The 141399-nt window shown below is 48.2% G+C and overlaps 5 protein-coding genes across 14 annotated transcripts in view; 3 read left to right on the forward strand and 2 right to left on the reverse strand.

Moving 5' to 3' along the window:
• The first annotated feature begins 7259 nt into the window (after nucleotides 1–7259).
• ADAR (adenosine deaminase RNA specific) lies at nucleotides 7260–47518 on the forward strand. Of its 10 annotated transcripts, none has more exons than XM_035098171.2 (15): nucleotides 7260–7391; nucleotides 22997–24414; nucleotides 27485–27677; nucleotides 29027–29184; nucleotides 30440–30575; nucleotides 30765–30976; nucleotides 32307–32463; nucleotides 32693–32864; nucleotides 34337–34430; nucleotides 38350–38469; nucleotides 39139–39272; nucleotides 40531–40713; nucleotides 42680–42792; nucleotides 44688–44815; nucleotides 45485–47516. In XM_035098171.2, the coding sequence occupies exons 2-15, from the start codon at nucleotides 23630–23632 to the stop codon at nucleotides 45723–45725; spliced, it is 2826 nt and encodes a 941-aa protein (XP_034954062.1). In that variant the 5' UTR covers nucleotides 7260–7391; nucleotides 22997–23629; the 3' UTR covers nucleotides 45726–47516. The 10 variants fall into 10 exon arrangements, with proteins under 10 accessions (XP_034954062.1, XP_034954058.1, XP_060125897.1 ...); XM_035098167.2 differs by having other exon boundaries at nucleotides 7284–7391; nucleotides 22800–24414; nucleotides 45485–47517; XM_060269914.1 differs by lacking the exon at nucleotides 7260–7391 and adding an exon at nucleotides 7469–7761 and having other exon boundaries at nucleotides 22800–24414; nucleotides 45485–47518.
• Nucleotides 47519–53074: 5556 nt separating this feature from the next.
• On the reverse strand, nucleotides 53075–65162 carry CHRNB2 (cholinergic receptor nicotinic beta 2 subunit). Its single transcript, XM_035098247.2, has 5 exons — nucleotides 65046–65162; nucleotides 63309–63353; nucleotides 61791–61900; nucleotides 58971–59988; nucleotides 53075–53254 (listed from the first exon to the last, which is right to left on the reverse strand). Exons 1-5 carry the CDS (start codon nucleotides 65073–65075, stop codon nucleotides 53084–53086), a joined length of 1374 nt encoding a protein of 457 aa, XP_034954138.1. The 5' UTR covers nucleotides 65076–65162; the 3' UTR covers nucleotides 53075–53083.
• A 23343-nt stretch (nucleotides 65163–88505) lies between these two features.
• Nucleotides 88506–103332, forward strand: UBE2Q1 (ubiquitin conjugating enzyme E2 Q1). Its single transcript, XM_035098887.2, has 13 exons — nucleotides 88506–88815; nucleotides 90612–90716; nucleotides 90850–90954; nucleotides 93452–93502; nucleotides 94470–94610; nucleotides 94990–95074; nucleotides 96035–96095; nucleotides 97500–97590; nucleotides 97710–97768; nucleotides 98555–98603; nucleotides 98882–98977; nucleotides 100113–100179; nucleotides 102751–103332. Exons 1-13 carry the CDS (start codon nucleotides 88573–88575, stop codon nucleotides 102780–102782), a joined length of 1185 nt encoding a protein of 394 aa, XP_034954778.2. The 5' UTR covers nucleotides 88506–88572; the 3' UTR covers nucleotides 102783–103332.
• Nucleotides 103333–104244: 912 nt separating this feature from the next.
• TDRD10 (tudor domain containing 10) lies at nucleotides 104245–121342 on the reverse strand. Its single transcript, XM_035098638.2, has 13 exons — nucleotides 121172–121342; nucleotides 120111–120139; nucleotides 119229–119305; nucleotides 116079–116140; nucleotides 114773–114843; nucleotides 114111–114261; nucleotides 113703–113745; nucleotides 112433–112511; nucleotides 111328–111475; nucleotides 108552–108697; nucleotides 108089–108243; nucleotides 107585–107655; nucleotides 104245–104683 (listed from the first exon to the last, which is right to left on the reverse strand). The coding sequence occupies exons 1-13, from the start codon at nucleotides 121241–121243 to the stop codon at nucleotides 104648–104650; spliced, it is 1140 nt and encodes a 379-aa protein (XP_034954529.1). The 5' UTR covers nucleotides 121244–121342; the 3' UTR covers nucleotides 104245–104647.
• A 4428-nt stretch (nucleotides 121343–125770) lies between these two features.
• The window catches only part of SHE (Src homology 2 domain containing E), a 22036-nt gene continuing 6407 nt past the window's right edge, over nucleotides 125771–141399 (forward strand). Inside the window, exons 1-4 of the mRNA XM_035099240.2 lie at nucleotides 125771–127464; nucleotides 129175–129301; nucleotides 139461–139742; nucleotides 140134–140314. Coding sequence (XP_034955131.1) covers nucleotides 126976–127464; nucleotides 129175–129301; nucleotides 139461–139742; nucleotides 140134–140314 — 1079 coding nt within the window. The 5' untranslated portion in view covers nucleotides 125771–126975. The remainder of the gene's footprint in view (nucleotides 127465–129174; nucleotides 129302–139460; nucleotides 139743–140133; nucleotides 140315–141399) is intronic.

Consider the following 141399-nt stretch of genomic DNA (forward strand, 5'->3'; position numbering starts at 1 on the left):
TACATTCTGGGGAAACTGCGCATACGCGAAAGTTCGTATACCCGAACCACACCTTGGAACCGCCCCCATCAGGGGTGCCAACTTGGAGAAAATATTGTGGGGGCCCAGGTAAGCCCCGCCCCACAAAATCAATCACATGATGCAGTGCACACACGCCATTTGAGTGACGGTGCCCATCAACTTGGGGCCTTTTACACATCACTTTGGAAGAGAGGCAGGGCCGTCTTAAGCCCACCCAGTGCCCTGGCGCTAGGCCCCTCCAGCGCCTCTCCAAGGGCCCGGGAGTGCCAAGTGGACCGCGGCAGCAGCGGGAGGCCACCTCCGAGGACTCCGCGCTGCGCCTCCTTCTCGTTTCCCCAGCGCTGGGTTCCGCTCAGTCAAGCTTCGCCACCAGCGCGTGCAGCGCGGGACCAACAAGAGCTGCTTGGGCGCTGTATGCGCGCTGGTGGCAAAGCTCGACTGAGCGGAACCCAGCGCTGGGGAAACAAGAAGGAGGTGCAGCGTGGTGTTCTCGGAGAAGGAGCACAGTCCTGGCCAGATCGCCGGAAGCCTGTGCTCACTTGGCGCCCTTCCAGCGCCCGGCGCCGTGGTTCTCCGCGCCACTAGCCTCTATGGCTAGGACGGGCCTGAAGACAGGCAAACTAAAGCCAGTGTACTGGAAGAAGCAAAGATCATCAGTATTGAAGCAATTATTCTTCAACATCAACTTCATTGGACTGGTCATGTTGTGCGGATGCCTGATTATTGTCTTCCAAAGCAACTACTCTGTTCCGAACTTAAAAATGGAAAGTGCAATGCTGGTGGTCAACAAAAGAGGTTTAAAGACTGTCTCAAGGCAAATCTTTTAAAATGTAGTATAAACACTGACAACTGGGAAACACTGGCCTGCGAGTGCTCAAGTTGGAGAACAGCCTTTACCAAAGATGTCATGGGCTTTGAAGAAACTCAATCTCCGGACGCTAAGAGGAAGGCATGCTTGGCAAATCCACACTGTAATCGAACTCCTGCCTGGAAACCAATGTCCCCACTGTGGAAGGACGTGGGGATCCAGAATTGGCCTCCACAGTCACTTACGGACCCATTGTTAAAATCGTGTTTATGGAAGACAATCTTACTTGGCTACGAGTGATCGCCAAAGAAGAAGAAGAAGAAATATTTTATTGCAGGGGCCGGAAACTCCCCCCCCCCGCAGCCCCTAGGACTTGGCTCCCACGACCATCACCTCGCCACCTTTATCTTCCAAGCAAGGTGGAGAGCTTTTAAGCTCTTTGCCTTGCCTACCTGGTTTCTGAGATGCTCTCACGAGATCTTGCGGGGCCATCTGAGATCTCATGAGTGTATACCTTCCAACATTTCTCTAATGAAAATAGGGGTGTCCTATTTAATATAATAATAATAATAATAATAATAATAATAATAATAATAATAATAATAATACCCCGCCTATTTGACTGGGTTGCCCCAGCCACACTGGGCAGCTTCCAACATATAGAAAAATATAGTAAAACATTTAACTGTAAAAAAAAAAAAACACCTCCCTATACACGCCTTCAGGTGTCTTCTAAAGGTTCCATAGTTACTTACAGTATCTCCTTGTCTTGGGGGTCACATAACTCCATACTCTCCCACGTTTCTCTGATGATAATAGGGACGTCCTAAGGAAAAGTGGGACATTCTGCGATCAAATCAGAAACCGTGACGGCTTCTGTAAATCTGGGGCCGCCCCTGGAAAATAGGGGGAGTTGGAGGGTCTGTGAGTTCGTCCCAAAGCCCGCTAAGCCAGGCAGAGAGCCGAAAAGCTATTTTGGTGCTGGGAAAACCCAGCGCAGAGAGAGCTTTTAAGTCCTCTGTCTCTTGCGTGCATTTAATTTGTGTCATTCCAATTGTCCGTCCATCAACCGCGCAAAGTCACAACCGCGCAAGTTAAGTGTGCGCGACTTCGGAGTCGACTGTATATTTTGGAAAAGATTTTTCATCCATTTTCTATGCAGCTTGACACCTCTTTAGATCTCCAAATTTGGCATGACGGTTCCCGAGATCAAAGAGCAGGCGTTTTCTCAACATTTCAATACAACTGGACGTCATTTTTAATCAAGATGGCTAACCGAACCTTTCAAAATGGCCTTGGTTTTAACTAAATTTTGCATGGTGGACAGAGAGGTCAGCCATGACTTTGGCCATTTTCCCCAATGGCCCTGCCTGCCACTGGAATGTGGCCCCCAGATGATCATCCATGAAGTTATGTGGCCCTTGGGCTGTAGAAAAAGGTCCCCACCCATGCTGTAAAGGAAGCCCATCCCATTACAAGGTCCACCACGCCAGAAAAGATGCTGTCGCAAGGCATCTTGTTCTCCCTTGCCAGCAGTGGGCTGCCTCAATGCATTTTGATCTCCTAGCCAGATGGTAAATTACATTCCCTTAGTTACAGGGGGGGAAAGCAGCAGAGCAGCTGACAAGCTCAATCTGCTTAGTGCCATGAATTTTTGTCCTAATCAAATTAAAAGGGATTTACCTCGGAGGAGGGAGGGGGAGACAAGACAGACAGACAGAATGGCGAATCCAATTTAATTGGAGACGAAGCCCTTTCTGTCCATCTCCCCCCACCCCCTCCCTTCCCTGCCACCACTCAAGCTCCCATTTTAAAATTAAAATAGATGGATCCACCTTCACATTCCTGGAAAGCAGCACGAGGAGAATTTAAATCGGGAACGAGCTGAAATAAACAGCAGCTCATCTCGGCACTGAAAGCAATTAGGAGGATGTGCTTGCAAGCTCCGGGGGGAAACCCAGCAGCTTCGGAGGAGTGCAGCAGGAAACTCCCAAGTCAGATCACGGGCCCATCTAGATCAGTGTTGTCTACACTGACTGGCAGCACACAATTCCAGGCGGTGTTGTCTCCAGAAGGGGGGGGGGAACGGGCAGCCCCGTAGGTGTCATGGACTGGTTGGATGCAGAGAAATGGTGGGAGGAACCAGCTGGGGAACCCCCAAGGGAAGAAGGCTCGGAGCGTGGGGATGTGTAGTAGGACGATGATGAGAGATCAGAGGAGGAAGAGGGAGAAGACTGGGAAGAGGAGGTGTAAAATGAAGAAGTAAAAGGGTTAAGTGTGTGTGTGGGGGGGGGGAGTTGGTGGCAGAGAGGAGTCCAGAATCAGAGGCAGAAGGTGAAGTAGGAGAGTGGGATGAGGGAGGCCAAGAGGCAGAGATGAGTCTGGCTGGTGAACAGACATGGGTGTCTCCTGTGACAAGCTCCCCCACCCCTTGTCTCCCAGAACCAGAAGAGGCATGAAGAGGGCAGAGGAAAGGTTGGCTGCATGCAGGCGCAGTCTCTGGTTGTTTGGGAAAAGCTGTGACGAGGCAGGGGCTTTCGGTCTTGCCAACTGATTTTCATGGAGGAAGACCCCCGGGAATGAGCCGCTCTGCTCAATCCAGTCTGTGGAGATTGTGGTCTTCTAATCATGAAGAATATTCGTGGGCAGCAGCTGTCACAGGAGCCTGTTGGTCAGCAATCACACAGTTCAAAGATGGAGTTATCTTTGAACTGTGTGATTACTGACCGAAGAAGTGCAAAAGGAGGCTCAGTCTTGGAGAACTTGTCCTGTATTGTCGTAATCATTTTATTCCCCACCAGTTGCATCGTTTTGAAAATTTAAGTGTTGGCCACTTAAATCTGGAGAAAAAACATATCCTACCATATTGTGTTTTGTATTTGCATAAGTAATAAACTGGAACCATGTTTCTGAAAATTTCTCTGTGCAAATTTCTTCTGCACTGCTGAGTTACCATAATTTCTCATCAAGAGCCAGCTACCAGATCCTGGCATACCAGGAGAGGAAATCCTTCTTTGAGGACGGCATTGCCTGCTGCAAATTTAATAAGGCATTCTACTAAAAAACAATATTGTTGCACGCCACTCCAATCTCTGAGCCGTGTAAGGTTTCAGGGATTCTGGGCGCTTACCCAGGGTTTGGTTTCGTTGGAATGAGGCGCAGCAGAGACTGTGGTATAAATATACGGTTTATTTACACATATATATAACCTGAGCCTACAATGGAGGAGCTCACAGCAACAACATTTCTCCTATAGTTCATAGTTCACAGAACTGTAAAGTTGGAAGGGACCCTGAGGATCATCTAGTCTAGGGGTTATCAACCTGGTCCCTACCGCCCACTAGTGGGCGTTTCAGGATTCTAGGTGGGCAGTAGGGGGTTCTATGGCACAAGCTGAATCCTCCTTCCATCGAGCACTGGTGGGCGGTAAGGAAATTTTACCATCAAGTAAGATGCATTAGTGGGCGGTAGGTATAAAAAGGTTGACTACCCCTGAGCTGGTCTAAGCTCCTGCAATGCAGGAATATGCAGCTGTCGCATATGGGGATTGAACCTGCAACCTTGCCATTATCAGCACCAAGGTCTAACCAACTGAGCTATCCAGGTTGTCAAGCCTAGGATTCCAGCAGATGTCAAGTGTGCCTCAGACTCCCAGATTCTGCCTGCTTCTAGCCTGCTCTCGGTTCACACACACTCTGGCTTTTTACTTTTTCAGTACCAGCCAGGAAAGGGAGGGGAGCCCCCCCCCTGCTGCCACCGCCCACACTTTCTTGACTAGTTCAGAAATGGAATCCTCTATTAGATTTTAACCCTGACTGGATCTAGGACCCCAGGGATTAGAAGAGACTCAAGCATACAGAATAAGTCCCCAAACTAACATTTTTTTTCTTTTTAAAAAAATCTGCTCCAATTAATTAGGTAGGCTGCCTTCCCCACCCTTCCATCTCAGGCTTTTAAAGGCTTCTAAGTTCAGGGCATTTTGAAATCTTGCCAATGGTTCCATTTTATTATTCTTAAAAGATTGTTAACCCTGAGGTCTTGTTTTAATTGATTTTACATAATCTGCTCCGTGAGCTTTTTAGAGTGAAGAACAAAGGTATAAATGCTCTAAATTTATAGAGGTAAAGGCCAGTGCCCCAAAGAAGGCAAGTTTTGATGATATTGCTTTGAGCACAGTGTGGCATAGTGGTTGGAAGGGAAGACTTGAGACCTGGGAGAGACTGGGCAGTCATTTGTGAACATAATGATGGACTAAATGGGCCATTGGCCTGACCCAACGGCTTTTCTATGTTCTTAAACAAATGTTCAAATCCACCCCTCAGCCATGTAGCTCACTGGGTTAGGCCAGTCACTGCCTCTCAGCCAGAGGGTTGCTGTGAGGATAACATCAGGGAGGAGAACAGTCAGCTCCTTGGGAGGGAAAGTAAATGTACAAATGAACAAGCAGACAATTTTAATTGTGTGAACTCTTCTGAAATCCATTTGGGCGAAGGTGAAAGCTTTTAGATAAATGGATATTTTTTTTATAAAAACAAAGGAAAAAATCCAACCAATAAATCAATTAAACACGCTGCAGCCTAGTAACAATGATTTTATATATTACTATCATTAGTTAAAGCTATGGTTTTCCCAGTAGTGATGTATGGAAGTGAGACCTGGACCATAAAGAAGGCTGATCGCCAAAGAATTGATGCTTTTGAATTATGGTGCTGGAGGAGACTCTTGAGAGTCCCATGGACTGCAAGATCAAACCTATCCAGGGTGGATAAAAATCAATGATTTTTTTAAAAAAAATCAAAAAATCGGATGCTTTTTGAGGAAAATATATTACCATCCAAAGGTTATTCCATCATGAAATAAAGATTAGTTTTTTAATTATGTAGAATAAGGTTGCATATGTTTAATTTTTGGGGTAAATAAATTCCATTAATCCATTCACAATGTCATGCTCTTCCAGAGGTTTTTGTAAGATTATTGGGCAGTTTCTCTGCCTACAATATATTATCACAGATGCTTGGTTTACTTTTGCAGTTCTCAAAACTGAATTTGACTCAACAGAGATCACATGCCTCTTCTTCACAGCAAAAATGTTATAACATGAACAGAGTTGAGAAAAAGACCTTAATCCTATTGTTCTACAAACCTATGAATACAGAAACAACCCCTTCAGTGCTAAGTTTTAAGAAGTTAATAGAATAGAAACAATATTTTTCTGATTGTTTGGAGTGGGCAGTATTTAAGTTTATCATGTGTAGGCTGGGCTGACAGTCTAAGTTTCTTAATATATATATATATATATATATATATATATATATATATATATATAGTTTTTGTTTAGCCAAATTAGTTAACAAACATGGATGTTTGTTTAAGCAAATAACATATGCTGTAATGTTATTGTTTCAGTTGAATAAATCTATTTAAATTGTTATTATTAAGGTAATGATTATTTTTCTCCTTCCTAAGTACAACAGTAAAGTTGTCCAAATATGAATGATTAATCTATTAAACGGGATAAAAAACTAATATGAAAAGTTGTTATTCCAAAAATCTTCATCTACTTGCATATTGAAGTTATACCAGCAAGAATTAGTCTTTATGTAGAAAACTATGATTTAAATCAAGCCTTACTGACTAGTGATTTAAATCGTAATTTAAATCAGTTTTATTTAAATCAAATCCACACTGAACCTATCCATTCTGAAGGAAATCAGCCCTGAGTGCTCACTGGAAGGACAGATCCTGAAGCTGAGGCTCCAATACTTTGGCCACCTCATGAGAAGAGAAGACTCCCTGGAAAAGACCCGGATGTTGGGAAAGATGGAGGGCACAAGGAGAAGGGGACGACAGAGGACGAGATGGTTGGACAGTGTTCTCAAACCCACCAACATGAGTCTGACCAAACTGCGGGAGGCAGTGCAAGACAGGAGTGCCTGGCGTGCTCTGGTCCATGGGGTCACAAAGAGTCAGACACGACTAAATGACTAAACAACAACAACAACCAACAACAACATCATTATTGGCTTGGGATGTACTAGCTAAATCATAATCAAGAGTAGACCCACTGAAATTACTGTGCCTAAATTAATCCTGTTCATTGCTTTCAAAGATGCTAAAGTACGACTACAGTTAAGATACAATGGCATGTGAGCCCTCTTGAGAATCCTTGGAAAATAAGGTGGGGGAGATTTATAAATAAAAATAATAATAGAAAATACATTTTTAAAAATGGCTCCTGCTCTCTCGCTCCACTGCCTTTCACAAAGGTACACTGCTTCTGACTATGGAGGTTCCTCTCTCATACGCACAGCGAGCGAAGACAAACCCTCGTCAGCGTCCCTTGCCTAGGTGAATGGGCCTGTCACGTGACGCCAGGGCAAGCCCGGGTCACGTGACGTCGCTGCAGCCGCCGCCGGTCGCGCCGCGCGTGACGGCACCACTCTGCGCCCAGCACGGCGGCGCTGAGCAGAAAAAAGGAGAAAGCAGACCGCTGAGGGGGCGGAGTTCGCGGCGGGCCCAACAGTCGCCGCTTAGGGGCGGACGAGTTCCGGGGCAGAAGCGGGTAAGGAGCCTCCGAGAAGCCTCCGGCTGAGGAAAGAGGAGCAAGAGGAGAGCGCGGGAGGGGGAAAGCGGAGGGCGCTGGGCGGGAAAGCGGCGCTTCGTTCTGCGCGTGCGCACTGCCCTGGCGAGAGTGGAAGCGAGCGCCTCCTGGCGCCCGGTGCGCATGCGCGGCCTAGCGATGCTTCCCCGCCCCGCTCACCAGGCAAGCAGTGCGCTGCTGTCCCCTCGATAGACTCGGCGGCTTTCTGACTCGCGCATGCGCGCCAACTGCGGGTCGATGTTCTCTGCGTCTTAAGCGACGATGCGCTCAGTAAGCAAAAGGGGCGGGGAAGGCGGAGGTTCGCGTTGCACAAGAGGAGAGGCTGGGAGAGGTGGGTGGGGGATGAGAGGGAGAGGAAGGGCAGGAAGGGGTTGTCTCGCGTTGTCATCTCTTGTCTGCCTCGCGCTTCCTTATTTTTTGGGGGGGTGAGGGGTGGGCATCGTGGCCCTTCACAGAAATCCAGCCAGCAAATCATGTGCACGCTTTAACCTGGGAGCTCAGCCCCGTTGAACTCAGCGAGGCTTGCTGCTGTGTGGAATTGCACAGTTACCGGTAGTTAGCTTGCAATCCTGCATTTCCTTACCTGAGTTTAGTGGGCCTGACTTGTTAGTGTACAAACGCAGGGTTGCGCTATTCAAGGGCAGAGCCACACCATTTAAAGCACATGACAACGCGCCCCCTCCAACCAATAACCCTAGGAATTGTAGTTCTGTGAGAGGAAACTATAGTTCCCAGGACTGTTGGGAGTCATGTGCTTTAAATGTGCATCTGGTGTGCTTTAAATGCAAGGTGTGGATCAAGCATAGGCAAACTCGGCCCTCCAGATGTTTTGGGACTACAATTCCCATCATCCCTGACCACTGGTCCTGTTAGCTAAGGATCATGGGAGTTGTAGGCCAAAAACATCAGGAGGGCCAAGTTTGCCTATGCCTGGTGTGGATCTTCCCTATGAGTAGTGCTCACCTTAACTGCCCCCCCCCCCCGCTCATTATACCTCAGTGCTCGGCGCTGCAGATAAAATGAGAAGAAAGCTGCGGGTGAGAGTGTTGCATGCCTTTCTCCCCTCACCTCACTCTAGAGAAAATGGAAAGGAGATACAGTACAGAAGTTTAAAACCTGGGGCTGCTCACTATTCCCAGAAGCCTTAATGGCCTCCTCCTCAGGAAGCATGGAATTGCAGGCCACTAGCCTCTTAGGCTTCAGCCGTAACCCCATCTACTGGGGAATTGGCCCCATTGAATTAAAGAGGCTTTGCTTCCGATTAGATGGGGTTACAATTGTGCTGCTAGGGTAGTTTTAGAAAGAAGGAAAGAAAGAAAAAGACAGACTTCTACCAAGTGGGATGTTGGAGTAGGGATGGTTCACTCAGTCTTCCCCACTGCTAGCCCTCTGCCTTTCCAATATGGTTGCAGAGGGAAATGTTTTTTTCCCTCTATGCCTACTGCCTAGCATGGGAACCACAAAAGCTGGAGGAGGAGGAATGGAGTGACATGTCCCTTCATTTCTAGCCTGCTCACTTTCCTGTATGGAATTCCAGGTTGCCTATGCAACCAGATGAACTGTTAAATACAAGGTGTCCTTTTATTTTAAAGGAAGGGATATGCATATTATTGAGTCATGACTTGAAACCAATATTTTTCCTCGTTGCTGTTCAGTGTGGTTGGCATCAATGCCCACATGATGCTTAACTGTGGTTGACTAGAAAGAAATGATCTTAATGCTGATGGACAGAATGCAGTGTATTGGGGCCTTTAAACAGTCCTAATACAGACTGTGTGCCCCATATTTCTTTGAGAGTATAGACTGTGGTACTGGCTGCAGAATTCACCTTTGCAAGCATCTGGACTTTAGTTTAAAAAGTAAAAGTTTCCAGCCCTTATTGTTGCCAAGGTTTGTATGGAAACCCCCAGTAGGTACCTGGTGAAATCTCTAAAGCCAGCACAGTGTGAAATAAGATGTCCAGTGGTCCATGCCTGACTTTTTGTGACTAGCAAATCCACCCCACCAAAGTTAGTAACATGCTAGGGGCTGGCAAAGAGTGACAGAGAACTCCATCGCTCTCACAACAGCATGTTACACTTCTGCACTGCGTGCAGAGAAGGAGGCTTGGTGTGTGATGGCCCACTTGGTTTCTGTGCTGGGCTCTGGAGAGGGACGGAGCCCTCCGGTCTTTCTCTGCCAACCAGCTCATCTGCCTGCATGGAATTCTGGCTGTCAGGCCAGCGCTTAAATGCAAGGCTGAGTGAGCCACAGTAAACTGTTCAAAATGAAAGAGTGGTGCAAACATGCATGATTTAATCAGGCTGCAGTTCAGGAGTGGGGAACATTTGGCCTCCCTGAGCTTCTTTGGGAAGAAGGGCCTGATAAAAGTTTAAAAGTAAATAAAGGTTCCATCAACCCTAGCAAGTATGTCTAATAGGCAGAGGTGGGTGGGGAGCTGTAGTTCAACCGCACCTGCTGTAGTTCATATATATTGCAAATGTGTGCAGTTGAAATGTTATACCATGAAAAGCTATACTATGCTCACCCCTGTTCTTTAATGGCCCCCTCTTACCCCCACCCCAGTATATTTTGATTTAATCACCTTCATTTCTGCAGGCAGTTATCTATGCTTCATGAGAGAGGCCTGCCTGCAGATCAGAGTTTAATTGAAATTGGAACCCATGCTGCTTTCCCCAATTGCCAGGCTCTGCAATAACATGGTGTATGTCTTTGAGCAAAAAAAAAAAGTGGGGTTGCCTTTTCTTTCCACCTTCCTCTCTGAATCCCAGTGTGTGTTGCTCACCAACAATCGTTTGCTAATAGGTCTTCCCTCACCTCCCGGATGTGTTAACTCATATTATGTGTTGCTTCCTCCTGGGTGAGGACTTGACTGGCGTCATTGCTGGTGACTATAAATAGTCTAGAGTGATAGTAATGACTGATTGGTTCTCAGTGTTCATCCCACTGCATGGAGAGCCTTGGGATTTTCCGTCTGTCACTGAAATGTGTAGCTTTCTGTTCCTATTTCCATTTCACTTCGGTGGTAGGTTGGTAGGAATATGGAGATTTTGAAATGTTCTTGATTGCTTATCCTCTCTGGCCGGAGCAAGAGGTGTGTGAACAAGCAAGCTGAAATGGTGGAAGAGGAGAATCAGGGGAGAAATCCTACAGAGTTACTTCCCAGACATGGACCACAGTGTGGGTGGAGACACCCTTTCTCCATGGTGGCTTGATCTTGTGTCAGCTAGAACTTTCTTCTCCATCTTACCTTTCCTCTGAGGAACTTTGAGTGGCTCGTGTGAGTTTCCCAAACAGATACTGACTGCAATCTCTAATCTCCTTTGTTGTTGGCCATGTGCCTCAGTTGTTCCTGTTCTCAGTGGGCTAAATGGTAAAGAGCTCTGTGGCTTGTTTTGTTTTGCTGTGGAGTATACCTTGACTTTCACTCATTGGTCCCTCTCTGAGCCTTAAGATTCTGTGTTAGTTCTAGATGTGTCAAGGCCACTGTGCCTTGGAACCAGCCAAGCTTCCTCCTCCTGGGCTTCCCTGCATGCTGTCTCCTAAAACAGCAACGTTAGACAAAGATATCCAAAGTGAATAACATGCAAATGACTTTGGTAGTCCAGCTGCCAAGACTTCCAGTGTATGCTGTTTAAAGTTGCATCAACCACTTGTAAAAACGCGCTTCGCCAATCTGGAGGGCACCAAGTTGACGAAGGCTGCTATGTTTTAGAATGTTTTATATTATTGGCTTCTGCCTCATAATGGGTAGACCAGCAGGTGGCTGTTTACAAGCCTCAGTCGTACCAACCTTGCAGACTGTGTGTAATGGGATACAGTGATGATTCTATTGATCTCCCAATTCCTCTGAGGGAAGCTTTCTTTTTATTGCGCCTGCTTCACATGTAGCACCAATTATGTACACAGATCTTTACAGAGTGCGAATGGGTAGTTTTAAATATGGCACCTAATTAATGTGTGAAATTTGATTGGGGGGGGGCTACTGTGGCAATGGCTGGAAAAGTGGATGAAACACATGTGAAATCAAATGGAACATCCACATTCAGAGGCAGTCTCTCTGGTGACTGAGGATCAGCAGCAGCAGAGAGGAATTGCCTTCACCAGAGAGACTGCCTGATAGATCTCCAAACTCCTGATAGATCTCCAAACTTAGTTCAGCCCTCTGATTGCTGTACGGGCCCTCTGCTGCACTGGATGTAAGATGCTGTGTGCCTCAGTGTGTGTGTGTGAAAAATATATATACCTGTATAACATTTAGAAATGGAAGACATCCTTGCATTAGGGTATTGCCCATTAAAGCACTGCTTATTGTGCTTCCCAGAGAAGGAAGGGCTGCAGCTCAGTGCTGAAAAATCTGTTTTGCATTGTGAACGCTCCAGGTTCAATCCCCAGTTTCTCCAGGTAGGTCTTGGAGAAAACGCTGTCTGAAATGCTGGAGGGCTGCCGTGAGTCAGTGTAGACCAGGAGTTTGCAGACTGTGGTCTATGGACTACCAGTGGTCCGCATACTATTCATAGTTGGTTTTAAATTGTGTTTCTGTGGCTTCGTTATATCTCATGTTGTATTGCAATTTAATCATGTGGAATAGACTAAAATAGTTACAGGTATTTGTTGGTCTGACGTAGTCGAAACAAAATAAAAAAAATCATTCCAGCAGCACCTTAAAGACCAACTAAGTTTTTATTTTGGTATGAGCTTTCGTGTGCATGCACACTTCTTCAGATACACTGAAATAGAAGTCCCCTATTAAAAAATTTAATTAAAATACAATTATATAAGGAGAAAATGCCATTAAAAATCATACAGCATCTAGCACCCAGAGTGGCTGGGGCAACCCAGTCAGATGGGCAGCATTTAAATAATTTATAATTACTGCCCATAGAGTTGAACTCTTGGTGATCTTTAGTTTAGTTTTCCCCTCCCCTGCTTTTATTGCAGCCTGTTCCTATGTTTGCTCAGAAGTGAAATCCCACAGGTGGCGCTGTGGGTTAAACCACAGAGCAGGCATCCCCAAACTGTGGCCCTCCAGATGTTTTGGCCTACAACTCCCAATGGGATCCCTAGCTAACAGGACCAGTGGTCAGGGATGATGGGAATTGTAGTCCAAAACATCTGGAGGGCCGAAGTTTGGGGATGCCTGCCACAGAGCCTAGGGGCTTGCCGATCAGAAGGTCGGCGGTGAAAGCATGCCAAAGTGCAAGTAGATTAATAGGTACTGCTACAGCTGGTTCGCCAGAAGCGTCTTAGTCATGCTGGCCACATGACCCAGAAGCTGTACACTGGCTCCCTTGGTCAGTAAAGCGAGATAAGCGCCGCAACCCCAGAGTCGTTCGCGACTGGACCTAATGGTCATGGGTCCCTTTACCCTTTAGATTCCCTGAAATCAAGCAATGTGGCTAAATTAAGACTCAATTGATGCAATGGTAGGATACACTCGGTTTAAACGAGGAACTTAAACCCTCAAACGCTCCAATTTTCTGATTCCAAACCCTAAACGGCGCACATTATTTTTAGAAATAAAAACAAATAGCCCTTGATAGACCCCCCCAACTCCCATTTCAGTTTGTCCCATCCATTTCTAAAGTCATCTATACCTGTGTCGTTCATCACCACCGCGTGTGTTTAACAGGGAAGGTTTATTTATAGGCATGTACCTTGGAGGCGCCGCGGAGTCGTCCACGACTGGACCTAATGGTCAGGGGTCCCTTTACCTTTACCTTACCTTGGAGGCTGGTGTTAGCAACTTAAACCATGCCGGATGCTGCTCTTTGAACTTCCCTTCCCTCTCCTTTTCAAAAAGGCAATACCTGGGAAGAGGAAGATTAGGGAAAGCTCCGCTGAGGTTTCCTCCTCTCCTCTCTTCCGTCAAAGGGTTTCGAAGGCTGGAGGCGGAGAGTTTTCTGCCCTCTCCAAAGAAGGCGGCTGCGGCTTCACTTCCTCCTCCTCCCCATACCTTCCCCCCGTATCACGTGCTTGGTGGCGCCGCGCTGTTGTTCTTTCGTCATCAGTCTTTGCCGGCGACCCTCCCGCACAATAGAGGCAGCTTCAGTCGACGGTGCCCGCAGGGTAGTTTTTTGGGGGTAGGTAAGGTAAGGCCAGGCCAGGCCAAGGGAAGCTTCGCTCGGGAGGGGGTTGGAGAACGGAGGGGGGTGCATGTGTGTGCGCGCACAAAGTCCTGCTTTCCACCGACTTGGAAGAAGCGCCCCGTTTCCCATGCATGCAACACAAGGGCCGCACAAGCCTCTCTTCAGCCCCCTTTCCCCCCCTCTCCTCTGGGGCTGCACCAGTGCCCCTCCGTAGATCTGCACCAGTAAATGCTATGCATGCAGCTTGCCTGTCTCTTGACGAGCCCGATCCAGTTGCATACCTACTCGGAAGTGAAATTCGCGGAGCTCAGTGGGATTAACTCCCGCGTCGGAGAGGGGCATAGGATTGCAGTGTGATCCGTGAAATGGAACCTCCGGATTGAGAAGCAGTATACATTTGAACGTCAGTTGTTAGGAGAGGGAGAAACCCCCTGAAATCGGGAGGGCTGTTGTTTTTCTGCCTTCAATGTTGTTGAAGGCTTCGCAGAAGAAACACGCAGTCAGCCCTTGTTGGAAAAGGGGGTGCTGTTGGTCTGGTCAGGGCAGCTACCCATTAAACAGCACAGTTTGCGTTAGTTGCTAACAAAATCAGCCGTAGTTTGGGAAAAAGAATGTAGGCTATGTTAGAGAACTAGTGTAGCTTAATGGTGAAAAGACTGGGTTGTGAATGTTGTCTCAGTATGTTGTAGCAAACGGGGGCGGTGAAGGTTAAGTGTGTGTGCGCGCACACACACACAAAATAGGATGATAACCATCCTTGCCCACCTTAAAGGGTTGTTTGTGAGTATTATTGTAAAGTGCTCTATATAAATTCTGAGTAGTTCTGTTTATTTTTGTTATGAGCTTCACTATTGTGGACTTGGATCTTTTGCCTCTCATTGATGGTTGTGTGGTATGCATCTTCGATTGTTTGCATTGACTTGTTTATATCTGCCTCCTAAAGATTAATCCAAAGTGGCCAAGCACACATTAAAAAGTGTGTCTCCTGTGTTTGCTTTAATCCACTGCATGGTACATTTGCTATGGTCCAACTCATGCAGTGTTAAACCCCACCCCCCTTTAAGTCTCCCCACAATCCTGTGTCTACCAGTGGCTGTCCTGTGGGAAAGGTTCTGTGAGAACACGGAGGCAGACAAAGGTTTTGTACACATTACCATTTACAGTACTCTTACTCCAGCGCTCTCCCGCCACTGGTGTCCATAGGTATCCTGTGCTTCCTTGAGAAAGACTGTTGTTTGATGCATTTCCCATCTGATTTGAATACAAAAATATTGCTAAAACTGAGGTGTATACTTTCCCGACATTTCTTGTGCATGTGTGGATGACAGCATATGTACAGTTGGCAGCTTCATTGGGTAGCAGTTTGGGGTGCATGAGTTGCAGGCATGGGGAAACAAATCTGGCAGTGGTGTGTACATCAGTTTTTAAACAAGCAACTTGAACAACAGGAGGAACTACCCCCACTGTGTTTTAAGCCACTAAAGTGTACATGCCCAAAGAAGACAGCAAAGCTGGGTCCTGTCCCAGCTCCCTTTGCCCCTCACACAAGTATTGACCACCAATTTTCTGTGGCAAGGATCCTGACAACTCTTTTACACATTGATCATTGTCTTGCGACATTAATGTTGTTTGTAAGCCACCATGGAAGGAATTGCTTCCTGAAAAGTGGGGTATTGTTGCAACGATGACCACACTTCTAGGCATTTTTTAGGCTGTGCTGTCTTTCCTGTTGCCCTACATACCACACACAACAGAGTTTCTCTGCTAAAAAGCACATGTGTGTGTGCTTGTTTCTTGGCTTTCAGGAGGTGATTGTCTTGTAAGAGCAGCCTGAAGCTGTAGGGAGACACTTCTACCTCTTGATGTGGCCAATGCATGGTATTTAATTTATTTGGAACCCAACAGACGTCACTGTCAGTTGTTGGTACAAGAGAAGCTAAATAACACAGAACAAGCACAAAAACCAATAGCAGCATTAAGCAGTTACAGAAAGCGTATACAAACCACATTTAGACAGAAAAGACAATATACTGGAGAATAAAAACACTGTTGGTATAGGAACCTGGTCAACCATCAGTTTTACAGGAAAGCCACTCCACAGAGCGCCTAGGAACACAGGAATCTGTCTTACGCCAAGTCAGGCCAGTAATCCATCTAGCTCCGTATTGTCTACACCAATGTTTCCCGAACTTGGGTCTCCAGCTGCTTTTGGACTACAACTCCCATCATCCCTAGCTATTAGGACCCGTGGTCGGGGATGATGGGAATTATAATCTGAAAACAGTTGGAGACCCAAGTCTGAAAAACACTGATAGCCAACAGTGGCTTTCCAGGGTCCCAGGCAGGGCACATGCCCAGTGCCGCTTGTAGATGGCGGGAATTGAACCTGGGACCTTCTGCATGCACTTCCGCTGAGCTAGAGACCGCCCCTTCCATGAGAAAGATGGAGGATGGTTCCCCCCGGTCCTCCTATGTAGACTAGTAGCAAGACCTGTTGCTGCAGCAACTACCACACCATGTGCAACTCTTTCGTTAGCACTGCAACAAGATGTTCCTTGGGGAGATGGAACTTGGCCCTCTACTTGCCAATCATAATTTAAGAAGAGCCATTGTGGATTGGGCCCAAGGGGCAATCTAATCCAGCATCCTCCAGTCCCTCATAGTGCCCTCCAGATGCATCTAGGGAAGCCCACAAGCAGGACAGGAGAGCCACGGCTTTCTCTCACTGTCAGTCTTCCAGTAGACTGCCTCTGAACATGGAGGTTCCCTTTGAATATCATGATTTCTCATGACCATCTTTTTCTCAATGCGATAAGGCACTATATAGCCCTTGTGGTTCATTTTTCTTTTAATCAAAGTTCCTTGGCTTACCGATTGTGATTTGTTTCAAGAGGCACGAACCACAGTCAGTGAATTTAGTAAGCACGGCAGCCTGAAGATTAACAAGCCCGGCCCACTTGTGTTGTTCAGAAGCTGCCTTAAGTGCTGATCCTTCCCTTTTTCTGGGTCATTTATATTTTAGCAAGTTTCAACCAAATATCTGATGTATGCTTGTTTTGGTTTCTGTGCATGTGTTACAGATAAATAAGATGTTGCCTCGCTGCATGTAAAACAAGTGTTTGTTGCTGTGGTTGAGAATAGCTGTACCAAGTTGGGGAGGCGGTGAGCTCAATCTTCCCACCTCTGCAATCTTAATTTGTGGGATAATTGTTGTCAGTAGCTTTTATCCATGTTAAGTAAAGGACCAGGCTAATTTCCTGGATGGTGGGAATATCATGGAATCTGTATCTGTTCTGCTACATAAGCCGCCCAGGAGGGTCTCACTCCTATCAGCGACCATAAAGCTGTATCTTTTGGATCAAGAGCATTGCCCCACATAGAGCTCATTGCCGTCATCCAGGTTTGAAGTAACCAGTGCCTGAACTACTGTAGCCCAGCTTTCCCAGTCCAGGTTGCAGCTGTCATAACCAGTTGCAGTTGGCAAAATGCACTTCTAGCCATTCATGTTACCTGGACCTCCAGGGACAAAGCTGTATCCAGAAGCAGGCCCCAGACTGTGAACCTGCTCCTTCAGGAAAAGTGCAGCCCTGCCTAGGGAAAAGAATTGACCAATTGCTTGGGCCTGGGAACCATTCGCCCACAGTGCCTCCACCTTGCCAAGATTCAAGCTCGGCTTGTTTCTCCTTATCCCATCTCACCACTGCGTCCAGGGCGCTGTTCTAGGGCTTGCATGGCCTCTCCTGATTCGGATGTTGTGGATAGATAGAGCCGAGTGTCAGCAGCATACTGATGGCACCTTGCCCCAAAACTCCTAATGACTGCTCCCAGGGGCTTCATATAGAAATTAAATAGCGTTGGAGATGAGATCGTGCCCTGCGGCAGGCGCCCCATTCATTATGCACATCAAAAAGAGAGCTGAAGAGTATAGTTGCCTCTATCCCGAGTCAGACCATTGGCCTCTCACTTTGAAGGCAGCAGCTCTCAGCAAAGACTGCCAGACCCGTTATTGGTGCATTGCAGGGGGTTGGACCGGATGACCCCTGGAGTCCCTTCCAACTCTACAGTTCTGTGATTCCTTTTTAGCTGGAGATATTGGGAACAGATCCTGGAGCCCTCAGGATGCAACACAAGTTCTTTGCCACAGAGTTGTGAGCCCTTGAGAGAGTTCTTTTCGGGTAGTTGTGTGTAGGCTTATTTGCATGGCTGGTTTTATTTTGCCCAAAGCCTCTGGACTCTGCTACCGTCAACAGCTACGACGTTTTGCAGCCTGTTAAGTTTGGCTTTGAAAGTTGCTGAGGTGTGCATTTCACTTTAGTCAGTGTCCCTGCTGCCCGAGACCTTCCTCATTTAAGAATCCAAATAAGGAATATTTTTCCTTTCTTTTAAAAAGTGTATTCTCAATCGGGCAGGAAATGGGATATGTGTGAACTGCAGACTTGGCTGCTACAAGAGATGTTGTTGGCTCCAAATAATTGAAATATGTTTGGCAACGCCACGAATATTGGGCACGTACCTTCCCTCTGGGATAAAGTTACCTCCCTTGAATCTTGTTGCAAGCCGCAGCGTGAGAGCTGCCACCGGGGTGAAATTTCACCTCCCCGGCTCAAGTGATCAGGCAGTTTGAACAGAGCCAGAGGGGCTGCTCTCAGAGTGCCAGGTTAGGCAGGTGAGTTGAACTGTGGCTGGTAAGTTTCTGTGGTGCTGTTTAGGCCCCCTGGGTGTTAGAAGAGGGCAGGGGCAAACTGGGAGTGTGAATTCCTCCCCTTTTGTAACTTAGATCCCCCCCCCCCCCGGCAACTTATGCTTAGCTGGTTTCAAGAACATGATGCAAATGCATGCAAAAGAACATGATGCAAATGCATGCAAAAGCTTAGATCTCCTTTTGATGAGATCTTTCTGCTTGAGAGAAAGCTGCTGGCTGAAATCAGAATGTTGTTGTTGTTGGAATTTTTACATCACCTTTCATTTGAAGCAGAAAATACCAAGGTGGTTCACAAAAAGATACAGACGGCAGCGAAACGACGACAACAAAACCAGTAATGACACGGTTGCCCACAATTAATTAGAATGCATAGTAAAACAACTGCATTAAAACACCCACCATTAAACTATATAGTAAACAAGCCCATCAAAGCAGCATCGCAATTAAGACATGAGTCTTAAGCGGGGAAGTGTTTGTCTGAACAGGTGTGTGTTCAAGAGCCGGCAGAAGGCCAGCGCTTGATGGGGCCTCCTGTATTTCAGCAGGTAGAGCATTACACAGCACTGGTGCCACCACTGAGAAAGCCCCCTCAGTGTTACCACAAGCAGATTATCATCAGGCTATGGCAAAACCAACCGTCTTAATGCCCTTACCAGGCAGTGGTGAGAAATGGCACCTTTTGATTAACCTGGTCCAGAGTTAAGCTCTTTCCTTCCTCCTGGAAAGACCTGCCTCCGATCTTTCCGGTGTATCTTGAGGCTGCTATATTTTGTGGGGGGGGGATAACTTGTGTTTTAATGGGGCAGAGCGCTGGTGGGCTTTGAATCTTAACCTTGGTGAATTGAGGAGAGGGCCCAAAGGTTCTTGATCCATGTATTCATCACTTACAAGAATGAGTCCTATAGAGTATGCATGAATATCCAATGTTCTTTGTGACTTTACTCTGAAAGGCAGACCCTGTATATAATATCACATCGGTGTTGGTTCTGATTGGGCGCTTTATTGGCCATGGAGCTATTCCTTGTGAGGTTTTAAAATCCTTTCGCGTTCATGTCATAAATGCACGATGCTCAATTTAGTGCTGTTTGTTTTTGTTTTTTAATTCTTTTGGATGGCTTCTTTGCCAAAGATGGGCCAGGTGCTTCCCACTGTTCCTCGGCTCAGGCAACAGCTGTGCAGTTCTGCCCCCCCTACCCCCATGAACTGACTTGCGTGAGCTCTTCCACAGTCACCCTGTGCATGTCTCGTTTTGCACCTGGAGAGGAGAGCGGGTTATCTGAGCCTGTTAACCAATCCGAGGAGGAAAGTTTATGCTGTGCCATTTGCAACCTGGCCTTGACCTGGTTTTGAGATACGCGCCTGCGTTGCTTAATGCTTCTCACTTGGGGTTCTAGGATGGCTTCTGGCGCCTCTGCTCTGTTGGCTGTCTGAGATCTGTAGATATAAATTATATGGGTTAACCCAGCATGTTGGCTGATGGGAGTTGTAGTCCAAAATATCTGGAGGGCACGACAGATCGGCCTATGGCTATCTTAAGAGGAGATAGTTTGGGGGGGCGCAGGTCACTTCCATTCATTTGTCTCTTCTGTCATATCCAGGCCTCATCTGCACCATACATTGAAAACACCATTTAAAGAGTTGTGGCTTCTGCCTAAAGAATCCTGGGAAACTGTTGTTTGTTAGGGGTGCTGAGAGTTAGGAAACCCATATTCCCCTCCCAGAGTTCCCTGGGAAAAGGAATTGATTGTTAAACCACTCTGAGAATCGTAGCACTGTGTGTATTGTAATTTGTCAAGATGACACACACCCATAGGAGGTGAAGCCAGAGCAGTCATTCATACAGGGATGCAGTACGCAGCTTCCTCAATACTCTCTGTACTGGAAGTTACTGAGCAGTGAGCAATGACTGAAAAGAGCCAGCTCCATGAAGGCAAATGGGCAGTTGCTGTTGTGGGTAGATGCATGTGTGTCTCAGGAGCCTTCAGCAAGCGAAACAAACAAGCAGATAGAGGTGTGTGAACTTAGTACTGTAGCTGGTTTAGGAATGACCAAAGGTATTGTTAAGGAGATACGGAAAGATACCCCAAACTGCAGGAAGCTGGTGCCTTGTTGGTTGCAGTGTTGGAACAGAGAAGGCTGAGCTTGGCAAATTGCGGTCTGGCAGCTCTGAGTAAGGGATAAAGGAAAGAAGAGTTAGAAGTGAACAAATCTCCCAGTTAGAGAAGCATGAGATTCTAGTAAGTGCTTTCCCTTCTGCCTCGCAGATAATAGTCCCTCCCACCAGCCTGTGATGAAAAGGAGCCAAAAGTATATTCCTGTAAGTGGCGTGGCTGTGGGGCTTTCCCTTTCTATGCTTTTTTTACTTCTAGGAAATGCTGCAATGAGCTTGCAAGAGAGGGGGAGGAAGCACACATCTGTTTCGCTCCCCAACTAAAGTCCCCCCCCCAACCCTAAAGCTAATGCCTTTACCTCCAGCCCATCCCTCTGGCTGTAATTAGACACTCCTTGGGCGGAACAGCTAAGTAGAGGAAGGCTGGACCTCCGGAGAATTGAAAGCGAAACTTATCTGGCAGTTTTGTTAAGCGAGTGATCCAGCCTGCCTGCTGTACCGTGGAGAGAGAAGGGAGGAGGATAGTGGGGTGTTTGTGTAATTCTTGCAGAGCCCTTGCTTTGTAGCTAGCCTTTCCTTCTTCCCCACCGCCCACGGGTGTGTGTGTCTCTCATAGTGTGTTGGGGGGGGCACTCTGCTTTCTCCTCTTCCTTTGCCCCCATCTCGTTCTGAGGAAGGCCTTCTCTTCGCAGAGCTTTCCCCCTCTTTTTTTTGTTTCTTGATATCTATACAATGCCTGGTTCTTACCAGCGTGGAACAAAAAGAGGTAAGACTATCCGGTTTCCCTTATCTATACCTGTTTTACCAGTTGCCTCCCCTTGAAATGTCTGGAATTCTCTCTGCAGCCCCTCAAACCGCCCCCCCCCACTTCCTTGTTCCCTTGTAACTCCTGAGATTGAGGTAGGGTTTGAACAGAGGGTATTGTGGAAAGGAATATATCTCTATGGGCTTCAAAACTACCGAAAACCCCAGAGAACCACTGCCAGTGTAGGCATTACTGAGCTAGATGGACCAACTTCTTGTTCTCCCAAAGAGCAGAAGACACTTAATTTGGTTGCTGCAGAAAGAGTCTTGTGGTTGCCTTGAAAGATAACCCATACCATGGCTCCATACCGTAGTAAATTTGTGAGTCTGAAAACACCACAGGTCTTTCTTTGTGTGTGGGTACTGTGAAAAACTGAAGCCACAATACTACCGTATACTGTACCTGCTTTCTTGGTGACGAGGCCCCTGTGAACTTGGTGAGGCGTGCTGAATGTGATCCTATACACCTAGGAATGTAAAAGGATTGCACTGCCAGGCTGCACTCCTGCTAACACTTGCTTGGGAGTAAGTTCTGTTGAACTCTGTGAAGTTTGCTTTCGGATAGACCTGGCTGGGATTGCCTTAATATGGCTACCTACCCCTCTTAAGGATTTGTTTTTCATTGACTGAAGGGAAGATGTAACTGTTATGTTGGTTCTGTGGGTTAGAACAAGGTGGTTGTTTTTATTTTAAAAAAAGTTTGGCTCTCCAACATCAGTCATAGATTCCCCCCCCCAAATCTGCCTCTTGGAGAAAAGAGTTTTGAAGGCCAGGTGGTGGTCAGTTTTACAGCTGTACTGAGCCAAATAGACTCTGAAACCATGTAAACAGACTCTGCTGTCAAACCCAATTTGCAGCTGGGTTTAATGACAAAAATCTCACATATGAAGGTCTCTACCATGAAGGTACTCTTAATCCGGCCCCAAACACAGACAATATGGCCATACTGGGAAGGCTGGGCTGAGGGGTGGTTTTCCTTTTAAGAACACGAGGGGAGCTCAGAGTGGCCTGCCTGGTCCAGCATCTTGTTCACACCATGTCCAAACAGATGCGGATGAGAAACCCACAAGCAGGACCTGAGCGCATTAGCAAAGCTCTGCACCTGCAGTTTCCAGCAACTGTTAACTCAGGGCATGCTGCCTCCGACCAATGACCTCATCCTCCCTGAATTTGTCTGGTTCTCCTTTAACGCCATCAAAGGTGGTAGCTATCACTGCCATCTGGGAGAGTGGATTCCATAGTTTAACTCTGGACCGATGGGAAGAAGTGCTTCCATTCTTTCCCCCTGAATCTCTTTGTGCTGGGAAGTAAAGTCGCACAATTCTCCCTTGGTTGCCCAAGAAGCCCTGAATCAAGCTGAACATACCTTGCGTTGAAGCGACACCAGCTGTGTTTGGGAGACTCGTTCTCCATCCCAGGCTCATATGTAGATCTCCCCTGACCGTAGTGCCTTAAGCCAGTCTCCTCCTCTAATGGTCTTCAATACCTTGGTGTTACATCCAAGGAGGCATCAACTCTTACCAGACGGGAGCCTCTTCCCGTTGTCAGGTGTTGTCTTTTGGGAACTGGGGCAGAGGGACTGGTTCAGTAGAACTGCGTCTGCTCCCCCGAGCGTGTTTCCAAGGTCTGAAACGTGCCCTGTTCTCTTGTTTTCTCTTTGCCAGGCCTCTGCGCAGCAGCCCCCGTGAGAGCAAACCGCAGCTGCCTCTCGTCTGGTGCACATGTGCCCACCCCCAGCCCTGCGCCCCGGCAGCACGCTATGAGCAGAGGTGTTACTCAAGGCAGAGGTTCAGATCAGGTGCCCCCCAAACATAGCGGCCTCTCTAACCCAGCTTTCTTTAACGGTCCTCTTGTCCCGCAGGGAGGCGAGGATTTTCGGCAGCAGCAGGTCCTCTTCCTAAACGGGCAGCTCTCTGAAGCCCCGCTGTGGCAGGCCCGGGCACAGCGCCCCCAATTGTACCAGGGCTACCGCCGAGGTCCAGCCACCTCCTCCCCTCCCCAGAGCTCCCAGCACAACAGTTGGGGCACAGCCAGGAGGCTTCCCTGCAACAGTAGCTGGCAGGAGCAGAAGCAGCCTCCCCAGCCCCCCCGGCCGAGGTACAGCGGCAGTTCAAGGAGCGAAGTTGACGGGCTCATCACAGACATACGGCACCTGACTCTCTCCGGCCAAGGAGTTGAACAGCGGCTCTTGGAGATCTTGAGGCAGCTCCGACCTGGGCAGGCTGAATCTGCTCGCTGTCTTGCCCGTAAACTTGAAGTGCAGAAGAAGGAGGTCAATCACCACCTCTACAGGCTCCTCACACGAGGGCAGTTGTGCAAAATAGGGGAGCACCCTCCGTTGTGGAGGTTAGCAGACAGCCCTAGGCCCCAGGGAGCGTCGAGAGAAGGGAGCTCCGCCAGTCAGAGGGGCCAGTGCCGACTCCCAGTTCCTGGGGTTGGAGGAGGAGGAGAGAGCTCTGCTTCTGACCCAGAGGACTATCCCGATTCCGCCACCATGGCCGAGGTCAGGGAGAAGATCTGCAACTACCTATTCAGCGTCGCGGACTCGACAGCACAAGACCTTGCCAAAAACATCGGCCTCTCCAAGGCCCGGAACGTGAACTCCACCCTGGTGTCCTTGGAGAAGTTGGGGGAGGTGTGCAAGGAGAACGCCAACCCCCCCAAGTGGTCCCTCACTGACAACAAGCGCAAGAGGATGCAGAACAAGCAGAAGGCGGAAGAAGTCAGGGAAATGGCCACCCCTGCCCCAAAACCGAACCCCGAGCCTCCGACCCCATGCGCGGAACCGGAGCTGCCCGCCAGCGTGCCAGCTCCTCCTCTTCCTTCCCCTTCCCCGCCTCCTCCTCCACCGCCGCCACCGCCGCTTCTAAAGAGTGAAGAGGAGAACGTCGAGAACGGGCAGCAGGTGTCGTCGGAGCCAGCAGAGCAGGGAGACGTTTGCTCTCCCCGGGCGGCCCCCCCTCCTCGCAAGCGGCCCCGGTACCACTGGTTCCCCAACTACGACAACTTTGAGAACGGCAAGTGGGCCACCGATGACATCCCGGAGGACCTGAATGCCATCAACAACCAGGACGAGGAGTCCCGGTGCATCATGGAGTCTCCCCTCTCCCCCAGCTACGCGGCCCAGTTCGACACGGCCTTCCTGTGCACTCCCTTGGAGAAGCTCATGGCGTGCCAGAAGAAGAACCCCGTCAGCGGCTTGATTGAATACACCCAGTACACGTACCAGCATTGCGAGTTCGTCTTGCTGAAGCAGAGCGGGCCGTCACACGAGCCACGGTAAGAGAGAGGGAGAGGGAGTGCTCTCTGGTGAGGGGGTGGTTCTTCTCGGGGAAGGGGATTGCACTTGCTTGGGTTCGGTGTTTATGTCTCGGACTGTGCAGGTCATTGCAAATATGTTAACAAGAAAAGTTTTCTCAGAAAGGATAGGTTCTTGGGGAAGGGGACTGCACTTGCTCAGGTTACGTTTCAGTGCATTTGCCTCGGCTTGTACAAGTCACTGCAGACATTGGAAAGAGCAGTTTTCTTTAAAGCAAGAGATGAATTGGTTAAATTGCTAGTGTGATTGCACCCGGTTTAAGATTGTGTGCTGTCCCTCTTTCTTTCACAACTGCTTCTGCGTATTGCTCTGCCCTGTAGGTTACAAAAGCCTCTTATTAAGCAGGCAAATGAGATATATTTCAAGGCTTCCCTTAAAAAGGAAAGAAAGACTGTTTTAACACTTTAAATGCAGGAATCTCTGTTCTTTTTTTCTTTCTTTCTTTTGCAAAACACATTCATCTTATATTAACAATCTCAGTGATGACACAGCAGTCTCTGCTGAATAATCTAATAATGTCCCACAGCCCCAAGTCCGTCTAAATTTAGTTGGTAAGCTCTGTGGAGCAAGGACTCGCCGTCTTTTAAAAGCTCCACATAACACTGAGATGCTGGTGTTGAAACCCTGATCACCATGTGGGACGATCGGTTTCCGCCTTCAGGGCTCTGAAGTTGGGGAGCGCAGGACAGAGGAACGAGAATGAATGGGCAACAATGGTGGCCCGTGAGGTAGGTTTCGTTTCTGCTTGCTACATCTCCTCCTTCAGGCCTGCAAAAAAGCCGCTTGCAGTTTAAGAATTGCTTCCCACTGCCAGGCAGGGAAAGCCTCAGGGGGAAGGAGGAAGACTCAGCTAAGCGAGAGTAAAATGGGGAACCAAACCACCTGCATGTTGAATTTATTTCCCGTTCCCCCCTCTCTCTCTCCAAATTTGAAAAGCAGTGCTTGGCATGAGCTCTGCATGTCCCATTAGAGCGGAGGGTGGGGGATCTCTTTTTCAGCCCAAGGGGGCCACATTCCAACATGGGCAGCCTTCCAGGGGCCACGTGCAAGCAGTGGGTGAAGCCAGAGGTGAAAGTGAGCAGGAAAAAGGCATGCAAAAATTGGGGCTTTTCTACACCCACCCACCCACATCATCTAGGCGGGCAGGAGGCGTTGTTGAAGTTCAAAGGCACATTCTGTCCCGACAAAAGCACTTGAAGAGGGTGCATGGAAGGGGGTGTGTGGGCCAGCCTGGGGAGGGGGATGTAGCCTGGGAAGTGTCCTGGGGGGCAGATAGAGAGGCCTGGAGGGTGACATTTGGCTCCCAAGCCTGAGGTCCTCCACCTCGGCTTTAGAATAGCGAATCCTCAGCTGCAGTTTCAAAGGGCGGGAGGGGAGGCTAATTAGTAGTTTTGCACTAGGCAAATATTATGCCCCATAAGTTCCTGTATGGCTGGAGGAGTTCTGCGTTGTCTGCTTCTGGCAGAGAGCATCTGTTGCCATGTGGGGGGGGGGACCCGGAGCGTTCCTCTTCCCTCCCTCTGGCGCATCCCTCTGAACAGTTGGGTGGGTTGGATTTTATTTTTACGTTCTTGCTTGGCTGCTCTTTATAGCCACTGTGTTTTTAACACACACACACACACACACACACACACACACACACACACACACACACCCCTCTCTTTCTTTCTGTCTCGCTCCTTGCCTTTTCTAGGCACCACCAGAGTGTGTGTGCCACCACCCTCTGGTATATCAATAGACCCGCTAGACAGGAAAATTGGCCTACTTTTCTCCCCGAGACCAGAATGAGAGCAGATTCGAACCAAGCAAAGGAGCGGGGAAAGACGAGCTGTGAGGACGGGGAGCTTGAAACCGCTATGGGGGTGTTTGGCTCTGTAGTCTCTGTTGCTACCTGGGCCAGTGGAGGCTGATTCACTTGAACGTATGGGGCTTTGCCCCGCCAACCTCATTCTGCCCCCTCAGCCAGCTCCCACCTGCCTGCTCCTCTTTCTTGCATCCGTCGCAGAGGATGGCCCTGCCTGTCGGCTTCCTCCCACTTAGCCTCAGTGTCGCCCTTGTAGATCTCAGCAGGGAGGGTGGCTGTGGCAAAGCAGGAATTGAGTGGCGCCTCCTACTGTCAGGCTCCCTACCTACGGCCGTACAAGCCCCAACAAGCACCCACCAACAACAACCCGGGCCTTTTTTCTGCCTTGTCTTGCTTGTAGTGCTGCCACAGTTTGAAACTGGGTTCCTTGGGAGTTTTCGTTTTTGGGGTGGGGTGGGGCTTCCTCCAAAGAGAAAATCTGTAATGGCAGCCCAGCTTCCCTGAAAGAGAACTGCTAGCACGTTCTCAAAGCAAGGTCCAGTATGGTTTCAAATCGGACGGGGGAACCGCATGTTGATATTCCTACATTGCAGGGGGTTGGGCTAGATGTGCCTTTGGGAGGGGGCTCTTCCAACTCTACGATTCTATGATTCACCTGGCAGCCTCTTTGTCTTGGCAGTGCACAGCCTTAGAATAGAGAGGCCTAGCCAGCTGCCAAGCTTTTAGAGCATGCCCCACAATCCTTTGCTGTGCCCACAGATCAGGCAAGGAGGAAGAAGTTCTCTAAAGGCGTGAGACAGTGGTGGGGGACATCTCTGGCCTTCCAGCTTTCATTGGGACTCCCAGCTCTCCACAGCCTCGGCCAGCATGCCCAGTGCTCGAGTGCTGTAAGTGCTGCAGCAATAGCTCCTTCCTAACAAAACATATTTGTAGAGGCAGAGGGCTTGGAAAGGAGAACCAGTGTGCTGTAGTGGTCAGCATCGGACTTGGGACTATAGAAGCCGAGGCTCAAATCCCTGCTCATCCGGGACGTCTCCTAGGCTAATCACACACTCTCGAGGCCTAACTGTGTGGTTTTCACTGTGAGGATAAATTGGGTGTTGGGTTTGGGGGGGGCACATGCACTGCCTTGAAGCTCCTTGGAGATAAATGTGATAGATAATGGCACCAGATTCACTGATTAGCACGCATCCTCACCGATTTGTACCTTGTGCGTTTTGGTCAAGGTTTAAATTCCAGGCAGTGATTGATGGTCGCAAGTTCCCCCCAGCGGAAGCAGGCAGCAAGAAGTTGGCCAAGCAGGAAGCGGCCGCCCACGCCATGAAGATCCTCTTGCGCGAAGTCGAGCACGAAGGGGAGGACGGCATGGAGGTGGAGAAATCCTTATACGAGGACAGTTCTCTCAGCGAAGCAGAACTGGTGAGAGCGGCTCCCCACCCCAGCAACAGGCAGGGGCCAAAGGTGGAGCTCTCCGGAGCTGCTAGTCCTGTGAAAAGCGGCTCCACCACAATCCGAGGTCCATATCGATTTATTTTCTCACAATGGAAGTGGCCCAGCTTCTTATACTTGCTGTTGAACCGTAGTAGTTAGGTGGTAGATCTGTGTTACAGTAGGTTTTTTTTGGGGGGGGGTTATGGTTTTTGTTTCCTAGTGGTTATTGTAAACCACTTTGACGTTTCTTGAGAAACTGCGGTATATACACACATACACATCCCTACCTTTTAGTCGATTGTTGGGAATGCTGCCTCTGTCAATGGAGAATATAGCCATCAGGGTTAGCCCAGAAAGGGTGTTGTTTAGTGATAACAACAGCAAAAATGATCCCCCCCACCTCCTTAAATTAGGCTGCAAAAATGAAGAAAGCTAGCCAGGTATGGACTCGGGTGTGAAAGGATTTTGAACTTAGTTCATACTGTTGAGCAGCGGTCAGCAAACTTTTTCAGCAGGTGGCCGGTCCACTGTCCCTCAGACCTTGTGGGGGCCGGACTATATTTTGGAAAAAAATATGAACAAATTCCTAAGCCCTACAAATAACCCAGAGATGCATTTTAAATAAAAGGACACATTCTACTCATGTAAAAACACCAGGCAGGCCCCACAAATAACCCAGAGATGCATTTTAAATAAAAGGACACATTCTACTCATGTAAAAACATGCTGATTCCCGGACTGTTAGCGGGCTGGATTTAGAAGGCGATTGGGCCGCATCCGGCCCCCGGGCCTTAGTTTGGGGGACCCCTGCTGTTGAGCATGAGGTCAGATGCAGCCTGTCCTTTTAATTCTTAACTGTTGGTCTTTCTCACCTGGCTCTGGCTGGCAGACCTTGGGGTTGTAGTAAACAGCAAAGTAGATCTACCTTGCCTGATGTCTGCCCACCCTTGCTGTAGTCTCTCCCCCACCCCCTGGGAAATTATCCACAAGCCCCTGGGGTTCTGCAACAGGCCAGTCAGTGGGGGAGGGTCTCCCCCAGGCTAGGTTGCCTGAAACTGCCGCCTTGTCAGCCAAAATTTTGCCTCTGGGGAGAAGTTGGGGTCAGTGGAAGATTGTTGAGGGTGGTGGTCAGCTGGCTTTTACAGCCATCCTTTCCTCTTCTGGGCACCAGGAGCATAATTTCCCATTGGTCGCCGCCCCCCGAGTTGCCAAACCAACATGGCACTTCAGTGAGAGAGATACTGAAACAAAACAGCAGAAAGAGCCCCACTCTGCAGCATCCTGGTACAACCCCTTCTTTATTTCCTCCTCTCTTCCTTCCTTCCTTCCCTCCCCAGCCTGAGCAGACAGAGTCAGAGCCTTTGTCTACAACGCCACAGCTGAACGTGCTTTCTGGGAAGAACCCCGTCAGCGCCCTGATGGAATACGCACAGAAGTCGGGGAGCGTCTGCGAGTTCCAGCTGCTCTCTCAGGATGGCCCTCCCCACGATCCCAAGTAGGTCGCGACTTGCGTTCAGAAGCGTGTGAAGCTTGCAGCGTGGGGGGGCCCTAGGCTGCTGCTGCTCTCTGGGGAATAGACGAGGACATAGGCACCACCTTTCTTTTTGGGGGGTGTGTGGCTGAGGACGGAGGGAGGGCTTGTTTATTTATTGCAAGAGTCTCTGAGGATGTTTGCGCATGCACGTCATCGCCACCGGGAAAACTTCTCGTTTCTCCTTGTGGTGCTCCAAGTGAAAGGCAAGCCAAGATGTGGCTATGTGGGGGTCTTCCCATAGCTGCCAAGTTATCCCTTTTTTAAGGGAAATTCCATTATGCTGAATAGGCTTCCTCGTGAGAAAAGGGGAAACTTGGCAGCTATGGGTCTTCCTCTGCTCCCTGCTGCTCTCGGCTCCAGCCAGCACAGGTTGAGGATCAACCCCTTCATTGGCGCAGCAGTGCCCTGGGTTCTGTTTCTTGACCGTGCGAGAGACAAAGCTCTCGGAGCTCACTGCTAAAGATCAAAAACATTCTTGGAGGTCTTGCTTCAAGAGGCCTGACTAGATCTCTTAATTGCCTCTCCTAACCCCCTGTGTTCACTAGGGCAGGTGTGGGAAGCCTTTGGCCCTCCAGATGTGGCTGTGCCAAAGTTCTTACCAGCTCTAGCCAGCATGACTCGTGGGCAGGGAGGATGGGGACTGTAGTTTAGCCACATCTGGAGGCCAAAGGTTAAGAGAGGACCCAGCCTATTAACCAGCTTTCGTCAACTGGGGCCCTCCAGGTGTTTTGTACTCCAGGTGTTTTGTACTTCAGCGCCAGCTAGCGTGGCAAACAGGTCGTGGATGATGGTAGTTGTAGGCCTCCAATTTTTTGGAGCGCCACAGGTTGAGGTAGGTTGGAATCAGCCTTGCCTTTGCTTCCCCCCCCAAAAAAGCAGTTATCTCAAAGGCGGGCAGTCTAGGTTATAATATTTGACTACCTTGGTCTAGGTTATAATATTCAGCAGCGTGTCGGGCTCTGCACAAAATGCAGAGGAAGATATTGGCTCTGTCCAGTGGCTTGTCTGTCTAAAAGGAACTGAAATCAAGAAACATGTTTGTTTGTTTTTGGAGGGGGGGGTCAGGTTTCCTCTCCTTTTTCTGTTCAAAGGGAGTGGGGGTTCTGGAAATGACCCAAGCCCAACCTGCCTTCCTGCTGCAACCACTTTCTGTGTGATCTACCTTTAGTCTCAATAAGCCCATGAACTCCGTGGCTTTCCCTTTCCCTTCGATCAGGTTCAAGTACTGCGTGAAAGTGGGCGAACGCATCTTCCCTGCTGTGGTATCGAACAGCAAGAAGGGAGCAAAGCAGATGGCTGCTGAGGCCGCCATGAGGGGCCTCACTGGGGACACCAGCAGCTTACCTGAACAGGTATCCTTGTTGTTTATTGTTTCTTAAATGTATAGACCGCCCCATACCCATAGATCTCGCAACATAAAATCACAACATGAAAAACGCTCAGTATGTAATGAAAATGAGAACGGAAACAGGTCTCCCTGGCCTTGTTCCAGCCTCCTCATCAGCCTCTTTCTCTCTTTGTTTCCTTGGCGACTTTTTCAGACAGAGGCCCAGGGCGACCAGCCTGCGGATGTGCCTGGTGGCCAGCCTGCAAATCTGGAAGAGACAAAAGCCGCGAGCGCTAAGGGTGTTGGCGAGCTGATTAAGTACCTGAACTCCAACCCAGTCAGTGGCCTCCTGGAGTACGCCCGGGCCAATGGCTTTGCTGCTGAGTTCAAGCTGATCGAGCAGACTGGGCCACCCCACGACCCTAAGTGAGTAGGCGCAGCAGAACATATGTGTTCCTTGCAGAACATGGAAAACAAAGCCCAGGCCCTCAGTCTCCAATTTGATTGTCATCTTTTGGCTGGCAGGGGCTGTTCTGTCTAAAGGTCCTTCCCAAGCCCTGCTGCTTAATCTCCCTTCACCGGAGAGACCCCGGGGGGAACTGGAGTCTCGTGTGCAAAGCAGGAGCTCTGCTGCTGAGCTACAGAGCTTTTGTAACGCAAGTCCCACTAGGGAACTGCTGCAGGCAGGATGGCCATGAAACATAAGAAGATTCCGGCTGCAGGATCAGGCCAGCAGCTCCTCTCGTCCAGCCTCCTGTTCTCACAGTGGTCAGCCATACGCCACAAGGGAAATCCCGAAAGCAGGACCCAATCGCAAGAGAACTCTTGTGGTTTTCATTATTTTTATCATCATCTTCTTCTTCTTCTATTTTTCTGGATACTTGTCCAGAGATATATGAACTTTCATATATCAAAGTATGTTTTTATATAAAAGAAACACTTTAAAAATCTAATCTAAAGGAACGGAAGGAAAAAGAGGGAAATGGAAAGAGGGGGGGGAACCCTCTTTTATGGTTTTTCTTTCATGAATTTGTCCAATCCTCATCTAAAGCCATCCAAGTCAGTGGCCGTCACCCCCTCCTGCAGAAGCAAGTTCTGTCACTGCTGCCTGAAGAAGTCCTTTTACATCCAGCTTTTTTGGATGCCCCTGAGTTCTAGTGTTACAAGAGAGTGAGGAAAAACGTTTCTCGATCCGCTTTCTCCTGTTAATATGTCCTGCTCTGTCCTTGTGGCTATACAGTAATTTGTTCCCAAACTGTTTTTAATGTTGTATTTTAAATCGTTGTAACCTGCCCTGGGACCTTATGGCAAGAAATTGAATTATTATTACTCTTATTATTTACCACATGGGTGCCCTGGATTGTAAGCTGAAGATGGGACACCTGTGGGGCCCTCCAGACAAGGTCAGGCTTCCAACACCTATCCGTCCCAATGGGAGTCCAGCCACACCTGGATGGCCTCAGGTGTCCCCTTCAGAGAGATGTAGCGATCCAGCCTGCTTGGTGGAAGTCCAGTAGCCTCTTAGCAGGCTAATCTTAAAAACAGAACAGGGAGGGGGGGGACAAGGACCCAGCCAGTCACTTTTTGGGCTTTACTCAAGCTTGCTGTGTTCTTTCTAACCTTTCCCACTCTCTCAAGCTCTCTGCATGTACATTGTTTTCCTGCTGGGGCTCTTGATTTTATAGCGCCAACTTCACCCAGGGCCCCTCAGTTACTGAACCTGCACCTTCTCTGCTGGCTTACCTCCTCCCGGCAGATTCGTCTTCCAAGCCAAAGTGGGCGGCCGCTGGTTCCCAGCCGTCACGGCGCATAGCAAGAAGCAAGGCAAGCAGGAGGCTGCCGACGCGGCGCTCCGGGTTCTGATCGGGGAGACGGAGAAGGCGGAGAACTCCGAAGGGTTGACCATCACAGAGGTAACACTGCCACCCTCGCTTGCCTCTCCTTTCGCTGTTAATGGGCCACCTCGGGTACGGGAAGACCTTGGACCCATAGACGTTGCTGAACTACCGCTCCCATCACCCCGAACCATTGGCTGTACTTGCTGGGGATGATGGGAGTTGGAGTCCAGCGATGTGCAGAGGGGCTTCCTTTGTTCTTCGGCTGTGAAAATTCCCGGCCTCCCCTTCTTCTTCCACCTCGCAGCTCCCCGTGAGTGGAAGCACGCTCCATGACCAGATTGCTATGCTGAGCCACCAGCGGTTCAACACCCTGACTGCACGCATCCAGCACAGCTTGCTCGGGCGCAAGATCCTGGCCGCCATCATCATGAGGCGAGGGCAAGAGGGCCTGGGGGTCGTGGTGAGCATCGGAACAGGTAAGAGACGCTGCTGGTCCAGGCAGGGGGGATTGCTCCTATCGGAGCTGGGAAGAATCTCGCTTAAAAGCTCCATTTAGCTCATGGATGCGGGTGGCGCTGTGGGTTAAACCTTGCTGATCAGAAGGTCGGCGGTTCGAATCCCCGCGATGGGGTGAGCTCCCGTTGCTCGGTCCCTGCTCCTGCCAACCTAGCAGTTCGAAAGCACGACAAAATGCAAGTAGATAAATAGGTACCGCTTCGGCGGGAAGGTAAACGGCGTTTCAGTGCACTGCTCTGGTTTGCCAGAAAGCGGCTTATGCTGGCCACATGAGCTGTACGCTGGCTCCCTCGGCCAGTAAAGCGAGATGAGCTCCGCAACCCCAGAGTCATCCGCGACTGGACCTAACGGTCAGGGGTACCTTCACCTTTAAGTGACTCTAAACTGGTGTTTCCCAAACTTGGGTCTCCGGCGGTTTGGGGACTACAATTCCAATCATCCATGACCTCCGGTTCCTGCTAGCTAGGGACGATGGGAGTTGTAGTCCAAAAATCGCTGGAGACCCAAGTTTGGGAAACCCTGCTCTAAACAAATACTTTTTTTTTTTTAAAGGACATTGGGAACAAATTATTTTTGGGCACCACCCACTCAGGTCACTTCGCTCCCCCCCGCCCCAAAAAGCCAGATGGAAATGGAGTAAGCTGTTCTATTAATGGAATCTTGAGTGAAATCAGATCTAGCAGAATTAATATGAGCTTTGAAAATCCCATAAAGCTGAAAGAGGAAATGGGGGAGAGTGTCACTCTTCCAACTTCCTCCTTCAGCTCCATCAGTGGAGGGAAAAGGGCAGCCGCTCTCATCTCCTCGCGACCACAAGGGCAGTGCATGGAAGGGCTTATGGGTGCCAGGGAAAACCCTGTACAAACCACTGGCTGCCTGTTCCTCTGGGAATAAGCGCCCTACGTTTTGGTTGGTTTTTCTTCCATGAAGAGGGTTTTCATCCCCCAATTGGTTCCAAATACGCTCTGCTGCTTTTTAAAAAATCAAACCCAGAATGAAATTGGAAACTAGTCTCAGCCGCCTTTTCGTTTAATAAATAAACAAATAAGTAAAGAGGGGCTAGAACAATTGGAATGCAATTCAGCTGCTGCAGAAGGCCAATCCGTATAGATTTGCTCTCATTGTGAAACACGGCTTTGCAAGCGCAGTCCATATTGTGCAGCTTTTCAAGGTGGATTCGTGGAGTGCGTTACGTAAACTGTAGCACAGCATCAGGTTCTACAGCAGGCTCACATTCAGTTATGGCTCGTGAGCGACAACTCTTCATCCCAGCAAACGGCCAAGGATTCCTTGGTCTGTTGTTAAAAACACACACACAACAGCAACCAGGAAATAAACGAATTCGGCTCTCCTTTTGTCCACACCAAGCCCCCGCGCGGGGTCTGTTAATGCAGTATTTTCCTGACCTTTCTTTCTTCTCCTCGCCTCTCAGGGAATCGCTGTGTGAAAGGGGAGGAGTTGAGCCTGAAAGGGGAGACGGTCAATGACTGCCATGCGGAGATCATTTCCAGAAGGGGTTTCATAAGGTGAGGAGGTGGAAGCGGAGGCCAAGCAAGGCCATTCAGCAGAGCTCTGCCCAGAATGGGGCATGTGTTGAGTGCCCAGCCCCTGTTCAAGGAGAGAATACAAGGCACTGGCCCTACCTTGCAGGGTGGTTGTGAGCGATACTGTGAATGAAGTATTTAATGATAGTAACCTTTATCTGTATCACACGGGCGAGGAATTTGTTTTTTTTCTGTCGAGAGATATACAGGTGAAACTCGGAAAATTAGAATATCGACGAAAAGTGCATTTATTTTAGTAACGCAACTTAAAAGGTGAAACCAATATATGAGATAGATGCATGACATGCAAAGCAAGATATGTCAAGCCTTTATTTGTTGTAATTGTAATTAATTGCCGTTAGGCGGGTCAATTATAAATGGAATATAATTAATGAGATGTAATAGCGACGTTTATTTTTGTGTTATTGTAACTATTTGTTTTATTACTGTGGAATTTCCAAAAGAAAGCATTTGTGAAAATTAAAAGAAAAAGAAAAAATAATAAGTTGCATTACTGAAATAAATGCACTTTTCTTTTTTTTTTTTTTAAATTTAAAATAATCTTTATTTAAATTATTAAAATATAATACATAAACAGATATATCACATAAACAAATAACATAATAAGATTTGATGACAAACAAGCAAAACTTCCCAATCCCTCCACATCGCTTAGCTAACAAATTCTCATTAATTTGCGTTGCTATCTCTAAATATTACGTCTCCAATCTAAATTATTTCTATTTAACTCAACTTTCTGTCTATTTCCCCATGACCCCTTAATTTAAACAAATCATCAATTCCGTTTTTATACCTTTTTTTTTGAAATAGTCTTCGACCAACCCCCATTCCAATTTGGACCGTTGTTTAGATGTATTCCTAATTGCGGCTGTCATTCTCTCCATGTTCATGAATTCTATTAATTTTATATGCCAATCTTGAACTGTGGGGATTTCAGTTTTTCTCCATTTTTGTCCAATCAATAATCTCGCTGCTGCGCAAGCATATAGGAAGATATTTCTCTTGCCTACTGGTAAATTTTCCGGTACTATACTTAATAAGAAATACTCTGGTTTTTTTCCAAAAGTAATTTTCAGCATTTTCTTTATCTCTTCATATATCTCTCCCCAGAATTTAAAAATTTTCCTGCAACCCCACCAACAATGAAAGTAGTTACCTCCTTTTTCGTCACATTTCCAACAATTATCAGATTCTTTCTTATATATTTTCGCTAATTTCTCGGGGGTTAGGTGCCATCTATAAACAAGTTTTAGCATATTTTCTTTTATCCCCATGCTGGCTGTAAATCTCATTGACCCCTTCCATAAAGATTCCCATTGTGTTGCGTATATTGGTTTTCCCAAATCCTGGGCCCATTTCGTCATTACCCCTTTTACTTCCTCATCTTTTAAATCCCATTCTAGGAGATACTTATACATTTTTGCTAATTGTTTCGTACTGTTTTCGATTAAAATTTCCTGCAATTTTGATTTCTCTTTTGAGAAACCTACTTTTTTATGTTCCGTAAAAAGGCTTTGTATCTGGAGGTAATGTAACCAACTATTGCAGTGTGGTTTGATTTCTTCGTATGTTTTTAGCTTCCAGTCTTCATTTTCTTTTACCAATATATCTTTGTACGTTAACCACTTTCCATTTTCCCGCTTCCCCCCGAGTGCAGTTATCTCAAAGGGGGAGGCCCACCAGGGTATTTTGGGTTCTAATAAGGGTTTGAACTCTTGCCAGATTTTAAGGATTGATTTTTTTATCACATGGTTTGTAAAGTGAGTAGATTTTCCTTTTTCTTCTTGTAATAGATATGCATGCCACCCCCTTTGATTTCTGAATCCTTCCAATTTTAATAATTCATCATCTTCCAATATTATCCAATCTTTCAACCATCCCAAACAAGCGGACGCATAGTAGAGCCTCAGATCGGGGACCCCCCAACCCCCTCTCTCCTTCACATCTGTCAACAATCTATATTGAATCCGTGGTTTTTTATCCAACCAAATAAACTTGCTCAATTCTTTTCTCCAACCCTCAAATATATCTTTTTTCCCCAATATGGGTAATGTTTGAAATAAGAAAAGGAATCTAGGTAGAACCGTCATCTTAATTGTTGCAATCCTGCCTGAAAAGGATAGATTTAAATCTTTCCATCTCTCTAGATCTTTCTTAACCTCCTTCCATAATTTTCCGTAATTGTTCTCGTAAAGATCAATATTATTCATGCTAATTGCAATTCCTAAATATTTGAATTTTTTAACAACTTCCCAGCTCATCAATTGTTCCAATTTATCTTTATCCGGTTGCCCTATATTTTTTAACATCACTTTTGTCTTTTTTTCATTTATTTTTAATCCTGATACTTCTTCAAAAACTTTTAATACTTTTTTTAGACATTCAATTGAATCCCCTGGGTCTTCTAACATCACCATCATATCGTCCGCAAAAGCCTTTATCTTAAAATTTTTATCCTTCACCCTGATTCCTCCAATTTTCTCTTCTTTTTGGATATCATCTAATAGAAACTCTATAGATAATATAAATAATAGGGGGGATAAAGGGCACCCCTGTCTTGTTCCTCGCTCTATCTCAAACTTCTCCATCACCTCCCCGTTTAAGATTAGACTAGCTGATTGCTTTTCATAAATTGAATCAATTGCCTTCATGAAATTATCTCCTATTCCAATTTCTTTTAACGATCTCTTCATGAAATCCCAGGACAAAGAATCAAAAGCTTTTTCTATGTCTAAAAAGATAAAGGCTGCTTTTTTCCCCGGTGACCAATCCAGATATTCTAAAACGTCTAATAATATTCTTATATTCCTTGCCAATTTTCTTCCCGGGAGAAACCCTTGTTGGTCCTGTCCTATAATCCTACTTAAAATCTTTTTTAATCTATTTGCTAAAATATCCGTGAAAATTTTATAATCTACATTCAATAATGAGATTGGTCTAAAATCTCCTACTTGCCTATCCTTCTCCTCACCTTTCGGAATAAGTGTCACATAGGCTTCTTCCCAAGATTTAGGTATAGAGCCTCCTTCCATGACACTATTTATTATTTTCTGAAGGGTCTCGCCTATTTCTTCTTTAAATAGTTTATAATGTCTACTCGACAGACCGTCTGTGCCTGGCGATTTCCCTATTTTTAATTTTTGGATGGCATCATATATTTCTTGTTTCGTCACAGGTTTATTCAACCTTTCTCTTTCCTCTTCTGTGACCTGGTTCTCCTTCCTTTTTTTTGAAAAATATTTATCCAATTTCTTTTCATTTATTCCCTTTTTCCTATAGAGTTTTTTATAATATTGGGTAAGACATTTTTACCCAATAAATGCACTTTTCAACAATATTCTAATTTTCCGAGTTTCACCTGTAATATTTTGGGAGGGGACAGAGAGGCTAGTGGAGGGTGAGGCACCCTCTTTTCTCTTTCGCCATCTACCCCTCTCTACAGGGTGGTGACTGGCAAGTATGAATAATGATACCTAAAAATGATGAAATATACAGTAAAACCCTGACCCCCGTGAAATAGTTGCATGCGTTATTTTATAAACTGCTTCCTGGTGGTTTGAAGCACCTTTTCATCATTTATTTAGATTTTAACGCATCCCACTTTTGAAGCCACCAGAGCCTCCCAAAGCCTGCATTAAAATTTCAATACGACAAACCCGTTTAAAAAGCAACATGGCAGTTAAACAAGGAGCTGGAGCGGGAAAGGAAAGCCAAACAACAGCCATACAACTGATTGATTAAACATTGCAGTCCTACTTGTGTGAAGGGGGGGGGCTTGCTGTGTGGGGCTTTACACCCAAGGAAACATGCGCAGAATGGGGTCCCAAGGCCAAGAAGGTTGACCCAGGCACCGCTTCACATTGTGGTGGTGTTATTCCAGGTTCCTCTACACCGAGCTCATGAAGTTTGACCCCTCGGCACCCGAAGACAGCATCTTCCAGCCCCTGGAAGATGGCAAGCTGAAGATCAAAGACGACATCACTTTTCACCTGTACATCAGGTGAGCACCAGCCGGGGCCTGACCTGCGTGCAGCGGTGCACGATGGCTGAGGGGTGTGTGTACCAGTTTGTGCTGCGTTTCACAGGGGATGTTGAGTGCAAAGCAGGGAAAGAGCTAGCAGGGAACCAAAAAACAGCGAAGGGGAGAATTGGGTAGGGGTAAATAAGTGTTCCACGCAGCAGGCAGACAGTGTGACTCCCCTTAAGGTCCCAGGGCAGGTCGCAACCATTTAAAGAACAGTTCAGAACAAATTGCAGTCGCAGGAGCAGGGTGGCGCCCCCCCCAACGCACAGTTCAAGTGTCAAAAGAACAGGGCAAAGAGGTGCATCTTCAGCCTACAATGAATACCATGTTAGTGAAGGTGACAGGCGAACCTCTCTCAGGAGGGAATTCCACACCTTGGGGGCTGCCACAGAAAAGGCCCTGTCCAAGGCTGCTGCCCCCCAGTGAGCTCTGTGAGGGTCAAATGAGTTTGCATTTGGCCATAGGACCTGAGCTTCTCTATCCTTGGGCTAGAGGGGCCATTTAGCCCAGTGCTTCTGCCTTTCAAATTGCCGTTTTAAGAATTTGCTTGAGCGCTATTTTAGGGGGACCTGCTGAAAAGCAGCCCACACAGATTTCTTAATAGCCTCTCGGGTTCAGGGTGTGCCTTGTTCTTCTGCCCTCTAGCACGGCACCTTGTGGGGACGGGGCGCTCTTTGACAAATCCTGCACGGACCAGGCCAACACAGTTGGGGAAGGCCAGCACCAGCCGCTCTTTGAGAATCCCAAGCAGGGGAAGCTGCGCACAAAAGTTGAAAATGGTGAGTGCCAGGGGAACTGAGCCCAGTGACCGGGGCTTCGTTGCTTCCCTTTTTCAAGCTTTTACATGTGCAGCCGGCCATTCTGGTATGCAGTTTTTGTTTTTGAGGATACAGTTTCCAGCCTTCTAATTGCTTTATACTGACTCAGTCTGTCCATCTAGTAGCAGCAGTAACTTCTTTTCATTGTACGCGGCCCAATGCCCGTTGCAATACGGAAGGGGGATGAATGGCAATTTCACCTTTGCGCTATAGGCTTCTTCCTTTTCTTTTCTTTTATAATTGGTTGTTTAATTAAAGTTTTTTGTGATACAGATAACCAAGGAAAGGAACATATAGCACCTCCACTTTCAATTCTGGAGAGGGAGGGAAAGGGCTGGGGGAATAGTGGTCTTCTCATTCTGTTGCGTAGTGTTTGCGCATGGTTTTTGTATCAGAAAATTAGAATTTCGTATTGGAAAATTAGAATATCGCCGAAAAGTGCATTTTTTCAGTAACTCAACTTAAAAGGTGAAGCCAATATAAGAGATAGATGCATGACGTGCAAAGCAAAATATGTCAAGCCTTTATTTGTTCTAATTGTACTTATTTGTCGTTAGGCGGGTCAATTATAAATGGAATGTAATTAATGAAATGTAATAACGATGTTTATTTTTGTGTTATTGTAACTAATTGTTTTATTACTGTGGAATTTCCAAAAGAAAGCATTTGTAAAAATTAAAAGAAAACTAAAAAATAATAAGTTGCATTACTGAAATAAATGCACTTTTCGACGATATTCTAATTTTCCGAGTTTCACCTGTAGCTACTTGTTTTCGTTACTGGCATTGTGAGGCTCCGCTGGTTGCCCCCCTCCACCCAGGACACTATTTCAACCAGGCCGAAATGCTCAAGGAAATGCTGTGGAGGGGGGTGGGTGTCCTTGGACAAGGGGCAGGGAAGGTGTTCTGAAAGGCAGGTGCAGAGTCCTGCAGGTGTGTATCTGGGGGTGATATGGCCCACCCCTGTTTTATGCCGCAGTAACAGCTGAACGGAACCTCTCTGTGTAGAGGCGGCATACCTTTTGAACACATCCGGTGCTGGAAGAGGCCCCTGGCCCCCATGCCCTCTCTGAGGACCCAGCAGCATCTGTCTGGCAGCGGCAGCTGGAGAAGGCCATCCTTGGGCTCCAGTGAGGGGTGTGTGTGTGTGTGTGTGTGTGTGTTGCCTTTGGGCCATTCCAGCAAAGGCAGCTCCCGACCGGCTCCCTCTCTTCCTGCAGGGGAAGGCACTATCCCGGTGGAATCCAGCGACATCGTGCCAACGTGGGACGGGATCCAGCACGGCGAGCGTCTCCGCACCATGTCCTGCAGCGACAAGATCCTGCGCTGGAATGTGCTGGGCCTGCAGGGGGCGCTGCTCTCCCACTTCCTGCAGCCTGTTTATCTCCGCTCGGTCACGCTTGGTAATGGATCTCTCCATCCTCCCTGTTGCTGGGTGTGGGGATCTTGTATCTCTCTTTTTTTCCTGCCTTCTCAGCTGTAACCCCCCCAAAGCACCTATTACTTTACCCCACTCCATTCCAAGATGTCTTGAAAGGCCACTTCCTTCGCTGCAGAGATGCAGACCCTCTTGGGTGTTAAGATCAGCAGGGGAAGGGCGGTGTTGGTCTGGGAGAGGGGGGAGCCTTCTTTGTGGCAGCCCCATGCACTAGAATTCCCTCCTGGCAGAGGCGGCCTGATGCCTTGGCTGTGTAGCTGTCCCTGTACACCGAAGGCACACCTCCCCCCCCCAAAAAAAACAGCTTTGACACCACAGTTCTGGGCACCACAGTTCAAGAAGGATACTGATAAGCTGGAACGTGTCCAGAAGAGGGCAACCAAAATGGTCAAAGGCCTGGAAACGATGCCTTATGAGGAACGGCTTAGGGAGCTGGGTATGTTTAGCCTGGAGAAGAGAAGGTTAAGGGGTGATATGATAACCATGTTCAAATATATAAAAGGATGTCATATAAAGGAGGGAGAAAGGTTGTTTTCTGCTGCTCCAGAGAAGCGGACATGGAGCAACGGATTCAAACTACAAGAAAGAAAATTCCACCTAAACATTAGGAAGAACTTCCTGACAGTAAGAGCTGTTCGGCAGTGGAATTTGCTGCCAAGGAGTGTGGTGGAGTCTCCTTCTTTGGAGGTCTTTAAGCAGAGGCTTGACAGCCATCCGTCAGGAATGCTTTGATGGTGTTTCCTGCTTGGCAGGGGGTTGGACTGGATGGCCCTTGTGGTCTCTTCCAACTCTATGATTCTATGATTCTACCAGAGAAACATTTCCTATTGTTGATGGGGTAGACTGTCGCCAATGCATTGCTCAAAAACCTTGCCCTGGCTGCCAGGATGCTACCAAGCTGAGTTCAAGGTTCCTACATTAATTTTCAGCATCCTTAATGACTTGGGTACAGAATAGCTTAGGAGTGCTTGATTCCTTCTATCCCTGCCTGGCCACTTAGGTTTTTGGAGAAGTCGCTGCACATTCAGTATGGTGGGCCCAGTTCTGCTGGACTTCCTCCCGGCTGAGATCAGAGATGCCCCTTCTCTGTTGAACTTTTCGGCATCTGCTGGAAAAAAAAAAAATCCCAGCAGCCATTCTCACACCATTTCTGATTTTACAGTTGGTTAACTGGTTTTATCTTGATTGTATTTGTTGGGCTTGGCATACACTGCCTAGAGATAATCAAAATTAAGTGACGTATAAATAGGGGGTTTTTTTGGGGGGGTACACACACACACACACACAAATATATGGTTTAACCAGTTTTAATGCAGCACATTTAAACTGTTGCAACCTGCCCTGGCATGGCAAAGCACAAGTAAAATATCTGATTAGCAGTAGTTGTAAAAAAAAATGGGCACAATCGGTGAGAAGACTCGAGAGCACAGAGACACAATTCTGCCACAAATGACTCTTCTTAGCGCAGGGGTCGGGGAGCCTGTGGGGCTCTCCAAAGGCTGTTGTACTAAAACTCCCATCACCTGGACCATGAGCCTTGCTGGCTGGGGGCTGATGGGAACTGGAACCCAAGAACATCCACATAGCCCAGTTTTCCCATCCCTGCTTTATAGGAAGCAAAAGAGGCTGTTGGGATTTTGCTGCACGTTCATTTGGGTGTCCCCCCCCCTCCTTCTTTTGGGACCTTGGAAGCCCCCGTCTCATGACAAGGACATACATAGCAGGCCCTTGCTATAAATGTCTTAAAGGCTGCAAAGTACTCAAGGCTTGTGTTAAACCTCTGCCCTTCCTGCCAAGATACAGCTGCCGCTAACCCTTCCAAAAATGGTCATGCCCTCCCGCACCCCAGGTTGATGAAGCAGCTGATACGTGCTCCTTTTTTTAAAAAAAAATGCCTGCACCACCAACCTCATTTTGTGTTCCCTTTCCAGGCTACTTGTACAGTCAAGGTCACTTGACACGTGCCATCTGCTGCCGCATGTCGAGAGACGGCAACACATTCCAGTCCGGACTCCCCGAGCCGTATTTTGTCAATCACCCGGAGGTAACCGCTGTTTGATTCCCGTTGCGGTTTTAATTCCTTGTCTTCCTTCTCCTCCTCCTCCTTCACCATCAATTATTTGTATGCCACCTTTCCATAGTTCAGTCGTGCTCAAAGGTGTCTGGACCTTTTCTCTATGCGGCTGCGATATTTGTCACATAGGATCTAGCTGAGATTCCTGCATTGCCGGGGGTTGGACTAGGCAGCCCTCGGGGAATGGCTCTCCAACGCTACAATTCTATAATTCTAGTTTTGGAGGAGGGAAAGCAAGTGGGGGGGCATTATAGAGGTATACAAAACTAAGCCTGCTGTGGAGACAATTGGATTGATGGGAGGGGATAGTCTTTCTCCCATCAATCCAATGTTGGAAGATTCAGGACAGGCAAAATAACATACTTCTGCACAATGTGCTGCTGAGTTTGCTGTTGCAATATGTGGCAGAATCTTCTTTGGTGATCACTCGTAGCTGAGTAAGATTGTCTCCCATAAACACGGTTTTAACGATGAGTCCGTAAGTGACTGTAGAGGCCAGTTCTGGATCCACACGTCCTTCCACAGTGGGGACATTGGTTTCCAGGCGGGAGTTGATCACGGTGTGGATTTGCCAAGCGTGCCTTCCTCTTAGCACGTTTCTCCCTTGCGTCCTGAGTTCGAGTGTCTTTAAAGCCCATGACACCTTTGGTTAAAGGCTGTTCTCCAAATGGAGCGCTCACAGGCAAGTGTTTTCCAATTGTTGGTGTTTATACTACATTTTTAAAATTTGCCTTGAGACAGTCTTTAAACCTCTTTTGTTGACCACCAGCATTACGCTTTCCATTTTTTAAGTTTGGAATAGAGTAGTTGCTTTGGAAGATGATTGCTTTGGAATAGCCACCAGATTGAATGACTTTAAAAGAGAATTAATACATGTGTGAAGGATAAGGCTGTCAGTGACTGCTTTGGAGGCAGAATGCCTCGTGATTCCCATAAACTGGTATTATCAAGGGCAACACAGCACGTTGCAATGGTAACAACCAGCGTCTCCTGCCCTGCAAATTTAGAGCTTTGTTTTCCAAATGTAACTATGCCCGAAAACAAGACCTTAGGTTTGGCTAAAAACTAGGGATGGGAGATATATTGAAGTATCATCCAAAAGCGGTTTGGAGTCCATATTGTGGTATTTTTGACCTGGCAATATATCATGAATTTTGATGTGCATGTGCTGTGCCAAAATCACAATGTGGGAAAAACTGTGAAGCCAGCCAGTGCCTCTACCTAGGTCCACCCTTATTTCAGACATCGTGATACAGTCATACCTCTGTTTAAGTACGCTTCGGTTTGAGTACTTTCAGTTTAAGTACTCCGCGGACCCGCCTGGAACGGAATAATCCACTTTCAATGGGAAAGTTCGCTTCAGGTTAAGTACAGACTTCCAGAACCAATTGTGTATTTAAACCGAGGTACCACTGTATATCACTCTTATCACGATGTTTAGCTGGTGATATATCACAGTGTTGAAACCCGGTCCTGGTGACAACAATTGGATACACTGTTCGTTATATAGGGACCCCTGACCATTAGGTCCAGTCGTGGACGACTCTGGGGTTGTGGCGCTCATTTCGTTTTACTGGCCAAGGGAGCCGATGTACAGCTTCCGGGTCCTGTGGCCAGCATGACTAAGTCACTTCTGGCAAACCAGAGCAGCACACGGAAACGGCGTTTACCTTCCCGCTATAGTGGTACCTATTTATCTACTTGCACTTTGACGTGCTTTTGAACTGCTAGGTGGGCAGGAGCTGGGACCGAGCAACGGGAGCTCACTGCATCGCAGGGATTCGAACCACCAAACACACACACACACACACACACACACACACACTATTCAGCTTTGCACTCTTTCTCTCCCTCTGCCAACACAGGTTGGCAGAGTCAGCGTCTACGACTCTGCAAGGCAGACGGGGAAGACAAAGGAATCCAGCGTCAACTGGTGCCTCCCCGATGACTCTGAAGTCGAAGTCCTGGATGGCACGAAAGGCAAAGTAGATGGGTAAGAATGGGGCACAGCTATTGGAGGGGAGGCATAGAGGGGTAACCATAACATCAGGCATGGTTGTGTGGCTGCTTCCAGTAGGTGTGGGATGCAGATTTTTGGCTGCCTTTCTTTTCATGCATCTTCCATCCACATGCTCGGGGGCCAGCAACAAAACTGACACTGGATGAGATATAGGAAAAGTAATTGAGGAGGAGTGCCCGAATATATAAGCCGCACCCAAATATAAGCCGCACCTTTAAAAAAAAATTTTTGGGTGGGGAGAGAGAGAGAGAGAGAAGACAATACCTGAATATAAGCCACTCCCTTAAAATTCCGCAAGCACTCACACCCGTTCTGTCTGTTTCAGCAGCGATACTGTAAAAGCCAGTTTTTGTAAGGTCGCCAATTTAAACCACACTTTTCACTTTTGGAATTCGGGGGGGGGGGTGTGGCTTATATTCGGGCCAATACGGTAATAAAAACAAAGGCAGCCCAATCATTCCCACTTCCACAACACTTTTAAAATTGTATGTCAGTCAGCCAAAGTCCTGGCTAAAGAGTCACCTTTCGCCTGGTGTCTACAGGTGTGCAGTGAAGGTGCCAGCCGAAACCTCCCTGGGCATCTCTCTTCCTTCCGGCCTCCCAGAATCCTTTTCCTTTACCTACCTTCCTTCCTCCCCCCAGACCAAAACTGGACGTGTCCCGGGTCTCCAAGAGGAACCTGTTTGCACTCTTCCAATCGCTCTGTGCCAAGATGGATCGCAAGGCCCTGCAGAAACTGACCATGTACTCGGAGGCCAAGGAAGCGGCCGTCACGTACCAGAGTGCCAAGCGGCAATTCTTCTGGGCCCTGCAGGAGATGGGCTACGGGAGCTGGATCTGCAAACCCCAAGAGGAGAAGACCTTTGGCCCGTCCGAAGTCTAGCAAGCTGTGCATTTTTATCATTTTATTTTATTTTATTTTACTCCTTTTTTTGGCTGCGGGGGGAGGGGTGAAAGGAAAGGGGTATTTTTTTTATTAACATAGGTTGTGTGTATTCTTTTTTAAAAAATGGAAGCAGGAATGTTAACTTAGGGTTATGGATTTGCCGCGAGGCCTTCCTTCCGATCTATATTGGCAGCATTGGGGAAGGAGGGGGGGAGTCTTCCTCCCCTTTAATTCCCTCCCTCGCCACTCTATCAACGAACATTGGAAAGACATGATCCAAGTGCGCACACCTGAGAGAGAAAGAAAGAAATCCACCAGCATCAGCGCTCGTCTGTGACAACACCCTCTCCCCACCTCTGTCCCCTTCCGGTTAGTCAAAAGGCCGCCTTCCTTGTCCCCGCTCTGCTTTTTTTTTTTAATCAATTCTTTGAACCCCTCCTTTTATTTCCTTTTTTAAAAGCTGTGAATTGAGGAACTGGTAATTATGCACACACACTGTCTTTTCCCCAAGAGTTCTGTCACTTCATGGATTTGCATAAAGGTGAACTCTGGGAACATCACAGAGATTTCCCCGCTCACTTGAATTTAATTTTCATACACACACATATATATATATATATATATCGCCCAACTCCTCCTCTTACCTTTGTTTAATTCAGAATTCTTTGGGGCCACTACAACATTTACCCACCACACTGCCAGTTTATGGTATAATTTCGGGTTTGTTTTTTTTAATTGGTGGGGGGTGTATGTGTATATTTGTGATCATTTCCCCTTTCCACGAATCTTGGAATGCTGATGAATTCGCCTTGTTCCCAGCGAGACGGCCCAGCCTTTCTGAGGTCATTCTAAGCTACAACCGCACAGCTCCCCCACATTGTCCCAAACTCCTTTGCTCCCTGTTCTGTGTTGACACCTGCTGTCGTGAGAGCCAGCCAGACTCATCTTAATTTTTAATATTAAAAGGCAAGGAAGCAGCATAGCTGCAGTCTGTGTCGCGGCCCAGCCTAGAAACATATCACCGGGTTTCTATGGATGTTTAAATATTGGGTCATCACTTGATTCCTTCTAACACCTCAGAATTCCCATGCTCCCCCTTTCTTTTAAGCTACTATTCGTCAGTTTTTAAATATACATATACTGTATAGAAAAACTCCAGTTCCAAGCTTTTGGCTGCTATGGAGTTGGCAGTGGTTTGTCTTCCAATTATTTGTGGAATCCTCCCCCCTGGTGTTCCAAGCAGCCTATTTTCATTTTTCATTTTCTAAAGGTGCATTTGAAATGCAAAGGATCCCAGACCAGAGAGGCTTTTGGGATTTTTTTTTGCCCCCACCAGCTTTTCTCCTCCCCATCAGTTATGTCTGGGCAATTGCTGTAGTGGCATTAACTGGGGAGCTCTCTTTATGCAAACTCTTTTCTGTTGAAAGGCGGCAGCAGTCTCCTTCAACCCTCATCTCTCCACTTTATTATCCCTCGTGACGCACAGTTCATTTCCTTCCTTAGTCGTGAAGGCGCTGGCGAGCAAATAATAATTATAATAATAATAATAAAAAGATGTAAATTTATTCAAGGCAAATCTGATCCTTTTCCCACCACTATTGTAATTCAGTTTATTTCCTCCCCTCCCCCCTTTTTTTGGCAAGTCTGCTTTTAATTGCCCCTCTAGATACCATCGTTTGACAACTGAAGTCATCACATTCCGCCTGAAAATAATAATAATAAAAAAGGTTTTCTGTATTGGTTTCGCTGGTGTGATTCTTTTTCTTTTCCCAGGGGGAGGGGGCAAAGCAAGCATCTTTTGGGGTTTTTTGTTCCTCTTTTGGGAGGGGGGGGGAGCAGCATCTCCCATGAGATTCTCTAAGGCGGGAGTGGGGATCTGTGTGCTTCAATTTCATGCATTTGGGAAGGAGGGTGGGGGAGAAGCTGAAGTGGCCGTGGGGAGGAGAGCGGTGGGGAGCCAAGACCTCTGCAAGCAATCGCTTTGTTACTCTTGCAGGAGCAATCTTTTCCCTACCAGCCACCTTGGGTGGGGGGCGGCTAGAAGGGCAGAAAGGTGGCAGAGAGTGAGAGAAGCGGTTCCCTCCTCACTTCCAGCTCTGGCCCCTCTTGTTGCCAGCCCATGTCCTTCCACCTTGCCACTCGTGAAGACTGGTGCCCAGAGAAAACGATAGGGCGGAAGGCAGGGAGCCCAAAGGTAGATGGCGCCAGAGAGCCAATGGCAGGCAGAGCCAACAGTTCCTAGCTCTCTTTTCCACCCTCCCCACGGCTGATGTCTACAGGGCAAGGCTGAGACTAAGGAAGAGGGAGCTAATGGGCAGTGCTGCCCCCTGGACTGGTGGTAAGAAATAAGGCAGGCAGATTTCCATCTGCCCTAATGCACCAGCCTCTACTGAGCGCAGCCCTGGGCAGAATAAAGTCGTTCAGGATAGCTGATTCCTCTTTCCTCCTATGTGCATTAATGGGTAAGGTATGGAGGTGGATGGGTTTTTTTCAACCTATTACCATATTTCTCTCCCTCCACGTAACACTTAACCTCTTTTTTTTAAATACCGTGATATTTTCATTCCTCATCATCTGCCTGGGATAGGCTTGTGTGTGTGTCTGTCTTGGGCACATAATCGAGGATCTTTCTGCCATGCTGTTGGTGAAAGAAACGATGGCTTGGTAAGGTTTCCGAGCCCTGGGTCACAATCGGAAGCGCCAATTCCTGGTTAAACTTTGAGTGCGCCACTTGTGTTTACCCAGCAGGGTCAAAAACGAGGCCCAGGGGTTGGAGGAGCTGATAAAAAGCATTTATTTGTTTGCATTGTGCTTTCAAAGTGCAGTAAGGAAAATCCAATTCTGGTAAATAAGATAGGAGGTGAATATGCTTGTTTTGAGATGAATGGGGAACGGGAAGGTTTGTAAGAATAAGCAAGGAGCAGTTGCATTGAATGGATTCTATTCGCTCTTAAAATCTGGACTTGACCTTTAGAATAATGCCTCCAAATTAGATGGGCTGCAGTTTTTTTGGTTTTTGTTTTTAAATGCAGGTTCTTATAGAAATGTTGACAGTGGTTGCGGCTGGGTCACCCTGCCAGGTTGAGTGTGTGAGCCGGTGGAACCGAAGTGGAAAGCCGTCTTGCCGGCCTGCCATCTGCTGCAGTTCAGAGGGAGCCGGGAGATTGTTCTTCTGCAGCGAGCTTCTTTCTGCCTTGTGTTGAGGATGAAAGCGGGGGCAGCGGGACACCATCCAGGCAGCTTGGCAGAGCCGGCCACATGTTAAGTGTTTGGAGATGATGTATGCAGATCCAGCTGGAAGGAAGCGAGCAGTGCAGCAGCTCGGAGACTCAGAAAGAACAGGAGGGACTTTAACATATTTTGGTTTGCAGGACAGCAGTGGGGGAAAAGTTGCTGAATGGATCACACTGGGAAACCCAGAGAGATGGGTGGCATATAAATATTTTATGCTTTTAGACACCATACATTCAAAGCACTATGGTGCCACTCTAAACTGCCATGGCTCTCCCCTGTTATGAGAATTATAAGGTCTAAGATATTAAAATAAATGACAACACCCCAAAGAACTCTGGGAGCTGTAGTTTGCTGAGGGTGCTAAGACCTTCGTCTCTCACAGAGCTTCAATTCTTGCAGTTTCCTGGGAAGAAGGATTATTAAACCACTCTGGGAATTGCAGTTCTGGAGGGGAGGAAGCGCCTCGTAACACAGCGCATAGTTAAACAAGCCGGTTCGCTCCCGCAAGTGCTTCACAGAACTAAAATTTCCAGAGTGAAGAGTCTGTGGTTGTTAAACCACTCTGAGAATTGCAGCTCTCGGACAGGACTAGAAGGGCCCCCCAACAGCTCTTAGCATCCTTAACGAACTACAGTTCCCATAATTCTTTGGGAGGAGGGGGCCCATGACTGTTTAAAGTGGTATCGTGGCGCTTTAACTGTACAGTGCAAAAGTGGCCAAGCTCAAATTAATCGCCCATCTTAGTCCAGGAGGGTCTACCATGACTAGCGGAGGGATATTTAGGGGGCCGTGACTGGTTCGGTCACACTGGGCACAGAGATTCGAGGGTGCCACAACTTATTTAGAATGGAGCGCCAGAGGCCGGCGGGGGGCACTGAATTTTGGTGTTGCACAGGGCTCTGCTAAAATGGGAGACCCCCAAGGTCTGCCACTGTGACAAGCAATGGCTTTCTAGTAGAAAAGGGTTATTCCCATAAGCCTGCAAACCCCTCTTTCATAGACCTTGCTTGTCCCAGTTAAGCCTCTGAGGTCCAAATGGGTGGGGCCACAGTCTTAAGTTTTGGGGGCTAACCATTCTCCCTCTTGGGAGGAAACATAGGGAGTAGCCTTTATAGCAGGTACGTGATCTGGTATACTGTATGTCTATTACTGTGACTAGCAGCTTCTGTCCTGGGTCTCAGGCAGAGAAGGATAAGTTTTTTAAAAAATTGACAATGTGAGTGATTGATCCTGGGACCTTCTCCACGCAAGGCTCTACCACTGAACCATGGCCCTTCTTCTCCTGCAGTATCAGCCAATAATCCTGGGTTCAAGGTGCATGCTTAGCAGCCAATAAATCTCGACTGTTTCTTTGTGCCAGGAGGGGAGAATTCGGAATTGAGGCGGCTGGGACCCTGAACGTCGCCGGGGATGCCACGCTGCAACATTTTGTCGCAGCCCTCCTTTTGGAGCTATGCTGTCATTAAATCGCAATGCCTGACGGCCTTGGGATGTCAGATTCCCCAAGCAGTCAATGCAGGAATTGGGGGGGGGGCATAGTCACATAAATAACTTGTGCTTGAGTTTTGCTTTTCCCTCCTCGCCCCAAACCATTCCTTTTGCCTCATATGCTGTGTCTTTTTAGACTGTGAGCCTGAGGACCATCTTAGAAACTGATTTTTATTTTTATTTTTTGTGCCATTTTGGCTGCAGGGTGAGGTACAAATCCTGCAGGTAAATAAATATAAATGTGGCCCTGTTCTTGTGCTACTGCAGCTCCCCTCGTCCCTAACTGTTGGCCATCCCTGTTCGGTTGGTGGGAAACGGAATACAACAACATCCAAAAAGCCACAGATTTTTCTGCTGTGACTTAACAGAACCTCTTTCTCTCCCCCATATTTTCCAGTATTTTGTCAGTATGCTGAGGACTAGGGACTTGGTGCAGGTTGTTTGCTTATTTAAAAGCTGAATGTGGATCTGGATTGGATTGGATTTGGATTTGTTCTGTTTTTATATTCTGCTGGAAGTCGCCCAGAGTGGCGGGGAAAGCCCAGCAAGATGGGCAGGATAATAATAATAATAATAATAATAATAATAATAATAATAATAATAATAATACCTCGCCCATTTGGCTGGGTTTCCTCAGCTACTCTGGGCGGCTCCCAAGAGAATATTAAAAATACAATAAAACATCAAACATTAAAAACTTCCCTAAACAGGGCAGCCTTCAGATGTCTTCTAAAAGTCAGATAGTTGTTAATTTCCTTGACATCTGATGGGAGGGCGGGCACCAGTACCGAGAAGGCCCTCTGCCTGGTTCCCTGTAATCTTGCAGTGAGGGAACCGCCAGAAGGCCCTCTGTCCGGGCAGAACGATGGGGGTGGAGACGCTCCTTGAGGTATTCTGGGCTGAGGCCGTTTAGGGCTTTCAAGGTCAACCCCAACACTTTGAATTGTGCCCGGAAACATACTGGGAGCCAATGTAGGTCTCTCAGGAACAGTGTTATGTGGTCTCGGCGGCCGCTCCCAGCCACCAGCCTAGCTGCCCTATTCTGGATTAGTTGTAGTTTCCGGGTCACCTTCAAAGGTAGCCCTTATTACTGCTATCTATAGATTAATCAGGATGTTGGTTTGGCCTTCACAGTTTAGAAGACACCTGAAGGCAGCCCTCTTTAGGGAAGTTTTTAATGTTTGACATTTTAATGTATTTTCAATCTTTTGTTGGAAGCCGCCCAGAGTGGCTGGGGAAACCCAGCCAGATGGGCGGGGTACAAATAATAAATTATTGTATTATTATTATTATTTACCTGCAGGATAGGGGACCTCCCCCGCCCGCAACCTTGAAATGCGCTAAGAAAACAACCACTCGCACACAGCTGAACCGAAAGAAGGAATCTCTCCCATCTATGTGACCTATTTTATTGGTACCGGTATTGCAGTGTCAGCGTTTGGCTTGTCAGGAGCAGAGGAGGAGAGGGCCAGGAAGACACACCCAATGGCTCTGTGGGGGGTGGGGGACACTGGTCTCTCTACCGAGGCTGCTGGTGATGGCCCAGAGCGGAAGACCCCTCCTGAACCTGTCCCTGGGTGGCCAGACCACCAGTTTGCGCTCCATCTCCTCTGGCCACACACACACATTGTTAGGGGAGGTGGTCTTGCGATCAGTCTGTCCTGAGAGATCCTGAGAGTCCCTGACCTTGTGGGTGTATTGGTCAAATCTGATGGGTGGTCATAGGAGCCCCCCTGCGAAAATGTCCTTTTGTTCTGTCAAGCTCTCCCCACACCACACGTCTCCCCGCCGAGGGTTGCGCCCAGGGGTGGCCTTCCAATCTGCCGCTGCTGCTCCTCCTCAGACATGGAGGGTGTAATGTGTATATTTAATTATATATAGACACATAGATTATTATTATTATTTTTCCCTGAGTTGGGAGCTGGTTCCCCGTAATTGGCACAAGCCAGGGGGTATGGAGTGGGTGGGGAAGAAAGCTGTAGTCCGTATCCAAAATGCCCTCAAGGCTGCAAGACCCTCCCCTCACCCTCACCGCTACGGTAAGCAGCCCACCGTCCCCTGTGTTCCAGAACACATCCCGACAGCCGTCCAGGAACTTGGAAGGAACTGACTCCTCCTGGCTGCTTGGAACTGACATCTCCGATCAATGGGAATGGAGGGAGCTGCCTAAAATGAGCAGATCAGACAGCCAGGCCTGACCCTTCTGCAACCTTTTCCACCCCCTCTTCTTTTTTTATTAAGTGGGGGAGCCAGGGATCGAACCTGGGACCTTCTGCATGCAAAGCAGGTGCTCTACCGTTGAGCTACCATATCATCCGGGCAGCCCGGAAGAAACCAACCTATTCCAGTATTGTCGTTTTGGCTCTGGCCCGCTTCTCTCCAAGCAAGGCTCTGTTCTCAGTACTGAAGCATGAGCCAGGGGCAATGGCAGACAGCAGGGGAAAGGGCCAGCAGTCCCTTACTGAGCGCACCTTCGGCCAGCGTCCATAAAAATAGGGATCGGGTAGGGTGTCTCTCTGTCCCACTTCATCTCCCTCCCTCCCTCCTCCCTCCCTCTCTCTTTAATCTTCCTTTGCCTGCCTCTCTTCGCTCGCTCCAAAAAGGTTGGCAAAGGAGAAGGGTGAGACCAGGTGCTACTTGGAGCCGGAACCACCGTGGTTGATCTGCAGGAGGGAATTGGTGGCATAGTTCTGGAAGAGAGGCTGCAGGAACATGCCGATGGTGCCAAAGACGCAGACAAAGACGAAGATCCACAGGAAGAGGCGGTCGATCACCATGGCAACGTACTTCCAGTCCTCGCTCACCTGGGAAAAGGGCAAGGATACGGAAGTTAGCACCTGTCCGCTGGACCCCTTTTGGGCTTGGCAAGCACCTGTTGTGTGTGTGTGTGCCCACTTGTAGGGCCCACTTCCGACCAAACGGGTGCCAGATCTAGGTTTTATAAAATACACACTCCACAGAAAGCCGAATCAGGGCTGTCTTAAGCATATACGGCGCCGGGGTGCAAAGATCCGCCCGGTGCCCCCCCCATTGCCCAGTCCCAGGCATGCAGGAGGGCAGAGAGGGCCACCTGCTTCAGCATCTCACTGGCTCGGTCGCCCCCGAACTCACGACGCAGAGCCGCCCACAGCAGAAGAGCCTGCCGTGGCGCTCCAACCGACAGGCGGGCTCTTCCCCGGACTCAACTCTCGGGCCCTGGACTCTCGACCTGGCGCCCCTGAGAGCCTGGCGTCCAGGTGTCCTGCACCCCTAGTGCCTATGAGTAAGACGGCCCTGAGCCCAATCCTCCACCCTTCAAAATTCAGGAAATATTCCCTGAGAAAAAGTACACTTTATTTCAGCACACAGAACACCCCCCCCCCAAAGCCGTCTTGGCTCTCCTATTGACTATACATGTTTCCTCTGCAGAAGGAAATATCTTGGCGAAACTTTTCCCAATAGTTCTTTCACTTCAAGCCCTTCAAATCCTGTCTTAAGGGCATATCTTGTGTAGGAATAGGGTGGGCCTGCGACCTTGATTCAGGAACTAAAGTATTTAGCGTCTCAGAAGAATGGCCCAGACCGGCCAGGAAATGCAGTCAGTAAAACATTATCAGGGATCTTGAAAGACGGGAGAGAAGCCACACTCTCAAATTTCTGTTGTAGACCAATTCTTTCTGTGATGTATTTATGATGCCTTTTGGGTGGTCTTTGGCTAAGGGGCTTGGCAATTCCTGAAGTCTTTAAAGGTCCTTGTACAGTACACCTTTGTTCTGGGTCTCTCGCCTCCTTGCGAGGAGCAGAGGGGACTCTCTTGCAACAGGGAAATAAAGATCTTCCTTGCTTTTGTCGGATCTTGCCTCCATCCATTCTTCTCTGACCGACAACGGACTTAGGGGACACCGAGTCCCTTGATGAGGGATCAAGGCTGTCAAAGCCAACTCCAAATTTTTCTACAGCTGGGGTAGCTGGGGGCAGTGCCCCACCCACCTTCATTTGCCTCCCATCACCCCAGTGGTGCAGCAGTTCAGGGATGCGAGGCAGGGAAAAGACCCATTACGATTTCTGCAGCCCAGGCCTCACCTCCAGCATCCTAGAGCCAGCCAAACAGCATGAAAGGAGAGCTTTTTAGCCGCTGAGAAGTCTTCTCACCCTTTGTGCTGATTGGAGCCAATGGGAGTGGAAGGAGGGGAGTGGGCCATTGAGGGTGGTCTCCTGGGGTCACACTGGAGAAGGGGCTCAGGAAGAATACTGGTAAGTGTTCTCTGCATGCTCCAAAGCTAAGCATCTAGGAGTACTGAAACCACAAGGTGCTTCCTTTTCAACAGAATGACGAACAAGTTCTGTTACAGAGAATGGAACTTCCAAGGAAAACTCAAGTTTCTCTGAAAGAAGATATTGGAGCACTCCAAATCATTTGACGTGTTCTTGCACAAAAATTGGTAGAGCTGAAAGGCCAAACATGGGGATAGGATCATAGACTCGTAGAGTTGGCCGGGACCTCTGAGGGTCATCCAGTCCAACCCCTTGCAATGCAATAATATTGATCATTGCAACAACAACAACGATAATAATTTATACCTCACCCATCTGGCTGAGTTGCCCCAGCCACTCTGGGCAGCTCCCAGCAGAATATTAAAAACACGATAAAAGCTCAAACATTAAAAACTTCCCTAAACAGGGCTGCCTTCAGATGTCTTCTAAAAGTCAGATAGTTGTTTATTTCCTTGACATCGGATGGGAGGGCGTTCCACAGGGAGGGTGCCACTACCAAGAAGGCCCTCTGCCCGGTTCCCTGTAACATTGCTTCACGCAGGGAGGGAACCGTCAGAAGGCCTTCGGAGCTGGACCTCAGTGTCTGGGCTGAACGATGAATGTTATTGCATAATTGTATAATTATATGATTGCTGTCTAATCTTAGAAGGGGCGTATGAGGGCGCATTTCTGTGACTATCTTGAAGGGATCCTGCACTTCTGAATTTGCCACCACACACCTGTCTGCTTCCTTACAGCCGGTCCAATGGGTTAGCTTCCTCCTCCTGAGTCTCAGTTTTGCCCTTGTAGAACAGAGCAGGAAGGAAGAGCAGAAGCAATTGGCCTTGCCTGTCATTGGCTCTGGCGCCACCTGCTGTTGATCGTCTTTCTTCTTTGATGATCACTTGTAGCTGAGTAAGATTGTCTTCCATAAATACGGTTTTAACAGTGAGTCCGTAAGTGACTGTGGAGGCCAATTCTGGATCCACACGTCCTTCCACAGTGGGGACAGAGGTTCCCTTGCGGGAGTTCAACACGGTGAGGGTTTGCCAAACGTGCCTTCCTCTTTCTCCCTTTTGTCCTGAGTTCGAGTGTCTTCAAAGTCCATGACCACCTTTGGTAAAGGCTGTTCTCCATTCTGAGCGCTCGCAGGCCAGTGTTTCCCAATTGTTGGTGTTTATACTACTTTTTTCCCCTCTGCTGCCCTTACTGCCCCAATGAGTACCAGCCACCACAATTATTAGTGGGTTGTTGTTTTGTTTTGTTTTTTTACAATGTCAAATATTGGTTCAGACCACAGCGTCCCTTCTCCCCTCCAGTACTTTCCAGCAACTGGTATTCAGAAGCATTCCTGCCTTCGACTGCGGGTGACGAAAGGTGCGTCCCGAGTATCTCCGGCCTCGCCCCCCCCCATCAGTGCTCAGCTGGCCTGGCCCCAAACCTGCAGCCTCAGAGCTGCCATTCCAGGTTCCCCTTCCTCTCGGTTCCTATGGCAACTGCATCATACCTGACACCTCCCTGGTCCAGTGGGCATTGAGCATCTCCGTCTGCAAATAGTTTCTGGCAAGGCTACCATATCAGATGAATGATTTGCTTTGGTGAGGAAGGCGGGGGGGGGCTAGCTTTGACCCATTGCTCTCTAGCCACAGATGAATGTGCCCAAAATACCCCCAACATCCCTTGTAATGTTTTATTGTTTTTATGTATGTTGGAGGCTGCCCAGTGTGGCTGGGGCAACCCAGTCAGATGGGCAGCGTACAAATAATAAAATTATTATTATTATTATTATTATTATTATTATTATTATTATTACACCAGCAAAGCAGCAGACCTCCAAGAAATAAAAGTCTGTTTCTCCCGACTTCTCTCTCTCTCTCTCCCCCTCCGTCCCTTTCATCCATATCTCACTGCACATGAATTTTTCATGCGCCTTCAGCACAGGGATCCAGCCGAGCAGAAGGGAAATATTGATTCTGGAGCTCGGTGGTGTCTCGGTTGGAGAACACAGCTGCCCTGCGCTCGGAGATGGGGAACAGGTCAGTAAAGGACAGGATATTCTGACTCATGGCTTGGCAAAGGAGAGGCAGCAGGGAGGTGGGGAGGAAGCAAGGAAGAGACGTGTCTCCCCCAGGAAACATCCAAGGGATGGGAAATTGCCACAGCCTTTTCCCAAAAACAAACAAACAGGGCATCATGTTTCTGGAGGTGATGATTCGAGATATGGTGGGGAAAGCTTTGAAAGAAGTGCCCTGGCTGATCAGAACGAAGCGTCGAGTTATAATGTGTTCGGGTAGAAGTGTCCAAATTCAACCCTTAAAGGCAACCGCTGAGTTTGTTCCCCAGCTACTGGAATTCAGAGGTAGACTTTGCCTGAACAAGGAAGTTCTACGTAGCCCAAGGCAAGGTTACCAGACGTCCCCGTTTCCTGGGGACAGTCCGCGGATTTACAAATCAGTCCCCTGACAAAATCTATTTAATAGGAAGTCGAAAAGTGTTCATTGAAAAAAAATCTGGTAACACATTGAAAGCATTGCGATACCATGTTAAACACTCATGGCTCCTCCCCTTGCAAAGAACCCTGGGAACTGTAGTTTAAGGGTGCTGAGAGCTGCTAGGAAACTCCTGCGACCCTCACACGGCTACAATTCTCAGAGTTCCCTGGACAATAGGATGCAGGATTAGATAATAATTAATAATAAACTTAATAAGTTTGGGGGATCAGCTTCTTATGTCTTTATATCAAACACTGGCAGATTGGTTTTCACCCAGAGATCATTGCCACTGTATGTAAAGGTAAAGGGACCCCTGACCATTAGGTCCAGTCGTGACCGACTCTGGGGTTGCAGCGCTCATCTCGTGTTACTGGCCAAGGGAGCCGGCGTACAGCTTCCGGGTCATGTGGCCAGCATGACAAAGCAGCCGCTTCTGGCGAACCAGAGCAACGCACGGAAACGCCGTTTACCTTCCAGCTGTAGCGGTTCCTATTTATCTACTTGCACTTTGACGTGCTTTCGAACGGCTAGGTGGGCAGGAGCAGGGACCGAGCAACGGGAGCTCACCCCGTTGCAGGGATTCGAACCGCTTCTTATGTCTTTATATCAACCGCCGACCTTCTGATTGGCAAGCCCTAGGCTCTGTGGTTTAACCCACAGCGCCACCCACGTCCCTTCCACTGTATGCATATGTGGTAAAAACAAATTAGAAAGCGAGCCCCATCAACCATCTTGGGACTAAAGGATGCTGTCATGGAAGCTTAAGATGAGATTCCTGGATTGCAGGGGGTTGGATGAGATCACCCTCCTTTAAAAGGCTTTGGGGAAAACTTTGATGCCGGGGGGGGGGGGGCTTGCAGAAAACTGTGAGCAAAGGGGGCTGGAGGAGCTGCAAGGGAATAGGTGAGGGGTAAAGGGGGGGAGTGGGGTTGGCAAGTAGGCGGGTTGGAGGAGTGAGCAGGGGTGGCAGCCCCTAGTATCCTGCACACACACAGAGAGAGCAAGCTAGTAAATTTGGGGGGGGGGACTTATTTCAGGCCCTCCAAGTGTCCCTCTTTTCCAGGGACGGTCCCAGATTTGCAGAAGCCATCCCGGTTTCAGATTTGATCCCGGAATATTCCCTATTTTCATCGGAGAAATGTTGGAGGGTATGGAGTGACCCCCCGAAGCCAAGGAGATCAGTAACTACAAAACCATTAGAAGACTTCTGAAGGCAGCCCTGTATAAATGTTTTGTTATGTTTTTGTATATGTTGAAAGCCGTCCAGCGTGGCTGGGGCAGCACAGTCAAATGGGTGGCGTATTATTAGTATTCTTTTGGAATAGGATGTCCTTATTTTAATAATAATAATAATAATAATAATAATAATAATAATAGTAGTAGTAATAATTTATTTATACACCACCGATCTGACTGGGTTTCCCCAGCCACTCTGGGCAGCTCCCAACAGAATTTTTTTTTAAAAAAAAACATCAAATTAAAAACTTCCCTAAACAGGACTGCCTTCTGATGTCTTCTAAAAGTTAGGCAGTTGTTTATTTCCTTGACATCTGATGAGCAGGCGCCACCACCGAGAAGGCCCTCTGCCTGCTTCCCTGTAACCTCACTTCTTGCAGTGAGGGAACCGCCAGAAGGCCCTCGCAGCTGGACCTCAGTGTCCAGGCTGAACGATGGGAGTGGAGATGCTCCTTCAGAAAAGTGTTGGTGGGTATGTTATTTACAAGGTTGACTTAAGGCAACAAAGACCCCGTCGCCACCGCCCTGCCCACAAGCCCCTTCCCTTCCAGACACTCACACTCTGGTCATCGTCTTCGCTCTTCATATGATCCGCTATGAAGCGTACTCCGTCCACAGCCTCCTCCAGGCCGCAGCAACAGGGGCCTGGTGGGGGCACCGTTTGACCCGGCCTGTCCCGGTAACCGTTGACTCCCGGCTCCGACGTTTCCGTAAAGGGCCGTCCCCCGCCATCACCACCACCGCTCCCAGTCCCGAACTTCTTGACCGTGGACGGGTTGACATAGCAAGTGCAGGACCTGGCTCCTTCACGGAGGAAGAAGCTTCCGGTCGTCCGCTCCTGGTTCTGCCGCTTCTGGCGCAACCTCTGGCGGGCGCAGTTCTGCCGGGGCTGCTTCATGAAGAGGAGGGTGGGCAGCTTGTCGAGGAAGACCACCTTGACCCAGGGCGGCATGGTGTGGGTGGTCGGCGAGCGGTGGTGGACGTTCAACACACAGACGCTGGTGACGATGGAGAAGGTGACCAAGACCATGGTGAACATCAGATACTTGCCCACCAGCGGCACGTCCAGCGAGGTGGGCGGCACGATCTTGGAGATGAGAAGCAGGAAGACGGTGAGAGCCAAGAGGACCGAGATGCAGAGGGTCATCTTCTCGCCGCAGTCGGAGGGCAGGTAGAAGACCAGGATGGCTAAGGAGGTGATGAGGATGCAAGGGATGATGAGGTTGATGGTGTAGAAGAGCGGCTTGCGGCGGATGATGAAGTCGTAGGTGATGTCCACATAGGTGGAGTCGTTGGGGTTCTCGTTGCGCCGTCCCGGCAGGGCAATGATGTCCCACTCCCCGCTGGGGGTGAAGTCGTCCAAGCTGGCCACCTCGCTCTTCAGCACCAAGTCGATCTCCGTCCGGTCGTAGGTCCACGAGCGGAACTTCATGGTGCAGTTCTGCTGGTCGAAGGGGAAATGCTTCACCTCGATTTTGCAGGCACTCTTGTAGATGGCCGGAGGGAGCCAGAAGATGCTGCCGTCGTAGGAGACGACGGCGTTGGAGTAGAAGGACACCTCGTACATCCCGTCGGCACTGGGGGAGGGGAGAAGAAGGGGAGGGAGAAGGAGAAGCAATGCTCATTGTTGGTCCAGAAGGTGGATGTCAGGGGCTGGACTGAGGAGGAATGGTGGGAGCTGCTGCCCCCTTCTCCTGAACCTTCCCAAGGGGGGCAGGAGGATAGTATTGATTTAGAACAGTGGTTTGCAGAAGGGCATAGTCCAGAGGGGGAAAGCTGGGAAATACTGGGTGAGGAACAGCTAGAAGAGGAAACACCAGGAGGGAGACAGCTGGCAGATTCAGTGTCCTTGGACAGCACTTCTGACCCCCCTTTGCCTAGGACTAGACGGGCTCCAGGAGTGATAGAATGCTCAGGTTACCCGATGTAGGAGTGATGCAGATTAATGGGGACGGAAGAGGGGAAAACCTTTACTGGGAGTGCCGCCATTTCTAGAGAGATATGCATTCCTTTGTCTCTTGCTGTGATTAAAGCACTAACTGGTAAGAATGATCCTTTTGTTTGATCTGCTTATTCACTTCCACCGGGGGAGGGATCCGATTCCCCGAAGCCTGATGGTGCAGGTGCACAGATCAGAGCTCACTCACCAGCCCTACCCATGCCACCCACACGTTCATCATAATGCAGGCCACCCGGACCTGCCTTTTTATTGGTTCGATTCTGTTTATGAATCGCAGCCCATAACATAGTTTGAAGCCCTTTCACAGTAGAAACCTCCACAGCTGAAAGAGTGAAAAGAAGAAAATTGGTCTATAAAAGCGCTTCACTATATAAATACAATTAAAAACTATTTCATGTTGGTCTGGGTGACGCTTTCTAACTCTACAGTTCCATGCGGAAACCAGGGCTTTTGTTTCAGCCAGAACTCAGTTCCAGCACCTCTCAGGTGGGTGCCATTGCCATTATAAGAGAACAAGGGAGGCATTCGTGGTGAGTTCCGGCACCTCTTTTTCTACGAAAATAATCTCAGATCCAATAAACATACAGTCACTCTGTTTCTCACACGCACATACTCATTCTCTGTCAAACATACACGTTCTCTCTCTCTCTCTCCCTCTCCCTCTCCCTCTCCCTCTCCCTCTCTCTCACACACGCATGTGCCACTTTCTAACCTGCCTTTACACCACCTCAATCCCTATCTAGCAGCAGGCAAGGTTTAAAACAAGTGTAGGGGACCTACAGGTGGACGCAGGTGGCGCTGTGGGTTAAACCACAAAGCCTAGGGCTTGCTGATCAGAAGGTTGGCGGTTCGATGGGGTGAGCTCCCGTTGCTGCCAACCTAGCAGTTCGAAAACACGTCAAAGTGCAAGTAGATAAATAGGTACCACTACAGCTGGAAGGTAAACGGTGTTGCTGTGCTCTGCTCTGGTTTGCCAGAAGTGGCTTAGTCATGCTGCCCACATGACCTGGAAGCTGTACGCCAGCTCCCTCAGCCAATAACGCGAGATGAGCGCCGCAACCCCAGAGTCGGTCACGACTGAACCTAATGGTCAGGGGTCCCTTTACCTTTACCTAGGGGACCTTTGGCCCACCAAATGTTGCTGAACTACACCTCCCATCATCGCTGCCCATTAGTCATGCTTGCTGGGGCTGATGGGAGTTGTAGTCTAGCAATGTTTGGAAGCCCAAAGGCCCCCTATGCCCGGCTTTGAAAGCTCTTCTGACACCATGGCATTGTGACAAGGAGGAAGATGGGGCCAGGCGGGGCCCTCCAGATGGTACTGAGGTCCTAATACGGCCCATGAACTGCAGGTTCGCTATTGTCATCCCAGATCAGCAAGTGTTAGACCCAGGACAAAGAATGCCAAGGTGCACCTACTTGTTGTAGAGTACAACATCTGGAAGCCAGATGTGTTTGGATGGCAGCCGCACCTTCTTCATGTCATCAAACTCTTCCGGGTTCCACGTAAGGCGATAATCCTCCCATTCCTGCAATGGAGAGAGAGAGATATATATATATATTGGGGGGGTGGGTCCTCAACACAATCAAGGTGGCCACATCCCCAAGGCTGACCCGAAGTCTCCAGTTTTACCTTGCCCCTTCTAGGTGGCAGGGGGGAGGGCCTGAAACTCCAGGTGGGTGAGAGTGGCTTATTTTGTTTAGTTTTTTAGTATTAAGAAGACTATGCATGTAGCTTGCAAGCTTCAGCCTGGCAGAAAGCTGGCTGCAAATTATCGCATAGAGTCTCTGGGGCGGGGGTCTGTTCTCCTCTGCTCCCTCTTCCCCTCTCCCAATTAACCTCCATCTCTAGAGCTCAGTGGCAGGAGGGGACAAGAGAGAGAGAATCGTGAGGGGCCGCCCCTAGGTCTCAGGTTTGAGCCCTTAAATCTCAGGATCTGGGATGTTCCTGACTGGCAACCCCAGGCACAACTTAGATTTCCACACACACCCCTCTAACTTTCTCCCTACCACACTCAACAGCTTTTCTCGTAGTGAGGGAACCGCCAGAAGGCCCTCAGCACTGGACCTCAGTGTCCAGGCAGAACGATGGGGATGGAGACGCTCCTTCAGGTATCCTGGGCACAATTCAAAGTGTTGGTACTGACCTTTAAAGCCCTAAACGCTTTAGGGCTTTAAAGGTCAGTACCGACACTTTGAATTGTGCTCGGAAACGTACCGGGAGCCAATGTAGATCTTTCAAGACCAGTGTTATGTGGTCTCGGTGGATGTTCCCAGTCACCAGTCTAGCTGCCGCATTCTGGATTAGTTGTACGGTAGTTTCCGGGTCACCTTCAAAGGTAGCCCCCCATAGAGTGCATTGCAGTAGTCCAAGTGGGAGATAACCAGAGCATGCACCACTCTGGCGAGACAGTCTGCGGGCAGGTAGGGTCTCAGCCAGCGTACCAGATGGAGCTGGTAAGAATTCTCGACACCTTTAACAGGCTACTATTCCCAGGATTCTTTGGACCTGTGCACCTGAGTTATGGGGGACCTCTAACAGTGACTCCCCAAAGACCGCAGTGACTGGGCAGTGATTTGAGAAATCAGACGGGTCCTTGAGATATCTTGAACCCTAGGTGTTATGGGGCTTGTAAATTAACGCAAGACCTTTGAATCAGGCCTGGTAGTGTATGGGCAGCCAGTGCAAGTTTTTGAGCACTGGAATGATGCGCTGGTGATTGTCCCCATCAACAGTCTCACTGCAGCATCTCACAACAGCTGGAGCCTCTAGTCTAGATAGTGTCCCACCTAGTGCTCATTTCCTCCTTCCTGCTTCCAACTGCAGCAGAAGGTAAGAGATTAAGCAAACCGCTATTATTAAAAAGAGGCACATTGGTTCTATTTATGAGTAAATTCTAAAATAAAATAAAAGGGGGGTGGCGGCAGGAAACTTACCTGGGTCAGCCACACGTTGGTGGTCATGATCTGCTCCCTCTCGTGCTGTCAATGGAAGCAAATGAAAAGGCATCAGAAGAGCCCGCTGGGTCAAGCCAATGGCTAGTCCAGCATCCTGTTCTCACAGTGGCCAACCAGATGCAAGCAGCTCCTGAGCAAAGGGCCATCTTCCCTCCTGCAACTTCCAGCAACACTGGTACCCAGCAGCATTGCTGCCATGGGCGTACCCAGCGAGGGGCAGGGGGGCAGCTGCCCCTCCCCCCGAAGCAAAAAAAAGTTACCGTATTTTACGGACCATAACCCGCACTTTTTCTCTCTGAAAATTGAAGGGGAAAAGTCGCTGCTGGTTTTGGAAATCGGGCTGTTTCCGCCCCCTCCGCAGCTGCAGCCAGCGACAGGAACGTGGGGAGAGCGAGAAGCAGCCTGAGCTTGGGGAGGCGGGCGGGCGGGAGCTCCATCCTTCCTTCCATCCTTCCTCCCCCCCCTTTCTTTCTTCCTTTTTCTCTCTCCCTCCCTCCCTCCCTCCCTCCCTTCTCTCTCTCTCTCTCTCTCTCTCTCACCCCTTCCTTCCTTCCTTCCTTCCTTCCTTCCTTCCTTCCTTCCTTCCTTCCTTCCTTCCTTCCTTCCTTCCCTCCCTCCCTCCCTCCCTCCCTCCCTCCCTCCCTCCCTCCCTCCCTTCCTTTCCTTCCTTCCTTCCTTCCTTCCTTCCTTCCTTCCTTCCTTCCTTCCTTCCTTCCTTCCTTCCTTCCTTTCTTCTCTCTCTCTCACCAATCCCTCCCTCCCTCCCTCCCTTCCTTCTCTCTCTTCCCTCCCTCCCTCCTTCCCTCCTTCCCTCTCTCTTCCCCTCTCTTGCCCCCCCCGCCTAGTTTTGATCCTAGGTACGCCCCGATTGCTGCCTTCAGTTGTGGATGCATTGTGGACAGTAGCTACTGATAGCTCCTGCCCAATCTTCTTTGAACACAAACTCCAGCTCCCGGCAGCCAGCATGGCCAATGGTCAGAGGTGTTGGGAGTTGTAGTACTACAAGCTTCGGGGGGGGGGCACCACATTCCCTTATCCCTGATACCACGTTAGCTACCCTTGATGCAGAGTATCAAGGTGAGAATTGTTTGACCATGGAGTGGGCTCCCCCAGAAGGCCAACTCTCCTTTTAAGCAGAGATTGGATGGGCATCTGTGGGGGTGATGCCCGCCTTGCAGTGGGTTGGACTAGATGACCGCTGGGGTCCCTTCGAACTCTTCAGTTCTATGATTCTAAAGGGGCAGCTCCAGGAAGGAAGCTTTCTCCAGACTTACAGAAGACCTCTGTTTTGAGCAGCATTTGACCCATTTGGTCTTGTTCCTTCCTGGGCGATCGTTCGGGGGCTTCTTAAGCATTCTCCAGCCCGAACATCACAGCAACTGATGCCAGAAGACATCGTCACACTTTAGGGATCCGCAGAGGTTGCGTAACAGAACTCAGTAGCACAGCATTTGGCTAATCTACTTTATTTACATATGAGCACATATGGAGCACTGTAACATGGCTCCCTCTCTCTCTAGCATCAGACAGCAAAGAGAAAGAACGAAGGACAATAGTTCCACTTCAGCAACACTGTAAGACAAACACTCTGTCTACGTCACTTCCCACTCTGTGGAATGAAAACACATACAGTCATATGACAGACAACAATCCCATGACTGCACACACGGGGAATGAATCTCCAACAGTTCCCACTTCCCCATCTTTGGTACGCACCACACTGATGAGCTGAGCCAACGATACCATCAGCTGCACAGTGACCAACTCGGATCCATTGGTGGCCGGGCGGATCAGCTTGTTGTACCGTGACGGATCCAGGAGATGTTCTACCAACCGCTCTTCTGTGTCTGTGCCCAGGGTCCCTGCGTGGTGGTGGAGAAGGAAGCAAGGCAGAGTAAAGCAGACACCGTTCAGAACAAACACAGAACATACGCACAACGAGGCAGACATTCCTACCTAACCTATCTCTTTTCACCAGTGAGCCATGCAGCTTCCAAAATCAGGATGTTCAGTGATTGGTATTCAGACGTTGACTGCCTATTAATATGCGGGTTTCGTTGAGCTACCGTGGCTGTATTAAATACATCAGTGAGCCTCCCTCTACTTCAGTGTTTCCTATTCTTTAAAAAACATGTTTTTAAGATTAAAACTTTACATTCACATATCGGACGGACAACATGGAAATAAGATTCTAAGGAATATTTTGGACTTCCCTCCTCCCCTTTGTGGGTCCTATTGTTAATCATTTCCTCCTGCATCTTTTATGACAATCCACAGCTTTTACATCTCCACTGTGTCCAAAATACAAGTGTTATTCCAATCCTACTAACAATTTTAACTGTTTACATTTTTTTTATATAAAGATAGGTTATAAATTTTCCCCATTCCTTATTAAAATTTTGGTCTTCCTGGTTTCTTATTCTTCCGGTCATTTTAGCCATTTCCGCATAATCCATCAACTTGACCTGCCATTCTTCTCTGGTCGGGGCTTTCTCTTCTTTCCATCTCTTCTTCCAGAGATGGGCCTCCAGCTGTTGTTAGACTACAACTCCCATCATCCCTAGCGAGCAGGAGCATTGGCTAGGGATGATGGGAGTTGTAGTCCAAAAGCAGCTGGAGACCCAAGACTGGGAAACACTATGTGTCTCCTCAAGACACCTTTCTGTCACATCTTGTCCCTAAGCCAATGAACATTTGTACGAAAAAGCACTATTTTGGAGAGGGATTCAGGGTCCGTCCTGAATCTCTCTTTCTCTCTCTCTCCCCTCCACGAGGCTGGGGCAGCTGCTGTGCTGTACCAGCTCCCCTGACCACAAGCAACAGCCTCCCAAGCAGGCTCGTTTCCAAGCCAGCTTCCTGATGGATAGCTAATCCCCAGGCATTCATGAGCCCATTTTGGCAGGCTGTTAAAATGTCACCGGCTCTTAGCTTGCTCAGAATTACGGCCGGCTGTGATCCAGCGGCCCTCGAGGAGTGCCAAGGCTGCAGCTGAATAAGATTGGAGTCTCTGTGTGTCTTGCTCTTCCTGTCTCGGACTCCATGCGTGGCACCAGAGCCAATGGAAAGAGGAGCCAGCAGCTCGCTCGAATTTTGCCCCCTTCACCCTCCTCCTAAGACTAAGGAGGAGGAAGAGGACAGACAGTGCCACCCCATGAACTGGGAGGAAGTGAGAAGGCAGGCAGGTGGGGAGTTGACTGAAGGCAGGCAGAAGTTGTTGAAGAATGGACCATCCTTCGTTGTGGCTGCAGCATTATCTGAGTCAGGTCCCACCTTATCACCTCTTTTTGTTCCTTTCTTCCTGGGCTCCTTTTGCCTTTAGCTGCTGCATAACAGGCTGAAAGCCAACAGGTCAAGCTGGACCCCGTGTGGTGATAGATAGCAAGGGAGGAATTTGGCCACCAGCCAACTTTTCTGCCCAGTTGTCACAAAGGAGGCCTATTTCAAAAACCTCGTTCCTAACTCTCCTCTGCACCTCCTTCTTCGACACGGTAATAATATTCGGTTCTGGTCGTTCCTGGATGTGTGCCTATATCCACACACTTAGTGTTGGCTGGGGTTTCGGTGAGTGGAGTGTGTGTGCCTTTTAACACTGAAAGCCCTTTTAGCTCCGCGCACAGACCACTTAAAAACAACCACCCAAACCATACGCCGCCGTAAGGATGAGCGCAGCTAAAAGGAAGCCATCAGAAATACATTAAAACGGCAGTATAAATAGAATTTGAAAGGCCAGCTGCATCAGGCCTCCTCTCCCTCAACTGCCACCAGGTAGCAGTCATTCCAGTAGGCTACATCAGTGGGAGCGACGAGAAGTGGGGATCCTTCCATCAGCTGAAAGGCCAGTTCTGTCTCGCACATCCTACCCCTGAGCTGCTTCCATTGCAGCTCCTCATTATAAGAGTTCCTGTTTCACTTTAAGAAAGGGTGCCTGGGTTTACTTCTTCCCTCTTCCCTCCTTGTTGCTTTTTCCTTTTGTGCCATCGCTTTTAGGCCTGCGGGCAGGGAATGCCTTGTTTTAATTTGCAGTCCACAAGCCGTGACTCCTCCTTATAAGAGTCCCAGTTAGGGGGGCAAGGCAGGTGGAAAAGCTTGCCTGGGATGATTCCAGGAGTCTTTCCCATGACTGGAGATCCTTGGAATTGGATCTGGAACTGCTGTATGCAAAGCGCAGGCTCTGCTACTGCTTTATGGCCCCCTCCCCTAAACACCCCCTCAGAAGAGAGAGGAGATCATGCCAGAAAGGGCTGCCCAAGGAAGCTGAATGTTGGAAGATTCAGGACAGACAAAAGAAAGTCCTTCACGCACCACAGAGAGTTAAACAGTGGAACTCACTCCCACAAGGCGAGTGGTGGCCAGAAACTTGGATGGCTTTAAGGCCTGCGGGCAGGGAACGCCTTGTTTTAATTTGCAGTCCACAAGCCGCTCTGCGAACCCTTTGGCTTAAAAAAGGGAGTCCAACTGCTCTAAATAAGTAACACTGAGCGGGGGTTGTGGGGGGGGGACCCTGATGGTTCTTAACTACACTGTTAAAATCTTTGCCAAACGGGACAGGCTCTGCCTGGTGTCTAAAAGAAAGCTATAAAGGTGTGCTCCTTGGCTGAGCAGGGATTTTGAACCCAGGTCTGCATCCCGGTCACTGAATCCCAACAATCTAACTGTTACACCTCACTGGTTCTTTCTTTGTGTCCATTTTCATGCACTGGAACATAGAAAACTGCTTAGAATTTCCTGCACTGACTGGCAGTGGTTGTCCAGGATTTCAGACAGGGGATCTGGAGATGTCTGGGTTTGAACCTGGGACCTTCTGCATGTGAAGCAGCTGCTCTACCACTGAGCTATGATCCTTCCCTTAAATAATAGTAAGATGTTATTATTCCTCATGGTGCCTCCTATCAAATCAGACCACTGGTCTGTCTATCTCGGTATTGTCTACCTCGGGGTTTCCCAAACTTGGGTCTCTAATTGTTTTTGGACTACAATTCCAATCATCCCTAGCTAGCAGGACCAACATTCAGGGATGATGGGAATTGTAGTCCAAAAAAAACAGTGTTTGGGAAACCCTGATCTACATTGACAGGCGGCCACTCTCCAGGGATTCAGATGGAGAAGGAGGGGGGGCTCTCTCCTAGTCCTATGTGGGAATGCTCGGTGCCTTCTGCATGCAAAGCAGATGTTCTACCCTTCCCTTGGGCCAACGACCCCCTGCTGGATTGCTGATACATGCTTTCATTTTCTTTTGCCCCTCCCTGGCATCTGTTAGCTTGTGGGGAAGTTCAGATTAAAACAACAACAACAACAAAACCATATTATTATTATTTCACATAAAACAGGAATGTTGAAAGGGGCATCAGGGAAATGGAAAAGTTTAGGAACCAGACATTCAACAGGAACAGTTTTGCCGCCTCCCTTCAGCATCATTTTTTAATTTTTTGCCAAAACTGCACCAGTTGGATTTTTGTGTGTCAGGTTGCTGTGAAAGGCATGGGGGTGAGGGGAGTGTGCTGGGGAGGTCCGAAACAAATGTGTAACTCTACCCCACACAGCCTTAGCTTTCGGTCCCAGCGCATTGCGATCCAGATCTGCCCACCCCCCTTCCTTTCCTTGCCGAGGCTGTGAATGCAAACGCTTCTGCTTGCTCCCTTGACAGCTTAATTGCAATTTTAGGAAGTGGCTGACAGGCGTTGGAAAACAAGAAGCATGACTTGAGTAAAGAGGTCGTTGGGAGGATCGATCGAAGGAGGGAGAGAGCGAGAGGATAATGTACTGCACAGAAAATATATTTTACGGCGGGGGGGCGGGAGAGAGCGAGAGTGCATGTTTAGTCGGCCGCAGATCTCTGTGCCAACTTTGTCCTTGCGCCAGCATGGCTCATGCAGGCAGCATCACTTGGGGGCAGGATGAGGATGAAGATATTCCTGGAGGAAGGGTGCCCTTGAGCCTAGAGCATCATGTTTCCCTTTCTGATTGTGAGACTACATCATTGGAAGTCTTTTAACAGAGTTTGGATGGTCATCTGTTGTGGGGTTGGCTGTGAATCCTGCCTTGCAGGGGGTTGGACTAGATGACCCATGGGGGTCCCTTCCAGCTCTATGGTTTTACTTTGATAAACTTGATTTAATTGCCCTTTAACACCAACTCTAATTCAGGGATGGGGAACCTGCAGCCCCCCAAATGTATTATTACTATTATTATTATTATTATTATTATTATTATTATTATTATTGATAGATCAGTTGGTTAGACTAGAGCATGGTGCTGATAATACCAAGTTTGTAGGTTCGATCCCCAAATCGGACAGCTGCATATTCCGGCATTGCAGGGGGTTGGACAAGTTATGATTCTCAGAGTCCCTTCCAACTCCACAATTCTATGATGATGATTTAAACTCATCACCTACTTTTCACCGTCAGGTCCCAGCAGGACAGCTCCCAACAGTTTAAAATTAAGTATTAAAAACTCTTAAGCCAGGATCAAACCATACTTTATTATTCCAGCTTTTGAACTAACCATGATTTACAACTACGTTTATCATCCCAGACCATTAGGCAAGCTAGCTGGGGCTGATGGGTCCAAAGATATCAGGTAGGCCAGAGGTTCCCCATCACAGCTGTACACTGGTACCTTGGTTCTCAAACGCTGAAAACCTGGAAGTAAATGTTCCTGTTCTCGAACATTTCCCGGAAGCCGAACATCCAATGCGGTTGTCAGCTATTGTTTCTGGGGCGCCTGCACCAATCAGAAGCTGCGTCTTGGTTTTCAAACATTTCGGAAGCCAAACAGACTTCTGGAATGGATTAAGTTTGGCACTTTGGTTTTTGCTATTTATTTTGCATTTTTGTTTTTGAGACTTTTTCGGTTAATTTGTTTTTGTGACTGTGTGGAACCCAGTTCAGCTACTGATTGGTTGGTTGGTTTGTGTGACTGTGAAAATGGATAAAAGCCCCCCATCCAAACAATGACTATAATCAGTGCAGGTGAGAAAAAATAATGATCAATTTTTATCATCTACAATACTGTCTTATTTATTTTATAGTACAGTACATTGATTATTGCTTTCATTTTATGGATCCATGGTCTCGTTAGATAGTAAAATTCGTGTTAAATTGCTGTTTTAGGGGTTGTTTTTAAAAGACTGGAATGAATCCGTTTTGCATTATTTTCTATGGGAAAACACTCCTTGGTTTTGGAACGGACTTCCGGAACGGATTAAATTTGAGAACCAAGGTACCATTGTAAAACAAAGCCCATAGATTTGTGACACCCTGACAAGCTGATCGTATCCTATCAGTTGTATCTTATAATTTGTGGGGGAGGGAAGAGCTTATTCCTCTCTCTCTCTCCCTCTCTCTCTCTCTCTCTCTGTCTGTCTGTCTGTCTCTCTCTCCTCCTCCTCCTCACAATTTTTGTTACTTGTGTCAGATGGCAGCAAGTGGGCATGACCAGTCACCCTGGCAAAACATGCTAGCTTTGCCTTGGCAAGGTGGACTCTGCCTCTGCTTCTTCTATTCTTGGCAGACTGCTCGACAGTTTGGGCTGTATTCAAGCGTCACACGCAAAACAAGGCTTGTTTTTGTTTTTTACACCTGAACCTTTTGGGCACTTTCCAATGCAATGCTAAATGCTTCTGGCATGAGCTGGCGTGAGCTAGAGGCTCCTGTCTTCCTCCCTCTTAGGGTGCCTCTGGGGTGGAGAAGGTTCCATCTCTGCTTTTAAACTAGCCAGAGTTCCTTGTTATGCCAGAACGTAGGGAAACACTGGTTAGTTTAAACCAGCCATGAGGTTTACACTGCTGCTGGGTGGTCAGGGATAAGGAGAGCTGGAGTCCAATAACATCTGGAGGGTTGAATGTTCCCCAACCCTGGTTTAAACGGACAGAGAAGGAAAGGTTTGTCAACTCAAGGATTGCAATTCCATATGAGCAGCTTTTGGAGCGGAGAGGACCATGGCTAGAGCAATGGATGTGACTCTTGAGCAGAGCAATGGATGTGACTCTTCACTGAGCTATGGCCCCTTCCCTAAAACACAGGGACAGAGGAAGCTGCCTTATACCAAGTCAGACCATAGGATTCACCTTAGCTCAGTACTGTTTATTTACACTGACTGGCAGCAGCTCTCCAGGATTTCAGGCAGGGGGTCTTCTTCCACCCTACCTGGAGATGCCAGGCAGTGAACCTGGGACCTTCTGCAACAAGTACGGTAGATGCTGTACCACTGAGTGATGGCACTCATAATAATAATAATAATAATAATAATAATAATAATAATATATTATTTATACCCCACCCATATGGCTGGGTTTCCTCAGCCACTCTGGGTGGCTTCCAGAAGGATATTAAAATACAATAATCTATTAAACATTAAAAGCTTCCCTAAACAGGGCTGCCTTCAGATGTCTTCTAAAAGTCTGGTAGTTGTTTTTCTCTTTGACATCTGGTGGGAGGGCATTCCACAGGGCGGGTGCCACTACCGAGAAGGCCCTCTGCCTGGTTCCCTGCAACTTGGCTTCTCGCAACGAGGGAACCGCCAGAAGGCGCTCGGCATTGGACCTCGGTGTCTGGGCAGAACGATGGGGGTGGAGACGCTCCTTCAGGTATACTGGACCGAGGCAATTTAGGGCTTTAAAGGTCAGCACCAACACTTTGAATTGTGCTCGGAAACATACTGGGAGCCAATGTAGGACATTGGCAGCGGAGACAACAAGAATAGAGAAATGAGATCGCTGTGTTTTGGGCCTGGAAGATGGGAGCTGTGGGGGAAACCATTGGGTGAGTGGTCTATGATTCATATGTTGCTTCCTTTCATAACACATCACACCCGATGCATAATGAATGGTGCAAGCTTGCCCATGAAGTCATGAGTTGTTGCTGCATAGGGGCTGGGGTTTGGTGGGTGGGTGAGGGAAAGAACGCAGACAGAAAGAGATCTGAAGAATCATATGAAAAGAGACAATAATATAGATATAGAATGTTGCTTATGGGATTTCAGCAGTGGTGCTTGGAAGGTCATGCAAGGGCAGCCCAGACCCCTCGAGGCTCACAGAAGACCTGCCTGTCACTCATCACCCTTCTCTCCTCCGTCTTCCTTTCATCGCTCTACATTTGAATACAATATTTCTCTCTCTTTTACACAGGAAATGGGGAGCCTGTGGGCCTCCAGATGTTGCTGTACTACAGCTTCCATCATCCCAGACTACCTGGCCCGGACGGGAGTTGGAATCCAGAGGGCCCCAACTTCCCCATCCCAGCAAAAGAGAGAAAGAAGAGTTGTAAAGATCTCTTCTCTTCAGGAGCGAGAATCCTCTAAAGCAGAAGTTGGGAACTATGGGCCCAGGGGCCATATGCATCCGTCTGGGCTTCCCTGGGACCCTCCTCAAGCTGCACACCCACCCATGCCACACCCCTCACTAACCCTGCATAGGTTTCCCTGGCTATAATGTGTCCTTGACCTCTGATAATGCTTCTTCCTTGCGGAATGGAGGACAGAGAAGTGTGTCTGTGAAGATGCTCACCTACTGGTCATTGGTAAAATCAGCCACATTTTAAAAAGTAGTTACCGGTACATGGAAACAAATAACCTTGATCTATTCAGGAATGGGGAAACTGTGGCCTTCTAGATGCCATTGGACTCCGGTTTCCATCATCCCTGACCACGGGCCAGGCAGGATGGCACTGACGGGGAGTTCAGCAACATCTGGAAGGACAAAGGCTACCCAACCCTGAACTGATTGCAATAATGATGCTTGCTGTACATGTATAGCATATTTCACATGGGCAAAGTCTGTTGCATACATAAAGCAATCCTTAGGGCAGTCTTGCAGGGCAGACAAGGGAAAATGTTATTTCTCCTAATTGACTTGGGTGGGAGGGGCAGTGCTGAAGCAGAGAGGTGGGGAATGGTACCTGTGGGTGAGGTGACAATGGACTCAGTTGCTTAGCCACCAGGGACCCTGGAGTCCTTTGGAGTCTGGAGGCTAGCAGTAACTCACAAGTAACTGTGGTTCATCCCTCTTCCTCGCTACTGCTGCTGCTGCTCTGTGCAGCTCTCCTGCACGACAGGGCTGGAATTCCCTCTGAGACTTAACTGTATATACAGCACACACACATACACCCAACTACATGATTAACTGTGATTCCTCTTGACATGCATGAGAGAGGAAAGGATGTAAAGTTGCCCTTCTACAATGCACACACGGAATGGATTTGCCTGCCAGAACAGGCATTGCAAATTCGAAATTACCTACACAATGTTTATAAAGTTCTGCTTGCATGAGCATCGTCTGATCCTCGTCAGGAATGTGACAGAAGTTTATAAGATCAGGAGTGATGTGATGTTGAAGAGAATGTAGTGTGAAATGTTTCTCTCTCCCTCTTCTCTCTCTCTCCTTCTCTCTCTCTACTTCCACCACTCCTCTCTCAAAGCACTATCCCTCAAAATGGGCTAGGTAGGCATTTCCTTTTAGAGAAACGGCTGGATTTCCTTTTAGAGCAGGTAGGGGGAACCTGCAGCCCTCCAGGTGTTTCTGGTCTTCAACTCCCATCATTCCTGACCGTTGGCCATGCTGCCTGGCACTGATGGGAGTTGGAGTCCGACGACATGTGGATGGCCGCATGTGCATTTAATATGTGATCCCTGATGGGTTGGGACATGTGTCTAGGAAATAGGTTGGTAGCTTCTGGCCCTCCTGATGTTGCTGGACTCCAGCTCATCATCATTCCTGACCATTGGTCATGCTAGCTGGTCCTGATGGGAGTTGGAGTCCAAGAATATATGGAGAACCAGACATTCCCCGTTCCTGATCTAATAAATAACCTCTAGAATTCTGCTCTGTGACTTTGTTTGAGACAGTTTGATGGACACACAGGGTTCTTCTTTGTTGAATCCAGTGTCAAGGTTGCTCTACTCCACAACAGGAGATGGGCAGGTCATTAGCTGGAAAATGTGTGTGAGGCATCTATAAGGGGAGGGAATCTACAGGTCAACACAAAACAGCAAGAACCTAAATATAAGGCATCTAATTTATCTACTAGAAGCTGCAGAGTACCCAGATGTTAATCCTGCTGCCTTGAGGGAGTCTACCCTCTCTGCATGCTCCCTCATTTTAAATATTGTGGGGTGTTGTTGTTTTTTAAATGAATATCTCACTCCCCCTGCAATCCACCTCAAACCAGCTTGCAGTTAAAAAACCCACAAGTAAACCAGAACATTATGTATTAAAAGAAACCCATCACAGTAACAGCCAAATTAATCTAGGCCTATAAGGCCTGGCTTGTGCAACTGCACCATTCAGATACTTAGTAAAGGGCCCCTTCTGTAACAGGAGCGGGGAGCCTGTGCCCATCAAGACATGGCTGGACAATGATTCCCATCACCCCGACTATCAGCCAGGCTGGCCAGGGATGATGGGAGCTGGAGTCCAGCGATGTCAGGAGGACTGCAAGCCCCCATCCCCTATTCAACGCTGTCTCCAATTGCCATAAAACTGTCCTCTCATAGAAGTCTTGCAAGTACCCAATACCCAGTGGAGGCTAGTCAATTGGGGCAAGCGAAGGCACTTCCCCACCAAGCCTAGTGTGCCCCCACCTGCCTGCCTTTTTACTCATCACCAGGCCAGGGGTGGCCCTGCCTGTCGGCATCCTTAGTCTCAGTGATGCCCCTTATAGAACTCAGCAGGGAAGAGGAGGGTGGGGACAAAACTATAATCAGCTAGCTCTGCCTGTCATTGGCTCTGACTCCGCCTACTATTGGGCTCCCTGCCTTCTGCCCCACCAGCCCCAATGAGCCCCAGCCACCAAAGCCAATAACCGCCAGATCACCATCTAGCGCTCATATCAACCTCTCCTCCATCCTCATATCACTTAGAAGATCCTCCGGCATATACGGGTTCTCCCCTTCTCCCTCTCTCCTCCTTTCCTTCTCCCTCTCTCATCGTGCCTGGGGTTATGAACTTTCCAGCTCCTGCAGCTGCCCCTTGCTGGAAGACAGATGGAGCTAGCTGGACTGTCAGGCAGAGCCCGTCCCCTGGAGTTTCCCCGGGGCTATCCTCCAGCTGTAAACAGTCGTGCCTAAGGGGAACCTGATCTCAGCCCCGATCCTGCTGCCCCACTCCCCAACCTCTTTCGCTTTGCCTAGTGCGGTTCCTCGGGTGGAGGATGGGCAGATAAATGACCTTCCCAGATTCCCCCCTCCCGTTTTTTCCCCTTTCTTTTCTTTTTTCTTTTTGAGGAGAGGGAAACTTCAACATGAGCTGGCCTGTTGAGATGGAAGTCGCCTTGCCCACCCTAAGTCCTGGTTAGGCAGGAGCTGGACGGGGCGAGCTGGCTTCCCCGCTAAGCCATCGGCGGCCTGTCAAATCTCTGCCCAGCTGAGTAACTGACGTATTTTTCAAGAGCATCATTTGGAGACACAATAAAAATAGAAGCTCGTACTCGCGACCGGCAGCGACTCCCCTCCCTAGGAAGCCGAGAGGAGGAAAGGGCGCACTGTCTGATTCAAACAAAGCCTCTGCTTTCATTCAGAGTAGGACGCTAGTGTTGGGGAAAGGGAGCCCTAAACGCTATAGGGAAAGGAGCGGGGTTACACTTACTTCTCAGGATCCCAAGGAGGCAAAAGCAGATCAGAAGAGCCATTGAAGCGGGTGGGCGAGGAATCTTCTCCCTCAAAATAAATACATTGCCTCTGTCCTTTCGCGTTCCAACCCCCACTCCAGTATGGGGGGTTACAATCCAAGTGGTGCAGGCGGTTCCGGCAGCTCCTAGGATTGAATGAGGTGTGTGTGTGTGTGTGTGTGTGTGTGTGTGTGTGTGTGTGTGTGTGTGTAGGTGGGGAGAATGCAGAGAATGGAGGCTTCTCTGAGTTGTTTTAGGGGGGCACCGCAATCTCTAACCCAGCCCAAGTTCCTTCCAAGTCGCCCCCCACCTTTCGGCCGCTGTCCGTGGTGCTGAAGTCCAAGCCGGCGCTTCCTCTTTCGGGGCAACGGCGCGCTCTCCGTGGTGCTGGAGCGCTTTGCCGCTGTCCCTGGTGCTGAACGGACCGTCAGCCCCGCCGGAGAGCCATGCGCAAAAACCCGGGAGCCCCCATCCACTCACCCACCTACCAACCTACCCACGCACGCCCCGATTTCGCCTGGCTCGCCAAGGCGATGCGCAGGAGAACCTGTGAAGGGGCCGAGGGGAGATGATGCTCGAGAGGGGGGGGGGGAGAGAGAGAGAGGAAAGTGCCAGGATGCTCCAGGCTCTCTACATTTGGCGTCCTCTCTTTCTCCAGCGCCTTGGCTCCAGCTGCTCCCCTTGACGCAGAGGCCACCCCTGAGGAGCTGGCGAGCGCTGGCTCTTACGTCCCCGGAACACACGGCCGATCCAGGTCCGCGGGGACCCATCTGCCGTCTGCCGCTAGAGGCGGAGGGCGGGGGGCGCGCAGTAGCTGCCCTTTTCCCAGCGCAGGGGTGTGGAAGCGAGTGCCTCAGAAGCTCGGAGATGAAGATGCACAGGACCACGCCGGCATCCTTACGACTGGCCTATACCGAGCCCTCCTGAGGAAGCGCAATGCTCTGTGTATATTCAGGATATGGAGGAAAGTAGAAATCTGAAGGATGGGAGAAAGATGGGCTAAGATACAGCTAAGATATTTGCTTGCATTTAGGCGGCTCTCTCTTTGTGTGTGTTATTTCCTTTGTCGCGCAGACATAAAGGTACGGATATGGGGAGTGGGAGAGACAAAGTCTTAATGCTCTGTAAACACCCTCTGCCCTGCCTTGTGCGAGTCTGGATGAGTAATGGGAGGGAGGGGGAGACTCCTTCCAGGGGGGAGAGAGAGATAAAGAAGAATGTGTGCACGAGGGAAAGAGAGACGTCGGAAGCTGACTATACTGAGTCAGACCACTGGTCCATCCGGCTCAGTTTTGTCTACATCAGGGGCTCCCAAACTGTGATTTGTGCACCGCACAGGCTTTGTTCAGCAGGCTTTCTTCAGGTGATCCGAGTCACTGCTGCATTAAATATGCATATTGAGTTTCAAATTGCCTTTTTACTTCTTTCTTTCTTTCCTCCTTAAAATTATATTATCTTATTAAATGTATAACAAACAAGATGGACAGGGTATTCCAATGATTCAACAAAAGATGAAAGGAATTGAGCACGCTCAGGTATAAGGTAAGGAGATGAAAGGTATAAAGAAAAAACCCTGAAGAAACTTGTACAGAAGAGGCAACACGGCAGCATCATAAGATAAGACATAAGCAGCAGATCAAAAACTCATATAATCAGAAAGAGTGCTGGATAAAATCGTATTTGGATGGCATTTGCCATCCATGTGACTGTGTCATTAAGTAAGCTATAAAAACCCACTAGACAGTTCAAAGAGTGTGCTTAGCCTCTGAGAACCTGGAGTTGGTGGATCAGTTATCTGATGTGGCTATAAATAAGGCTTTTAAAAAACCAGCTTGCTTTTTAATTTCATTTTATTGTATTCTATAGCCTTACTGCTTTAATTCCAAGATAAAATTAGAAATCATACAGCAACTAGCACAGCCTAGTTCAATTGCTAGAATGGGCAGAAATTTCATGATGTGATATGCCAAGGCAGTTGAGCAATATTCAAGTAATCCAATAGTCTACAATGACCAGCAGCCGCTCTCCAAGGGCTCCCCCAAGGGGAGCATCCCCCAGTATCCCTCAAGAAGGATACTGACAAGCAATAATGTGTCCAGAAGAGGGCAACCAAAATGGTCAAAGGCCTGGAAACAATGCCTTATGAGGAACGGCTTAGAGAGCTGGGTATGTTTAGCCTGGAGAAGAGAAGGTTAAGGGGTGATATGATAGCCATGTTCAAATATATCAAAGGATGTTATATAGAGGAGGGAGAAAGGTTGTTTTCTGCTGCTCCAGAGAAGCAGACACGGAGCAATGGATTCAAACTACAAGAAAGAAGATTCCACCTAAACATTAGGAAGAACTTCCTGACAGTAAGAGCTGTTCGGCAGTGGAATTTGCTACCAAGGAGTGTGGTGGAGTCTCCTTCTTTGGAGGTCTTTAAGCAGAGGCTTGACAGGCATATGTCAAGAATGCTTTGATGTTGTTTACTGCTTGGCAGGGGGTTGGACTGGATGGCCCTTGTGGTCTCTTCCAACTCTATGATTCTATGTTCCCAGCCCTACCTGGAGATGCTGGGGGTTGAACCTGGGACCTTCTGCATGCAAAACAGGTGCTCTAACACTGAACTAAGGCCCTTCACTGATGGGACACTCAGTTATACTGTGCCAGACCATTGGTCTCTCTAGGTGAGTAGTGTCTACTCGGTTCCAAATGATAACAGCTCATTCCCAGCCCTAGTTGCAGATACTGGAGATTGAACCTGCATGTAGTGCAAACACTCTACCACTCAGCTACGGGCAGAATCTGTTGCAGTGTGTACATATATAGTATGTAAGCAGAAGCAGGCACTGGAGAGAACTATATACTTCCCACCTTGTAGTATGTGAGAACCAGAAAGTGGAGGTGGAAGGGGAGAGATTTCCTCCCTGTTTATTGTAGGAAAGGGTATTTGTTGTGGTCAAATATGTACAGTAGGCATGCATGAGTGTATTGATTTGATCGTGTGCAAGAGGTCCCATGAGTGTGATTCTGGGTACCTGCACAATTATTCCTGAAGCCTACATGCACCATTTTCTGTTTGTGTGTGAGAGAGTGTGTAACAGGATGATAGTTCTGTGTGCGTCATCCTTCCATCCATTGATGCTGAATGTTAGAAAATTCAGGACTGATGAAAGAAAGGACTTCTTTTTTGTAGTTTGGGAGTCCCGCCTGCAGGAGGCAGTGATGGGCACCAACTTGGATGGCTTTAAAAGATTTGACAAATTCGTGGAGGAGAGGGCTATCAGCAGCTACTGGCCAGTGGTCATTCCTCTGTTGGAGGCATCATACCTGTGAATTCCAGTTGCTGGAGATCACAGGCAGAGTGATTCAGGTCCTGCTTGTGGAATTCCCAATGGAGCATCTTGCTGGCCCCAGTAAGAACAGGATGCTGGACTAGATTGGTCACTGGACTGATTCAGTGGGGTTCTACTTATGAGTGAATAAGCCATGGTTGTACAATCTGTGTCAACACTCCTTTCCAGTACTGTATTGAGTGCTCACTGGAAGGACAGATTGTGAAGCTGAGGCTCCAATACTTTGACCACCTCATAAGAAGACAAGACTCCCTGGAAAATACCTTGATGTTGGGAAAGATGGAGGGCACAAGGAGAAGGGGACGACAGAGGATGAGATGGTTGGACAGTGTTCTCGAAGCCACCAACATGAGTCTGAGCAAACTGCGGGAGGCAGTGGAAGATAGGAGTGCCTGGCATGCTCTGGTGCATGGGGTCACGAAGAGTCGGACATGACTAAATGACTAAACAGCAACAACAACATTGCTGCGCCGCTGGTGGGGGAACTCAAGTATGACTTTATGTGTGAGAGAGTGTATGTGTTAGAGTTGTGTGAGCCTTTGTGTGGAGTTAGCTGCACACGGGTATGTCTGTGTGTTTAGTTGACTCCATATGCTTTTATGTGGAAATGTGGAGAACTGATTGGAGAAAGGAGAAACTGAAACAAAAATTGACATGTTCGCACATCCCCAACACACACACACACACACCATGACAGCAGAACAGTGCATTTAATGTGCTTCCTGGTGCACATATACCATTTTGCGTGCTGTCTTGTTTACAAAAATGAAGCCTTCCTGACTGAGCAAGCAACTGGAACATATTGCACTCAACTCTGCCTCCCAAACCACCTAGGGTTTGGCCAGGAAGAGGAATGTGTGGAGAGGGGGAGCTAGACAAACCAGCCAAATTCAAAGCAGGCTCCATTTAGGTCAGTCAGGGCTTAACCCACAAACAAGGCCTGATGGATGCCTGGGGAGGGGGCCGGCTGCTGGAGGGGGGGTTAGGCAGGACACAAGAACACATCAGCCAAGAAGCCGCCCACATGAACAGCCTGGTCTTTGTTTTCATTTAGTTGATTGAAAGCATCTGCGCACCTTCATACAAATACATCCCAGGGCAGTTCACAAGAAGAAATGTCCATTTCTTCATACAGGTAGGTAGCCGTGTTGGTCTGGCATAGTTGAAACAAAATAAAAAAATTCCTTCCAGTAGCACCTTACTGGAAAGTCTCATCCTTTGCTATACTAATCGAATCCTGCATACGTTTAACAGAACCACGGTCTTTTTTTTTCAAATGGCAATATTATGCAATGGCAATATTTTGTGGAATATTTGAAGGTTCCATTTGGTTTCAATAGCAAGGTCAACAGCCGTGTTTCTCAAGTTCCTTCCCTGCTCCCCCCCCCTTTCAAACAGCTCCCCTCCCTCATCGGAAAGTCAGGAGGTCAGGAAAGGCAGGCGCAAGGGCAGCCATGCAGATGGCGTCTGGCATTTGCTCTTCTGTTCAAGCCAGGCGTGATGCTCCGGGCCAGAATGCCTGTCCATGCGTGAAGAGCCTATGGAACAGAAAGGCAGGCTGCACAGGGGGGTGGGGGTGGGGATGAGCTGGATGAGAAGACAGCGCTCTCCTAGTTAGCTGGGCTAATGGCTTTGTCTGTAGTCAGCTGTAGGAACCGAGAGGCGGCCTCTAACTCACCTGCTTTGCACGCAGAAAACCCCAGGTTCAACCCTTGTCGTCGGCAGGTAGAGCTGGGAATGCCCCCTGCCTGAAACCCTGGGGAACTGCTGCCAGTCAGTGTAGGCAGTGTTGAGTTTGATGGGCTAATGGTTTGATGCTTTTTAAGGCAGTATCCCACATCCCCTCTTTTTTTTGGAGGAGGGCCATAGCTCAGCCGCAGAGCATCTGCTTTGCCTGCAGAAGGTCCCTGGTTCAATCCCCGGAGTTCTGGTACGACATCCGCTGACATCTGTACAAGTGCAACAGCTGTCTGAAATACCCGCGCCTCAGAAGCAACTGTGGTGTGTGTTTTCAAACCAGATGGAAGCTGGTTTGAGGGGGAAACGCATCAAGCGGGTCAGGAGGACCGCAATGCCTCAAGTACTGACTCTCTCCACATGAACCTACCCAGACCCTGAGATCATCCTGTGAGGCTCTTCTTTGTGTACCTCCTCCACGTTGAGGTCCGGAGGGTGGCAACCGAGAACGGGGCCTTTTCTGCAGTGGCTCCCCATTTGTGGAATGCTCTCCCCAGGGAGGTTCGGCTGGCGTCTTCATTATACACTTTTAGTCACCAGGAGATAACGCTCCTCTTCAACCATCCCTTTGGCTGGTACCCTTTTAAATGTGTTGTGAGAGGGGGGAATTCTTGGTTTGTTTTTATTATGTAATTTTATGTTGTGAACCAGCCTAAGATCTAGGGAGAAAAGGTGGTATTTTATTTTAACAACAACAACAATTCTCAAGAAACTATGGCATAGATACACATTGTGGCTCATGTCATGTGTACATGGCATCACATACCGGCAACAGGAGTGCACTGGAGCCAGAGTAATGTGTACACAGACTCAAGCGTTGCCACTGTAGAACTCAACAGGGAGTTCTAGCACCACCTACTGTTGGCCTCCCTGCCTTCTGCCCTATCAGTCGCAACAGCCACCAGCCATTGCTGTCTCTCTCTGTGTGTGCGATATACACTCATTTGTATCCTTTTCCCGCCAACCACGGTGCTCTGATGATTCAGCATCCTTTGCTTTAATAATTCACAATCGCCCAAGAGTGAGACGAGTGTTTAGCAGGGGAAGCGGGAGCTGGATGATGAGTCAAGTCTAATAAAAGAAGTGGTGGGGACATTGCAAGGAATACAAATGTTGTCCTCCTCTCTTCCTCTCTCCACTGCGTCCTCCCCCCCAACCCCAACCCCAACCCCAACCCCAACCCCAACCCCAACCCCAACCCCCACGATTGTGCTTCCTTTGCAATGCACGAGAAAATGGCCTGTGGGAGAGGGCAGCTCCTGACTCTGGAAAGCTGTGGGTCATTTTTAGTTCTGGATTTAATGGTCATGCAGGCTTCCTCCTTTCTAGATAATGTGTGTTACAGTACTTCACTTATTATTCCCGCCCCGCCACCGATCTCGTATGCATTGCTTTACCTCTTTCAAAATGTGATATATGCCACAAGAGCTCCTGTGTTTGGGGACCCCTCCTGCTCATTCCTGCTGAGCAGGGGCCCGGACGTCTGCCTTAAAGGCCTATCCTGACATTGCCACTTTCGCAAAGCAGCTTCTCACATCCATGCTTCCCCCCCCAATGTCCATCGATGCCTAAGGCCCTAGCAACACACCTGATCTGGGGCATGCATCCTCGGAAGCGATTCTAAGCAGGCTTCCTCTCAAAATCAATAGGGCTTACTGCAGGGGAAGTACATTTTAGAATGAACGTGTTCAACAATAGACTGTTGTGCCCCTTCCAGAAATGCAACATTTTTAAATTATTGTTTAATTTCCCTCCCCACCCCATAATTTTTAATTTTCATACAGTTTAACAAATTAAATTAAGCTTCAATGCAATATCCCCTTAGCATTTTAACTTCCAACCCTTATTTCCATGATGTTTCTGTTCAAGTCCTTTACCTTAAATACAATACTTTTTTTCTATAATGTGTATCATACATTACGTTCCTTTACCATTCTCCTTCCATTTCTGCGCATACAGAATTCTGGCTGCGGTGGTAGCATACATAAACAATTTAACCAAATTCTTGTGGGGGGGGGAATCTCTCCCCTATTATTGTTACAAAAGTGCAAAACTTTTAAAAATTGGTTCTAAGTATTTGCAGCACTTAAGCCCCACTTAAGCCTCTTTCACTCACTCACACACACACACACACACACACACACACAGGCTGCTGGTGTTCTAAGACGGCACCTGCTTTCAGGCTCACCATAAAAAAATAGATGTAGCACACAAGGAAAAACAAGATGGGAGGGAGGAGGGAAAAGCAATGCTCAAGCACAAGTCCTTAAAGTTACAGTCAGCATGTCAGTGGCAGTTCCGGCCCCTTCTTGTCCTTGATGAAGAGCAGTTCCTTCCCTGAAGTCTCTTCTCCAAAGAGCAGATCCAAGAATAGGGCCCGAGACCATGTTGAGGCTGAGAGGGCAGGGCAGCCCCTTCCACACAGTCCTCTCAGACTGTGCAGACAGATCTCTCCCCCAAACATAGTTTGGCCTTGGGACATGATTCCCCCCCCACCCCAATATTTTTGTTTGGTGCTTCTCCTGCAAATTTCCCTCCGTGTGTGTTTGAGACACAGAGAGAGACACACACAGAGAGATAGACAGACAGACAGAAAGAGACAGATGGGGGGGGGCCTCTCAACACAATCAGGGTGGCCAGATCCCTAGGGCTGACCTGAAGTCTTCAGTTTTACCTCACCCCGTCCAGGTGGCAGGGGGAGGGCCTGGATCTCCAGGTGGGTGAGAGTGGCTTATTTTCCTTTCCCTTTTTTTTTTTTTTGGTATTAAGAAGACTGTGCATGTAGCTTGCAAGCTTCAGCCTGGCAGAAGCTGGCTGCAAATTATTGCATCGTGTCTCTGGGGCGGGGGTCTGTTCTCCTCTGCTCCCTCTTCCCCTCTTCCAATTTAACCTCCCTCCAGCATAATGTGAATCAGCCACAGTACCACAACCTTGTTGGCATCTATAAAGGTCATGCCACTCTGTGCCAGCTGCGTAATGGAGTTTCCATGTTTGAGGGCAAATGCGCAGGGCCCTTGGAGGGGGTGGGGTGGGGAGAGAACAGGGCCCAGGGAAGCACTTTTGCAGTGTGCCTTTCTGCTAAGGCGTTTCAAAGGACAACGGCAACAGCAAATTTTGCGTCTCTGTGATGGAGTCACCAGGGATGCCTCCTCAGTGGCCTAGAAACATGTTCTAGAGGCTGGCAGATGTGGGAGATGTCATTAGTTTGATTATGGTAAGGAAGGAAGAATTGATGCGATGACAGGTTCTTGTCATTTCGCCATCTGTAGAACACTAGCAGTGTGGGGAACAGGATGGGGGGCTGTCCTTGTTTGCTTCGGACAGGGGTGCGGGGAGCCTCAAGCCTCTCTCCTTGCCCCTTGGGATTCTTCCTTAGTGACAAACCCCCAGGTCACAGGCCTCACTAGCCCAAACCCCCCAACATTTCTCTGATGAAAATAGGGACGTCCTATTTAATAACGATGAATAAAAATATTTAATAATGTATATTTCTCTCTCTCTTTCTTTCTCTCTCTCGCCTAGCCTTTCCTGCAGAAAGGAATCTGGGCCTGGGCTTTGCCATCTCAGACTTCAGGCTCCTCCACTCCAACCAATTCCCTGCCCCTAGAAGGCCAGCACATCAGGGAAAGAGCCAACTCTCCTCCTGGGCACACTGGATTTCTAGGCGCAGGGTTGTTGCTGTTTCCTACAAAGGAGCACTTGGTGTGCACTACAGGTCAGCCATGTGCATATTATGCGTTGACCCTGGAAGAGGAAGCCGTCCCCCACCTTGCAGCAATGTGCTACCCATTTTCACACCCTACCTGAGTGGGCAAGCTAGCAGCTTGAGTGTGAAGAACAGAAATATGAGGTTTGTTCAGTTTCTATTGAAACTGATGCACCGTAGGTAGCAACCCAGCACATATGCATTAATGCTTTAGTCCCTTACACACCATCCATTTAATCCACATTGCTTCCCCCTAAAAAATCCTGGGAACTGTAGTTTGCCCCTTTGCAGGGCTACTATTCTCCCAGGATTCTTTGGGGGAAGCCATGTGCTTTAAATGGATAGTGCAAAATGTGACCTTCAGGTGTCAAACCATGTTCCAGTGTCCTGTTTTCACTTGTTTGTATGTTACTTTAAAATTGCAAGGTTCAAAAACTATAGTAAAAAGCTTCCCTTCAGCACACACAAAGGTACATTTGGACAGTTGAAGTGCTCGCTAGAAAACACTGTGGTTACAGTGTTTGTCGCCTCAGTGAGAAAGTGGCCTTTCTCTAGAAGCACAAATGGTGATGAGGGAGGAATCTCCGTCCTTGGTATCCATGGCAACTGGTCCAGAGAGTCCCCCAGTGAACCACCACATGCATTTTTCAGCAGACTCCATGCACACAAGCAGACAGCTGGCTTGTGAGCAGCAAAAACAGCTGGAGCAGACACCCTCCTTCACCTCTCGCCAAGGGCACTTCAGGGTGGCGAGTGAGGCTGCATCTCTTTCAGCAAGGCCTGAGGCTAAAGGACCCAGCGTCTGGCTAGATTGCCACATCCTGTTCACCGTCTTAGGTGGCCAAGTCTTCACTGGGAATGAGCTAGCTGCCTGCATCTTCCTCTGTGCCCTCGGATGTATTTGCCAAGAGCTGAGGGGGAAAGATGCTGTTTCTGGTTGGAGCTCCTTCACAGATCAAGTTCAGCATTGCTGATCTCCATTTCCAAAGCTACTTAGGTCTTGCAAAGGTCTGCTTAGTTGCCAGGCATTACACATGAGCCATTCAGCTGCTCTGGTTTAACAACCCCCTTCCTCTGAGCTTAGACTCCACCCACTTCCTCATTACATTGTATTATTATTATTATTATCATCATTATTATTATTTTACAGTCATCAATGGAGTGTTATAAAAATGTTCTTTCCCTGGAGGGAATCCAAATGTCCTCCTAGAGCAGGAGTAAAGGTAAATGGACCCCTGACCATTAGGTCCAGTAGGTCCAGTCGTGACCGACTCTGGGGTTGTGGCGCTCATCTCGTGTTATTGGCCGAGGGAGCCGGCGTACAGCTTCCAGGTCATGTGGCCAACATGACAAAGCCTCTTCTGGCGAACCAGAGCAGCGCACAGAAACGCTGTTTACCTTCCCGCTGTAGCGGTACCTATTTATCTACTAGTGCTTTGACGTGCTTTCGAACTGCTAGGTTGGCAGAAGCTGGGACTGAGCAACGGGAGCTCACCCCGTTGCGGGGATTCGAACCGCCGCCCTTCTGATTGGCAATTCCTAGGCTCTGTGGTTTAACCCACAGCGCCGCCCGCGTCTCTTCAGAGTAGGAGTAGTCAACCTTTTTATACCTACCGCCTACGAATGCATCTTTCTTGATGGTAAAATTTCCTTTCCGCCCACCAGTGCTCGATGGAAGGAGGATTCAGCTTGTGCCGTAGAACCCCCTACTGCCCACCTAGAATCCTGAAACGCCCACTAGTGGGCGGTAGGGACCACGTTGATGACCCCTGTCCTACAGAAAGGGAAACAGACTCACAAGAGAAAGGCACAAGACAGGTTTGGTTTAGCTAAATAGAACCCAACTCTTGGCTCGCACCGAAAAGTAAGGTGGCTTGTTTGCATTATTGTCCAAAGCACTCTTATACAGTTCAGCAAAGCAAATCCCCATGCACAAATCCAAATGTAACATCTGTAGCTGCTTCAGCACAACCGAACTGCAAAACTGGTCTGAGCTGGATTTCTTCCGCAGGCTACTTGTTTTTCTGCTGATTCATTAAAAAGGCGGGGACCTCCTGCCCCTCCTCCCTCAGCTCATGAGATAAGAAGGCCTCCAAACGCCTTGAGCATTTCTAAGCAACTAACATAGAATTCTAGGTTTGGGAAGGGACCTCTAAGAGTCATCCAGTCAACCCCCCTGAAATAAAACCTGCTGTAGCTTTAATCTAACAGAAGCCAAAGTTGATATACAGATTCCCCCCCCCCCATTCATATTCTTTTTGTAAACTCTTGCTAAGGTACAGAAGAGGAGAAACAACTCACAGTGCAGTCTTATGCCTGCTGTCTCAAGAGAAGGTCCTGTTAAGCTCAAGGCACTTACTTCTAGGTAAACATGCGTAGGCTGCAATGCTAACTGTAGGAAGTAATGCAAATTCTATGGATTTCAGAGGGGCTTCATTTGGAATAGCCAAGCAGAGAGATAGGTGTGCACAACAGCCTTATAAAACTACAAAGTATGATATTTTAAACAGCAGAGGGATAAATGCCATTAGGAGCATGTTTATAAAACCAAGTGATAGTTTAAAAGACCTGGAGAAAAGGAAAAGTTATTTGGGAGAGTGCAGTCTGAGTGGAACACCAGGCCCTGATGTGGCCCTGCACCTGCCTCCCTCACACTCAGTTCTTCCTTCTCACAGGGTTGATAGTGCCTTCTAAGTGTCTTTATTTTGTTTTGAACAGTGCATACAGTTATAATATTATTGATTTGCAAGAAAACCCTGCTCTGGAAACTGTATATAGGCGGTCTATTATAAATGAATGAGTAATGGAGCCTTCCCAATTAGAGGCAGTCTACCAGGTTCTTTGGAAGGCGGCAATAAACGACGAGGTAACCAGGTCTGATAACAGGAGGGCCTCATATGCTCCATAAATAAATAACACATTTTGTGGTAATCCCTCGCTATGACGTCACCGTGAGGAGTTAAGGTATTAACACCTAGGGATTCTCGCCATGCCATTGGCCACTCGTGCCTTGACGTCACCAAAAAGCTGCCCGTCGCCCTCCTCCATACTTCCTGGGAGGTACGTCTTCTTTCGTCACATTGGAAGCAGCCAATTGCGAGGGAAATTCTCCAGGATTACAAACTGCGTCCGCCGCTGCCCCCCTACCCGCTTTTTCTATCCCACTTCAGGGCAAAAGCTGTTTCTCGTTCATTTCCGCCCGTTTCCTTGACATGACTTCCGTTTCCTGTACATACATGCCATACACCCGCCCATGAGTGTTTGTTCCTTTGCGGGTAACATTAGAGTCAAACAACACCGGAACTTCCGCTGAACTTTGGAAGTCATCTTAATTATCGAGCTGCGTATGGAGTAGTGTGGAGCCGCTCTAGGCAAAACTGGAGGATTCTTTCTACGGCCGCTATTGGCGCCGCTGTATACCTTACTATCTCTATGGTAGAAGTATCATTTTCTAAATAAAGCTTCCAAAGTCACCAGAAGGAGCAGCTGATACTTCCGTGAAGCATTTTTTAAACACGACATTCTGGCCCCTTTATAAACTCGCGCTACGGCGTCGCTCTAGGGCTCACCACATCTGTGGCCAAAGGCAGAACGGGCATTGGGAGTTCCACTTCCCCTCGGGACCGGAAGCTACCGTCTCCATGACGACGGCGTTGTGCGTGCGACCGCGGGGGGCCTCCGCCGTCACCTCCTGCCGGAGTGGCTCCTCCTCTTCCTCCTCCTCCCCCGCCCGCGCGCAGATGGGGGGAGGAGCAGGATGCGGATCGTCACTTCCGACTGCGGGCCCTTCCCGGCCGCCATCTTGCGGTGTGGGGGGACGCGGGGGGCCCGGGGGCCGCGGCGGGCCGCTCGATGGGAAGATGCAGCGCACGGGGCCGGGCGGGGCGGGGCCTGGCGCCGTGATGGGGGCGGGGCCTGGCGCCGTGATGGGGGCGGGGCCGGGGCGCGCGCTGCTGAGGCGGGAGCTGCGGCTCCTCGAGTCCATCTTCCACCGCGGCCACGAGCGCTTCCGCATCGCCCGCGCCTGCCCGGACGAGCTGGGCTGCGAGTTCCTGCCCGGCCCGGGCGGCGGGGGGCCCGTCCGTATCCATGGCAACATCACGGTGAGTCCCCGGGTGGGAGGTAGGAGGGGGCGCTTTCAATTGGGCGGGAGACCCTCTCACTCCCTCGGGGGAGGGGCTTGGAGGGGAGTGGGGTGATGGGGCGGGGCATGTGGAATCGGGGGCGGGACTTGCAGAGGCTGGGCGGGGTGTTTTCTGAAAGGGGCGGGGCATGTGTGGGCGGAGATTAGAGGGGCGGGGCCGAGGGTGGGGGTAGTTGGCAAGGTAAAAGAGGGATCATGGAAAGCCCCTGTGGAAACCACAAAAGTTGCAAACTTGGCATATCATTGTATCCCGTGTTAACGCACTGGCTGCAGTGGACGCTGAAGCCCCATTTTCCATCAGTGGCATGTAGCTTCCAGGTCAGCTGAGAGACATGACATGATCTAACCCACTCGCCCTCTGCCAGCCCAAGCAAAGACTTGCCCTTCCTTAGCAAGCGGGACAGAAACCCAGTGGGTTGGCAGGGGAGGGTTGGGGGGATCCTCCCTCCACCAGCCTACTCACTCACCTGCGTGGAATTTCTGCTTGCCTCTGATGAACATGCTGAGGCTTAAGCACAATGCAGGCACCTAGGAGGCAGCGTGTTTCCCTTCTTGAACACTTCTGCAACATGAGAACCCAGTGGGGCCACCCAGTAAGCCAAATGTTGGACAATTCGGGACAGACAAAAGAAAGTCCTTCTTCACACAGTGCGCAAACGATGGAATGTAATACGGACACCAAACTGGATGACTTGAAAAGAGGATTGGACAGATTTGTGGAGGATAAGACTATCAAGGCTAGTCACCATGGCTATATTCTCCTTCCCCTGTGAATGACAGTATGCCTCTGAATTGCCAGTTGCTGTTGTGCCTGGGTCATGTTTGCGGGTTTCCCAGGGGCACCTGGGTCTCCACCATGAGGACAGGATGCCAGGACAGATTGGCCTTTGAGCTTAATCCAGCAGGTTTGTTCTTGTGGGAGATCAGCCTTGATTTAGCATGGGAGATGGGATTTATATGGGGCAGCTGCCAGGGTAACACAGTGTGCAGCATGTAGCCGAAAAGGGGTGCAGGCAGCAGCATGGAAGCAGAGGTGCAGGACAGCCCAGGTGCTCCGATGGCCTAGGTGGAAAAAGATGGGAAAGGATCAGGCGAAGTGGTGTCACTATTTTGCTTTTACGACTCTGCTCTTCAGCCCTGCTGCAGTTTGCCTTCCTTAATGGTTTAGACTGGAAATACGACGCCAGATATTTGGGGAACGTGTAGCCCCTCAACCCTGACCATTGGGCATCTTGGCTGCAGCTGATGTGTTTTGGGAGGCCAACAGTATCTGGAGGGACCCGCAGGATCCCCAGTTCTGGGATAACAGATGCCTGAGTAAAAAAGCAGGGAGGGTTGTTATCTCAAGTAAGAGCTTAAACTTGAGACCCCTTGAGCTTGGACTGGCAGACTTCATTATGGCATCAAGTTAGTCCCTAGTTGCATGGCCTTAATGTTCAGAGGGCCACAAGAACCCTGGCAGGTAGAATAACATAGCTAGCCAGTGGGAGCTGAAGTCAAAGTATTTAGATCAAGATTGGAGAACCTGGTGCCCTCAAGGTATCATTGGACTCCAATTCCCATCAGCCTCAGCCAGCATGGGTGATGGGGGTAGTAGTCCAGTGACATCTGGAGGACCATAGGGTCCCAATCCCTAGCATAATGGGCCTGTGGCAGGAAGTTGCAGAGGACTGAAGCATGACAACATTGTCATATCTGGTTATCTCTGTGAGATGCTGCCTATCGCTAACCCCCTCGGTCCCCCCCCTTCTCTAGGAGTCTTATCCAGCTGTCCCCCCAATATGGTCCGTGGAATCGGACGATCCCAACCTGGCGGCGATCCTGGAGCGGCTAGCAGACGTGAAGAAAGGAAACACGTTGGTGAGGCGGGAGAAGCGCCACCTCTTTGGGGAAGGAGTGGGAGCAATTGAGCTGGAGGAGGCGGTGGGGGGGGAGTGATCAGCATTCCTCCTTTTTCTATAACTTTGTTCTCGTTGGCTTCCTTCTTGGGTAGCTTCTGCAGCACCTGAAGCGGATCATTTCCGATCTCTGCAAACTCTACAACCTTCCCCAGCATCCGGATGTTGAAATGCTGGACCAGCCTCTGCCTGCTGAGCAGGTAAGCCAGCATTGTGGCTCCTGGCAGGGCTCCTGGGCCAGGTGGCATTCCACTGTCATGGAGGCTGCTTGAACAGGCACGGTTGGTTCCATATAGGAAGGTGTTAGGAATCAGTGCCCCAGGACACTCCTGACTGTTGCCTACGCAGCAAAGTAGCAGAGTAGTGGAACTCTGGTAGACGTGGGATTCCAAAGAAGCACGACATGCAGGAAAAATCATTCATAGAAGTTTACTAAGGCATAAGTTCTTCACAGTTCTTTGTCAAGAGTCCCAATAAAGTACAGTGTAGCTCCTCTTAGAGCAAAAAAAAATCCAGTTTCAGCATAAAAAGACACCACACAAATATAAATGCAAAAATATAAAGGTAAAAAGATAGAAGCCAGTCGAAGAATGAATAAAAACAGGGTGGATTTGATTTAAATCAAACTGATTTAAATCACGATTTAAATCACGATTTAAATCACTAGTCAGTAAGGCTTGATTTAAATCATAGTTTTCTACATAAAGACTAATTCTTGCTGGTATAACTTTAATATGCAAGTAGATGAAGATTTTTAGAATAACAACTTTTCATATTAGTTTTTCTTATCCCCAGTTTAATAGGTTAATCATTCATATTTGGACAACTTTACTGTTCTACTTAGGAAGGAGAAAAATAATCATTACCTTAATAATAACGATTTAAATAGATTTATTCAACTGAAACAATAACATTACAGCATATGTTATTTGCTTAAACAAACACCCATGCTTGTTAACTAATTTGGCTAAACAAAAACAATATATATATATATTTTAAGAAACTTAGACTGTCAGCCCAGCCTACACATGAAAAACCTAAATACTGTCCACTCCAAACAATCAGAAAAATATTGTTTCTATTCTATTCACTGAACTTCTTGAAACTTAGCACTGAAGGGGTTGCTTCTGTATTCATAGGTTTGTAGAACAATAGGATTAAGGTCTTTTTCTCAACTCTGTTCATGTTATAACATTTTTGCTGTGAAGAAGAGGCATGTGACCTCTGTTGAGTCAAATTCAGTTTTGAGAACTGCAAAAGTAAACCAAGCATCTGTGATGATATCTTGTAGGCAGAGAAACTGCCCAATAATCTTACAAAAACCTCTGGAAGAGCATGACATTGTGAATGGATTAATGGAATTTATTTACCCAAAAAAATAAACATATACAACCTTATTCTACATAATTAAAAAATAATCTTTATTTCATGATGGAACAACCTTTTGATGGTAATATATTTTCCTCAAAAAGCATTTTATTTAAAAAAAATCCAATTTAAATCAAAAAAATCGATTTAAATAAAAAAAAATCCGATTTAAATCAAAAAAATCCGATTTTTTTGATTTTTTTAAAAAAATCATTGATTTTTATCCACCCTGAATAAAAAGAAGAATGAGAAAGACTGCTCACTGGGCAGCAGATAATACACTTCCCCGTGGCCTTGGTACTAAGATAAGGCACACAGTTCAAAACAACAGCTGCTTCTTTTGAGCAGAATGGAAAGTTACAGACCTGCTAGAATACACTAGCATGTTCCAGCTTTTATTGGCAGCGTCTGCAAATACATAAAACTTCACTCCATGACAGAAGGGGCAGTGGACTCTGCCTTATGATGAGCTCCATATTGTCTGTACTGACTTGCAGCAGCAGTCCAGGGTTTCAAACAAACATTAGAACAATCTTCTTTTAAAAGAAATTTTATTAATTTTATGAATAAAAAATACAAATAAACACACAATGATAAAGTAACACTATATGTGGAGATTCTCCGAATCTTGTGACTCCCCCCATCCCGAATCTTCTGTTTAACTTTTGTCCAAGCCGAGAAACTATGACTTAACAGCTCTGGAATGAGACACAATATTAAAATATAGTTCAGAGTTGTTTTAATACATTGCTGTGCAGTTCATAGGAACGCAGAAAGCTGCCTTATATTGAGTCAGACAATTGGGATTGGAGCCTGTGTAGTGTTAATGGAAACGTCCTGGTTTGGTCACACAAAGTTTGCCTGCGAAAGGCTCATTCATATTTTGACATATTAGGATGAGAGATGATTGTCTGAATGCAGTCGTTTTTATAGTTCAGAGTTGTTTTAATACATTGTTGTTTTATACAACTTCTATACGGCTTGTTTTCAGGCAGGAATTAACGTGTAGTGTTTGGAGTAGAGTCAACCTAATTTAAGGAAGCTGAGAGTGCCTTAAGTTGTTGGGAGGTCTCTATTTCTCTCACCGAGCTACAATTCCCAGAGCAGTTTAGCAGCCTGTCCCTCTTCCCAGGGAACTCTGGGTAGGGAACAGGTGTCCCCTAACAACTCCCAGCGCTCTTAACAAACTACAGTTCCCAGGAACTGGGAACACCATGACTGTTCAAAGTGACTTCATTGCAATTTCAACATAGGTTGCAAGAGTGGCCTTACGGCAGTGTTTTCTAGAGTAACTCCATGCACTTGTCCTCCTGCTGTTTTGTTCCATAGAGCACACAGGAAGAAGTGTCCTCTGAAGAGGAAGACGAGGAGATGCCAGAGGTAAGGGATGCATTCCTTTAAAAATTCCCAATTCCTGTTTGCTCAGCCACCTCAATTCCACAGCCATTCCTGTTCCTTCAGAAATGTTCAGAACTGGGGTAATAATAATAATAATTTTATTACTTATACCCCCATCCATCATGTGGATTGGAGATTTTAATACGATAGCGAGCAAGGATTTGGATACATTCATCAGTAGTAAATAATAGACACATCCGAATCTGTAACAGCTTTAAAAATTGGGTGCAGAAGCCTATGTTAAAAGGTCTATGGAGATACATTTTGAAGACATAGAGCACACTTCCTATATAGCAGGCATGTCCAACAGGTAGATCGTGATCTACTGGCAGATCACTGGTAGATCATTGGCTCACCCCAAAGAAGTTAAACAACTGTGGCTCCCCTAAAAAAAGCTCAACATTTTACCTCCTGACTTTGACCTGAACCCCCAAAAAGGGGGTAGATCACTGCCAGTTTTTAACTCTGTGAGTAGATCTCAGCCTCTTGGGAGTAGGTCACCCCTGCTCTATAGCATGCAACAATTCTTGAATAGTTCCATGTTGCTAAATTTCTATGTAAGAAATCAACCTTATAGTGTAGTAGCACCTACACCTTGGAACTCCCTGCCTTTTGAAATCAGACAGGCTCCTTCACTGTACCATTTTCGGTGCCTGCTGCAAACGTTTTTGTTAGCCATGCCATGAGGGAATGTGGCCCTTGAGTGAAAGGAAGTCCCCCAACCCCCCCCCACCCCGCTGCTTGCAGTTGTGAAAGTTGAAGCAGCACGAAACAGACCCATGTGCGTCATGCAGCTTTTGATTTCCAAGGAGAAAAAAAATTCAAAGCTGTCACGAGTCAGGAATATGTCACAAGCTCCGTCTTCTTGCATTGGGGGGGGGGGTTGGACTAGAAGGCCCTTGGGTCCCTTCCAACTTCACAATTCTGTGGTTGTCTTCTCGCCCCCAAGGACACAGAAGAACTCGATCACTACGAGATGAAAGAGGAGGAGCCAGCGGAAGGGAAGAAGGCGGAAGATGACGGCATTGGCAAAGAGAACCTGGCCATCCTCGAGAAAATAAAAAAGAACCAGAGGCAAGATTACTTAAATGTACGTGTCGCCAGGCGGGAGGGCAAGGCAGGGAAACGGGGGGCGGGTTGGGGATGGAGATGGAGAGGAAGGCTGCCCAGCTGACGTTTCAAAGCCTGCCTCTCCCTCTTTGATGCTGGGAGTGGCACATGGCCGGACTGCGGCTTCCGTGAGCCCTGGCTGCTGGCTGCGCTACCTGGGGGCTGGTGGGAGTTAGAGTCCACCTTGCCAGGAGAGTACCAGGCCAGCCCTGAGCCTGGGCGATAGTTTGTCTCCGCCAGCCAGGGACCGTTCCGAGGGTGGGGGCTGGGGGGATGGAGTAGCCTGCAGCTGGGCAGCCCATTTTGCTAGCAACATGGGTGTAACAATGAAATTCCTCCTCCCTCTCGCCCTCTCGCAGGGGGCAGTGTCTGGGTCTGTGCAGGCCACCGACCGGCTAATGAAGGAGCTCAGGGATATTTACCGATCGGCAAGTTTCAAGGGCGGTGAGTATCTAGCCTGGAAAGGGGCCAGGGACTGGGAGCCTGGCATTGTTTTTGCTTTTTGGGAAAGTGGCTGTCATCGGTCAGGAAGAGGGGGGCAGGACTGTTGCGAAACCTGGATTGTAACGGAGTTGGTAAGTCATGTGATGCACCATGTGGTTTTATCCTGTGTTATTTTCTTGTGGTTGTGTGTCTGATGTATACTGATGCCTATAGTGTAGAATTTGAAATTTATTTTGTCACCCCCGTTCATATTTTTGTGCTGCATTGGTCTTTTCAGTGGGGTGTAAATGACAGAGCAATTGTTTTGTTTGTGGTTTGTTTAGGTAGATATCAATAATAATATTAATATTAATATTAATAATAATAATTTTATTATTTGTACCCCACCCATGTGGCTGGGGTAACCCAGTCATTCTGGGCGGCTTCCAATATATATAAAAACATAATTACCCCCATTAACCTGGAGTCTCCCTTTCCCAGAATTCTCATGCGGCACTGCAAATCGCACAACGACAGCCTTACATATATTTGTATGTATACAGGCAACTCCCCACTTGTATGTGATCTACTTGCATGTGACGGCACGCACACACGGCACTGGGAACCCAGAAGTGGGGAGCACCCTAGGGAGTCCTTGTGGCTTGCAATGAGCGCCCGGAGCCCAAAGAGGACATCCTCTTCAGGTTCTGGGGTCTCCCTGCGAGCCACACGGAGACTCTAGGGTGCTCCCCGCTTAGGTGCATTTCATTTACGCACATGGGGCCTGGAATGTAAGCCCCATGTAAATGGGGAGTCGCCTATATATATTGTGGAAGCCAAAATGGTTTGCTGTAGGAATTTAATTCTGTCTTGTTGGTTACTTTAAGAGGTGTGTGTGTGTGTGTGTGTGTGTGTGTGTGTAGCCATTCTTCCTTTCCTTTCTCCTGCAATATACTGACTGCTTCTTTGTCTTTCCCACAGGAAACTATGCAGTTGAACTAGTGAACGACAGCCTGTACGACTGGAATGTCAAACTCCTGAGGTGAGGGTCTGACTGGTCCCGTGTGTGTGTGTGTGTGTGTGTGTGTGTGTGTGTACTGCACCCTACCTTAAGCAAGATGCCTAGGTGTAGGGAGAGGCCCCGACCACCCCTCCATTCCAGTATGAATCGGGACTTCACACACACTCGAAGACGCCTGCTCTGCTTTTTCTCCCAGGCCGGGAGATTGGCAAAGCGCTCTTCCTCCCCACCTTTCTCCACCGTGAGCAGCAAGAGAGGCTGGGGCAGAGCGCCTTGCAGGGGGCCGCTTCCAGCCAAGCTGGAAAAAATTAACAAAGGCTTACCTGAGCCTGCTTTATTGATTCCCAGCCAGCATTTTTATGCAGCTCTTCCAGCAATGACAGCAAAGGCTCCCAGAGCAGTTGACACGTGCTAGGGATAAGATAGTCCTTGCCCTCGGGTTCTTTTCTTGAAGTTAGCTAGTGCTTTGGTGGATGGAGAGGTTAAAACTTCTGTGCCCATCCCAATGCCTCTGAATATACCCCAAATACCCTCCTCCCCAGCCAGCAGATCTATTTAACCAGTGGAGTGAGGATTTTTGTGTGTATGCAAAACATATATATATGCTGGTGTGGACAACCTGTCCCCATTGCATCATATCCCACCTTTTTCTCCAAAGAACTAAAGGTGTGGCATACATGGATTTATTCCCTATCTCACTTAATCCTCACAACAACCCTGCGAGGTAGGGTAAGCCGAGAGGCAGTGACTGGCCCCAGGTTGCGCCCAATGAGCTTCATGGCCGAGTGGGTCTCTGCCAGGTCCTACACCACACTGACTCGTGTTTCGGCCAGGAGCGAATCCTGCCCACAGAACAAAAAGGGTTCCACAGATCACAGAACCACAGAATTGTAGAATTGGAAGAGACCATCTAGTCATGAATGAACAGCTGGATCGAACCTGCAGCCTTGGCGTTGCCCACACCATGCTCTAACCAACTGAGCTATACAGGAGAGAATTAGAAAGTTAGCCACCCCTGGATAGGAGCCCCCAACCTCCACAACTAGGCCAAGGGTGAGGAATCTCAGATCCAAATGTGGCCCTCCAGTGTGCTCCATCTGGCTCTTGGGACTCTTCCCCAGGTCACACCTCAGGCAAACCCCTATGCACCTTCCATGAGTGTTTTCGCCTGACTGGGGCGTTTCCTTGAACTCTGGCTGTGCATCTTGCTTGCCTGGGCAGAGGTGTGTGTCGTGACGGTGCGGAGAAACTACCCGATTGTACAAAAGTGGGAGAAAAAAATGCTTTTGTTTCTGCACCCACTTTGGCTTCTCGTCCAGCCCAGCATGTAACCCCCCCCCCCAAAGCGGGAACTCTGACCTGGGGAGGGGCGAGTGGCCTTCCTCTAGCCTCGGCTGAGCTTGCCTCTCTCTCTCTCTCTCCCAGGGTGGACGAGGACAGCGCCTTGCACAGCGACCTGCAGATCCTCAAAGAGAAAGAGGGGGCAGACTTCATCCTCCTCAACTTCACCTTTAAGGTCAGGCTGGTGGGAGGGAGTAGGAGGTGGCTGTGGCAGCAGAAGCAGCTGATGGCAGGGGTGGGAGGGAAAGGGAGGGCTGCCCAGCAGCCAGCTCAGCTTCTCCCTTCTCCTTTCAGGACAACTTCCCCTTTGACCCGCCCTTCGTAAGGGTCGTGTCTCCTGTTCTATCGGGAGGGTAAGTAAGTGCCTGGGTGATCCCCACCGGTGGGATTCGGGTAGCTGCTATTAGTAACTCAGTTTCCTATCAAGGGCGGGGGCAACAACCCATGTAAAACCATGCTGCTTTAAATCAGTATTATTTAAATCTATATTGCCTCCCTTCTTCTGATCAATCTCAGGGCAGCCGGGACCTAGGAAACTGCCTCATACTGAGCCCAGATCCTTGGTCATCTATTTCAGTATTGTTTACACTGACCGGCAAGTCACAGGGTTTCAGGCAGGGGGACATTCATTCCCAGCCCCTACCTGGAGATGCCAGGGATTGAACCTGGGACCTTCTGCCTGCAAGGGGGATGTTCTGCCCCCAAGTTCTTACCATGGTATGCCGGGTTTGCTTGGAAAGGACACGGAATTAAAGCCAGGTTGAAGGCCTTGTCTGGGTGCCCTGTTCCCCAGAGGCGACAGTATTTCGACCCCAGTTCTACTGCCAGACAAACTCATTGGGTGTTCCTTGGTTCTGAAGAAAATCAGAGGCCGCCACATCCCATCTGCTCCATCTAGAGATGTAGAGCCAGCTTCCACCTGCCTCCCTCCCCCAGGACAGGCCATCTTAGCTGAGCAGCAGGATTGGTTGTGGGGCAGGAGGCACATTAATAATTTTATTATTTATACATTAGGATATGACATTAGGAAAGGGCTTTGATTGTGAGGAACTGGGTTGGTGCTCCCCTTTTAAGTGAATTTACACACACAGACACACAGGCTTTTTGGCTAACGGGTTTTTCCTCTGTCCTCTCCCAAGGTATGTCCTGGGCGGAGGGGCTATCTGCATGGAGCTTCTAACAAAACAGGTGAGCGGCTGGGAGGACTCCCACTGGGGAGCGTTTGGGGCCAGGCCCAAGTCCCACTTCTGCAGCAGTTGGGCTGGGATGTTCGGCGGGCCTGCTGCTCCCTGGGATAGCTCAGTCGGTAGAGCACGAGACTCTTAATCTCAGGGTTGCGGGTTTGAGCCGCACATGGGGCAAAAACGTCCCTGCATTGCAGAGGGCTGGACTAGATCACGCTCGTGGTCGCTCCCAACTCTACAATTCTATGAAGATTTCCTTTTCCCTCACCTCCTTTTCCCCAGGGCTGGAGCAGTGCTTACTCGGTGGAGTCCGTGATCATGCAGATCAGTGCCACACTTGTGAAAGGCAAAGCCAGGGTCCAGTTTGGCGCCAACAAGGTAACCTCCCCTGCGCTGGTGCTGTAGAGGAGTTGGCTGTCAGAGGTTCCAACCTCTGGCGGGAGAGAGCCGGCAAAGCTTTAAAGAGAGTTACAGTACAATCCCCCGAGTGCTTTGACAATTCTCCTTCACAGGGAACTCTGGAAAGGGAAATGTGGGCAGTCTCGGCACTCTGAACAAACAGCAGCTCCCGGAATATATATTCTCCCAGAATATATATTTTTGGGCGGGGGTGGGGTGGGGCGTGACTGTTCAAAGTGATGTCATGGTGCTTTAAATGTATGGTGTGCACTGTGGCCTAGGTCAATCTTGGATCTCCAGCTATTGTAAGACTACAAACTCCCATCATCCCTGGCCGTTGGGCTAAGCTAGTGGTGGATCATGGGAGTTGTAGTCCTGCAACATCTGGGGACCTGAGGTTGACCTAGGTGACCTTGGATGAGCCACAGACCTTTTCTCTCTTTCAGCCCTCAAGGTTGTTGCAAGAATAAAACAGAGAGGGGAGAACTGTCCACTGCCTTAAAAAATGGGATATAAATGTGTAAAAAAAAGGGGGGGAGCTTCCTATGGTCACACCATGCTTGTCCTAAAATGCCTTGATTGCATTTAAAAAAAAAACCCCGCTTACAAGATATTCAGCACAGTGTGTGTTTCGTGGTTGGAGCAATGTGGGAGATATAATCTGGCAAAGTCGCCTCTAGGAGTGTAACATTTGCTTTCACGGGTATGTGGCTTTTCAGGGTAATCGTGTTTCTGTGGTTTAGAGGCAGGATCCTCTAGGGCACCCTACAGCTGGGCGATAGCTGGCTTTCAGCTTCGCAGTATATTGCCAGCTAAACATCGTGACATACTGATATATCACAATGTCTGAAATAAAGATGGAACTGTCTAGAGGCATTGGCTGGCTTTGCGGTTTCCCCCACCTTTTGATTTTTGTATAGCACAAACACACGTCATGATTCGCAGTATATTGCCAAGTCAAAAACTATGAAACTGATATGGACTTCGAACCAGTTTTGGACAACATATTAATGTATCTGCCAGCCCTATTGCACCCTTTGTGGGCAATGACTGAAGGGTGCAGAGAGGGCAGCCTTCTTAACATTAAAAGCCATTCTCTGTTCTCCCCCCGCAGAACCAGTACAGTTTGACAAGAGCACAGCAGTCGTACAAGTCCCTGGTCCAGATTCACGAGAAGAATGGTAAGGACTAACACCTTGGTTAAAGTGCGTCCGGTGGAAGGCTGAGGAGCCGACCTACGTTGTTGGCCAGTGTTTCTTATCCTCATCTTAAGGAAGATCCAGGCTTAGGGAGGAACAGGTGGGACCCGACAAGTGGCTTTATAAGGATTTAAACCAGCACTTGAGCCCAGAAATTCTGCGACAGCCAAACAGTAAATCCATTATTAATAACAACAACAATACTCAGCAAGTTCCATTCTGTACACCCATGGCAACTGGTGCCAGGTGCAAGATAAAATAGGAGGAGCCAATGTAAAATGAGGCCACAGGGGGTGGAGTCAAGTGACACCATGTGACAATAACCTGCATTTACAAGTACAAAACCACACCCGAGTTATTACAGGCAACAGCCTAATCGAGGGGGAGAGGGGTGGTGTTGCCATCGTTAAGCAATTGTGGGAGGGGAGCTCGAAACCCCTTGCCAATGTACTTTCTGTTCTCATCCCCTTGTCCTAGGGGCGTTCTGTCTATACTGAAGAGTCTCATTGCAGTGGAAGATAATAATAATAATTTATTATTTATACCCCGCCCATCTGGCCGGGTTCCCCCAGCCACTCTGGGCGGCTTCCAACAAAATATTAAAATACAGAAATCCATCAAACATTAAAAGCTTCCCTAAACAGGGCTGCCTTAAGATGCCTTCTAAAGGTCTGGTAATTGTTATTCTCTTTGACCTCTGGTGGGAGGGCATTCCACAGGGTGGGCGCCACTACCGAGAAGGCCCTCTGCCTGGTTCCCTGTAACTTGGCTTCTCGTAGTGAGGGAACCGCCAGAAGGCCCTCGGCGCTGGATCTCAGTGTCCGGGCAGAACGATGGGGGAGAAGACGCTCCTTCAGGTATACTGGGCCGAGGCCATTTAGGGCTTTAAAGGTCAGCACCAACACTTTGAATTGTGCTCGGAAACATACTGGGAGCCAATGTAGGTCTTTCAGGACCGGTGTTATGTGGTCTCGACAGCCACTCCCAGTCACCAGTCTAGCTGCCGCATTCTGGATTAATTGCAGTTTCCGGGTCACCTTCAAAGGTAGCCCCACGTAGAGCGCATTACAGTAGTCCAAGCGGGAGATAACCAGAGCATGCACTACTCTGGTGAGACAGTCCGTGGGCAGGTAGGGTCTCAGCCTGCGTACCAGATGGAGCTGATAAACAGCTGCCCTGGACACAGCTGCCCTACCAGATGGAGCTGATAAACAGCTGCCCTTGACCTGCGCCTCCATGGACAGGACCCCCATGGAGTCCAAAATGACTCCCAGGCTGCGCACCTGGTCCTTCAGGGGCACAGTTACCCCATTCAGGACCAGGGAGTCCTCCACGCCTGCCCGCCTCCTATCCCCCAAGAACAGTACTTCTGTCTTGTCTGGATTCAACCTCAATCTGTTAGCCGCCATCCAACCTCCAACCGCCTCCAGGCACTCACACAGGACCTTCACCACCTTCACTGGTTCTGATTTGAAAGAGAGGTAGAGCTGGGTATCATCCGCATACTGGTGAACACCCAGCCCAAACCCCCTGATGATGTCTCCCAGCAGCTGCATGTAGATGTTAAAAAGCATGGGGGAGAGGACGAAACCCTGAGGCACCCCACAAGTGAGAGGCCAGGGGTCTGAACACTCCTCCCCCACCACCACTTTCTGAACACGGCCCAGGAGGAAGGAGCGGAACCACTGTATAACAGTGCCCCCAGCACTGTTGGGTAGTGTCAGAGCTTTCCCACTCCAGAAAGCTAGTCTGCAGTTACTGACCTGCTATTCCCGACTGAGGCTGCCACCAGTTTGAAAACCATCATCCCATGGCAACCCCTGTAGGGCACGGGTGGGCTACCTGGTGCCCTCCAGCTGTTGTTGGGAGGGTGGCTGCAACATACCCCCAGCAAGGTCTCTGGATCAGGAGTGACGGGCACTGGAATCCAGGAAGATCTGGGGAGACCCACAGGATTCCCATCCCCCTGGAGAGGATGGCCCCTAGCTCAGTAGCAGAGCTGCTGATTTCTATACTAAAGCCCCCCCTGCTCCTCCAGTTCTAGAGGAGAATCTGGGCCTGAGAAAGAGCCTCTGAGCACCCAAGTAGGAAGAGTATTTTGCTGCCTAGACCAGCTCCATGTGAGGCAGGGATGGGGAATTGCTGGCCTGTGATGTACTTTTTTAAAAAAAACGGTGGTGGGTTAATTTTGTGCTGGCTGTACGCTGCAAACAGGGAGGCCCAGCTAAAGCTCAGCTGTTTGCAAAAGGACTTTCAAACAGCCCTTCTGAAAAGCAGGGGTTTGAAGAGCAGCACAAGGCAGTTTTACAAAAAGGTTTCCAAACAGCTGTGCTTTTGCATTCCTGACAATCGGGACACAGCATTGCCTGATGTGAGGATGGCATCTGGCGACTGAAGGGAGGGCGGAGCCCCCCCCCCCCCGGGTGAAGAAGTTAAGAATCTGTAGGTTGCCCACCAGCAAAGATTTCCCAGCCTTGATCTACAGAAAAGGCGTCTGTTCACCTAAATCCCACGTCTTCCACCTTTCCTCACAACCTTTTACTTTGCTCTCAGGCTGGTACACGCCCCCTAAGGAAGATGGCTAAGCATGGAGACGGTCACCCTGGACAGCCTCAGGCCGGCCTCGACTTCCCTGCTGAACGCTGCTGCATTTGGATCGCAAGGATGCCTGCTCTTCCTCCTCCTCCTCCTCGGACAGGACACTCACATTCTCCTCCCTCTCTCTTTCTCCACCGCCCGTACTTGCAAGGCGATTTTAGTGAGCAGCTCCAGCAGGGGACTCTTACGGAATTATAAACACTTGCGAGCAGCCGGGCCCTCCCTCTGCTCTGCTCGGGCTACTCGCTTGGACCCGCGCTAGCAGGCAAGCTGGCAGTCACTCTTATTAAAAACCACACACACACGAAAACAAAACAAACAGCAAAACTCTTTGATTCTCTTGTTATCGCTGGAAGCTTCCAGCTCCGCTGCAGTCTAGAGCACCTCTGCCTCTTCCCTCTGCTACGGATTTAATTTATTTTCTTATTTTCATGTACACTGCTTTTTTTTTCCTTTTCCTTTTTGGTTACAGTGTATGATGGATGTGTATGGGGGGGAAATGTATCTTTGGAGAACAATTACATTTGTTAATTTGAAGGGGATCTAGTCTTACCTCTCTGTCTGCAAAGCAGGTGGCAACTCAGGGTAGGTTAAAGGGTGTTGCCTTCCCAGGGGAAAAAACACACAAATCCATGAGGTTTAGAAACTTTAAAATCAGTTCCTAAAGATCCTCAGGCTCGTGGAATTGTCATAACTTGCTAGAAGATTTATGTCTGTGTGACATTCCCTATGATCCTGACACAGTATCTGCACCGTGATTTTTGTTTGTTTTTTAACCAGGACCAACTCAGCCTAGTGGTCGTGAGGATGGTTGCTTTTGAATCTTCACAGTCCTGTTATGTTAACTCCTTGTACACACTTGGTTTTCCAGAATTAGGAAATAGGTTCAGCAAACCCAACAGCTTGCTAGGATACAAATTTTGGTTTAGCAATTAGGTGAGGGCTTTGTGGCTTTCTTGTGCTCCAACGACATCTAGATCAGACCAGGGCAGCAAGCAGGTTTCCACACTTCCAATGTTACTGTTCTTTGACTTTACGCTCCTGTGGACCACTTGAAAATTGCCAAGGGTATTTGGTTTGATTTTTCAGCCAGCTGTAGCATTCATAATACAGTGTGATTTTTACTCGTGTTTCAATTGCTCCTTTAAATTTCTTGTTTTGTAATTTACTCCGTTAGAACTGAAATTGCCTAGAACTGAAATGCAATAAAGTACAAGAAAGAAAGAGAGCAATAAAAATGCAATTAAAAATCTTAACGCAAGCACATCATGGACCAGTTTGGGAGCCCTTGCTGTAGGGCATATTTTAAAATCAGCAGATCTTGGAGTGGGGGGTAGAAAATCAACAGCAAAAATGACTCCAGAGGACAAAGCTCACCTGAGTGCAAGAGACAATCAAAGAATTCCTTCCTCAGCATCACTTTTTAAAAAAGCAACCAAGTTTGAGGTGTACATGTATATATTTTGTTTTAATCAACTAAACTCCAGAAACAAGGTGGAAAGAACAGGCCCCAATCAATAGTTTTCATCCAGAAGGCAAACTTTAAACATTCCTTGCCTCTTCAAACCCTCCATCTATGAACACCACTAATACGGCAAAATGCTTTTTATTAAGAGAAAGACATTCTTTTTTTCTTCCTGCCACAACAAGGCACACTTAATCTGCCTTGTTTTAAACAGATACAGAGCCCCCCCCCCAAAATGCATAGAAACAGGAAGGTGTAGGAAATGAATGCAAAGCATCTTTCCGCTTACCCCATCTCCCATCAAAAACATTTACAATCCTTTTTCCCAAGAGCCCATCAGCTTGCTTGTCGAATGTTCTCTCCAGAATTTCTTTTAACAACTTCCTTCTACTCGGCTTCGATGGAAAACTCCAAAATGTGTCGCTGTAAAAAGTTATCAAGATAGACTTAGAAAAAAATATATTAGTGTTATTTTTTTAAACACACCATCTCCCTGCCCCCAAACAACCATCATGACCCATAGCTCCTGTCACCCTCCAGCCCTTGGAACAGGCTACCCATGTGGGGATTTTTCCAGGAATTGGATGTAAACATGGGGTTCAGTTGTAATCCAGCCGGTTGAATTTTTTTTCCCTCATAGAAAAAGCTGTTAGACCTTAATATAATGCAAAGAGAAACTCTGGAGAGTGTTGGTAATCCCCGCTGAGACTCCCAAGCTGTGCTTTAGTTTCTCATGCCTAGTAGATGAAGAATTAAAACACCACCAAATGCATTAGCTGCACATAGAATCGCTGGGTTTCCAGAGTCCTGAGACACTTTGGAACTCTTGGCGCAGAATTTAGATTCAGGACAGAGTGATCTCCAACTTGCATTGACCCTCAGAACATGCAGGAAGCGGCCTTTGAACACCCAATGTGTAATTCCCTAAACTGTGTGCTACACAGGAGGTAAAATGCATCAGCGAGCAAAGAGATGCTCATTGCATCTCTGCATGAGACCCAGACCTTGCCTCTGCTAGGATGTAAGGGATCAAAGCATTGCTTCTTTGGGTCAGCCAGTTCTGCAGAGATTAAGCAGAATTGTCCACCTTGGGAGGAGATGCCTGTTGCAACTCTGGATGATTCGCTTGTCACATTAAACAGCAGTTTTAAAAACCTATAGTTTATTTAACATGAATGAGGAGCCCAAGACTGAAATGTTATCACTGCTCCCAGGAAGCAAGCTAATTGGTTTGGCATGAGTACCTCTCACATGAGGAAAGGTTACAACATTTGGGGAGTTTTAATTGGGGGGGACATTTTAAGAGGTGTCTAGGATAATGCATGGTTTGGAGAAAAGGATACAGGGAGATCTTTTTCTCCCTTTCTCATAACACGGGGATCACCCAATGAAGCTTGAGTGTTGGAAGATTCAGGACCAGGACACAAATGGAAGTACTTCCAGCAGCGCATTGTTGGAACTCGCTTCCGCAGGAATCGCTCTTCCGCAAAGCTTGTGGGCAAATTTGCTGTCACAAGATGTACTGGTGGCTCCCAGCAGGTGAAAACGTGAAGGCTAAGTCTCTATGTCCAGTAGCAATGATGGCTGTGTTCTACTCTTGGAGGTAGTACTCCGCTGGGTACCAGTCGCAGGGAGAGCTGCTGTTGTGCTCTGGTCCTCCTTGGGGGCTTCCCAGAGGCATCTGAAGGATTGTCTCCACCCCTATCATCCAGCCGGGACGTGAGATCCAGCTCCGAGGGTTTTTGGGCAGTTCCCTCGCTGAAGTCACAGGGAACGAGGCAGAGGGCCTTATTGGCAGTGGAATGCCCCCCCCCATCAGATGTCAAGGAAATCGACAACTATGACTTTTAGAAGACATCTGAAGGCAGCCCTGTCTAGGGAAGTTTTTAATGTTTGATGTTTTATTGTGTTTTTATATATGTTAGAAGCCGCCCAGAGTGGCTGGGGCAACCCAGTCCGATGGGCGGCATATGGAGAATAAAATTATCATTATCATCATCTGGTTGGCCACTGGGAGAAGGGGCAGTGCTGAACTAGATGGGTCACTGGCCTGATCTAGCAACCAGGCTCTACAGGTGAAACTCGTAAAATTAGAATACCATCAAAAAGTGCATTTATTTCAGTAATGCAAGTTAATATTTTTTTTTTTAATTTTTATAAATGCTTTCTTTTGGAAATTCCACAGTAATAAACAGTTACAATAATACAAAAATAAACATCACTATTACATTTCATTAATTACATTCCATTTATAATTGACCCGCCTAATGACAGATAATTACAATTACAACAAATAAAGGCTTGACATATCTTGCTTTGCATGTCATGCATCTATCTCATATATTGGTTTCACCTTTTAAGTTGCGTTACTGAAATAAATGCACTTTTCGGCGATATTCTAATTTTCCGAGTTTCACCTGTATTTTGTCACGGGTGTTAGGAACTGTAAATGGCAGATCCCCCAATTCTCTAGGGCAGGCACCCCCAATGTCGGCCCTCCAGATGTTTTGGGATTACAACTCCCATCATCCCTAGCAAACAGGACCAGTGGTCAGGGATGATGGGAGTTGTAGTCCTAAAACATCTTGAGGGCTGACTTTGGGGATGCCTGCTCTTGGGGAAGCCATATGTGCTAAATGGTGGTGATGTGAATATGCAGTCGCCGGGGGGGGGGGGGAGGATAAGGAAATTCCTTTAAAAGTGTGGGCTTCTACTGTGATACTAGGATGCGGGTCGAGGTGGACTCTTCTTATCCAAACCTGGGCTATGGTTTGTTTCTCTCTTGACAAACCATGGAAAGCAAACCAATTACAAACCCTGATTGGTGTTGGTTTGGAGAGCAACCAAAGAGTTAGGGGGAAAACGTGTTTCAGTTCACCTTAAACTACAGGTTCATTTTCAACTATGGTTTAATGCAAGCATGTCCAAAGTCCGTTTTTTTGGGGGGGGGGTTAAATTCAGCCCCTGTGGCAGTTTATCTCTGGGGGTAAAACCCTAAAAAAAGCTCAACCACTTTGGTCGGCCCTCTTTGAAAAAAGTTTGGGCACCCCTGGTTAATGTGATATATGAATCAGGACTTTCCGTACATTCGCTGTTCTGGAGCTTCCTTCCAAACTGGAGGCACATCTAGTGGATTGATTTGTGGCTGTCCTCTGCAATCAGATCACACGTCCTCTGGCCACTTTTAAAATAAACCTTTTGAGGATTCACCCGTGTCAATTCAGGAGACAGAAAAGAGGTTCTGTGGCTATCAAAAGTCTGGAAGACGGCAAAAAAAATCATTTCCTCTGCACATTAACAGTTGCAAGACGCTTCTGTCCTTACCTCTGTCTTCAATGGGCCAACCACCTTCCCTTCCAGGATTTGTCTCATCATGATTTGAGGTGGGAAAACCTCTAAAAAAGGAAAGAGAGTATGAGTCAAAAGGAATTATTTGGTAAGCAGTACAAGAGGGACTTGCAACAAAAATGCTGCAATATGGAGTGTGTGTGCTTCTGTTAGAATCATAGGGTTGGAAGGGACCCCATGGGTCATCTAGTCCAACCCACTGCAACACAGGAATCTCAGCTAAAGCATCCATGACAGATGGCCATCCAACCTCTGTTCAGGTTCTGAAAAGCCAGTCATGCCCTTCCATTCTATTTCTCTGGGGTTTAGGTTTTTGTCTCTGCCTCCCCCAGACACTCAGTATTGCTGGATTTGGCCAGCGGCAACCTCTTCAGATTTTTAAATTTTTTATTTGGGGGGTGAGGGCGTTGTTAGCAGCTAACCTACAGTACAAGGGTGAAATTTGTGTTCACTGCTCCACCAAATTTTGCCTTCACTTGCCTTCCTGGAGTGCAAACGGCTGTGCCAAAGGTTTTATCGCCCAGAAATCATCCCTGTCCAGCTTCCGCAGGGAATTAAGCGGGACAGTGGCAGAGCGGCCAAAATCCACAAAGAACACTACCGCCAAATCTTCCACCTTCTCCACAACCCAGCACCTGAGAAAGGGAGAGAGGCAAGAGAGAGAGAGAGAGAAGAAAGATACCTCTGCTTTTAATTTCGACCCAGTATTCTGTTCCCAATGAGGGGCAGCCAGGTGTCGCTGGGAAGCTTGCAACCTCCCCTGCTGTAAGTCCCCAGCCTCCAGTACCCCCAAGGTATACTGCTGTGGCACAGGAAGGCTCAACTGAGCCGTCATAACTAATAGCCACCTGCAGAGATATCCACCCATGCCATTTGTCTTAACTACATGATTTGTTCTCAACCCCAAACACGCAACGTGTATTTGTTTCCATAATCCTCTCACCTGTTCCAGGCATTGCCTTCATCCCCCACAATGCACTCTGCCAAGCAGCGTGTCCCTCGCTGAACCTCTTGCTTTGTCAGAAAAGGAGCACAAGACTCACTTTCTGCCAAGGCCCTGAACAGCGTCCGCATAGCCTTATGACATTCCTACATTTTAACAGAAAAAACAGTATCTGGTGTATTTTAGCTCCTGTTGAACGTTCACATACACAAGCAAAAGTCCTCTAGTATTTCATTTCATTTCACTTTTAAGTGGCATACCGCCTTTCTGAATTACTATACATAAGGCGGTATACAGATAACAATCTGAGCCAATACAAAGAAGTCCCAATAACTTTAAAATAACCGACTTACGGTATAATATCAATTAAAGCAATATTCAATAATCCATTGGAATACAATAGTGAACAGTAAAATTAAATACCAGCAAACAATAATTAAACAGTTTACACCAGGGGTGGCCAACTCCCAAGAGACTGCAATCTACTCACAGAGTTAAAAACTGACAGTGATCTACCCGTTTTTGGGGGGTGAAGGGCAAAAATTATTGAGCTTTTTTTTTAGGGGAGCCAAAGTTGTTGAGCTTCTTTGGGGGGCCCGGTGATCTACCGCAAACATCCAGCAATCTACCGGTAGATCACGATCTACCTGTCGGACATGCCTGGCTTACACTAATTGATTACAATAAATAATTGTAAAATCCAAATTTCAAAGGTCACTCCTTCAAGTCCCAAAATGTGTCTCTAATGCTACTCTGAGACTTGAGACAGGCTTCACAAAAGTGAAGGCTAGAATGTGGGCGACCATACTCAATTATTGGCTTAAACTATTTCCCCGTGGCCTTGCCCCACTAACTATGAATGATGATTTTCAATCTATGTGGAAAACAGGCAGTGGCAACTAAAATCTCATCCCTGGGCTTCTCTCCAGGTCTTCTACTTAGAATGGGATACAATCAGGCTAAAGCACTCATTAAACAATGTGTAGTAGACACAGGGCGCCAGTTGGATCTAGCCAGGACTCCCAACTTTTATTGCCAAGGAATCTACCAGGTACTTTGCCTCCCCTATGGCATATCTAACCAAACTCGAAGTCCCTAAACACCGAAGGGCTTTTACCCTGGCTCGATGTCATGCCCTCCCCTCGGCTGTTATTGATGGCCGATACAGGAAGATTGACTACCCAGAGAGACACTGCTCCTGTTACTCTGGACAAATAGAAATGGTTGAGCATGTCCTCCTCCAGTGCCTGTATTACAGAGACATTCGTATCAGCCTGATTTCCCCACTACTTCATAAGTACCCAGGGCGCACGGGGCGATTCTATAGCTCCCTGCTGCTCTCAGATACCAATCCTGCTACAACATACAACGCTGCTAGATTCTGCACAGCAGCACTCAAAATTCGTCGGAGGATGAACTGTGCCACAGACTAGATTTAATGAACATATCAGAGTGCTCTGTAAATGAATATAGTTAAAGTCTTTTATATAGCAACATTTTATGCTCTTCCATACCCGCCCAATGCTCCTATCCCTTCTTTTAGCTTCTTTTAAATTCTTACAGACTTTTATATTCACCTTCTGTTAATACCTTTTAGCTTTCCAAAACGGTTTTCAGATTTTAAAGGACTGTATCTCACCCTTTTATGCTGGTCTATGACTGTAATGAAAGATTTGTATTGCATTGTACTAAACTATAACCAAGAAAAATAACAGCAAACCACAATGGACCCACGGAACAAACCCACGGAACATACAAAGCCACACAAAAGGATCAAATTGAGAAACAAGGACACACAATCCTTAAAACTATCCCTGAGCTACTCACTTTCCAGCTCCTTCTGCTGTTCTCAAAGTCATGGTCTGGGAAAGCCTCCTAGGGCTGGAGGGTGGGGCAAGGCAGGTGTAAAAAGCCATTGCCTGATGGGCAGCACAACATCCCTTTCCCCTCACATTTCCACTTAAAGACACTCCATTTAAAGAAGAAATATTTCAGTTCCTCTAGCATCCTTTCTTTCACTACACAACGCGTGCAGAGGCCATCAAAAGCAACTTTCTACAAGCACCTTAGAGACCAACTAAGTTTGTCATTGGTATGAGCTTTCGTGTGCATGCACACTTCTTCAGATACACTGAAACAGAAGTCACCAGATCCCCACATACAGTGAGAGGGTGAGGAGAGGTAGGAAACCGGACTGTTTATGACTGCATTTGGTCTTACAGGAAGAATTTATGACTGTTTACAACTGCAATTGGTCCCAGAGGAAAAGCAAGGAATGGCTAAAGATAGCTTTATCATATATAATGAGTTAAGAATCCAATGTCTTTGTTCAGACCAGGTTTCTCCATGGTTTTAAGTTTGGTGATAAATTGCAGTTCAGCAACTTCTCTTTCCAGTCTATTTCTGAAATTCTTTTGTAATAAGACAGCTACTTTGAGATCTTGTATAAAATGTCCTGGGAGGCTGAAGTGTTCTCCTACTGGTTTCTCTGTCTTGTGATTCCTGATGTCAGATTTGTGTCCATTTACTCTACCATTTATTTATTCTACCATTTGCCCTCTTTCCCAAACGAGGCCAGTGCCTTTCAAAGTGCGTTAGAGCTCAATGAACCGCCGTCTGTTGCATTGCAGCACATTGTGCGCTTACGCTGCTTTCACCGCTAACAGGGAGCACTAAACTGCTTCGCTTCGCCAGGCTGTATGGAGCCACAATCCTGGGAAGCAGTGGGCAAATAGGCAAGCGGCTTAGCCAAAACGAATTTGCAGTTTGCACCAACCTCTGTGAGATGGATGGCCCAGAAGAAGGGGGTCTGCGGAACGGTATCCAACACCAGCAGTGCAGCTTTCCCTACGAATTTTGCTATGGAGAACAGCCAGTCCACATCCCGAAAGCAATCTGTTAACATCTGCAGCAAGAACAAAGTTCTGGAAGGAAAGTCACAACACCAATCAAAATATTCTTCTGGTACTCGGTTAAAAATACCTCGCGGAAGAACATAAAGCACAGAAGTCAAGAAAGGATCAAGGAGTCAAAGAAAGCGCCCAGTGGGGGTTCCAACATTTTGGGCTTGTTAGTTCATAGAACAGCCAAATAAGGGACGGGGTGGAGGGGTGGAATATTATAAAGGTGTATAAATGACAAAAGTAGGCAGAGAAGAGTTTCCCTTCCCTTCTCCTAACTATGGAGCTTTCATACATCCAACCAAGTCAAATATTTGAAGATTCAGGAGGGATAAAAAGGTAGGATTTATTCACACAGTGCATAGTTAAATTATGGAACTCCCTCCCATAGGAGGCAGTGATGGCCACTACTTTGGATGGCGTTAAAAGAAGACTGGACAAATTCATTATCAATGGCTATTGTTCTCCTGCTACTGTCCAGTATTTTTCTGAATATCACTTTCTGGGAATCTGAAGTGAGGAGAGTTGCGCTCGCGCTCAGGAGCTGTTTGTGGGCTTCTGGTTGTAAGAACAGGATGTTGCACTAGAGGAGGGTTTCCCAGACTTGGCTCTCTAGCTGTTTTTGGACTACAGTTCCCATCATCCTTGATCACTGGCCCTGCTAACTAGGGATGATGGGAGTTGTAGTCCAAAAACAGCTGGCGGCCCAAGTTTGGGAAACCACTGGGCTAGAGCCAACAGGAGCCCTGTTGTTTGGCCTTCCAAATGTGCACTTCTCAATTTTTCCTCTGAATTTCGTAATGTAGTCCTTCAGCCAAGTGATGTATGCAAAAATGAATATACCGAGGTAAAGCATGCATAGAAGTGCATATAATTGTGAAAATAACGCCAAAAAAATCTATGCGTACGAGTAGAAATTTACACCCAAATGCAGATGACATTTTATGCCACTTCGTGTTGTTATAAGATATTCCTCCTCACCTCATTTCCATGGGAATGGCATAAAGGACCTTCAGCTTCGAAGGGTCCAAGGTCTGGGTGTCAGCTTTTGGGGGAGGATCTGCTGAGAACAAGACGGGAAGTAAGGGGAAATTAAAGAACAGGCAAGGTTTGAGAGTGGCAGTAGAAATAGAACTGAAACAAAGTCAACAGAGAGAGAGAGAAAGCCCAGTCTCAATATGCTTAGGGAGATCCCAAGGTGTGCAGAAGAATGCCACCCTGCTCCATTAAAACCCCCCACAAAGGGCTGGCCCACCAATGAGGACTGAGCATGCTCAGTAGCCATGAAATGTTGAGGCTCAGTGCAAAATTCTCCCCGACTGTCTATAGGAGCAAGGGAGTTTGACAGGTGATGTAATTATGATGTCATGTGATTGACAGGTGGGCAACCCCGCCCACCTGCCCCATTTAGCCTGAGTCTGATCCTAAAATACCGTATTTTTCCGTGTATAAGACTATATTTTTTCCTAATTTTGTGAAGTTTAAAGTAAGCGGCCGTCTTGTACATGGATAGTGCATAGTGCATTTTCTTAATTTTGAGTCCCCAAAAATCAGGGGCATCTTATACTTGGGGGAGTTAAGTGTTAAGGTGTTAAATAAGAAAGGAAATGTTCGTTAAGGTAATTTTAAAAGGACTGAACTATGTTTGTTAAGGGAAAAATAAAGAGAATTGAAGTATGATATAGAAAACACTAAGGATGATATACAATGAAACGCAGTAAGAAGGGATACGAGGAAGTCAACAATGAGAGGATATATGAATGGAAAATATGGATTTTTGTTTTTCTTTTTGTATTTTGTCTGGCATGTTCTATTTTTGTGCCCTATGTGATTTTTGTGTTTTATGTGTCTTTTAGTCTTATAAAATCAATAAATATATTTGAAAAGGAATAAAATAAAATAAAATGATTTACAATCCTCCAACTGAGGTGGTTCCTAAAAACACACACATCAAGTGTCAAAACCCAGGGTAAAAAAAAGTGTGTCCAGGTAAGCGTGTGTTATTTAAATAGTCGAAACAAAAAATAAAAAAATTCCTTCCAGCAGCACCTTATTTAAATAGGTTTTATGTTTACAATATCATTCTCATTTCATTTGGCCTGAAAATTTGATTTCTTCGCCCAACGAGGAAATCACTGTCGTTTTGCAGGTTGGGTGGGAGAGAGTGGAAAGCTGCCCTGAGCCCCCAGGATATAGCAGGGAGGACTGTATCAAAGGAAACAACATGAAAACCCCCAAGGGTGCAACATACCACACTTGGGTCCAGTTTCTTCCAAGGGGATGGGTTCCAAATCCTGCAATGAAACATGAGGTTTGGAGCCCCGTCATCCAGAAAAGGAAAAACACCCAACACCTATCGGGAAGTGCTTATAGCTCAGTGGGTGGAACAGCAGGTCCTGAGTTCAAATCCCGACATTTCTAGCTAGGGCTGGGAGAGGAGGACCCTGGCTGAAAACCAGGAGAGAGCTTCTGCTGGTCAGTGCAGACCAGGCTTCCTCAACCTCAGCCCTCCAGGTGCTTTTGGCCTACAAGTCCCATGATCCCTAGCTAGCAGGACCAGTGGTCAGGGATGATGGGGATTGTGGTCTCAAAACATCTGCAGGGCAAGGTTGAGGAAGCCCGGTATAGACAATGCTAAAAGAGAGGCAGGAATATTTACCGGCATCTCCGTGTCCGTGTTTGTGGGCTCGCGGACCCTCCTGTCCTCTGCAACAGCCACTATTATGCGCCGCCCATGAACCTGGCTCCCGTTCATCCGCTCGATGGCGAGCTTGACCATGTCGGCGGACGCCAGCTCCAGAAACCCAAAGCTGCAGAGAAGGAGAACGGCGTCAGCTGTTGCGCCATGTTGGCATTTCAATCTCTCCAGAAGAAAAAAAAAGAGCCAGGGAAAGAGAAACGCTCACCGTGGCCTCAGGACGCAGGTGGACAAAGGGCAACATGCCCTTCCGGAACCACACGCCAGTGGTGGGCGGGGCCAGAGGCAAAAGTGGGCGGGGCCACTGAGTATATATGGCTTACAAGTCCCAGCCGGGCAAAAGCAAAACATGGAGGGTACGAAGCAGGTGGGTGAGAGGCGTGGTCTAGGGAGAGCTGCGAGGGCCAGATCGGTCGGCCTCAGGGGCCACAGTCCTCCCACTCTTGAGGGAAAGTGGGCAACAGCAACCTACTGAGAGTAGCAGGAGGCTATCCACCCATAATGGGAAGACCTCACAAGGCCGAAGAGGATCACCCCTCGCGGGAGGGCGGACGTTTCCCAATCCCTGAATGGAGGGTTATCAAAGATTTCTTCCAATACCTTCCATTTACAGTAGGGTGTACCTGGTAAAAGTTGTCTTGTGTTTCCTGACCGTCTTCACGCCAAACTCCCTGAACGCAATCGCTAAGTCTGTCTAAGATAGAAACAAGAGGGGAAGATTCACAACGGGATCGACACCCCACCCCGAAAATCACTCCCGGGCTCAACCAAGAGAGATCCCTGCAGTTTAATTACAGCACACAAAGGGGTATACAGTGGTACCTCGCAAGACGAATGCCCTGCAAGACGAATTTTTCGCAAGACGAATGCGTCTTGCGATCTGATGGTGACTCGCAAGAATTCGTTTTGCGAAAAAATTCGTATTGTGAATCACGGTTTCCCATAGGAATGCATTGAAATTTAATTAATGCGTTCCTATGGGCAAAAAAAGAAATTTCAATGCATTCCTATGGGAAACCGCGATTCGCAAGACGAATTTTTCGCAAAACGAATTGACTTGCGGAACGAATTAAATTCGTCCCTGAGTTTTAAATCTCAGGCCTTGCCTGCATAGTGAATTTAAAGCAGTATCTAGCACTTTAAACAGTCATGGCTTCCTCCAAAGGAATCCTGGGAGGTGGAGTTTTTGTTTAAGGTGCTGAATGCTAGGTGACCCCCCTGACCGAGCTGCAATTCCCAGAGTCCCTTTGGGAAGAAGGACTGATCACTCAGCTACTCACAGAATTGTAGAGTTGGAAGGGACCCTGAGAATTATCTAGCGCAACCCTCTGAAATGCAGGAATATGCAGCTGCCCCTTACAGGGGTCAAACCTGCAACCTTGGCGTTATCTCCACCACACTCTAACCAACTGAGCTATCCAGTAATGCAACGTTAAGGATAATGGTTAAAATTTCCTTAAATGGCAATATTTACTTATGTTAAATTACTGTGTATTTTTAACATGGGGTTTCCCCCCCCCCCTTTGGCAGTGGCCCTCGTGTGATTGGTTGAGTCACATGAGAGAGGCATTCCATTCCATTGTGACTGTTATTCCAGTAACTCTTGTTTTTTGCTCCTCTCTGTGCATATGCGAGGATAATTGCTGCTCTGCTGAGGACAGTGTGGGTCTGTGTGATCTGTCTGAAGTGAAACAGAAACGTTAATAAGGGAGAAACCTGCACAGGAGCTCTCGATAAGGAACAACGTGAATAAGCATGAGATTGTAAATGTATTCTTCTCGGTTATATGTTTATGAATAGAGTTCATTTGAATATAAAGAGTCTGGACATTGTTTTTTTTTCACGGCTTAATATACATCACGAGAAAAAGGCAGTCGGCGGAAGTGTCCGCAAGAAATATATTTCAAAACAGAAAGCACCAAGCCTCACCTCCCTGATATCCAACGGGAGATTGCCGACAAAAACTTCCAATTCTTTTTTCTTGAAGGACCCTGGAAGGAGAAAACCAGAGGAATTATTGAGAAAGAGATGCCTCCCACTCCCCACAAATAAGGGGTTTGGTTTGACACCCTAAGGCCCTATCTGCAGTATACACATTTAAAGCAGTATCATACCGCTTTAAACAGATGCAGCTTCCCCCCAAAAATCCTGGGAAACTGCAATTTGTTCAGGGAGCCGAGAGTTGTTAGCGGTCCCCCTATTCCCTCCCCCAAGAGCTACAATTCCCATAGTCCACCGTGAAGAGGGACTGACTGATTAACTCACTCTGGGAATTGTAGCTGTGCCAGGGGAATTGGGGGGTCTTCCTAACAACTCTCAGCACCCGTAACAAACTACAGCTCCCAGAATTCTTTGGGGGAAGCCATGACTGTTTAAGGCAGGCTTCCTCAACCTCGGCCCTATCAGTGTTTTTGGCCTACAACTCCCATGATTCCTAGCTAGCAGGACCAGTGGTCAGGGATGATGGGAATTGTAGTCTCAAAACATCTGGAGGGCCGAGGTTGAGGAAGCCTGGTTTAAGGGGTATTATAGTCCTTTAAATGTCTGGTATGAATGTGGCCCTGGTCAGTCACTGTCAGAAGAAGGACGTAGGACTAGATTAGGCCTAATCCCTTGTGAGGGGTAAATGTCAGTTCCCAGGATTCTCTGGGACGAAGCCATGCACTCTAAATGCTCATTATGCTGTGAATGTGGCCTAAACTGGCACTTCCTCTGATGGGCTCTGGCTCCACCAATTGTCAGCTTTAATAATAATAATAATAATAATAATAATAATAATAATAATAATAATATATTATTTATACCCCGCCCATCTGGCTGGGTTTCCCCAGCCACTCTGGGCGGCTTCCAACCAAATATTAAAAACAATACAGCATCAAACATTAAAAACTTCCCTAAACAGGGCCACCTTCAGTTGTCTTTTAAAAGTAAAATAGTTGCTTATTGCTGGGAGGGCGTTCCACAGGGCGGGCGCCACTACCGAGAAGGCTCTCTGCCTTTTGCTCCACCCACATTTGGGCTCCTTGCCTTGTGCCCCACCGTCCACCCCTAGGATGTGGGGAAGGGGGGGGGAGAGAACTTGGATGTTGTACAGCTGAGCACACTAACCCCCTCGCCCAGTAAAAATGGCTCCGGCACAAGCACAAAACCTCCAGCCGGCCTGCCACTTGTCGGCTGCTTTCCAACCCGCCTGCCCCAAACGAACAAAGATAATTCAGAGACAGGACACAGCTATAAATAACCGGACAATGGCTTTCTGACTTCTGACCCCAACGACAGGAGAAATGTTTGGCTGTAAAGGATTATGCCCTGTTCAGAAGCCTGCAGTCACATTGTGTGGAAAGAAAACCCAGCTGAGAGGGCTGGGAGGAGAAAGCAGCACCGCAGTTCCCGTTTTCCTGAAACGGGTGCCAAAGAAACACACACACACAGATAATCCTTAAAAACAGTCCAAGATTTTGCAGCCAGATTGCTTTGGGGCAGAGAACGGGGCATAATTCTCTGCAGGGAAACCAAAATGTTTTTTTTCTTCTCTTATGTGCAGGAGTGCAGAACTCTCTCCAGCCTGAGGGCCACATTCCCTTCTTGGTAATCTCCCAAGGGCAACATGTCATCGGCTGGCAGGGCCAGTGGCAAAAGTGAGTGGAGCAACAGAAGGTTAATTTTACCTCCGTATGGTAGGCTACTTTCCACACAGACAAAGGCCCCTCTCTCCTCCATCCAGGCAAATCGGGAAGCATTATCAAAATTTGGTAAGGCAGGCAGAAAGTCTTAAGGAGGGTGCAAACAGGGAAGTCTGAGGCATGGCCTGGAGAGAGTCCCAAGGGCCAGATAGAGAAGTTAAATGTATTGGGCAATGTATACAAATCTCTCTTCATTATGCTAATAGGCAGGGCCGTCTTAAGCATATCTGGCGCCCTGGTGCGAAGATCCCTCTGACGCGCCGACGCCCCGTTTCCCAGTGTGGCTGTCTGGCGGGCACCCCCCCTGGCGGCCCGGCGGCCTGCACCACCCTCTTTTGAATCAATTTTATTAAAGGTTTTCAACCGAATATGCCATAAATTCAAATTAAAAAAGGGAATGATAATAATAATAATAACAGATATAACAGAAAAAACTAAAGTAAAATACATGAATGATCCTCATAAAACACAAAATTATAAATATATCTACGGGTATGTAGCCCTCAGTCACCATTTTATCATAATCTTCACACATAAAGAGAGTTGAATCTCCCCACTTCCCATCTGGAAGAGCTTCCCCTTCCTCAGTCTCCCACCTGGAGAAAAGCCACTCTGACCTGCCTCTCATACATACCCTTTCCTGTTCCCATTCTCCATTATTTCCCGATTAATCTCAAACTTACGTTGGCCCATTTGCACATGCCCCTTCCTTTTAAATACAGTCGTAACTTGCTTTTCAAACAGCCTAGTTCTCAAAAGTTTTGGGTCCCGAACGATTCAAACCCGGAAGTGAGCGTTCCAGTTTTCGAACGTTCTTTTGGAAGCCGAACGTCCGACGCGGCTTCCGATTGGCTGCAGGAGCTTCCTGCAGCCAATCAGAAGCCAAGCTTTGGTTTTCGAAGGCTTTGGAAGTCGAACGGACTTCCGGAACGGATTCCGTTTGACTTCCAAGGTAGGACTGTACATTATTTAATGCAAGAAGTTTGTAATTGTGCTCCTCACCTTCCATGATCGAGTCAAGAATGCCACCTAAAGCCCCGAACTCCCATCGCCATTTTCCTAACCCACCTCACAGGGTTGTTGTGAGGGTCACATAAAGAGGAGAATTCTGTATGCCGCCTTGAGCTCCTTGGAGGAGAGCTGGGCAATAAAGGCAGTGAATAAGGAAATCATTCACGCTGCAACACTGTGTTGCAGATTCCATTGGTTTATTACCAAATTTCCGCACTTGCCCTCCAAGGAGTTGAACCGGACTTTGGTGGCACTGATTAACACCCCTAAGAACCCACACACCTGGAATTCAGCAAGGGCCGGGGGGGGGGCAGAATAGGGGCATCCGGGTGCACCTGGGCTCCCCAACCCAAACATTTTCAAAAACTGAGCAACCCAAACTTACCAGGATGCCTTAGTGGAGCTGCTTTGACATGCTTCTTCAGAGTTTTGCCATTATTCCTCTCGTTGCCAGGGTTTGACCTGAGAAGCAAGTTCAGAGAAACCTTAGATGCCATGTGTGTTGATAGAAGAATTATTTCCGAAGGAGAAAGAAATAGGGTAACACACATTCATCGTAGCAAAGTTAGGCCTGTCTTGCACATCAACCTGAATCATGGTTTATTAAATCACGACTCAGCATTATATGTTTGAACTCTGCCCCAGCAGCTTCACTATGGTTCGTTTAATCCACTGAAACCATGGTTTGTTGCTGGCTTACGAACTTTGGTCTAGCTCAGTACTGTATAAGGCAGCTTCCTATGGAGCCCATGGCGTCTGGAGGGTCAAAGGTTCCTCAGCCCTGATACAATCACACAGAGAGACAGAAAACTCAGCAGAAATTAAATTGCACTCTCAACCACCATAAAAGGCAGAAATTTAACAGCTCAATAATAGGGCTGGGCAATATCTGGTTTTCAACATTGCAATATATCCACCGGCTAAACGTTGCAATGTATTGATATATCACGGTCTGAAAATAAGGATGGAATTATGCCTAGGATGATGTTAAAAGGGCTGGGATTCTTTTTAAAAACTTCACTTGACACCAAAAAGGGGGGGGGGACTTCATAGGCAAAAGGTGAGCCTCTCTGGGGAAGACTGTTCTACCATCTGGGAGCCACCACTAAAAAGGCCATGACAGCCACCCTCCTTATTTCAGGCTGAGGAACAAAATCCATGTTTATTTGTAATCACACTAGCTCACATTCAGTCATTGCTTGGATATCTAAGGTCTTCTTTGAGCCAAATCTGGGTCATCCTCTTATCCTCTACTCCAAATACTCACATCTTCAAAGGGTCCAGGGAAACATCAACCTGAAAAGGAGACCAGAACTATTATCAATTTAAACAACAACAACAACCAGGAAGAAATAAAAAGTTACTGGAATGGCCTTTTGTCATTTCCCCCTCTAAGAGCAAATGCGAGTGGCACAGTGCCAATCATTTTGGGAGCAAAATGGGACCACCCAAAAAACAAGACAGCATTTTCTAAATACTATGGGGGAAGGGCTCATTACGTAAAAATATTTAACCTTGTGGTGGTTACTAATAGTGGTTATATCACAATAAAGTTTCAAAAATTTAAAAGGAAAAAAACCCAATATTTAGCTTCGCAAGTATTGAGAGAAAACCCACAAAACTGCCTGACAATAACCTATTAGGTTGTGAAAGAGATGTGATGAATGTGTGGTCCTCCAGATGTTGCTGAACTACAATTCCCATCTGCCCCAGGAAGCATGGCCTGTGTGTGTTTATATTGCAAATAATAATCAAAATAGTAATAATATCCTTCTGAGTAAAAAAAAAAAAGCTCTGGTTTGGGATTGTGGTACGCATGTTTTACAAGCCCACCATCTGAGCACAGCCTTAGCTCAGTTGCTTGTTTTTGATCAGCTAATTAAAATAGCAGAATAACAGAATTGTCGTTGGGAGAGACCCCAGGGGTCATCTAGTCCAACCCCCTGCAAAACTGGAATCTGTTGCTCAAAACTGCATTTTTACTTTGTAGTGTTGGATCTCGCTCTGACTGGGGTCTTGGGATGGAAAGACGGGACAAGAAATTAAAGTAACACCTCTGATGGGTCACAAGGTTCCCCACCCAAAGCAACAGAGGGAGAAATGGAGAGAGAAATAGGGTGGGGGGAGGGGCTGGAGAAAGAGCAGGAAGCAAGACTCCCCATTACCTCCCCACCATGTAAAAGGAACAAGCACCGCCCCCCTTCCAAGGCGAAATAAAAAAAGAGAGGGTCCCTATCTCCGCTTAAGATATCTAGTCATTTAAGGAGAAGAGGAACCCGCAGCGTCAAGGGCCAAGTCAACTTCCCTACACTTTCTCTGGGGCCATACCTGAGCCACGCTGGCAGGGCGGCGTGCGGATGCAACAGCCGTGCGCGCTTCGAATCCGGAATCAATCCGCATTCTTCCGTCGCGCAGGACTTTTATTGGAAAGGGAGAGTTGCAAAACACGGATATCAGGATGCCGTTTCTGTTAACGCTCTGTTAACGCTAGCTAAAACGCACCCGCAGCACCCACGCCATGCAATGCAAGTAGGGAAGAGACTTTTTAATATACCACCACGCCGCTCCTTTTATCAAATCTAAATAGTGGCGCGACAGATCTTGCAGCTGTAATGGATTGCGGTGCGCCGGTTTTTAATTTGCAGAGGCGGGAATGTTTTTCCGCGCCGGAGTTTCTCGTGCAGGAAGAGCTACTAGGTGGTGTGTGTGTGCTTTTTTGCAAACGAGAGACGTGCTTGCAAAAAGAAAAAAAGGAAAAGGAAGAAGAAGAAGCCCCTCCCCGCCCGCCAGGGCAGTTTTTGATTTTTCGCGCGAGGCACGGGTAGCTTTTTAAAACTCTTAAAATTGAAGTTTTTGCAAACGCGAAGTGGATCCAGTGAAATAATTTCGCGAGGCAGATCTGGGATCGCTCAGCCGGGAAAGCATGAGATCTCGTAATCTCAGGGTCATAGGTTGGAGCCCCATGTTGAGTAGAAGATTCCTGTTTCGCAGGGGGTTGGACTGGATGACCCTCGGGGATCCCTTCCAACTCTACAATTCTGCAATTCCAATTAGCCGATCAAAGCAAAGCAAACGAGCGAAGGCAGTGCCCAGATGCTTGGCTTGTAAAACATGCAGAGCACAATTCCAGAGCAGGCCTTTTTTATTCAAAGGCAGTGCCGGATTTATGTATAGACTAAACAAGCTTACAACGGTGTCCAAACTTTTTTCAAAGAGGGCCAGATTCGATTAAGTGGAGGGCTGTGGGGTCTGACCAAAGGGCCAACCAATGTAGTTGACTATTTTTTAGGATTTAAGTTGCTGAGATTTTTTTTAGGGTTGGAGTTGTTGAGATTTTTTAAGGATTGAAGCTGTTGAAGTTTTTTGTTTGTTTGTTTTTTGTTTTTATTTTGCCCCAGGAAATAAACTGCCAAAGGGGCCGGATTAGGCTCCCAAAACAGACTTTGGACGTGCCTTGTTTAAGGCCCCACTCTCTTGGGAGCCCCCAAAAAATTTTAAGGGGAAAAACCTGGAGTACATTTCCAAAATATAAGATAAAAAACAAAGTAAAACCTACATACAGCAACAGTGTTTTTTGCTGTGTAGATACTTATTAGGTCCATAAATTACCATATAGCATATATTCAACACAAAAAACTGACAATTTCTTATTGATCAAGGACAGCTGGACATATAAAGGGCCCCATTACCTTCAGTAGCTTAGGGCCTCATCAAAACTTGTTGTTGTTGTTATTATTATTATCATTATTATTATTATTATTATTATTATTATTATTATTATTATTATTATTATTCTATACCTCAAATGAAGGGTCACAGGGCACTTTACAATATAAAAACACAAAAATACATCCCATAGTAACAAATGAAAACAATAATCCTCACACACACAGCTTAAAAGGCCATGACTGTTTATGCAGCCCAAGGCCTGGGAAAAGAGTTTTTGCCTGGTGCCTAAAGACATGTAATGAAGGTGGCAGGCACTGGAAACAACATTCCACATATAGGGAGCCACTGCAGAAAAGGTCCTGTTCTTGTGTTGCTGCCCTCTGGACCTCTCACAGAGGACGAGGCACACAAAGAAGGGCCTCAGATGATGGTTGCATGCCCCAGTTGGTGCATGCTTTTACTCGGGAGTAAGCCTCATGCGTGGCAGTGGGATCTGCTCCTGAGATCGTCGCTGTGCCGAAACCCAATTGTGTTTCCCAAATAAACACATGCATAGGATCGTGGCTTTCCAAGACAGGTTCCAGAATTCAGCAGCACAGTGGAATTTATAACAAGAAAACATGTTGTGTCAGATTTCACCCATGCAGACCCACCCTGCCCCTCTTGTTTACTTGCAAGCAAGTTCTGTATAAACTGAGCCCAGTTTTGACTGGGGAGGGCAGGTTATAAATAAAATATTATTATTATTATTATTATTATTATTATTATTATTATTATTATTATTATTTTAATGAGCATGAGTTTCCACAAAGAATTCTAACTGCTACCATTCCCAGCAGCCTTAACAAACTACAGTTCCCAGGATTCTGTGGGGGGTGAGTCATGCCCTTAAATGTGCATTGGGTGTGCTTTAAATGTATAGAGCAGATGGCAAAATTTGGTTTTAAATAGCATTTTTGGTCTGAGCTCATTTGCAAAAGCTCCCTCCTGCTTCTTCTTATCTTTCTGCATTACAGTCTGTGGCGACAGCCAGGAAGAATGAATATGTACAATGCTTTGAATAAATATGCATATTTTAAAACATGAACCGCTTAGGAAAGAAATTAATATGCTGGTCCCTTTATTATGGTGATTATCAATGGCTAGAGATGGATGCATTTTTACAGAGGTTAACAGGCTGGTATAGACAGGGATTTTAAAAGAAAACAATATTTATAGCTTGCTCTTCATTGAATACTATTTTCAATCCCAGAGCAAAAAACAAAGTAATAAAAAATTAGGGGTGGTGGTGGGAATGGCAATATGCAAAACTTTTGGTATCATGTAAAACAGATCCAATAAAAGACAAAAATAACCATGCTGTCGTAAGGTAAACAAGCAAAACTACAGTGTCAAAAATGAAAATTTCCAGTTTAAGCAAATACGTAAGTAACAACAAACAAACAGAATATACTAGGAGCCAGAATATACTGGTTGAAGTGTTGGACTAAGAACCGGGAGATGGATGGACAGACAGATCTGTATGTGGATGTGTGGGCACACATACAAATCTGTCCATCCACACACACACACACCCCAATACATCGGAGTGGCTGGGGCAACCCAGTCAGATGAGTGGGGTACAAATAATAAAATGACTATTATTATATGGATAAACAGACAGACATGCATCTCTGAATGGATGGAAATGGATGACTGGAGAGGCAGAATTGTATGTGGGTGGATAGGCAGGTACGAATCTGTCTGTCTATGGATGGATGGATGAATTGGTCCTGTACCTCGATCAATGGGCATGGACGGATGGTTAGACCGATTTCGACATGAACGGCTAGAGGCAGACCTGGACATGGAGGGATGTGCGGACACAGACATGGATGGATGGAGAGACAAACAGATACGTACACAGATGACCGATAGCTATGGATCATGGGGTGACATGGATGGATAGACAGACTTGTATAAACATGAATGGACCAGGTGGATAGACAGAAAGTCCAGCAGGTGGATGGGTTTTGTTGATGAAGAGGCAGACATGTTGCATAGACAGACAGACGAAAAGAAGAAAGTGTAGGTCAGGCATCCCCAAACTTCGGCCCTCCAGATGTTTTGGACTACAATTCCCATCATCCCTGACCACCGGTCCTGTAACCTAGCGATGGGAGTTGTCGGCCAAAACATCTGGAGGGCCGCAGTTTGGGGGTGCCTGGTGTAGGTATATATGTCAGTGACGAAATATATAAGTGGATGGATGGAATATATCTGTATGGAAGAACACGTTAATATTTGTACATGAAGTGATGGATGAGAATATTCATGGACGGACAGAAACAACCTCTCTCCAGTGTTACAGCTCCTCAGAGTAATCCCATTGGAACTAATGGGCATTCTCTTGAGAATTACAGGTATAGGATTAGAACTACGCAAACAGTGTAGGTTTTTTTTTTTTAAAAAAAATGCATGCTACTACAGCCGCAAGAATGTGATTTGCCCAAAAGTGGAAAGATGGAGGTCCCGACGAAAGAAGATTGGATACAGAAATTAATGGAGTATGCAGAAACGGTGAAACTTACCGGAAGAATAACAAATAAAGATAACAAACTCTTTACAAAGGAAAGGAAGTGGTTTATTGTGTATTTAGAAGCAAATTGTAAACAGTTTAGGACATTGGCAGGTTTATTGCAAAAATCTGCAGTTTAAAAAAAATATAGAGAGAGATATCAGAATAGACGAATAGAAGAATAAATTAAGATAATTTGGAGCATGCAGGAAAAGATGGGTGGGGAGCAAGGAACCGCAGGAGGAGGGGAAAGGGAGTCGAAATCGAAAATGTTAAAATCTGGCAAAATAATATAAATGTATATAAATGAAAATAATAAAAAAAGAAACTGATGGGCATGACTAACTAGATCCATTAATTTCAAGGGGTTTACTTTGAGTTGGAGACAATCTATAGAAAATGAGGAAGAAAGGGGAGGATGGAGAAGTAATGTTTATAATTCACCACGCAACCTTTTTTTTGGTAAAGTACATGTAATAATAATAATAATAATAATAATAATATTAATAATAATAATAATAATATTCTGTCGCTCCTTAAACATTTAAGAAAAGCTGGCGCACAAACCGCGCCAAACCTGCCCCGTAAAAACGCGCAAGTTGCGCGCCCGGGCTCCGCTCCTCGCCTCTCTCATCCGCGCCCAGAGGCCAGACCCCTCGCGGCTCGCCAGGCCGCCCCCTCCGGATCTGGGCGGGGAGGCTTCTTGCGAGAGCCAGCCGCCCTTTCGCCTTCCCTGTCCGGCAGCAGCGGCGAGAGAGGCGCCTTGGGACGGCGTGGAAAAGCAGCGGCCGGGGGTCCCGTCGAGCAAAAGCAGGTAAAAGCAAAACCAAACAGCGGAGCCCGAGGGCGCCATGGGGCGACCCCACCCCAGGGCTGGATGAAAGAGAGGGAGGGATGATACTTTGCCGCCCCCTCCCCGCCGTGTAAAAGGATCCCCTTCTTGGAAAGACCCCTTTCCATGCCCCTAATAGTGACAGCCTTGAGAGGCATCCGCCTCTTGTTTTCTGGCCCCCTCCCACCCCCAGGACCAAGAAGCCCCTGTTCTGCCTGCTAGCTGGATCTCCCACAAATGATTTTTCTCCCCTGCCTCTTATAAAGAAAAGTCTATGTCTTTCTTCTTTTCCAAAAATGAAAATTTAGGACCCCTTCCGTCCGCTGCAAAGCATTATCTGAAAGTTTAGGAGATATAATTTGTTGGATCTCACTCCCCACCCCCACCCCCCCAAAAAGTGGGGAAGCACTAGTTGCCCTTCCTTCCAAAGCCCCTCCTAGTCACAATTTAAAATTCTCCCATGCCACTACTCTGACTCCCAGCTCACCTCCTTGTTGGCAGAGAGAGAGAGAGACCAGTTGTCTACCCACTTTTTTGGGGGGGGGGCTACAGAGCTGGGCAAATGAGGCATTAAAAATGGGGTTCAGGGGTCCTCCACCTTGATGCGCTCTCCCAGTTGCTCATATTGCTGGATGAGTTTTATATAGGTGTAACTGTTTTATCGATCCACCCAAATTGATGCTTCCCTCTCTCTGCTGACCAGGTCTGCTTCCTTTTAAACTCCTTTATAATTCAGTTGGAAGTGGTGGCTTTTAATTCCTTGGGAGAAAGAGGAATTGGGCGGGACAAGGTGACCAGGTATTGGCCCTAATCCTGGCCACCTCCTCACCTCCTTTGCCCAGGGAATGCCTTTCCTATCCTTTGGGCGCTGGGCCTCCCCTCGCCTCTGGCTGCCCTTTTCCGAGTTACGTGGCTGGGTTGTCAGGGGGCGCGTGGCCAGTTTGAGGCCTACATCTCAGGCTCCCAAGACAGCCTGTGCCAGCCTCCGCACAGGCCTCCGCCCTTTCCCCAGCGGTACCCCAAACTCAGCTTCTCCTTGACCCCTGCTGCCGTGTGCTGCCCTCTGCCCCCCCCATGGCTGCCAAGTGGTTCAAAGAGTTTCCGTCCAGCCTGAAAACGGTTTCGGAGAGAGCCAAGCCGGGCAGTGCCGCCAACCTTGGGAAGCTGTGCAGTGCCTCGCGCAAGAGCCTAGGTCCTTCCGAAGCAGGCACGGCAGCTTCCCTGCCCGGGAAGAACCGGAAAAACTCTGCTACTGAGCTGGGCAGCCCACGGACCCTGCTTCTGCCAGGGAAAGATGGCGGAAGTGGACGGCTTTCGCGGGACAACCTCCAGGGCCTGCTGCAAGCCGCTGCGGGGAAGATGCGGAAGAATTCGCGGGTGGATGGGGCCCCCGCGGACGAACCAGCACGGGGGGCACCCAAAGGCAACGCTGGCTCCGGGACCTACATCAACCGGCTCATCAAAGTGGATGCTCACGAGAAAAACGGAAAGAACTACCCTGGAAGCGCCCCGAGTCCCACCCTGGTTGCAGCTCCCGAGTCAGAGAAGGCCAAACAGGAGACGGTAAGGATTCTGCTCACGCCAATACCCTTCCCATGGTAGTGCCAGCGTATGCCCGTTGGGCAGGCTTATAACGGGTAGGCCTCATTCATTCTCCATGCCCTTTCTCAGTTGCCAAAATAAGACGACCTTCTAAGGACTCTCTGCCTACACCAACTTGACACCGCTTAACGCCACTTTTGGTTTTGCTACCCAATTAACCTCACAGGCACCCATTGCCCTTGCATCTTTCATCTGCTGTGGATGTGCTTCCTTCTGTAATTCCTTTGCCTCTCTTCCACTCCCTGCGCAAGCTAATTAATCACATTTTTTTAAAAAAAAGATATAAGCAATTGCTTGACTTGTGAGACCCTTGATGCTATTGCTATGTTTAATTTAGCTGGACTCAAAACCACCATGTTTCTTGTTATGCAGAGTGAGAATAAGAGGCGAGGAAGAGAGTGGGTGGCTCTTTGAGCTGCTGAATGTCTGAAGAGAAGGGCGTCCTTAGTTCGGGGATGGGCTCAGGCTGCCGGCTGCAGATAGAACTCCATGGGAAATTATGAAAGGGCTCCTTAAAAGCAAAACGAAAAGCCTAAAATAATTAATCTGCTTTCTGGGGTTCCGTTTTGAAGGACGTCCAAACAGGACTTTATATGAAATAGAAACTCCTACGGTTTTTAATCCCGTATTATACAGAAATATAAATAGTTCCATTCTTTGTTTGCATAGCACCACCAGTATACAGAATTTGATAAGCAACCTCCGCAGAACTTCTACTTTATGTAAAAATCATTGTTGTTACTTAAACTCTGAGGTGCTCCTGTCATTTATGGGGGGTACAATTGTCATCCGCCCTTCTATTTACAATGTTCGGGGGAGCGTGCCAATCATTACGTAGCCAAAACAGCACCAGCCACACACAGCAGGGTGGTGACAGCAGGTTTACCTGGAGGCGGGTCTCGAGCTTTGCAGGAGGACACAATAATCTTTAGAAAAAGAGGGTGGGGAAGAGGAAGAAACTGCTGAATGAGGTCTGAGCATTCTCAGTGGCCACAGAAGACCTGAAAACATGAGGGGAAATGGAATGGAGCACCTGAAAGGGGGCACGGCTGGCTGGCTGGCAGGAACCCAGAACAAGCACACTCCATACCGCAACATTTTGTTGCAGGTCCCGCTATCTGTTGATTTATTTGTAATTTAGGTGATTTATACAGTGCCATTTGCACAAGCGACAGGGTGCTTTACAATAAGACACGTAAGTAAAAAGCAAGGAAACCACCAAACCCATAAAATAGTGCCATCCTTTAAAAGAGGGCAAACTTTTCCCAGACCAGTGGGTGTGGCTTGGGAAGGGGGTGTGGTTGAGAAGGTGTGGCCTTAGGAGAGTTTCCTGGGAAGAGGGATGGATGGCAAAACCACTCTGGGAATTGTAGTTCTGGGAAGGAAATACGAGGGCAGGAGTCTCCAAACAATTTTCAGCACCCTGAACAAACTACAGTTCCCAGGATTCTTGGCAGGGGGAGCCATAACCGTTTAAAGTACAGTACTATCGTAGTGCTTGAAACGTAATGTGCCGACAGGGCCTGGGGTAGGATGTTGGCCACGCAAATACGCATTGCAGGGGGTTGGACTAGATGAGCCTTTGGTTCCCTTCCAGCTTGACAGTTCTGTGAAATAAGCCTCACCTGATTGCTTAATTCTGCCTTTGCACCCCCTCCCTTTGCCATCAAGGTTATTATCCTGGAAGATTACGCCGACCCGTACGATGCCAAGCGCACCAAGGGTCAGCGAGATGCCGAGAGGCTGGGAGAAAATGACGGCTATATGGAGCCATACGATGCCCAGCAGATGATCACCGGTAAGTGTCCGGGCACGTTTGCCAGGAGGGGGGCCATTAGGGGGCCATGCCAGCCCCAAAATCCTGAGACAAGGGGAGAGTTGGCATCACCTGCCCATGTCCCTTTCTGGCCTCCTGTGAGGAATCCGGCCCGCTGTCCATGCCCTCTTGGCGACATCGAGCGGAGCGTGAGACAGCTTAGCAGTTTGGAAAACTGGAGCCGCCGTTAATTGTTCCAAAGAAAGGTCATCTTTCTAACGTTTCCTTTCTCGACACCCCGAGGGGTGGAGGCAAAGAAACCTGGCAGGCCTTGGTTTGCCAGCCCAGATGTTTAAATGCCAACACCAATTCCGCCATCTCACTCACAACTGGCTGATTCTCGCCAAGACGTTTGCTGAGGAATCCTTGCAAGTTTGTCATGAGAACCTGGGTTGTTGTCAAGAATTCTGAGACATTTTCTTTAGGGTTCATACAGGTTCTTGGCCAGGACCCAGTTGGCCTTCATAGTTTCCCTGTGAGGACAGAGGCTGCACCCTAGAACAAAGGTGGGGCACCCATGGCCCTCTAGAGGTGGCTGGGACCCTGGCACCCATCATCCCTGACCACCAGTTTTCCTACCAGTGATCCCCCACATCCCATAAGACCACTGAGTCAGAATTAACCGCTGTACCACTTCCTGCTTCCCGAATTCCCATCATTCGAGTACCTGGTCAGTTACCAGATCTTGTGGCAGGGAGTCCCACAAGCTAAGCTCTGGCTTTGCGGAAGAAGCGGTTCCATCTACAATGACTGGGGTGGTGGTTTAGCCATGATTTAGATACAGGGGTGTTTATATAGAAACTAGTCTACTGTACAAAATTTTAATAATAATAATAATAATAATAATAATAATAATAATAATTTATACCCCGCCCATCTGGCCGGGTTCCCCCAGCCACCCTGGGTGGCTTCCAACAAAATACTAAAATACAGAAATCCATCAAACATTAAAAGCTTCCCTAAACAGGGCTGCCTTGAGATGCCTTCTAAAGGTCTGGTAATTGTTGTTCTCTTTGTCATCTGGTGGGAGGGCGTTCCACAGGGAGGGTGCCACTACCGAGAAGGCCCTCTGCCTGGTTCCCTGTAACTTGGCTTCTTGTAGCAAGGGAACCGCCAGAAGGCCCCCGGCGCTGGATCTCAGTGTCCGGGCTGAACGGTGGGGGTGGAGACGCACCTTCAGGTATACAGGACCGAGGCCGTTTAGGGCCTTAAACCTCTTGTTCCACCCACTTTTGCCCCAGGCCCCACCCACCACTGTCATGCGGCCCCCAGGAGGTCACCCAGGAGGGAATGTGGCCCTATGTCTGAAAAATCTCCCCCACTCCCAGACTACAGCACCTAGAAGCAGCCAATGTGGGCATGGTTTCATGTTATTAAATTCAGATTTCAAGTGGCCTGATCCCCCACCGATCCCCTATTCCTCCCATTGTCACTGTGAGGTTGGGACCCCTTGACCCACCCTGCTGGGGGGGGTCACTCGCACCCCAGCTGCTCCTTTTCTCTTCCCACCAAAATTAAAACAAAACAAAACAACTCCCCCCCCCAGCCTTATCTCTTCCAGCAGAGAGGCAGGAAAGGAGAGAGCTGGTTTCCTGACCCAGATTTCTTTTTCCCGTTAGACCCCCCCTCCCCTGCCCCTCGGCCGCCACCAGATTTGTTCCCTGTCTCCCAGCTGTGCCAAAAATTTGCTTTCTCAAATTAAAAGCAGCACACTTGTTTTAGGGTAGCTAACTTTTATCTCAGGTCATTTATTTTTATTATTATTATTTTGCAAGGTTGCTCTGCAAGGGCACAGAGAGTGATGGAATATTATCGTGCTTTTTGACCGCATCAGTGAATACTGGGACCTTCGTCCCAACGAACTCTGGGAATTGTAGCTCTGTTGAGGGGAAGAGGGGGTCGCCTAACCAAGAACTACAATTCCCAGAGGAAGAAGGATTGCTTGTTAAAGCAGACCCTCCAAGTGCCCCTATTTTCCAAGGACAGTCGCGGATTTACAGAAGCCGTCCCAGTTTCAGATTTGATCCCGGAAGATCCCTCTTTTCCTTAGGACATCCCTATTTTCATCAAAGAAATGTTGGAGGGTATGGAGTTATGCGACCCCCCCCCCCCCCCGAGACAAGGAGATAAGTAACTATACAACCTTTAGAAGACAACTGAAGGCAGCCCTGTATAGGGAAGTTTATAAAGGTTTTATTATGTTTTTATATACGCTGGAAGCCGCCCTGAGTGGCTGGGGCAACCCAGTCAGATGGACAGGGTATAAATATTATTATTATTATTATTATTATTATTATTATTATTATTATTATTATTATTATTTTATAGAACAGGACATCCCTATTTTCATCAGAGAAATGTTGGAGGGTATGTTAAAAGCATGCTCTGTGCAGTGAGGGGGGAGAGGGGATTCTTAACAACTCTCAGCACCCATCACAAGCTACATTTCCCAGGATCCTTTGGGGGAAGCCATGGCAGTTTAAAGTGGTGCGATTTACTGCTTCAAATGTGTAATTCGGGGCCTTATTTCTAACTTGCTCTAGTCAGTTAGCACCTGAGGGGCCTCATTCTGCCGCCTGGGGCCGTGGACCTCTGCCCCCCACCCCAGGCCCGGCCCTGCCCTGACGGACCCCTGCCTTTTTGTAAAAACAAACAGGCCTCAAACGTGGCCGGTTGCCTAGCAACCAGCCGGATGCCTGCCCTGGGCTCTCAGGCCCGTGGCGTTCCCACCCGGAGCTGACACAGAATAACAGGAAACGGTAGCGCCGGAAGCCGGAGGCGATGTGGGGCATTGTTGGCGGAGGTGGCGTTCGTGCGCAGGATATGGGCGCTTTTACCTCAGACGCTGGTTTTGAGTGCGAGGGTTTCCCAGATCCTACATTCACTTCTCCTGGTTTTGACCCACCGCCGGGTAGGAGACAGTCCAATCCTTCCTGTCAAGAACAGAGGAAGCTGATTTGCACCGAGTCTGAAACCTGGGTCCACCTTGCTCAGTGTTGCATGCACTGACTGGCAGCATCTCTCCAGGATTTCAGGCAGGCAGTCTCTCTCTCTCTCTCCCAGCCCTCCCTGGATATGCTCCTGGGATTTGAACCTGGGACTGTGCAATGCAGATGCTCTCCCACCGGACGAACCTGGAAATAAAGGAAGTTTCTAGTCCTCATGGCTTCACATGAAGGGTTGATTTAACATCATAGCCAGACGCTGGAGAGACCTGTCAGGAGTAAGCATGGACCAATGGTACCAAATAGTATTAGAAACAGCCTTATTAGGAAAAACTAACCAATAAACGGGCACGGGGACAAATGGGAGAGGACGCCTATGACTCCCCTTTATCACACACACAGCCCAACAAAACGATGACAAGAACCCAGAATATGGCTAATCTGATTCAAAAATGCCCACCCACCCCACTCACACACAAAAACAAACTTCACTACAGCCAATCACAAACAAACAACCACACTGGAGGCCAACGCTAACCTCTCTCACCACCAAAGGAGCACAAGCAACCTGCACAAGCGATGCTGACAAAAAACCCACACATACATTAAGTAAAATAGAAACATTGCCACATGACCCCCACCCCCACTCACCATTCCGCCCTCCACCTCTTTCTCCCTTTTCTTCCTAATGTAGGTGTTATGTACTGAGCTGAATCCTAGAACAATAGGATTCAGAATCAGCGGGAGCTACCCAATCCAACTCCAGGTGGAAGTGAATCCGCAACCTGATTGGTCTGCTGGAGCAGCCAATCAGGCGGCTGGCGGAAGTGAATCTGCTACCTGATTGGCCTGTAGGAGCAGCCAATCAGGCTGCAGGCAGAAGTCAATCCATAATATAATTGGCCCACAGGTGTAGCCCTGAAGTAGCCAATCACGCAAGGCCCATTGTGTAAATAATGTATATAAGCAGATGGTTTGGGGAAAAGAGCCATTCGTCTTCTCTTCTCCTCCTTGATGACTATGAGCTGAATAAAGAGCATGAAATTCACTCTTGACTCCGAGTATATTTCACTGGCGACGAAGGTGGGATCCTGCTGAGCTGACCGCCACCACGCACTGCACCGCAGCACCGCCACCTGCTGCACCGCTGCATCGCACCGTGCATCCAGGCTTCAGCTCCAGGACCCAAGGAACCCAGAATGGCAACCGACAGCAGCTTCTCGCCATTCAAACCAGCATCAGGAGACTGGGAAGGGTACGCCGCCCGTTTCAACTTCCTCCTGCAAGCGAAAGAAGTCACCAACGATGCCATGAAGAGGGCGACATTCTTCAGCGTCTGTGGAGAGGAGACGTTTGAAATCGCCCGGGCTCTCCTTGCACCTAGAGATGTCGCTACCGTCTCTTACAAAACAATAATGGAACGGCTGAAGGAGCACTTCTCACCACAGCCCTCGGTGGTAGCTTGCCGAAATGCCTTCTACGCAAAGCGGCAAGCCCCGGGGGAAACCATAACTGGGTTTGTGACCTCCCTCCGCCAAGCCGCCCGGTTATGCAACTTCTCAGAATTGGAGAACATGCTTCGTGACCGCCTCGTCGGTGGCCTGAGGGACGAGATGTTGCAACGACGCCTCTACGCCAAAAAAGACCTCACGTTCCAGATTACTCTGGAGGAAGCCCTGGCAACCGAAGCCGCCGAGAGGTCAATGCAAGAGGCACGACCGGCCCCGCCATCCCAACCGAGGGTCTACCACGAAGACCTCACCGACGAATCCGAATCTGACAGGGAGGAAGTACACCGAGTACAGCGGCGCACTCAAGCAGCACACACACCACAGCAGCCTCGACGAGAAGGAGGGAACTGTGCAAGCTGCGGGGAGAACCACGAGAGGAGGACCTGTCGTTTCCGCAACGCAGAGTGCAGGCAGTGCAGAAAATTGGGACACATCGCCCGGGTGTGTCGGGCTCGACTCACCCGTCGACAAGCATCAGATGACCGACCCAGGAGCCCCAGGTCACACGGCACCATGCACCAAGGCAACTCGACGGAGATCACGGACTACCAGGTATTCCAGTTGCCCCATCCCAGCACAGAGAAAATTTATATAGAGGTACAGATAGAGGGAGCCCCATGCCGCATGGAGCTGGACACGGGTTCAACTCTATCCATAATCTCGGCCCGAACATTAAGGGAACTGTGCCCTAATGGGGGTCCCAAACTAAGGCCGGCCCCATTCACCCTCCGGGACTTCCAGAAACGTAAGGTCCCTACTATGGGGGTGGGGACCTTCAGGGTGCAATATCGAGGGCGAAAGCAACAATTGGACTTGCTGGTAGTTAAGGGCCCCTACGTTAGCTTACTGGGACTGGCATGGTTTGGACCTCTGGGGCTAGCCGTTACCGGGGTGAACCGCACTAGCTTACAAGTGGACGTGGACGCCATATGCAAAGAGTTTCCAGGGGTTTTCGATGGGGCATTGGGACGATATACAGGACCCCCCATTGCCCTACAGCTGGACCCCGCTGTACGACCCATCAGGCACAAGGCCCGCCGGGTCCCGTTCGCCCTGAAACCCCGCATAGACGAGGAATTGGACCGGCTCGTGGAGCAAGGAGTGCTGGAGCCGGTGCCCAACGCCCCCTGGGAAACTCCAATTGTCACACCCGTCAAGCCTAACGGTTCGGTCCGCATCTGTGCAGACTACAAATGCACCATAAACAAGGCTCTCACGGCCCATGCATACCCAGTGCCAGTGGTCAGCCATGTCCTCGCCACCCTGGCTGGGTCAAAAATCTTTGGCAAACTGGACTTGGCCCAAGCGTATCAACAGTTGCCTGTGGACGAAGCCACAGCAGAGGCTCAGACGATTGTGACGCACAGAGGGGCATTCAGAGTTAAGCGGCTGCAATTTGGCGTTAGCGTGGCACCAGGCATATTCCAGAATCTAATGGACTCTCTCCTTAAAGGGATTCCTGGCGTCACCCCCTTCTTCGATGATGTACTGATCGCCGGGCCCACACCAGAGGAATTTGAGGACCGCCTCCGCTCCGTCCTGCACCGTTTCCAGACGGCGGGCCTCAAGGTGAAGCGGGAAAAGTGTTTACTGGGAGTGCCGCAGGTGGACTTTCTGGGATTTAAGGTGGACGCAGAAGGGGTCCATCCAACCGGTGACAAGGTACGGGCCATTTGTGAGGCCCCAGCGCCCAAGAGCAAGCCCGAACTTCAGTCATTCTTGGGACTATTGAACTTTTACCATGCCTTCCTTCCCCATAAGGCAGCGGTAGCGGAGCCCCTACACAGACTCCTAGATAAAAGGGCCCCTTGGGTGTGGGGCCAGCGACAAAAGGCCGCATTCCAGGCAGTCAAGGACTTGCTCGTCTCGAACTCGGTCTTAGCACACTTCGACGAGAGGCTGCCAGTGGTGCTGGCATGCGACGCCTCTCCCTATGGCATCGGCGCTGTCCTGGGACACCAACTCCCGGATGGAAGAGAGGTGCCGGTGGCATACTTCTCCCAGACGCTTGCTGCAGCCGAACGAAACTACTCACAGATTGACAAGGAGGGTCTGGCAATCGTGAAGGGCGTAAAAAAATTCCATGATTTCTTGTACGGGCGGCCCTTTACCATAGTGACTGACCACAAGCCGTTGCTTGGCCTGTTTGCCCCTGAGAAGCAGACCCCCCAAGAGTTGTCTCCACGTGTCCTCAGGTGGTCAATTTTCCTTGCCGGCTACCAGTATGCACTAATCCACCGCCCTGGGAAGGCGATGGGCCACGCAGACGCCCTCAGCAGGCTACCACTACCAGAAACAGGCCCCGACCCAGCGCCTGCGCAAGAGGTTATGACCCTGGAGCTGCTTCCCGACCGACCCATTCAGGCACAAGAAGTTGCGCACCATTCCACAAAAGATAGGGTCATCTCCCGGGTCCTGGACTGGGTGTGGCGAGGATGGCCCAGCAGCAGCCCCGGGCCAGAATTCGCTGGCTACACAAACCGCAAACATGAACTGTCGGCCCACAAGGGGTGCCTGTTATGGGGAAGCAGGGTTGTTGTTCCCCAGCCCCTCCGCAAAAGGGTCCTCACAGCCCTACACGAGACACACCCAGGGGTAGTGAGGATGAAGGCCCTTGCCAGGAGTTATGTGTGGTGGCCGGGGATTGACAGAGAGATAGAGGCCTGGGTCCAACACTGCCAGACCTGCCAAGAATCCCGCCCGGATCCCCCAAGGGCCCCAGTCCAGCCCTGGGAGTCCGCCCGACATCCATGGTCACGCTTGCACGTGGACTTCGCTGGCCCCTTCCAGGGAAAAACATTCTTCATAGTGGTGGATTCCTACACCAAATGGCTGGAGGTCGCACTGGTACCATCCACTTCTACGGCGGCAGCCATCCGGGTACTACGTAAGCTGTTTGCGACCCACGGGCTCCCTGACACCCTCGTCTCGGACAATGGAACCGCATTCACGTCAGAGGAGTTCCAGACCTTCACAGCGCAGAACGCCATCCGCCACATCCGCTCAGCACCATTCCACCCTGCCACCAATGGCCAAGCGGAGCGCATGGTGCGGACCACCAAGGACAGCCTCCGCCGCATGACACAAGGGGACTGGGAATACCGCCTTGCCGCATTTCTTCTAGCACAGCACAGCACCCCAAGCACAACGACGGGCCGGAGCCCAGCTGAATTACTAATGGGCCGGCGCCTTGCAACTAGACTGGACCGACTTCACCCCGACAGAGCTCAGGATGAGGTAGTGGTGGGGAAAGGCAGGAACCCCCGGACATTTGTGGCCCAGGACCCAGTGTATGCAAAGAATTTTGGGGCAGGCCCAGCATGGGTACCCGCCACAGTCACCAAGGTGACCGGTCCCGTGTCGTACGAGGTACTAACGGAAGGGGGGCAATGTTGGCGCCGCCACTGCGACCAGCTACGACGACGATTCCCAGGAGGAACCCGGGAGGAGAGCGGGACAGAGGGGTCCCAAGGGGACAGCAGGGCAGTGAGGCCTGTAGAGCGAGAGGGGTGGGCAGGGGAAGCAGAAGCAGTAGGCACAGAGGGGCGCCCCGAGGCTGGAAGGACACCGGAACCAGAGCTACAACCTAGTGGTTCAGTGGCGCCAGACCAGACAGCCCTGGCACAGCCAGCAGCCTCGGAACACGAGCCAGAACCAGAACCCCTGACCAAGGAACACCCCAGGCCACAACGCACACGGAGGCGGCCAGCAGACCTTGGGGACTACGAATGCAACTTCCCGGGCAGGACTGGAACTTAGAGGGGAGGGGTGTTATGTACTGAGCTGAATCCTAGAACAATAGGATTCAGAATCAGCGGGAGCTACCCAATCCAACTCCAGGTGGAAGTGAATCCGCAACCTGATTGGTCTGCTGGAGCAGCCAATCAGGCGGCTGGCGGAAGTGAATCTGCTACCTGATTGGCCTGTAGGAGCAGCCAATCAGGCTGCAGGCAGAAGTCAATCCATAATATAATTGGCCCACAGGTGTAGCCCTGAAGTAGCCAATCACGCAAGGCCCATTGTGTAAATAATGTATATAAGCAGATGGTTTGGGGAAAAGAGCCATTCGTCTTCTCTTCTCCTCCTTGATGACTATGAGCTGAATAAAGAGCATGAAATTCACTCTTGACTCCGAGTATATTTCAGTAACACTAATGTCTCAACAAATGAAACTGATCTGTAGAAATTGTAACTTGAAAAAAGAGACATTGCACATACTTTTGTAAACCAGGAAATCTTTAATAAAAAATAGGTTTTAAAAAACCCATAAAGGGTTCATTTAAATAGGAAGCTTGTCTCACTTGACTTTTAATCTCAGGGTGGTGGGTTCAAGCCCCACGCTGGGCAAAGGATTCCTGCATTGCAGGGGGTTGAGCTAGATGACCCTCGGGGTCCCTTCCCAGATTCTATGAAGCTGCCTCATACTGAGTCAGACTCTTAACTCAACTTTGCCTCACCCATGTTTTGAATCCTGAGGAGAAAACCAGATGAATAGGAAGCAAGGAATTAAGGAATCTTTACTAGAATACTGTACTAGAGTACATAAGCGGACAGGTCACAAAACGGAAGCAATGTTTGTTCTAGGAAAAATCAGAATTGGGTGGAAAGTATCATGGAATGAGAGCCCACTAGGCATTGTTCTAGCTGTTCCCTGCGGCACAAGCCATTTCATGCTGAGGAATTAGGCATAAGAGAAACCTAACAGGGTTGCTAGCTTGTTCACCCTGCAATCCTGGAACTATGTGCATCTCTGCTATAAAATTTATTATTTTAAAAAACAACAACTTTTGTCTACTTTGACTGGCAGCAAAGGACCCATTAGAGAGAAATTGCTCTTTTTCACTCACTCGCACTCTTTTTCACTCATTCGCACTCACACATATGCATAATAAAGGCAAAGGACCCCTGCACATTAGAGCTTGGAAGAAGCCCGTGCTACGCATAGAGTGTGCTTGCACACACACACACACACACACACACACACACAAATGTGGCACCCAGAGAAAAATCAATGGATACCCCTGGAGAACTGTTGAAGGCATTATGCGGTTACGGGCCAAAGTGAATGCTCTTCTATGAGAGGGTATTTCCAGGTGGAATAAATATCTGGCTGGGAAGTACAAACGGATCCCTTTATGTGAGAGATGCTGCCTGTGTGGATCAGGAGAAGTGGAATCTATCGGCCATATACTTCTGCGATGCTGCTTCTACGAGGAGGTGCGAGGCGAGCTTATCCACACTATACTGGCAGAGCTACCTGGACGCTCGGATAATTTCTATATAGAGTGGCTTCTTTCCGACGCTAACCCTAATGTGTCAGCGAAGGTTGCCAAATTCTGTGCTAGAGCTATTAAAGATTCGGTCTAATCTAATTAGCAGTGTCCAAATATCCTCAGAACATCTTCAGGACTAGCTAAAGAGGATCCAGTGATATTAACTGCTGCAGTCTACCTCCCTAAGTAGTAATACTCCTTTTAATTAGTTTTATTTTAACCAATTGTTAAAACTTATGCTTATTGTCTATTTTTAGATATTCTTGTTTTCTTTTATTGTTTTTATGTATCACATATTTATGTGTGCTGGTCAAGAACCGTAATAATCAATCAATCAATCAATGGATACCTTTTACACAAATGTTGACGGGTGCAGAGAAACTCTGACCTTTCCACCCTGTTTTCCTCCCAGAAATCCGCAGGCGGGGTTCAAAAGACCCTCTTGTCAAAGCCATCTTGCTGTTGGATGAGCCAGCGGAGGCCAAAGGAGACCCCCCTCCTCCTGCTCCTGCTACAACTACAACTATTAAGCGCCAAGGGGCCAAACCGCCACAGCTATATGACACCCCCTACGAACCGGCGGAAGCGGGGCCCAAGCCAGAGGCCCGGCTGCCGGAGAATGACGAGCGGCCGCCAGCTGAGTACGAACAGCCCTGGGAGTGGAAGAAAGATCAAATTGTGAAAGCTCTCTCAGGTAAGAGATAGTAGTTTGTGCGCATGCGGAGATTAGGGTTGGGTTGTATCCGATTTATAAACAGTTCTTTGCCTGGTCACCTATGGTGAGCTCAGAAATTTGTCCTGGCGACCAGGCAGAGAAGTTTAACCAGAAGCTGTTCTTCTTCCGTTCTGTTTAAGACCCAAATAACTAATGTAAATCTATGCGTAGATGAATAAATTCCATAAACCTACTCCCAAGGGCTGACTTCGGCACCCACCCATCAGTCGCCTGCCATAATTATGACACCAGATTATCTACAGATTGACTACAAATGCAATTAATAATAACTTGCAAGTCGCTGGCAGCGCTGGACTCCCATTGGTGGATATGTGACACATCCATGAAGACTCTTCCCCTTTCCTTCCAGTGCAGTTTGACGGGTCGGAGAGACCCTCAGCGTTCAAGGATGAAGTTCCAGCACAGCCGCGCCAACAGCAGCATCGCCGCCAGCGGAGCTGGCCCTCCAAGATGGTGAAGCCCATGGCAGTGGCAGATCCAGACCCAGATGGGGACCGTGTGGATCCTTCCCTCGCCTTGGAAAAACAGCCGTAAGCACCCAGCAGCCAAAGATAACCTCAGCACCATAGCTGTGTGTATTCTGTAGGCCTCTTAGAATCTGATAGCCTGGGATGTAGTTCAACATCTCCCAGCATTCGTTTGTTTTTTTAAAAAAAAAACAGAAGAAGGCAAGTTGCTAGTCCTCATTAAGTGGCACCAGATTCCTTGCAAATTTCACCAAGCCTGCCTCTCTGTGGATATTTTCCTTGCCTTCCCTTCCTCCTTCCCTACAAATGCGTTCCAAGTTCTTCCCAAAATCTGAACTGAGGAAACGGAATGAATTCAGGGATTATGTACTGAACCTGCATACTTTATTTGAAAAGTCCTGCTTTTATTGTGCAGAATACACATGGTGTGGTCTTGTCTTCGCTCCCCTGCTTTTACCAGCCTTCTAAAACGTTGAGAGATTTGGGGGTCTCATATGCATGGTGTACACAGCCCCTCCTTGGAATGCATCGCAAGGCCCAGCACCTCAATTCAGAGCCCTGAAAATCTCCCTTGTTTATTTGAAAAGAAACAAAAGTAAGATACTGTCCCTCAGGGTAGAACCAGGAGGTACATTGGTAGAGGTCCCTGGTGGTTATGGAGCATGTATAAGATCTGGAGCAAAGCTTGCCCATTTATCATAGGATCTGAACAGCTCAATTAGTAAGTAGCTGAGTACTATGCTGTTCCCCACTGTGGACTAGAAGCTTGCTCTGATCTCATGGGACCATTTGTATTCCAAGCTGGAAGCAGTATTCCATTTCCTGGCCACGTGCTGAAGGTTCTCCACCCCTGATTTAGACAGAAGCCACATGGCTATCCATCTGGAATGCTGCAAGTTGCAAGATTCCTGCCTTGACCGGTGGGCTGGACTAGATGACATCACGGGGTCCCCTCGCAACTCTTAAGAATCTCTAGTTAATCCGTGTGAGCTCCTACCTGCAGTGTGAAAGGGATGCAGCTCAATGGGGTGAGGGAAGACTTTTAACACACAGTCAGTGCTTTAACTCCACTGTTTTGGGGTATTTGTTTTTTTTAAAACCCAGCCTGCAATAAAAGCCACCTTAGTGTTTTGTAAACTGGTGAACCC

Source organism: Zootoca vivipara, chromosome 17 (genome assembly GCF_963506605.1).
Source record: "Zootoca vivipara chromosome 17, rZooViv1.1, whole genome shotgun sequence".
NCBI lineage: Eukaryota > Metazoa > Chordata > Lepidosauria > Squamata > Lacertidae > Zootoca > Zootoca vivipara.

Bases quoted from the DNA above. Each gene is read 5' to 3' on its own strand.
- TDRD10 (XM_035098638.2), bottom strand. From the start codon at position 121,243: ATGCGGATTGATTCCGGATTCGAAGCGCGCACGGCTGTTGCATCCGCA. The intron at 116,141-119,228 runs GTAAGTTTGGGT...TTCTCCTTCCAG, and splicing joins AGCTCCACTAAGGCATCCTG to GGTCCTTCAAGAAAAAAGAA. The intron at 114,844-116,078 runs GTGAGGCTTGGT...TTTCTATCTTAG, and splicing joins TCCCGTTGGATATCAGGGAG to ACAGACTTAGCGATTGCGTT.
- CHRNB2 (XM_035098247.2), bottom strand. From the start codon at position 65,075: ATGGTATCGTTGGCTCAGCTCATCAGTGTG. The intron at 63,354-65,045 runs GTGCGTACCAAA...TTCCATTGACAG, and splicing joins TGGCTCAGCTCATCAGTGTG to CACGAGAGGGAGCAGATCAT. The intron at 59,989-61,790 runs GTAGGTGCACCT...CCCCTCCCCCAG, and splicing joins GATGTTGTACTCTACAACAA to TGCCGACGGGATGTACGAGG.
- UBE2Q1 (XM_035098887.2), top strand. From the start codon at position 88,573: ATGCAGCGCACGGGGCCGGGCGGGGCGGGGCCTGGCGCCGTGATGGGG. The intron at 94,611-94,989 runs GTACGTGTCGCC...GCCCTCTCGCAG, and splicing joins AGAGGCAAGATTACTTAAAT to GGGGCAGTGTCTGGGTCTGT. The intron at 96,096-97,499 runs GTGAGGGTCTGA...TCTCTCTCCCAG, and splicing joins TGGAATGTCAAACTCCTGAG to GGTGGACGAGGACAGCGCCT.
- ADAR (XM_035098163.2), top strand. From the start codon at position 13,082: ATGTACCTTGGAGGCGCCGCGGAGTCGTCCACGACTGGACCTAATGGT. The intron at 30,576-30,764 runs GTATCCTTGTTG...CGACTTTTTCAG, and splicing joins CCAGCAGCTTACCTGAACAG to ACAGAGGCCCAGGGCGACCA. The intron at 44,816-45,484 runs GTAAGAATGGGG...TCCTCCCCCCAG, and splicing joins ACGAAAGGCAAAGTAGATGG to ACCAAAACTGGACGTGTCCC.